This window comes from Bufo gargarizans, chromosome 9 (genome assembly GCF_014858855.1).
Source record: "Bufo gargarizans isolate SCDJY-AF-19 chromosome 9, ASM1485885v1, whole genome shotgun sequence".
Classification (NCBI taxonomy): domain Eukaryota; kingdom Metazoa; phylum Chordata; class Amphibia; order Anura; family Bufonidae; genus Bufo; species Bufo gargarizans.
Window position 1 is genome coordinate 113,272,180 of NC_058088.1, and position 144,179 is coordinate 113,416,358.

At 44.1% G+C, this 144,179-nt stretch overlaps 2 protein-coding genes and 1 long non-coding RNA gene across 3 annotated transcripts in view; 1 reads left to right on the forward strand and 2 right to left on the reverse strand.

Annotated features, from left to right (window-relative positions):
• The window catches only part of LOC122946040 (rho-related GTP-binding protein RhoG-like), a 12,089-nt gene extending 9,659 nt beyond the window's left edge, over positions 1-2,430 (reverse strand). The window contains exon 1 of the mRNA XM_044305336.1: positions 2,276-2,430. The gene's annotated coding sequence lies outside the window, so the exon portion shown is untranslated. The remainder of the gene's footprint in view (positions 1-2,275) is intronic.
• A 20,683-nt stretch (positions 2,431-23,113) lies between these two features.
• On the reverse strand, positions 23,114-104,411 carry LOC122919483 (formin-J-like). Its single transcript, XM_044268543.1, has 12 exons — positions 104,121-104,411; positions 96,149-96,584; positions 87,827-87,888; positions 81,298-81,400; positions 81,132-81,217; positions 69,989-70,089; positions 64,884-64,954; positions 63,062-63,169; positions 58,111-58,181; positions 44,417-44,540; positions 37,939-38,103; positions 23,114-25,703 (listed from the first exon to the last, which is right to left on the reverse strand). Exons 2-12 carry the CDS (start codon positions 96,527-96,529, stop codon positions 23,331-23,333), a joined length of 3,645 nt encoding a protein of 1,214 aa, XP_044124478.1. The 5' UTR covers positions 96,530-96,584; positions 104,121-104,411; the 3' UTR covers positions 23,114-23,330.
• LOC122919484 lies at positions 70,776-75,526 on the forward strand. The gene is made up of 3 exons (XR_006386794.1): positions 70,776-70,870; positions 74,674-74,764; positions 74,946-75,526. It is a non-coding gene; the product is annotated as an uncharacterized LOC122919484 (long non-coding RNA).
• Positions 104,412-144,179: the final 39,768 nt, after the last annotated feature.

The window sequence follows — 144,179 nt, forward strand, 5'->3', positions numbered from 1 at the left end:
TGGCACGTATGGAGTCACGTGCACCGCTGCAGCTAATGATTGTCCTCAGTGGTGACGCGTCCCCAAGCAGCATGTGACTGGAAGATCACCAATCTGAGCCAGGAGCAGGCGAGGCACCACACACTAAGGGGCTGATTAGAGAGGGACCCCTTTAATGTAATGAGAACTGCCGGCCAAAATGTAACAAATGCAACCCGTGTACTGTACACGTGTGCAGATGGTATACAGCAGCCCGTGTACTGTACACGTGTGCAGATGGTATACAGCAGCCCGTGTGCAGATGGTATACAGCAGCCCGTGTGCAGATGGTATACAGCAGCCCGTGTGCAGATGGTATACAGCAGCCCGTGTGCAGATGGTATACAGCAGCCCGTGTGCAGATGGTATACAGCAGCCCGTGTGCAGATGGTATACAGCAGCCCGTGTGCAGATGGTATACAGCAGCCCGTGTACACGTGTGCAGATGGTATACAGCAGCCCGTGTACACGTGTGCAGATGGTATACAGCAGCCCGTGTACACGTGTGCAGATGGTATACAGCAGCCCGTGTACACGTGTGCAGATGGTATACAGCAGCCCGTGTACACGTGTGCAGATGGTATACAGCAGCCCGTGTACACGTGTGCAGATGGTATACAGCAGCCCGTGTACACGTGTGCAGATGGTATACAGCAGCCCGTGTACACGTGTGCAGATGGTATACAGCAGCCCGTGTGCAGATGGTATACAGCAGCCCGTGTGCAGATGGTATACAGCAGCCACGTGTGCAGATGGTATACAGCAGCCGTGTACAGCGTTGCAGATGGTATACAGCAGCCCGTGTACACGTGTGCAGATGGTATACAGCAGCCCGTGTACATGTATGCAGATGGTATATAGCAGCCCGTGTACATGTATGCAGATGGTATACAGCAGCCCGTGTACATGTGTGCAGATGGTATACAGCAGCCTGTGTACATGTGTGCAGATGGTATACAGCAGCCTGTGTACATGTGTGCAGATGGTATACAGCAGCCTGTGTACATGTGTGCAGATGGTATACAGCAGCCTGTGTACATGTGTGCAGATGGTATACAGCAGCCTGTGTACATGTGTGCAGATGGTATACAGCAGCCCGTGTACACTGTGTGCAGATGGTATACAGCAGCCCGTGTGCAGATGGTATACAGCAGCCCGTGTGCAGATGGTAACAGCAGCCCGTGTGCAGATGGTATACAGCAGCCCGTGTACACGTGTGCAGATGGTATACAGCAGCCCGTGTACACGTGTGCAGATGGTATACAGCAGCCCGTGTACACGTGTGCAGATGGTATACAGCAGCCCGTGTACACGTGTGCAGATGGTATACAGCAGCCCGTGTACACGTGTGCAGATGGTATACAGCAGCCCGTGTACACGTGTGCAGATGGTATACAGCAGCCCGTGTACACGTGTGCAGATGGTATACAGCAGCCCGTGTACACGTGTGCAGATGGTATACAGCAGCCCGTGTACACGTGTGCAGATGGTATACAGCAGCCCGTGTACACGTGTGCAGATGGTATACAGCAGCCCGTGTACACGTGTGCAGATGGTATACAGCAGCCCGTGTACACGTGTGCAGATGGTATACAGCAGCCCGTGTACACGTGTGCAGATGGTATACAGCAGCCCGTGTACACGTGTGCAGATGGTATACAGCAGCCCGTGTACATGTGTGCAGATGGTATACAGCAGCCCATGTACATGTGTGCAGATGGTATACAGCAGCCCGTGTACATGTGTGCAGATGGTATACAGCAGCCTGTGTACATGTATGCAGATGGTAAGATGGTATATAGCAGCCTGTGTACATGTATGCAGATGGTATATAGCAGCCCGTGTACATGTATGCAGATGGTATACAGCAGCCCGTGTACATGTATGCAGATGGTATACAGCAGCCCGTGTACATGTATGCAGATGGTATACAGCAGCCCGTGTACATGTGTGCAGATGGTATACAGCAGCCTGTGTACATGTGTGCAGATGGTATACAGCAGCCTGTGTACATGTGTGCAGATGGTATATAGCAGCCTGTGTACATGTATGACACCTGTGGATCAGCCCCGTCCTGCAGAATGATGGGGGCGGCTCGCCCCTATGATCAGGGCTGTCACCCCGGGAGGTTACCTGACACTCATCCCTTGTGAGCACAGCCAGCACCTATCCGCAGCAGATCCGCCCCTCGGACACTCCCCCCTGGCACTTGGTGCCCCCAATACAACCCAGCCCGACGCAGGCGCCCCCGACTCACCCAAGAGACTCTGCTGAAGCCGCACCGCGCTCCTCTCCTCTGGGCAGTGTCTGATCACTGCGGAACCGCACCCAGCCCGGGGCCTCACTGTCTCCCGGTGACTTCCTGGTCTCTCTCGCAGCTCCACTTCCTGTACCGGCCCTGGGCGGCTACTACCACCGTACATCCGGGGCCTTCCTCGGCGACACACCCGCCGCAGTGTACCTAGGGTAATGTAGTTCCGCAAGGAGCCCGCTGCATGCTGGGAGTGTCCTCATGTTACTGTATAAACCCAATGCGTCCGCTAGTCGGCGCTGTGCGCTGAGGCGTGCTGCCTGTAGAAAGCTGATCACTGGGCGGTCCGGTGTGCCGCGTCACCCCTGTCAGGCGAAGACCGGATGGGGCCGAGAAATAGAGGCTACTATTGGCGCCCCCTAGTCGTAAAAATAACCCCTTAGTGACCACACTTTTTTTTTTATTGCATTCCAAGAGCTATAACTTTTTTGTTGTTTCGTCAATGTACTTGTATGCGGTCTTATAAGCGGCTCACCCGGGAACCCCCTATGGATTAGGTGCGCTCCTCTGGGTACACCCACCTCCAAAAAAGAGCCAATTTGTATAAAGGAGGGGCACTCAATTATTTGAGAACTCTGGGCAGCAGATACAATGGTATTTATTTATCACCAATAGAACGCCTCATATGCATAAAATCCCATCAAGAAAAATCACACGGAAATAAAATAAAATCAAATAAAATCACATCAAATAAAAACAACTAGATAAATAGTAAAAGGTAATAGGGGAGGACTAAATTCCAGTGCTCTGGTATAAGCCAAAGGATAGCACTCCTCGCACCATAGGCCTTAGGCTACTTTCACACTAGCGCTTGATCGGATCCGTTCTGAACGGATCCGATCATATTAATGCAGACGGAGGCTCCGTTCAGTACGGATCCGTCTGCATTAATAACTTAGAAAAAATTTTAAGTGCGAAAGTAGCCTGAGCGGATCCCTTCAGACTTTCAATGTAAAGTCAATGGGGGACGGATCCGCTTGAAGATTGAGCCATATGGTGTCATCTTCAAGCGGATCCGTTCCCATTGACTTACATTGTAAGTCTGGACGGATCCGCACGGCCAGGCAGACAGCTGAACGCTGCAAGCAGCGTTCAGCTGTCCACCTTGCCGTGCGGAGGCGAGCGGAGCGGAGGCTGAACGCCGCCAGACTGATGCAGTCTGAGCGGATCCGCTCCATTCAGACTGCATCAGGGCTGGACGGAGGCGTTCGGGTCCGCTCGTGAGCTCCTTCAAACGGAGCTCACGAGCGGACAGCAGAACGCTAGTGTGAAAGTAGCCTAATATAGCAAATATCAGTGGTGCAATAGAAAGGATATGAACCTTGTTCATGTCCCAGTAGAAATAGACTGTATTGCAGATGGGGAATACATAGACAGTCACTCTATGTTGGAATATGTTGGTCTCATATAATAAAAATGTTCCAAGACAAACATTAAACTGGTGGCATAGAAATTGGTTTGGTACGTTACCACCACGCACTAGGATGTCAGCTGCTTCTTTCTCCTGCCACCCGGACCTACTACGGCGTCCTGTGTGGTCTCACGGTCTTAGCGCGGTGTCCCACGTGACTGGATGGTATCCACGTGATCGACATAAGCTCCGTTAGAGATGATCAGCTGTGCCTTCCAGATATACGCTATGCGTTCCACTTGTAAACTTTAGTCCGGACCTTTGTGGACGTCTTTATTGAAGTGAAATCCAATGACACCGCTTATGCTATGGGTGCTTGCTGAGACACCAGGGCCAAACGCGTTTCAGGGTACCGCCCCTTCCTCAGTGGCAGTGGCAGCAAGTGGCAAATTCAGCGTATTTATACTATGTTTGGTCAGAAAGGGATGATGGGATGGAAGTAATTCCTAAACTCTGGCATGGAGTGGTTACCGCCATATATGGGTTGCTATTATGTCCGTAGTACATGGTCCATTTAATCATTGCCATCCCCATGATAATCCCCAAAAAAATACAAAATAATATAATATACATAATAGTTCACTTAAAATGCTCATAAGAATAATCCCTAATAATGAATGGATATGATAAAATCAAGACATAGATGCAACGTTCAATATAAGATAAAAACTGGATAAAAGTTGAGTAAACATTAAGAACCTGACTGGTGGTATTAAGACAATTTTTAATGCGCCATTTTAAGTAAATGTGATGATTGATTAAAGCCAGCTGTTTAGCTAAACCCCCCTTTGTTTACATCAGTAAAAAGGCGTATTAGTGGTCACTAAGGGGTTAATGGCACCCAGTATTAATAAGGCCCTTATTAGGGTCCCTCAATATTAATAAGGCCCCCATTAGTGGCCCCCAATATTAATGCCCCATAAGTGGCCCTCAATATTAATAAGGCCCCCAGTATTAATAATGCCCCATTAGTGCCCCCCAATATTAAAGGGGTTGTCCGGGTTCAGACATACCCTTATTTTCACCATCTCAGGCTCCGATGTGCTCCCTTGCAGTGCGCGGGTTCTTTTGTTTATCCTAGCACACTGCCGGGCGGAAGCTTCCGCCCGGCAGTGTGTTCAGTGACGTCACCGGCCCTGATGGGTGGGCTTTAGCGCTGCCCTAGTCGTTTTACTGGCTAGGGCAGCGCTAAGTCCTGCCCATCAGTGCCGGTGACGTCACCGGGCTTCATGGCAGCCCCATGGAGAGCCCAGTACGTCACTGGTCTCCAAAAAATGCCTTTGCCCTGCGCAATTTAGTGCAGGGCAAAGGAGAGCATCGAACCATGAACTGCTCCGATGCTCAAGTCAGGGGGGCTGCCGGGGTGAAAATGGAGGGCTGTCCGGGTTCAGCTCTGAACCTGGACAACCCCTTTAAAGCCCCCAGTATTAATAATGCCCCATTAGTGGCCCCCAGTATTAATAAGGCTACCAGTAAAATTAATACCTACATTAGTGCCCGCTAGTATAATTTTTCTCCATTAATGGCTCCCAGTATTAATAATGTCCCCATTAGAGGCTATAGTATTATTAACACTCCCTTCTGCCTATTAACCTCATCAATTTCCTTGCGCTGCAGTGAACACTCACTGCTCATTGGAAGCTCAGGACAGGACCTGCTCTCAATCGTGATGACGTTTCACAGGTCCTGCTGCTTCCAGTCAATGCTGCGAAACATCACGCTGGAGCGCAGGTCCTGACCTGCCCATCCATTGAGCAGCGAGCGTTCCCCGCGGCAGGGTAAAATGGATGAGGTGAGTTTTATTTTTATTTTTTTAAGGCTACTTTCACACTTGCGGTAGGACGGATCCGACAGGCTGTTCACCATGTCGGATCCGTCCTGCGGCTATTTCGCCATGCCGCCGGACCGCCGCTCCGTCCCCATTGACTATAATGGGGACGGGGACGGAGCTCCGGCGCAGCACGGCGAAAGCCGCCGGACTAAAAAGCCTGACATGCAGTAATTAAGTTATAGTCAATGGGGACGGAGCGGCGGTCCGGCGGCACGGCGAAATAGCCGCAGGACGGATCCGACAGGGTGAACAGCCTGTCGGATCCGTCCTGCCGCAAGTGTGAAAGTAGCCTTACACAAGCAGAAGTGGTGGAGGGGCAAAGGCTGTACAAATGAGCTCTTCACAATGGAAGCGCTCATTAGTAATAAGGCACATGTGGCAACCCTACGCACGGACCATACAGAGCCACGTGCCCACAGAGAGGGCTCCGAGTGTCCCCTCTGGCACGCGCCATAGATTTGCCACCACTGGCCTAGGAGCAGCTCAGCCCCAGGGAGGTGAATACAATAAAATATACACTATACAATGTATGGCGCAGCGAGGAGAAGACTGTGGCGCTCACAGGAGCACAGATGACTTCTCAAACAACTGATCAGCGAAGGTCCTGGTTGTCGGACCCCCAACAATCAGATACTGTTGGCCTATCCTGAGAATAGGTCATCAGTTAAAAAAAATCTTGGAAAACCCTTTTAAGGGTACTCCTGAAACACATGCCCGAAGTGGATTTTGCAGCAACATAGGGGTGGCGGCAGTCCTTCTGCTGCTTTCAACCACGGTGAAACCTGCAGCAACAGTTTACATGCTGCAGATTAAGGCTAGGGCTACATGGTGACAATGGTGACAGCCAGGTTTGATGAGTAGCGCTGATCCCACACAAATGAATGTCAGCAAAACTTATTTCAACTGTATCCCTGTTGTTGGGACGCAGATACAGTTGAATACAATGGTCCCTGCTCCTCCATTCACAGTGACAGGTATTGTGGTGCTGGCAGGTGGCATGAAGTGACATCTTGGCACCTGGACCGGCGCAGATGTACTCCATTCATTGCGGGCCAGGTGAGTATTCACCCAATAACAGGGCATCATCGTGTTGATGGCATATAAGGGGCACCATAATGTGTTTGGGGGCACATAAGGGTGCATTATTCTGTTGGGGCATTATACAGTGTTGGTGCACAAAAAGGGACATCATACTGTGTGAGGGGCACATAAGGGGGGCATTATACTGTGTGGTACAGTGCAAAGTGAAAGGTCTTTTCCAGATAATTGAAGAACAGTACGTTTAACTTACATTGTGGGAAAAATATTTGAAGGACTCCTAAGGGACTATAGACAGGAGTATGTGACTGTAAATAATATCATAAGTGATAACCAGAGGGTTATAAGCTGCCCATACACATTCAATAGCTGTTGGACAACGGTCGGCTCTCCCGACTCCCAGATTCCCCATACACATATGGCCGAGTTGATCGTGTATCTATATTCTATGGGGAGAGAGGAGAAAGCCGTTGTCAGACACTTCTGCTGGAGGTATAGCTCGTGGGAGAACAAAAGGATTGGGAAAAAATATTCATTTCACCCGATTCTTCTGTCCCCCAACATCATCTGTTAGGGCACAGTCAGGATCCCACACACAGACTTCTGCTGTTGGCAGGCTCGGCCAAAGAAAGTTATGAGAATAGATGAAAATAATTATATTTAGTCTTGAGAAGAGACGTCTAAGGGGGGACATGATTAAAGGGGTTATCCCATGACTAATGTAAAAATGAAAATCGGACATCATAGTAAACAACAATCTCTAACAAAGCTAGAACCAGCCCTGTACCTCACATAGATCCAGAGATCTCCCCATTCATTGCTATGTTAGATTTATATCAAACTGACAGCTCAGGGGAGTATATTTTCTGCTGCTAAGTGGGGGCGTGTCTTAGCTCTCCCTATCACAGCTCAGGAGGCGTGTCTCAGCTCTCCTAATCACAGCTCAGGAGGCAGTTGAAGGATGAAACTGAGCATGTGCGGCCTTCTTAGTGAGCAGGACAAAGAAATAAGAAAAAACAAACAGCAGGTGGCGCTAAACATATTGATTTTATTGAATAACTCAGTGGCTATGCTACATTTTTTATGACATGTAATTACAAAAGTATTCAGATCCAGGTGCTGGTTTGAAAACTAGAATATCTTTCGTGGGACAACCCCTTTAACCTGTGCAAGTATATAAATGGGCCATACAAAAAATACAGTGAAAAACTGTTCCATAGAAATCCCCTCAAAAGACAACGGGGCACTGCCTCCGACTGGAGAAGAAAAAGTTCAGTCTCCTGAAGCGTCAAAGCTTCTTTACTGTAAGAACTGTGGACTTCCTCAGGACGTGGTCACAGTGGACAATAAAAAGGGTTTAGATGAATTCTTAGAATTAAATAACATTAATCTAACTACAGTGCCTTGCAAAAGTATTCACCGCCCTTGACTTTTTTAGTGTTTTGGTGCCTCTTAACCTGGAATTAACATGGATTGTTTGAGGATCATTTAATTTACAGAACATGCCCACAACTTTGAAGATGTTCCCCCCCCCCCTTATTGTAATGCAAACAACAAATAGGACAAAATAACAGAAAAGGTCAATGTGCATAACTATTCACCCCCCTAAAGTCAATACTTTGTAGAGCAATCTTTTGCGGCAATCACAGCTCCAAGTCTCTTTAGATAAGTCTCTATGAGTTTGACACATCTTCCACTGGGATTTTTGATCATTCCTCCTTGCAAAACTGCCCCAGCTCCTTCAAGTTGGATGGTTTGCGCTTGTGAACAGCAATCTTTAAGTCTGACCACAGATTTTCTATTGGATTGAGATCTGGACTTTGACTAGGCCATTCCAACACATTTACATGTTTCCCCTTAAACCACCCAAGTGTTGCTTTAGCAGTGTGTTCGGTGTCATTGTCCTGCTGGAAGGTGAACCTCCGTCCTAGCCTCAAATCACGCACAGAGTGGTACAGGTTTTGCTCAAGAATATCCCTGTATTTAGCACCATCCATCTTTCCCTAAACTTTAGTCTCATCGGACCAGAGCACCTTCCTACATACATTTTAGGAGTCTCCCACAGGCCTTTTCGCAAACTCACAATGTGCCTTTTTGTTTTTTGCTGAAAGTAATGGGTTTCTTCTGGCCACTCTGCCATAAAGCCCAACTCTATGGGGCGTACGGCTTATTGTTGTCCTATGTACAGTTCTCCAGTCTCTGCTGTGGAACTCAGCAGCTCCTCCAGGGTTACCTTAGGTCTCTGTGCTGCCTCTCTGATTAATGCCCTCCTTGCCCAGTCCGTAAGTTTTGGTGGGCAGCAGTCTCTTGGCAGGTTTTCTGTTGTGCCATGTTCTTTCCATTTGGTTATGATAGATTTGATGGTGTTCCTGGGGATCATCAAAGATTTGGATATTTTTTTATAACCTAACCCTGACTTGTACTTCTCAACAACATTGTCCCTTACTTGTTTGGAGAGTTCCTTGGTCTTCATGGCAGTGTTTGGTTAATGATGCCTCTTGCTTAGGTGTTACAGCCCCTGAGGCCTTTCAAAAGAGGTGTGAATATGTAATGACAGATGATGTGACACTTAGATAACACACAGGTGGACATCATTTCACTAATTATGTGACTTCTGAATGTAATTGGTTGCACCAGAGCTTTTTATGGGCTTCCTAATAAATGGGGTGAATACATACGCACATGCCAAGTTTTCTATTTCTAAATAATAGTTTTATTTATATATTTTTCCCATTTCACTTCACCAACTTAGACTATTGTGTTCTGAGCCATCACATAAAATTCAGATTAACAAAACATTGAACTTTAGGCTGTAATGTAACAAAACACAAAAAAAGTCAAGGGGGTGAATACTTTTGCAAGGCACTGTATATGTAACCTGGTCCAGGGCTACATAGTGCTACCTGACACAATGCAAAACCTACCTGTCTTGGTATTATGTGTATTTCCAAAGAGCAGAAAATTAAAGGGGTATTCCCATCACATACTGTACAATGGGGGCATATCACTAGGATATGCCCCCATTGTCTGATAGGTGCGGGTTCCACCTCTGGGACCTGCACCTACAAGGAGAACGGAGTGGAAAGAGTTGTGGCTGGAGGACCCCAGGTTTCCCGGGGTCCGTCCATCAACAAGCGCTGCTTCCATACAAGTGAATGGGAGCGCACCGCACTCGCGCGGCCCCTGCTCCCATTCATTTCTATGGGGCATACAGAAATAGCCGAGCAATCGCTCGGCTATTTTCAGCAGCTCCATTGACATAAATGGAGGGCGGCTGCGCAGTACGCCCTCCATTTATTTTCCCGCTCTGTTCTTGTGGACGATGTCAGACGATGGGGGCATATCCTAGCGATATGCCCCCATTGTATGTGACGGTAAAACCTCTTTAACCTTGATTCATATGCAAATGTGGTCTCAAGATGCCCAGTGGGGCATGCATAACTGTATAGGAGCCCAGCCCCTCCTCTTAACTTGTTCCCTGTACCTCCCCTTGCTCATCTAGCCCGCACCCTCCACTGCGACATCACGAGCCTTCTTCAGTTCCGGCCGGCTGGTGAGCATTGTCCTTCAGAGAAATTAACTGTTGGCGCTTGCCCCTGGAGACCCACCGGTCGCCGTTATACCAACGGAAGCCAAAATAGCTTTCCTTTGGTCTCTGTTAGGCCTCTTGACACTGCTGCCAGTAGTGTAGTGTGGCTGTTTCTGCTGGAGATCTTAGGATCTGGCATTGCCAGATGTTACCGGGATGCCCGCCAGTCCCATTGACTGTAATAGAGAGATCTACCCAGCAAAAGGCAAATGTGCCGGTATCCAGAGGGGTTTATTTTTTTTACTGCAGACACATGGGCGCCATTATAACTACAGAGGCCAAATAGTTTTCCTTTGGGCTTTGTTAGGCGTTATGGGTGACAGAATAAACTCATTGTGAGAAATCCACTGGATGGAAGTCTCGGAGGCACACCGCAACACAGATCCAAACATGTAGTCATTATACAACTTTTTATTATTATTATGTTTGGCGTACATGTGTCATATGTATATATATTGCCTAGGTGTAAGCAGTTGTACACCACATATTTTTAGTATTTCTTCCTCAATAGATATATTCATATGAGAAATATCTGCGGTGAGTACTATGTTCAGTTTATTAGTGACATAGCTCAGATGAGCCCATAATTAGTGCCGGATAAATAGGTCTTTAATGGCTGGGCCATGTAATTAGCGACCCTTTTGTTAATCAGGGGTGAGACATGTCATAACTAGTGCTATTGGCTACTAATGAGTGTCATACGGTTTAATGAGTAATAAGCAATTAATGACTGCAGGAAGCCCCATAGAAAGGGCCAGTCTCTGACCTGAGCAAGAAACATGAGCTAGTATGAGAAAGAGGGTGGAAGACACTTGTCAGCATGGAAACCTGGATGGTATTTTAGTGGAATTTGTATTTTTACTTTTTATTTTTAGTAAGCGTTTGTAATGAATTTAGCAAACTGTTAGTAAAGTTAACTGGGTGTTACCAGTCGAGAGAGTGCCCCTGCACCGTCTGACACTGGCAGCTTTGATTGGATAGTGACAGACTGTGCAGGGACACCCCCCCCCCAACTGGTAACACCCAGATGGACCTTGTGCAGCCAGCTCCTGAGGGGCCAGAACGAAGGATGGGAGTAGTAGTGGCTCTGGCTGCAGAAGGTCTATCACAGTGGCTTTCCTCACACCGTTGCTCCCTAGGGCGAGCACACCCTCTCTTCCCTGGTGTTAGGACTCCTGCCTGATGGTAGTTTGGGGTGCCCTTGGTTGCAATGTTTGTATGGATGCAAGGGTGTGAAATGGTGGCATATTGTGTAGAAGTCAGAAACTATGCCAGATTTAACAGAATAAAGATCTGTCTTTACTGTAGTGCAAATTGAGGGTTGTAGTACTTCCAACAGTCTCCAAACACAGCTCCAACAATGTACAGTATAAATCTTTCCCCAGATGGTTTTGTATGGGTATTGGCCAGGTTTAGAGTCAATGTACGCCTTCACTTTCTTCTACATAATCTGAGCCTGACAATAATCCTTTTGGTAAGATCGCTGGAATACGCTACTGCGGCACAGATTTAGGAAAATGACCGCCAAGTCGTATGTAAGTGAGGATGGTGTCTTATCAGTGTTCCACTCACAGCAGTAAAGTCTATAGCTTTTGGCTTACTGACTCAGTTTTCTCAGATTTTCCTTTCTCTCTTTCTCCAGGAGTATTTAAGTGTAAGGCTCCATTCACACGTCCGCAATGGTCCAATTTTGCGGAATGGGTGCGGACCCATTCATTTTCTATAGGGACGGAAAGGATGCGGACAGCACACAGTGTGCTGTCCGCATCCGCATTTGCAGAGCGCGGCCCCGATCTTCGGGTCCGCAGCTCCGCAAAAGATAGAACATGTCCTATTCTTGTCCGCAGGGGCGGGTGTGTTGCGGATCCGCAATTTGCGGGTCCGCAACACACCACGGACGTGTGAATGGAGCCTAAAGATGGTTCTCTCCGTAGATAATGCAGAGATGGTCAGTCTGTATCTTGAGGTCTAGTAGCAAGGAGCTGAGCACATGGGCTTTGCCACCCCTCTCCTTCTCTGCTAACACTAGTCTCTCTTGGACTTGGCTGAGCTAGGGATGGACTTTAACAGTCCACACCTCAGCTTCCCTAGGGGCCGTGCCAGAGTTGGTTAACTCCATCACTCCCATACATTACCATACTGAGCATCCAAAGCATAAAATAACATAACATAAATGAACACAACTATTTGCATGTACCCCCTGCTCTGGGGAACTGCACATACAATTTACCCATAAACATGTAGAAGGAATATGCTTCAGAACTGTTATTACATGGTGAATGCACACAGTTACTAAACAGACTGATTTTATATTCTCTCCAAAACAGATTGTTATCTCAATGGACTCCCCATAAACATGCACACTCAATGAAGACAGGGGAAGGAGCTTTTTCTCATGGAGGTAAACAGGATACGGAATTTCAAAATCCAACATGCCCAATCCTGCTTTCCCCAATGTCAGGCATCGGGGACCATGTACATTGCTTGGTATGGCTACAGTAGCTTTAGCAGTCCAAGCATTGCTATGGTTTGTGTTGAATATACAATATACTATACAGTTCACTTCACAGGATGCTGTTGCTCTTCAGTTATTCATCTTTGATCTATCTATGAACATTATAAGGGTTATCCAGGAAATGATAATGATAACCTATCCTCAGGATAGGTCACCATTATCACTTCAACAGGGGTCCAAGTCTCGGCACCCCCGCCGATTAGCTGTTCCATGGCGTCCTGGTGAGGGTAGTGGTCTCCCAGCTGCTCACCAAGCACAGCGCCGTACATAGTATAGTGGCTGTGCTTGGTATTGCAGCTCAGCCCCATTAGCTACAACTAGGCCATGTAACTGAAGTATGGTGACGCACATGGCCTAGGAAGAGGTCACAGCACTCACAGAGCACCCGGCCTCTCCTCCAAGCTGATCGGCAGGGGTTCTGGGTGTCGGACCCCCGCCGGTCTGATATTGATAGGTTATCGATATGATTTCCAGGATAACACCTTTAAGGCCTCCTTTTCGCAGTGATGTTTCTGCTATGCTCTGTCCTCACTCCATGCAGAGAAGATGTCACCGTGTAGCTCTTCAGTGCTTTATCTGTCATTTATTCTCTCATGTTGTGGTGTCTCAGTATTGCTTACAGCTGTACAGATATTGTCACCTGTCACATCAGTCTCTTTCCCCATGGGGCTCATACTGTAATGTCATTTCCCTATCTACGACACACATACTAGCGCCAGTTTTATTGGAAGTCCATTAACCTGCCAGTATGTTTTTGGAGTTTGGTCAGAAACCAGAGACTCCATAGGGTGAAGATACGTCAGGCATGTATTGTCCTCTACTGGATTCAAAACCAGGACCCCAGTGCTGCAAGGAAGCAGTGCTAACCACTGAGCCAGCTCCTTACCTTTATATAGTAAATGGACTAAAAACAAAAGTCTCACTATTCAGCTTCTATATTGTGTGAAGTTAGCTACACCTTTACCAACACATCCAGAAACCCAATAAACAATGTAGAACACAGGTCCTCAAATTTTTATAACTTGTGAGCTTTTTTTTAAATACAAGTGGTACTGAGCCACAATACATAATCCATCGGAAACGGAGATGAACCTTTTCAGGGCTGAAACAATTTTTGGTATTTATTTTTCCTTGCCTTCCAACAGCTGTAACTTTTTGCTTTACTGTTCAAATAGCTGTAGAGTCCTATATGTTGTATTTGTTAACCTGTTTGCGACCTCTTCCGTAAGGTAGAAGTTCTTTAACTCTTTTTTGGATGTCTGCTGTACATGTGAAAATGGTACCTGTCGCAAGCGCTATAGCTGCCGGATTTGTGCTGTTTTAACCTCTTAGATTAGGGTTTCTCAACTCCGGTCCTCGGGGCCCACCTTCCGGTCATGTTTTCAGGATTTCCTTAGTATTCAGCAGGTGATATAATTAGTGTCAGTGCATCAGGACTTACCACAAGTATTCATTCTGTGGGATAGTCTCAAATCATGACCGGTAGGTGCGCCCTGAGGACTGGAGTTGAGGAACACTGCCTTAGATGCTATGGTCAAATGTGACCATGGCATCTGAGAGCTGAAAACATCTGGGCCTGGAATGGCTCCCCATGCGACAACTGGGGGAGCCGTTTGTTTGCCTGCAGGAGAGTACCAAGCCTTTCACAGGTATATTCTAATGTTGGTCTGCAGGTGGCAGCACTACATTGAAATACACTAAATTTTGTATTTAGCAATGTCTTCAATCACATTGCTGAATAGAAATGGTAATCTGACGAATGCAAGTTGTTAGACCCCTATAAAAATATAAAAAAATATAGATTCAAATCTTTGTTTTCTTTGCCTTTGCCCAGAAAACAAACAAATAAACATCATGGGTATTGCCACATCCCAAAATGCCAGTAAAACCTAAAAATATTTATCCCATACAGTGAAAAGCGTAACGGAAAAAAAAAATCTAAATTCGTCGCTTCAAAGCCCTAAAAAAAAGTGATCAAAAAGTAATACAAAATCCAAAATGATAGCAATAAAAACTGTGACCACTGAATCTGGGCAGCCATTTACTACTCCCACTGACCAAGGAGACTGAAAGCTTGTAGGTCTGCCATAGCAAAGTTCCTATTGAGAGTTTAAAGGGGTTGTCCAAGTGTTTATAAATGATGACGTATCCTCATCGATCACATGGACTAGAAGCAGTTCAGTCCCATTTAAGTGAATGTGACAGAGTTGCAATACCAAGGACAGCCACTAACCAGTGGATGGCGCTGTGCTTGCTAAGCTTATCGAAGTGCCGTGGCCTCCTCAACCAGCTGAACACCTATCCTGAGGATAGGTCATTAATATCAGAATTTCAGAAAACCCCTTTAATAGGAACACAGTGATTTTACCATAGACTGCAATGGTAAACCATTCTAAGCGATACAACATCCCTTGGGGGACTAAAAATACACATCTCCTCCATTTCAATTTTACTAATAAACGAAATATATATAAACAGTGCCCAAACTATCAAAACATAAAAGTATTTTTCCCATAGGGTAATCGCCATAATGGAAAAAAAAATTATCAAAATAGCTGAATCAACGTTTTTTGGTTGCTTCACCTCCCCTAAAAAACTGAATAATAAATCATCAAAAAGTCCTACCTAAAATGGTATAAATAAAAACTGCAGCTCACCTCGCAAAAAACAGCCCTCACACCGCTCCATAGATGGAAATTTATGGGGGTCAGAATATGTAAATGTTTTTATGTATTAAAATAAAAAACAATCTAACTTTATAATCTGCAGAATAAAGATAATCTTTCATTTTTACTGTCCAGCGAATGCCATAAATACAAAACCTGCTTACCAATACATCATATGGAATATTAAACAGTGCCATTAGAAAATATTACATGTCCCTATGTGAACAGACAAGTATAAAAGGTATGGAAAGCCGAAGGAAAAAATGCACCTAGGTTTTTTTTTCATTAGGCCTCAGATCAGACCTCAGCTCAGTCCACCAATGTTAATAAGGACCCAATTACACCTCAGATCAGACCTCCAATGTTAATAAGACCCCATTTAGACCTCAGCTCAGACCCCCAATCAGACCTCAGCTCAGACCAAGTAAAAAAGACCCCCAATTAGACCTCAGCTCAGACCCCCAGTCAGACCTCAGATCAGACCCCCATGTTAATCAGACCTCAGTCAGACAAAAACAAATAAATCAACTTACCTCTCCTGCTCTGGACCCTGGCGCTGCTCCTGAGATCCAGCGCTCTTCCTGCTGGCTTTGCTGTGACTCGACATCACACAGCATGAGGTCACAGAGCATACCGACGTCCTCCTGCTGTGCGCAGGTCACAGCACATGTGCGGAGTCCAGCAGGAGAAGACCGCACAGGGAGAGCTGCATTCACCGCTCCCTGAAGTGCTCATTAGTATTTACTCCATAAGATGCACTGACATTTTCCCCCTACTTTGAATTATTATTTTTTTAAGTTGTTTTGGGGTTTTGTTCCCTTTTTTCTGTGGGGCAGTGCAATACAACATTTCTATAGTTTTTCTTCTGCTTTACTACTTTGAACAAAAGAAAAAACTTTAAAAAGAAAAAATTAGCTTTGTATCACCTTATTCTGACAACCATAATTTTTTATTTTTTTTTATATTTCCATCTACAAAGCCGTGTGAGGACTTTTTTTTTTTTTTTTTTTAAAGGGTGATACCCAGTTAAGTTTATTTTATTGTTTATTTTTATATATTGTGGGGTTTCGCTCTGGTAGATAGGGTAGGCGGGCGCAGTACAGAGGCAAAATACAAGTTCTTAACTCAGAACGTCAGTGTTTATTCACACGAGACAATTGCACAACACAGCACGTAACTTTGCAGTCTTGGTGTTAATTCACACACAATAGAAAGTTCTTATAACACAAGTCACCTTGCTGGCAGTTCTGCCTCCAGCAGTCCACAGCAGGCTTTAAGGGGCCTGTTTCCCCAGCATGCGGCTCTCAGCCCTCCAGCACGGCACAAAGCCTCAGATCCCAAAAACAGAGATATCTCTGCTGAGCCCAGCTGCCTATTTAAGGACAGCCAGGTGCTGCCAAAACCCGGATCGGCGCTCAAACTCCGGTCCGGTATTTTACCTCATCTGGCTGGAAACCAGCCCAGCCGCACATGCTGGGAGGAAAATACCTGCCTTGCCAGACACAACCCCTCACTGTGTCACAATATTTACATTGGGTAAAGGGGGTAATTTGAATGTTTAATACTTTTGGTGTTTTTTTTAAAACGGTTTAAACTTTTTTTTACTTTTATTTTTAGTCCCCCTATGAAGATTTTGATGGGGGCTTAATAGGAAGATTACCATGGCAGGCCTGGGAGCCTTCACAAGACCCTATGCCGTTGTGACAATCGGCATCCAGCGATTTCACTGCAGAGGAGCCATCTCCTTCTAAGCTCTCAGATGCTGTGGTCACTATTGGCGTGGCATCTGTGGGGGTTAAATGACCAGGATCAAAGATAACACCAATCCCAGCTGTGTATGGAGTGGGCTCAGCTGCTCATATTTCCCTTCTGCCATTATGACATAAATGTAAGTCAATTGTCAGGAAGGGGCTAAATATATGAGCCCTAACCTTCTATTAATATGGTTTCCTGCTGTGTATAGGGGATACGTGTTATTAGTGGCAGAACCCCTTTAATTCTTCTTAGCTAATGGGGTTGTTTAGTTTATAAAACCCATTATCATATAACCTATTAGAGGATTCTGAGTTGAAGTTTTCTGGGATTCATATATTGATGACTGGGATTCTTAGGATAGGTCATTAATATAGGAGTCCCAGAAAACCCCTTTAATAGAGGGGAGTGTCCTGTTCAGGATCAGCTTTTGGTCAGAAAGTCTCTTGCTCTGGAGAATCTGCCCTGTCTTGTATAACATAAGTAACCCATTGATATGAATGGGCACTGTGCAATGCTTGATTTCCTCTGTGGTGGCACTACAGGGAAACTAGATGGAGAGGGGCATTTTCCAAAGCAATGGCAGATTGCAATATAATTCCTGTGACACTCATCGTAATCTACAAGTCAAGCGTGCTCTGCCTAAACCTTCATGAGGAGGCCTTATAGAAAATGAAAAATTTCAGTGCAAGTCAAGTGATGTGGAGGCTTCTGAAAAAACTAATAAATTCTTATGACTGCAGAAATTCCTGGATGGATATTAAGTATTTATGGAGAAAGGCTCCCTGGGAGACAGTTTTCTGGCAATAGCTCCAGTAATTTCTTTATCCAGGGGCCGAGTGGTAGGCCAATGGCTAGAATGGACGGTTGTAAATAATCTCACGATAGCCACAGGGTCACATTGGTTGGACCCTCACTGGTTGAACATTGACATTATGCCATAGCAATACGCCATCAGTGTCTTAAGTGGCAATGTTTACACTTTAAATTGCCATATAAGTATTTATCAGAATTTGATGGATTCTTGTAATAGTTTATAGACATTTTTCTATAAGTATGTATTCCAGCTGTTAATGTAGGCAGCCCCCCAAAAATACCAAGGTCTTCATGTGGTGACTCCACCTCCTTCATCTTGTGTTCCATGGACCAGAGCTGAAGACAAATAGTCCTCATGAATAGAAAATCTTTGGTCAACTTTACCGAAGAATACCAAACACATTTTCTTTTACTACAAGACAAAAGTTGCTTTAAAACAAATAGTGGGCATAACATAAGGGCGCTTATCTATAGGTCAATTAGACACATTCCTTCCAGATAGAATTTTGGTGTTTCAGGTTGACATTCCCAAACCTCTCAGCCTCAGTTTGTGGTCATATAAAGGATTAAGCTCCTGGTATTATAACAGGTTGAGATGTATACTCTGGTGGTAAAGAGGCAGATAAAGGAATATTTGAGCAAGTAATGGAGGACGTGTATGCATGAAGGTTACTAGAGATTACTCCGCAGTCTCAAGTGTGCACCTGGGTTATTTCATTTGTTTATTTCCAGGGAAGAAGTATGTGCCCCCAGCAAAAGGAAACAATTGAACCTGGAACTCTGTTTATACGGACAGGAAACAGTGTAGAGGTGGATCTGTAATTTCCCACAAAAATCCCTTAACCAAAGTCAACAGATAAGGTGGGGCTTTAAGCTCCTCTCTATACACAAGAGGTTAAGGCTTCTGAAATTGTAGAATAGAAACCTATCAGAAAGACAAACTGCACAGGCAAGTAACACGGAGCGGTTTACATAAATATGCCACAGCGGCTTGCAGACTCATCTTTTCATATATAGAATTTTCCTCTTCTGTTTTTTCTTTCCAGAATGTCTTTGTGTGAAACAGACAGAAACAAGCACACTTGGCTGAATCCACACAATATCAACTATCACACCTTCATTTACAAACCCACAGTGTAAAGAAACACATTTGTCGGACTGAGATCTGCCACCGGTAATGACATTTACTAAAAGTTATTACCAGATCAGTCTGTACAGACCTCCATATCCTGCAATGGCAAAAACTGTACAAAGGGTAGAAAGAGCGCAAGCATATACATCTCAATATTTCTAACTCCAGCAAATGGCATTTATCATGTAGAGAAAGTTAATACAAGGCACTTACTAATGTATTGTGATTCTCCATATTGCTTCCTTTGCTGGCTGGATTCGGATTCATTTTTCCATCGCATTATACACTGCTCGTTTCTATGGTTACGACCACCCTGCAATCCATCAGTGGTGGGCAGTGAAAAACGCCGGTCTATGCTCACTCACATGGTCCCAGCCACCAGAGAGGCTTCTTCCTATAGTGTGCATGCACGGCCATTGCTGCTGTATTACAGGGTGGTCATAACCATGGAAAAGAGGCAGTGTATAATGCAAGGGAAAATGAAACAAGCCAGGAAAGGAAGCAATGTGGATAATAATATATTAGTAGGTGCCTTGTATTAACTTTCTCTACATGATAAGGGCCATTTGCTGAAGTGAGACAATCCCTCTAAAACTTGTGAAAAAATAAGCCGGATCAATCAGTCCTCCAAACACTTAATCCATTACTGCCACATTAAACTAGAGATGCCCTTCTCATCAACTAGAGGTTTGTACTGATTCTGGCTGCATGTTGTGAGGCATGACCTGGGGTTTTACATGACCGTGCCATTTTATGTGTCATGTACCCGGAGAGTTCCAGGTTGCAATATGATGGATGATGTCTGCATTGAAGACTCGCTTTTTCTGGCATGTGGGCATATGACGCTGCAAGCTCTGAGTTCAGTGGACTTTCCCTGTGAAGCATGTGCTATCCCTCCCTTTCCCAGTGTTCTAGCCTGTGTACATGTCATTTCCACATCCTTCCCTCACACCAACATGAGTTTGAAAGCTGTGATTTATGCACATATGTAGTATATGAATAAAGGCGCCTTTACACCAATGAAGGATTACTAGTTTGATAAATCGATGGTGGGGATCAGATGGCCTTTCCATCAATAGGAATCTCTCCCTCACCATTGAAAACACATACATTTTTCACGTATCATCTCTGTGTTCAGGAAACATCACAGCATGTTCTATATTGTGCGTTTCGCATTGTTTCAATGGGTCCACTCAAAAAACAAGTACTTAGGACCTAGGAGCCATAAAAGGGACCATTGCGGCCACCATAAATGACTGTTATGGTGTTTGAGGGTTGTGGATTGGAGCAAAGTACTTTTTTGGTAGGATGATTAAATTGCATCTCTGTAAGATAGAATTGTTGTGCTTCTAACCATTTCTGGGTAGCATACTAGCTATTGTATTAGAGGGCACAGCTGTGCCGCTTGGGGTCTCTCAAGAGCACAGCAGACCACAGCTGGCCTAAAACCCAACTAGTTATTATGTCTGCTGTAGTGCGCCAGTAACTATAATGCCCCCTGCAGTGCCCTCAGTAACTATAATGCCCCCTGTAGTGCCCACAGTATTTATAATAGTCCCTTGTAGTGAGGCCTCCAGGGGTCACAATAACGCCTGTACAAGCATCATAGACGCCTGTTCAGGCTATTTTACTCTCTGAAAAAAAGTCTAAGGCCACATGCAGCCTGAGTTGGCAGGCAGTCGCAATTACACCATCATGCTGCCTGAGAGCCGGCACAAGCACACATGATGATTCTATCGCTCCGTGATCATCTATGCTGCCCTATTGTCTCATAGGCTTCAGACCTAGTGGCCTATTAGAGTGAACGGTGGGAATGGGAGTCAATGTTCAAATGTGGGGCCCTGGATAAAACATCCATGCCCCAAGGCCTAAATGTTCTGGCCATCCAGGCTGCCCAAAATGCCCTATTGGTCCAGCTGGCAACGCATTCCAGTTGAGGAACCTACTTCCCAAAGGCCGAGCAGCTGGCAACGTAGTCTGGTTGAGGTTCTGTGATGTATAAGTGATCTATATAACAAATACATTCAGTGACTTTTGCCTTAAAGTTTCACCAAATCTTGTCTGTTTTTTTTTTTCTTGGGAATGGGATCAAGGTTTTAGCATTTGCAGAGGTTAGCATGTACGTTCCTAATAGAACTTATTTCAAAATCTTCAATGGTAGATTCTATGAGCGTAACATTAGAAGGGTTTTTTCTGATTTTAAAAAAAATTGCTGGCAACTGCTTATCCATGCTGTCTAATCAGCACCTTGATATGCCACACCTGTGAGGTGGATGGATTATCTCGGCAAAGGAGAAGTGCTCACTAACACAGATTTACACAGATTTGTGAACAATATTTGAGAGTAATGGGTCTTTTGTGTATACAGAAAATGTTTCATATTCTTGAGTTCAGCTCATGCAAAATAGGAGAAAAACCAAAAGTGTTGCATTTATATTTTTGTTCAGTGTATATTGGGAATTCACCACGAGGTAACATTTATTTTACAAGCATACATGCATTGGGGGTAATTTACTAAAGACTAGCATGCCACATGTCACACGCCAGTTTTAGTAAAAATCCTGCTGGAGAAATTTAGTAGGAGGCACATAACTCTTAATAAGTTTGTTGCATCTTCTGCTGTTTGTGGGCCAGGACTGGTCTTCTGCAGCCATGATCTGGAGTACATTTCGGGTGTAATGCGCACAAGTTTTCTGGTGCACATGCTGTTAAATAAGTTGGGTTGCGGGGCTCCCACCTGTAGTCTGCCTGCTCCTTACTACTTTTTCGGAAAGTGGCAAGGTTGTCAGAAGAGTGAAAAAGTCTCAAAATCTATTGAAGAAACAGCAGAACACAGCTATAGTAAATGATCCCTATTGTGCAAGTTTTGAGTTTAGTGAATGATATACAGTTGCAGCAACATCGACATTTAACACAACAAAATCCATTAAAAAGGTCAAGTTAAGTTTTGCTTCAACTGTAATGTCAATATGCAGGAAAATGTGTAAGATCTTTTTTTTTCCATTCTACTTTTCAGAATCTATATCTTAATTAGGGTGAAACTTTATTGAAATTTTACAAACGTCATATGTGTAATACACAAACTAAACCAGTACATTCCCCTTCATAAATAAATTCTCAAGAAAGCAGCACAATACAAGAAAAATAGTGCTTCATAAAATTATATACAGCAGAGCAATCCCTGGTGGCAATATCAATACAAAAGATAATATCTGAATTCTCTCGGCATAGCCACTACTGTGAAGAAAGGTTGTAGACAAAGGAGTGCATAGTAAACCTAGCCACGCATTGGTGAGAGGTAAAGATATAAGCCACACTAAAATGAGTTACAGTAGGCCTTGTTAGAATGGTCCTACTCCTCAACCCCGGGTGTAAGAGAGAAAAGACCCCAATAATCAGAGGCTGAATGAACAGTCACTTCTGTCATCCCATATTTTAAAAAAATAAATATTTTTCTAGTGGAAACATCGTAGTGAATAAATAATATTCCAAGGCAACAATGTAATTTGTCGTACATTAAATAATCACATTCAGAGATGCAGTCAATCATTTTAGAGAGTACCTTCTACCACAGTCTTCATACAGGTCCTGGTGCCATGTAGGTTTCAAAAGAACCATGTACAATTCACTATCTGTTCCTCTTGGTCAGTTCCTCATAATGGTGCTGTAGTATAGACTAAATGCAGTCATGTACACCACTATATATAAGACAGTACTTCCTTATGGTTTAGGCTACTTTCACACTGGCGTTTGGTGCGGATCCGTCATGGATCTTCACAAACGCATCCGTTCAGAACGGATCCGTTTGTATTATCTTTAACATTGCCAAAACGGATCCGTCTTGAACACCATTGAAAGTCAATGGGGGACGAATCTGTTTTCTATTGTGCCAGATTGTGTCAGTGAAAACTGATCCGTCCCCATTGACTTACATTGTGTGTCAGATCAGATCCGTTTGGCTCAGTTTTGCGTTTTGGTGTCCGCCTCCAAAGCAGAATGGAGACAGAACGGAGGCAAACGGATGCATTCTGAGCGGATCCTTATCCATTCAGAATGCATTAGGGCAAAACTGATCCGTTTTGGACCGCTTGTGAGAGCCCTGAACGGATTTCACAAACGGAAACCAAAACGCCAGTGTGAAAGTAGCCTCTTCCACCTATCTCTCAGCTGAACCTCATGTGTTCACCTGTCACCACTACGGTGTAGTACCCCATCAGTGATAGTTAAACAATTTGTTCCTCGACCAATTTTTCACCTCCAGATCGGGTGGGTATCCATGTATGTATTTTTTGGCCCTCGTGTAAGAGTTGTGTTTACCTCGCAGTGTTTAATGACATGAATAGCCACACGTGCCACAGAACTAGACTTCTTAGATGATATCTGTGATGTCCAGGCCTCACCCTTAAGTGACTGTTTAGAAGTTACAGAGGGGCTTCCATTGCTCGCAGATTTGCCACAGTCATTATTATTATTTACAAGTGAACCCTCCTTCTCCTTGAATGTGCTCATATTTTTGCTTGGGGTTAATCTGCTTGCTCCAGCAGTAGATTGGCTTATTTTTTGTGGTATCTTGCTATCTTTTTGCACATGTCTAGAAGAGATCACAGGTTGTTTTATGACACATGGACTCACTGCTCCTATAGCTAGGTCTTTGGTTAAAGGGACTCTTCTGATCCCCAAGTCATTAGGTTTTGATTTTTTGGGGATGCTTCTTCCATTTTTCACTGATAAAGTGTTTTTGACGGTATCTCCACTTTTGTGCTCCAAATTATTCCTATTACTTCCTATAGTGTTGTCTAGCATTGGTTCTGCTCTAAAATTGTTTGCTTTTTCTGAGGTATTTTTTAATTCCCTTTTCCATTTAGAGCAGGGATTATGGGTTTCTTTTTGTACCACAGTATGGACATCTTTTATGCCCTTTGAGAAGGAATTATATTCCATATACTGGGGCCCTCTTGATGTTTCATTTGGTGGGTCCACATTCTTCTCCTTTGGCTGTGGAATGTGATCATTCACTTCTTTGGTTGTGCCTGATTGTTTATCTGATAATGGCTCCACAAGTTTTATCTTGGACATAAAACACCCAGGCTGAGATCTTCTAAGTTTAGGAGTCTCCATATTATTAAATATTTGATTTTGATTGGATGCATCAGATCTTGTTGAAATTGATGATGGACTGGATAACTGGGAGCCAGGAGGAGCTATTGAGTGTTTAGTATTCCGGAGCGCAGATTTTCCTGATGTTTGTTTCATTGTTTTAGAAGTAACTTGGGTTAATGGTTTGGAAGGCTTAGGATTACCTGATAATTCTGACACAATGTTAAGGCCATTTGTCTGTTCGGAAGATGTAAGTTCCTGAAGGCCAGATGATTGTTCAAGGTTCCCTGATTCACTATACTCCAATCTATGTAAGGAATTCTCATCTTTTTGTTTGTTTCCTGAAATTTCTGTAAAGTCGCTTAGTTTCTGTGATTCCCCTTCTGTCTGCTTGGAGGATACAGATATACACTGCATAGCTGATCTTGTATTGGTTTCATGTACCTGAGCATCAATTCCAGCAAGACTTCCTGAAAATGTAGTCTTAGGTGCAGAGAAGCAGAGCATTTTTCTGGGTAAATGTGATTGATCTAGTGTGTGAAGGCCACTGTCGAGCTTGTCCTTTTCTTTTAATTGGGTGGGAACCTGGGCTTTCAAACTGCCTGGTAAAGTTTCTGTTGTAAGACAGTCATCACTAACCTGAGTTTGTGACTGGCTGACATTGTCAATGTCCAATTGTTCATGTAGTGGCTTTAGATGCATTTGGCTTGTATATTTGGGTTGTGAATGGGATGTTGATTCCTGGGGAGATGCACTTGTAAAGTGAAGTGATGATATTTGGTTTTCGTGTCTATCTAATGATTTTGATTGGTTCGATTTTTCAACCAGTAAATGGTCCACTGAATGATTGTCAAGTAATTGGACTGAACTCTGTCCAATGAGCTCATGAGACTCTTCAGTTAGTGGCCAAAATGTATTATTAGGGCACCAGTTCTGAACTGGCTCTGATATATCTTGTTGATACCTATTACATAGTATGTGCATATTAGCTTCTGAACATCCAGGCCTGTGAATGCTTAGCTGTTGATCAGAAGCATGAAACTCATATGTCTCAGGGGACATCTGGAAAATCTCAGTTTTCTCCTTTGACAACAATACACTGACCTTCTGTATGTCAACTTTGGCTCCTGGTGGTGAAGTACTATTTTTTGCAGCAGGTAATTGATAAAGTCTATTGTTATCCATATGGGGTTTCTTTTGACTTTTATATTCCATCTGGTGCCTCAGAACACGCTCTGACACCTTCCTCATCTGGTCAACACTCTTCTGGTCACAGTGTTCCTCACCCTGGGCATTACAAGATATAAAGGGCTTTGCACTATTCCAGCCTAAAGAACGCATTCTACAGACACGTCTTCCCAATGGTCTACGTGTGTTAAGTAGGTTTCTTTCCAGTGTAAGTTCAAGTTCATCTTTTGACTGGCTAGCTTCTAGTGCGCTACAAGTAGCCATTGAATGTCTTTTCTGTAAACGTGTCTTCTCCCATTCTTTCCGTCTTTGATCTTCTTGTTCCCGATGTTTATTTTCCTACATAAAAATCATTAAAATGATTGTGATTACAATTATGCAGGACATGATTTTACAGGTATTTGCAAAAAAATAATAAAATGTATCTTTCAGTCTTTCACATAATAAGCTAAACTACTCATTGTACTAGTTACTGAACTTCATATGGTACAAAGCTGGCCATACACATGTCTATCTGCACCAATTTGACCAGCGTTCAGATATTTTACACCATGTGGGTGCTGGATGTTTTAAGGGCATACACTGCCAGATACAGTATCTGCAACCATTACAATGTATTTTCCTCTACGATATCTGAAACTGATGCAAGAAAATGCTGAACTAAACCTACACCTGTTATTTCCATTGATCAGGGCCAATTATTTTAGTCCCATAAACCTGATATTTGCTAACAACGGTTTCTTTCATGACCACGTGTGATTACCACGTGTATAATCATGCTTTTAGGGTGTATCTTTAGCATTCTGATTAACTTCAAATAGTGAAATGTGGTAAAATATGCTAAACATATAATGCGAGCTGCTGATCAACTGTACAGCCAATGCAGTCAGCTGACTCGAGCGGAGACGCATGTTTTACGCGTTGTCAACCGCACGTACAACAGGTGTAGTCATCAAAACTTGGAAACGTAGAAACCTGTTTCCCTCTTGACTTCTACTGGGAAATGAGGTGCTACGGTTTCTAACTGCAGCATACAGTAACTGCATCCTGACCGCACCATGTGGTTGTACCCTTAGGCTGCTTTCACACAGTCAGTGTTTGATCAGTGATTCCCATCAGTGGTTTTGAGCCATAGCCAGGTGCGGATCAGAAACAAGTGCAAATCTTACCATTGTACCTTATTTCTGTATATGCTCAACATCACTGACCAAACAGTGACTGTGGGAAAGCAGCCTATTGATATTAATTAATCTATTCGCATATTTTCAGGAAGAATATGTTAGGAAGCACAGAAAGTTGGGATATAATAAAAAAACAAAATAGGATTTTTAGAGAATGCATTAAAATACTAAGGCTTATTTCACTCGAGCGATATGAATAGCGTCAGGATCTGTACAGGAAAAAACTGATGCGTTTTGCACACAAGTTTACTTCAGTGTCTCTGTTTTTGACATCTGGATTGCATACCTTTTTCACGCATGTAAAGAAAAACTGAAGAATAACAATCTACATCTCCTAGTCACCATCGGTGAAAATGCATTATATCCAGATGCCCCATTCACCTCTATGGGACCAAGGCTGCGTGAAAAATGGACAATATAGAAAACATACTGCAATTTTTCCTGAATGCAGCGATGATCAGTGATAAACAACGCTCATGTGCAAAGACTCGCTGAAATGAATGCGTCAGGATTCAGTCTGAGTGCTGTCCGTTCGTAACACGCATCGCAACCGGACAGAAAACTCACATGTGTGAAAGAGCCCTAAGGCTCCATTCACACGTCCGCAAAATGGGTCCGCATCCTTTCCGCAATTTTGCGGAAAGGGTGCGGACCCATTCATTCTCTATGGGGACGGAATGTGCTGTCCGCATCCACATTTGCGGATCCGCATTTCCGCATCCGTGCTTCCGTTTCCGCAAAAAAATAGAACATGTCCTATTCTTGTCCGCAATTGCGGACAAGAACAGGCATATTCTATTATGTCGGCAATGTGCGGTCCGCAAAATGCGGAAAGCACATTGCCGCTTTCCGTGTTTTGCGGATCCGTGTCTCCGTGTATCCGCAAAACACATTGCGGACGTGTGAATACAGCCTAAGACAGACATAACAGAGTTGACAGGTCATCTTTAACCCATTAAAGGGGTTGTGTCCCTTTAGCAGATGGCTTTTAACATGTAGAGAAATTTATTACAAGGCACTTACTAATGTATTGTCATTGTCCATATTGCTTCCTTGATTCATTTTTACATCACATTATACACTGCTCGTTTCCATGGTTACAACCACCCTGCAATCCATCAGTGGCTGTGCTTGCATACTATAGGAAAAAGGTCTGGTCTCTCGGGTGGCCGGGACTGTGGGATCTCACGTAGGCTGCTGCTTTTACCTATAGTTTGCAAGCATGGCCATTGCTGATGGATTGCAGGGTGGTTTGTAACCATGGAAATGATCAGTGTATAATATGATAGAAAAATTAATCCAGCCAGCAAAGGATGCAATATGGATACTAACAATACATTAGTAAGTGCCTTGTATTAACTTTCTCTACATGATAAATGCCATTTGCTTAAGTGGCACAACCCCTTTAACATTAAAACTGGAAAAACCCTCCCAAAAATGTAACTTTTTAATTATACATTTTGAATTTATGTCTGAAGTAAATCTAATTGGCAAACAATTCAGGAGATACAAGTGCATTTTTAATCTCTTATTGACATAAATCATTTTAGCCTTAAAGGGGTTCTGCACTTTAAATTAACTGATGATCTATCCTCTGGATATCCTCTCCATTCAAGTGAACAGAGCTTAGCCGCGCCCACTCTAGTTGATACAAGTCGTGGCGTCAGTGGGCGGGCGGCCTGGCGGTAAACAGTGAGAAGGCCGCGGCGCTGCTGGAGCGCCGCTGCCTTCTCAAACAGCTGATCGGCGGGGGTCCCGGGTGTCGGACCCCCGCCGATCAGAAGCTGATGATCTATCCAGAGGATAGATCATCAGTTAATTGAAAGTGCAGAACCCCTTTAAGGACCAGTAACATGTTCCCCCCTCTGTGTTTCAGCGGTCATAATATTTCTATTTTTCTTTGGATTTTTGGGATGAGTGTTTTTTTCAGGAACCACTTTGGAATACAAATAGTGGTTACCACTGGTGCCTTGCAGCTCTGGGGTCCTGGGTTTGAATCTGACCAACATGCAGTTTGTACGTTCTCCCTGTGTTTGCCTGGGTTTCCTCTGGGTTCTCCGGTTTCGTCCCGGACTCCAAAGACATACCGATAGGGAACTTAGATTGTGAGCCCAATTAAGGACAGTGTGATAATAATGTCTGTGAACCGCTGTGGAATATGTCAGCGATATATACGCGAGTAAAATAAATATAATGTATTAAATAGCTTTTATCTTTAGGGGGAAAGAAAGAAAAACTGATATTTTAACATTATTTTGTAGGAAGTACTTTTAAGGCTTTCACTGTGTGGTATAAATAACATGGTAACTGTATTCCATGGGTCACTACAATTGTAATGATACCGAATTTATTATTATTAGTTTATTTTTTTCCTTTCCTCTTGCAGGCTGTCAGCTCCCCCACTGCCCCTCCTCCTTCAAGCTGGCTGAGATCACAGCCAATTGATAGAGAGAGGGCTGCTTTAACTCTTCATATCTCAGACTGGGTAGCAGCGATAGATATGGACCTGGTCATGTATGAAAGCTGACAATCTGTAAAACAAGAACAGAATCACAGCATTATCTCTACTACATGAGAGGATATTGCTGTTAGAAATCAGATCAAGAGATGAAAGCATCTGAAACCTGCTACTATCACTCCAAAGTAGTGAAGATTATGCTGTGGTTCTGGTTGTGTTTTAAAACTTAGATTTCACCAAGACCAGGCCCATATCTCTAGCTGCTAACGATCCTGAGATATGAGGGGTTAAACCAGCCCCCCTCACCCTGCTGCCTGAGCTATGCTGATGCTAAACTGTTAAGCCCTTTTCTCAAAGCCCGAGCAGAGCTCGAGCAAAACTGTTAAGTAGTTACTGTTGTATGCAGCCAATGAGTGCAAGATGTGTATCACGATCGGCGTAACTGTCACATACGTGACACGGAGGGAGGAAAAGAGGGAGGCCCTGCCCTAGTGAGAGGGAAGGTGGTGACCCCTGACTCACCTTGCGTCTGGCACCTGGCTGCCCTGTCGTCCCTAGACGGGTTCCTCACCCGTACGCCGATCACGTGCCTAAAACCCTGGCTTTCCCTAGGATGAGCCCTAGATAGTGAACAGGGCGGTGGGAACACTAGTCCGCACCACTAGCTCTAGAGGAAAACACCAAGGGGAGGACAGACAATACAAACTAAACATATAATCCCAGGTGGGCAACAACAGGAGACAACAAAAGCCCAACAGGGATCCGGAGGGTAGCACTCTGGAACAACAACCAGATTCTCAGCTCCAGTGGGTCAGTATAGAAGTCCAGGCAGGAAGCTCTATAACTGGCAACAAGAGAAGTGTGAGAGGAGAATATAAGGAGTTTGGGAGTGGCAGACAAGAAACAGCTGAGGAGGAGAAGCTACGGATCCCTGAGTGAGACAAAAAGGATAGCAAGGCAAACACAGAAAACAAACACTAAGAAAAACCGTGATCTTTAGACATAGAGCGCGCAGCCACCCGCTGCGACTTCCTGACCCCGGGTATAACGGAGTCAGACGTGGCTCTTGACACCCTCGTGACAATGTGACTATAGAGATGGCAGGTACATGTGGTCCCTGGAGCCTGAGGGGACTCCAGATGTCCTTCCAACCTATATTAGGAGTACAGTATAATACATGGTGTATGGAGAGCCCTGTTACAGATTTGAACTCAGAAGCTTCAAGGCATGCATATGATTGCGTATTAAAACCACAGTTACTAACACAAAACAGAAAAATGGCTATTTAGTATTCTGCAGCTCCATCTGCTATCATTGCATGACTACAAAAAATCTCATGCTTCCTGTAACTATCAGAATAAGAAAATATTTTTCACATGCGTGATAAATGCAAATAGTTGTATTACTGATAGAACAGATTATGATGTCTGCTGTGCTCAGTTTTGTGTAATTAGGGGCAGTGAGAGCCCAGCAGTAACTCTGCACTTAACCCTTGCACCTGCCTTGATTTAATATATCCAGATACACTATGGATTCTGCCAAAGAATTGGTGAATCCCAGAGGCATAATTGTTATATCAGCTGTAGTAATAACTATCTTACAATAATTAGCAGACTATAATGAGCAGAGATGTTGAAAGTGAATACATATCTGTATATACTCCGATTTATATTGAAACACTGGTATGCTCTATTGATATCCTTAAGGTACTGCCACACATTCAGGTTTCTGGATGCAGCTTTAGAAGCCAAGCAGTGAATCAAAAGGAGAGAAAGTATAAGGTCATACACACACGAGCGTGTTGAATGTGAGGAACTCATAAGCGTGTGTCAGTGAGAGGTCCCATTCTCAAAAAGCATTATAATTATTTGTAATGCTGTGTAACCCTTAGGCCTCTAGCACATGGCTGTGTGTCCCCCGTAGCCGTATTGCGGCCCGCATACGGCAGATCCACATTACACGGGACACCGGCCGTGTGCATTCCGCATCACGGATGCGGACCCATTCACTTGAATGGGTCCGAAAATCCGAAGATGCAGTGCAGAGCGGAACATCAGAGTGCTTTCATGGGGTTCTGCTATGTGCTTCCGTTCTGCAAAAAGATAGAACTTGTCCTATCTTTTTGCGGAACGGAGAGATCGCATGCGGCTGGCCCACGGTCGGTGCCCGTGCATTGCGGTTTGCAGCACGTGTGCAATTGGCCTTAGTTAAGAGTTCATTGGACGGCACTCCTCGGTTCTTCAGTACAGTGCTCAATGGTAATTATGATAAATATAGTAGGAATAAACCACAGCACTCGTTATTTATAGTTGAATCAATTATGCTTTTTTATTCTTATTTTTTTATCCATCCAGGAATTAATTGTACAAACTGGCCCACGTTTCGGTCTTATCACAAGACCTTGCTCACGGCCTGAGATAGAATTAGAGATATGGTACACATGAGAATTTATACATTCATTGGCCTTAGGCCTCATGCACACGACCGTTGTTGTGTTCCGTGTCCGTTGTTCCGTTTTCCGTGATTTTCTGCGGACCCATTGACTTTCAATGGGTCCGTTGAAAACTCGGATAATGCACCACTTGTCATCCGCGTCCGTGATCCGTGTTTTCAGTCCGTCAAAAAAATATGACCTGTCCTATTTTTTTTCACGGACAACGGTTCGTGGACCCATTCAAGTCAATGGGTCTGTGAAAGAACACGGATGCACACAAGATTGTCATCCGTGTCCGTGATCCGTGTCCGTTTTTTTCCTATCATTTGCAAGGCAAACTTGACTTAGATATTTTTTCACTTTCCTTCATGTCTGGTGATCCTCCAAAAATCAAGGAAGACACACGGAAACAAAAACGGAAACGGATCATGGAACAACGGAATCCCGTTTTGCGGACCGTGAAAAAATACTGTCGGTGTTTTGATCAGTGATTTCCATCAGTGATTGTGAACCGAAGCCAGGAGTGGAGGCTACACAGACATAAGGTATAAGGGAAAGTTCTGCACCTGTTCTTTGTTTAGAGCTGCTCCTGGCTCAAAATTACTGATTGAAAACACTGACCAAACACTGACTGTGTGAATAAGGCATTGGAGTCTAATTCTGAAATCTACTAAATTAGGGCTCAGGCACACCAAAGGCGTTTTTGCAGTCCGCAAATCGCGAAACTGAAAAATGCGGATACTGGCCGAAAGCCTGCTGCCATTTTTTTTTTCAATCCTTCACAAATGTCTGCATATGTTGTGGCCGCATTGAAGTGAATGGGTCTGCATTCGATTCGCAAAAAATGCAGGTCGGATGTGGACAAAAACCCGGGTCATGTGCATGAGCCCTCACACTGACATAAAGCTGTTAGTGTAATATAATAAATTCCAGGACTCTAAGGGTTACACGGCATTATAAATCAGTATAATGCTTTGTGATCCTGTCAGAGGAGCAGAGTTCAGAATAGGCTTCAGCTTTAGTTGGAGAACTCATGAGATGATTCAGATTGGTAATTGAGTGTACATAGACACCAAGAAAGGTGCTGTTTCCAGGAAATCAAAAGGAAAAAAAACGAACAATGCAACAGCACTTTGCAAACACATATAATAACATAAACACAATAGTGCCATTCTCACTATAGAAAATGCTAATGCTACATTATAAATGTGAGATTCTTGGCAAATACATTTTGTACAAAATGATTTATGCCTGTCCACCAGCGTCACTAGTGGAGGTAGTATTCACTGTTAGGTTCCTGTTCTAAAGAGATCGCCTTGTTGTTGGTGGACAGGTACAATTGATAAGTCTGTACAAAATATACTTGCCAAGAATCTCACATTTACAACGTAGCATTAGATTTTTACATTTTCTATAGTAGTATAGTTCTATAGTATGGCACTATTATATTTAAAAAACACAACACATATTAGGTACTCATCAGGAGTATGACAAAAAACAAACAAATATCGTATTAATCTCCCTTAATTTTAAATATACCTTTTATTAAATATGTATTAATATATAGAAAACTCTCAAGGAAGCGCCATTTTTTTTATCTTAGGTAGTCATATAATACACCATCTATATAGGGTCTGGGTTATAGGCAAGTATATAAAGTATAGCGTCTAGATTATAAACAGGTATATCAAGAGGTGGGACATGAGATGTCCTTCTTTACTCATGGTTTGTTGACACAGGAATAATGAGAGAATGGGATTATATATGTCTTTTATATTCTCAATCATTAGATGTTCAACATGTCCCAAATATGTCTCCAGATCCAGGTGTTATTGGGAATAACATATATATCCCTATTCCATCCCTAGATCTCTCCCTGACTACGGGCAGAGCACCTGCCTCTCGGTGGCTAAACCTTTACAATTCGTGCCCTTGCCCTAAAAAGCTGAATGTTATTCCCAAGCAAAAACAATCTAACAAGTATAAATGACCTCTCTTATAAACAGGGTAGTCCCAAGAGAACCATTAAGATGATGATATAGTCCCATTCCAATGGGTCCCAAGGGACACACACACAAAAAAAGTCCCAACGCTGCGTTTCCCCAGTATTCTCACTGGTTTTTCAAGGGATAATATAGTATATGGGAGTCAGACCAATGGGGATCCGATGATTCAATTCCTCGGCCTGGTATCTCCACCAGCCAAAATCCCTGTAGTTGGGAAATAGACCCTAGATGTGGGTTCCAAATGTATGGCGTCTGTGACAGACTGAACCGTCAATGGGGCTGCTGGAGAAGCTTGAGGGCTAGCCTCCTTCCTACTGACTATGGACCCAGAACTATGGAAACCCCCCCTCAGACCTCTTAGGGTTACAAGGAACTATTAACCCTGATTTATGTGTGGAGTTACAGAGCACATCTTTCCTATTGCCCATTAAAAGGTGCCGAGTGTGAATCCCGCAACACAAAAAGGGTTAACTCTGCACTGAGACTCCCAATAGTTTATTTGTCCCTTTGTTCTATTGTGTTAGTAATAGGATTAAGATAGCTGACTCTAGGAGAAGGACTCCGGTGTAGAGGAGTAGATCACCCTATGATACACTCAGGAGAGAACCCCATCATATGTGTCTCCTCTCTCCCTATTCTTTCATTAAGACATTGGGGAGGGGATGTCTGCTTGCATGCTGTTCATGTTTGATTGAGTTATGTTGTTAGACTTCTTGAACTGTATATATACTGAGTTGGTCTTCAATAAAGAGAGTTCTTGATTTGTTTCACCCTCAACATAGAGTCTCATCTCATGTGTGGTGGGAACAGCTATATTTACTCTGGGGATTGCTATAGGTATTATACCCCCCTGGGATTACAACTCGGTTCTACCCAATGGAAGCTGGATCCTGGTCTTGGGCCTAATGGGGCAACATGTCAGCCTTTTATGCAAGTCTTCCAGCAAGGGACACTCCCATTAGGGACCATGTGGAAGACTGAGACAGTTTCTTACATAAACCAATCACATGCAGTTACAGGCAGAAAACACACACATGTGATACAATTAATCAACACAATGGGATAACGTAATCATTCACAGGCAGAAAACACCCACCTGTGATACAATTAATCAACACAATGGGATAACGTAATCATTCACAGGCAGAAAATACCCTCCTGTGATACAATTAACCAACACAATGGGATAACGCAATCACTCACAGGCAGAAAACACCCTCCTGTGATACAATTAACCAACACAATGGGATAACGCAATCACTCACAGGCAGAAGCTACACATTTTTCCCTTTGTAGAATAATGAGCCGGCGGGGGGTGGGGGTCGGTAGATTCCTCTACCGAACGAATAAAACATAACATGGCCTATAATACTCATAAATCAGGGTTAATAGTTCCTTGTAACCCCAAGAGACTGAGGGGGCTCCATAGTTCTGGGTCCATAGTCCGTAGGAAGGAGGCTTGCCCCTTAGGCCTCTCCAGCAGCCCCAGTGACGGTTAAGTCCATCACAGCGACTATATGCTGATTAAACTTGCCGCATTATAAAGGGAGCATCCCTTTGTACTCCTTCCCTACATTTCCTGTTTCTTACACCGCCTCCTCTATCCAAAAAACTACCAAAAATATGTTATGCAGGTTATAAATAAAGGGTATCTCATATTGGGGATAATTTACCCCACTAGTGGGAGCCATCCCTCATCGATGTAACAAACCTAAGAATACAATGAATGCTGCTATGGAATGCATATGCGTTCAACTATGCGGCCGGAACCGGAAGTGACGTCTCCTTGCCTAAACAGGAAGTTGGCCGTGGAACGCTATGCGCTCCACAGCCGATGAAGCCCGTGGAACGCTCCACAGCACAGGAAGTGCACGATGTTCACCCTTAACTCCTGTTCTCTATTAATATTTATTCCGTAGAAATAGATCATATACTGTGTATCAAGAGGAGCAAATCTCCTCCATTAATAGGCAAAATGAAATTTTATGTATCATTAATTACTAGGAAATTATGCCAATATTATTAGTACAATAAAAGTGGGAGGGAGAGGGGAGGGGGAGTCTAGGCTCTATTTCCCAACTACAGGGATTTTGTCTGGAGGAGATACCTGGCCGAGGAATTGAATTATTGGATCCCCATCGGTCCGACTCCCATATACTATACTATCCCCTGAAGAACCAGTGAGAATACTGGGGAAATGCAGCGTCGGGACTTTTTTCTTTTTTTGTGTCCCTTGAGACCCATTGGATAGGGACTATATCATCTTAATGGTTCTTTCGGGACAACCCTGTTTATAAGAGAGTTCATCTATACTTGTTTTAGATTGTTTTTGCTTGGGAATAACATTCAGCGTTTTAGGGCAAGGGCAGTGATTGTAAGGTAGGTAGGGTCGCCCCTTTAGGGGCGGGTGCTCTGCCTGTAGGCAGGGAGAGATCTAGGGATGGAATAGGGATATATATGTTATTCCCAACAACACCTGGATCTGGAGAAATATTTGGGACATGTTGAACATCAAAAGATTGAGAATATAAAAGACATATATAATCCCATCCTCTCATGATATCCTGTCTCATGTCCCACCTCTTGGTATACCTGTTTATAATCTAGACCCTATACTTGATATACTTACCTATAACCCAGACCCTATATAGATGGTGTATTATATGACTGCTTAAGATAAAAAATTGCCCTTCCTTAAGAGGTTTTCATATTTTAATACATATTTAATAAAAGGTATATTTCACTATTGTATTTACTTTATTATTTGTGTTTGCAGAGTGCTGTTGCATTGTTTTTTTGTTTTGCTTTCGTGCTTTCAGCTATGGCGACTTGCACCTGCGCACTGGGATGTGCAGACTAGCCCAACTTTCTGTTCTTTGCAGTCCAGGAAATCCACATCTATAATTCACAATTATAAACCTACATATGGGAGAATATTATATTAAACACAATCCAAAGGTTAACTACAACTAAGGCCCCTTTCACACAAATGAGTTTTCCGCACGGGTGCAATGCGTGATGCGAACTCATTGCGCCCGCACTGAATCCGGACCCATTCTTTCAATGGGTTTGGTACATGAGCATTGGTTTTCACGCATCGCTTGTGCGTTGCGTGAAAATCGCAGCATGTTCTATATTCTGAGTTTTTTTACGCAATGCTGGCCCCATTTAAGTGAATGGGACTGCGTGAAAATCGCATCACATCCGGAAGCAAGTGCGGATGCGATGCGTTTTTCACGGATGGTTGCTAAGAGATGTTTGTAAAGCTTCAGTTTTTTATCACACACATGAAGAAAGCATCAATAAGCATTGCATCCACGCGATAAAACTGAACTGAACGCAATCGCATACAAAACTGAATGAACTTGCTTGCGAAATCGCACGTTTTTCACTTAACGCATCCGGACCTAATCTGCTCATGCTCGTCTGCAAGGGGCCTAAGTGTATGGGTGGGTTCACTCAGGTTTTAAGTGTTTTTTTTTTGTGCACTATTGCAGTTTTAGTGGTGTTTTTTGCACATGCATTTTTTGGTTCTTTTTTTTCCCGTAAAAAACAGCAGCTCCAGACTTTAGCTGAAAGTCCATGGGATTTTATTTCCTGATGAGGTGGTCTCTATGGCTTTTTTTTTTTTTTTTGTGAACAGAAATGCCAGATCTAATTTGTGTAGGCGGCCTTTAAGATATCAGCCTAGAGCCCAGGACGGGAGAGTTGTGCTGCCACTGTGTCTAGCTTCTAGAAGTATACCTAGAATAATACTGAGCATGACTAGCTCAGGACAGATTTCCAGTCTCTGAATATTGAGAATTATGGGGGAATTTATCATTTGCAATGTTTTTTGTTTCTGTTTTAAGTCTATCTTTGCTTTGTGCGGTTGTGCCAAAAAAATGTATGCCGCACAGTAATAATATATATGGTGCAAGTGCAATGTTGTATACTTCTACATCTGTAAAAGTACACCAGGGGGCTGCCTGGCGTGGGGATGTGCCTTTTTGGTGACTTTTACAGAAGTTGCACATAGTAAATGCTCCAGACAACAGGTCTAATCACAATAGATGATCTAAAACAAAGACCACTTTGGAAAGTGGTGTGAACTGTTGTAAGTGGGTAAATGTCGCAGCAAATAAAAGACAATGCACCAAATCCCGTGACAATTGTCCACTGAAAAAGAGTCGTAAAATGATTAAGAAATAGCCCCTATGTTTCCATTCACTGACAACAACAGAGACGTTGACAAGTTGAAACACAATTATAATATTAAGTTGCATTGCTTTTCATAATCCAGTTCTTTGGCATTCATCACATATGTGTGGACATATATGAATAAAACCAGTGCTTTCCTGGATTTGGAGGAATTAAAAACAGGAACGTGGTGTAGGAATACAGTGTTGTTGGCCTGGCTCCCAATCAGTAGTCATTTTAATGTCATGCATGATATTCCCCATCCCTACCCGTCTCACACTGGAGTAGAAGCAGCTGTTGTTTTCCATTAACTCACCTTGATGGCCAGCTGAAACTTTTGACAAAAGCAGCTGAATACTTTGCAGCACTCCTCCAAGTGAAATGTATCTTCATCCTCACACAGAAATTCACACAGGTTCTGTCTTGAGACTTGCAAGGCATCTATTTCTTTCCGAACCTCTTGTAACTGGTGATCAGCATACTAGGAAACAATACTGATTGTCACAACACTAAATAATTCTAAACTTTCTTAAAGGGAACCTGTCAACATGAAAATGTAACATAAGCTACAGGCAGCATATTATAGAGCAGGAGGAGCTGAGCAGATTGATATATAGTTTTATGGGAAAAGATTCAGTGTAACTTGTATTTTACACATTTATATTCCTGGTCATTCGGGGCTTTGAAGTCATGGAGGAGGTCCTATCAGTGACTGACAGCTATCTCTGTATACACAGTCGTAGAGGGAAGGCTGTCAATCACTGATAGGACCGCCTCCTGGACTTTAAAGCCCAGAATGAGCAGGAATTTATATGTAGAAATTACATGTTTTACTGAATCTTTTCCCATAAAACTATATATCAATCTGCTCAGCTCCTCCTGCTCTATTACATTCTGCCTGCAGCTCAGATACCATTTTCAATGTGACAGGTCCCTTTTAATGCAGTGGCAAGTTAGCGAAAAGACAAACCACCCAACTATGAGATTAAGGCCTCTTTCACAAGTCTGTGTCCGTGATGACATCTGTGACAAGATGGTCAGTGGTTCATCCATGAAGGATCTGTGTTTGGTCCTAACTAAAGGCAACAAAAACTAGTGACAGACCAAAAACTAGTCTCCTGCCGTTTAACCAGCACACAGGGCCGGCAGGAGAAGAAGAACGCTGGCCTTTCAATCAAGGACGGCAGATTTTTAATACTGGACGTAACTAGATTCCACTCAAATACATGAGGGGAATAGAAAAAAGAAAGGGGCGCACAATAGGGTAGAATGTTCAGTATAATTACAAAAAGAAGTGAGGAATCTGGAGGCTCACCTTATGGGGTTGTGCTAATATAGGCACAACCCTACTGTAAACTTGTGTGAATTAGAGCACCCAGAGGTTAATTTGCTCATTACAAAAGTCAGAATTGTGCCGTAAGGGGGGCACCAATAAACATAAAAATAGCAGAGTTGGATTCTGCTGACATTAGCACATCGCTAATGTCAGACAGTTTAAGAGGTGTAATTCTGGTGACAGAAACCCTTTAAAAAAGGAATCTGTAACTACAAACTTGGACTATTATCTGCTGTACTACATGAGTACCGCTGCAGATAAGGAATCCAGGTTGCTATTTTTTTTTACTAATGTGCCCCTTTACCTGTCAGCACTCAAAGCTGCACTGAAATGCATTGTCAGGACTGCTGTGCATGCGGGGAGTCCTACCCATTATGTTACAATGGCACAGCGGTCCGGACTGTGTATTTCAGAGCAGCGTTGAGAGGTCACAGCCAACGGGGGCAGAAATAAAATTAAAAATGATCTGGACTCCTTATCTGCAGTACTTGTCAAGTAGTACAGCAGATAATGAAACTTGGTGACTGATTCCCTTTAAAGAAAAATTATACTATTCTATAATACAATACTAGTTCTATTAGAACATATGTAAGCAACTACTGGTGGTTTGGTACAGTGGTCAAGAATTATCTGGTGAGACTTGAATGAGGTGGTCTATGGCTAACACACAGCTGTCATTATATTAACCCTTGGATAGAATATACTGTTCTTACACAGGGGTGCTCTAGTGTCGGTGTCTGACCCCAGGTAATGTGATCTCACAACACTGTTCACAACAGGTAAGCTGCGGTGACATCACAGCTGGGTTTCAGTCAGGTAAGCTGCTGTGACATCACAACTCGGTTTCAGTCAGGTAAGCTGCTGTGACATCACAGCTGGGTTTCAGTCAGGTAAGCTGCGGTGACATCACAACTGGGTTTCAGTCAGGTAAGCTGCGGTGACATCACAACTGGGTTTCAGTCAGGTAAGCTGCTGTGACATCACAACTCGGTTTCAGTCAGGTAAGCTGCTGTGACATCACAACTCGGTTTCAGTCAGGTAAGCTGCTGTGACATCACAGCTGGGTTTCAGTCAGGTAAGCTGCTGTGACATCACAACTCGGTTTCAGTCAGGTAAGCTGCTGTGACATCACAACTCGGTTTCAGTCAGGTAAGCTGCTGTGACATCACAGCTGGGTTTCAGTCAGGTAAGCTGCGGTGACATCACAACTGGGTTTCAGTCAGGTAAGCTGCGGTGACATCACAGCTGGGTTTCAGTCAGGTAAGCTGCGGTGACATCACAACTGGGTTTCAGTCAGGTAAGCTGCTGTGACATCACAGCTGGGTTTCAGTCAGGTAAGCTGCAGGGACATCACAGCTGGGATTCAGTCAGGTAAGCTGCTGTGACATCACAGCTGGGTTTCAGTCAGGTAAGCTGCTGTGACATCACAGCTGGGTTTCAGTCAGGTAAGCTGCTGTGACATCACAGCTGGGTTTCAGTCAGGTAAGCTGCTGTGACATCACAGCTGGGTTTCAGTCAGGTAAGCTGCGGTGACATCACAACTGGGTTTCAGTCAGGTAAGCTGCTGTGACATCACAACTGGGTTTCAGTCAGGTAAGCTGCTGTGACATCACAACTGGGTTTCAGTCAGGTAAGCTGCTGTGACATCACAGCTGGGTTTCAGTCAGGTAAGCTGCTGTGACATCACAACTGGGTGTCAGTCAGGTAAGCTGCGGTGACATCACAACTGGGTTTCAGTCAGGTAAGCTGCTGTGACATCACAGCTGGGTTTCAGTCAGGTAAGCTGCTGTGACATCACAGCTGGGTTTCAGTCAGGTAAGCTGCGGTGACATCACAACTGGGTTTCAGTCAGGTAAGCTGCTGTGACATCACAACTGGGTGTCAGTCAGGTAAGCTGCTGTGACATCACAGCTGGGTTTCAGTCAGGTAAGCTGCGGTGACATCACAACTGGGTTTCAGTCAGGTAAGCTGCAGGGACATCACAGCTGGGTTTCAGTCAGGTAAGCTGCGGTGACATCACAACTGGGTTTCAGTCAGGTAAGCTGCTGTGACATCACAGCTGGGTTTCAGTCAGGTAAGCTGCGGTGACATCACAGCTGGGTTTCAGTCAGGTAAGCTGCGGTGACATCACAACTGGGTTTCAGTCAGGTAAGCTGCGGTGACATCACAACTGGGTTTCAGTCAGGTAAGCTGCGGTGACATCACAGCTGGGTTTCAGTCAGGTAAGCTGCAGGGACATCACAGCTGGGTTTCAGTCAGGTAAGCTGCGGTGACATCACAACTGGGTTTCAGTCAGGTAAGCTGCTGTGACATCACAACTGGGTGTCAGTCAGGTAAGCTGCAGTGACATCACAATTGTGGATCAATTAGGTGGGTGGCTGTGACATCACAAATGAGTTACAGTTATGTAAGCTACTACGACATAAAAAGTGGAATCTGGTCATTTGAGGTGACATTAAAATTGAGTTACAGGCAGGTAAAATCCTGTAACCTCACAAGTGGGTTTCAGTAAATTGAAATGTTGTGACATCAAAAGTGGCGTTCAGTTGATTGAAATGTTGTGACATCACAAGTGGATTCCGTCAGGAAAGCACACCGGTGGACAAACAAGCAGTTGTTAACCTTAGAGCATACATACAGTCCTGATCAAAAGTTTAAGACCACTTGAAAAAAATCATATTTAGCATGGCTGGATCTTAACAAGGTTCCAAGTAGAGCTTCAACATGCAACAAGAAGAAATGGGAGTGAGACCCCAAATTTTTGAGCATTCAATTTAATGAAAACAACGAATAAACTGAAACAGGCTGTTTTTCAGCTGATCAAAAGTTTAGGACCACATGCCTTTAAAAGGTCAAATCTGTGAAAAGATGTGGATTCATTGTCATTCTCTGTCAGGTAGTCACACGTTGTGATGGCAAAGGCAAAAAAACTCTCCCTTTTTTTAACGTGGTCGGGTTGTTGAACTGCATAAGCAGGGTCTCTCACAGCGCGCCATCGCTGCTGAGGTGGGACGCAGCAAGACAGTCATTTGGAATTTCTTAAATTCTTAAATGATCCTGAGGGTTATGAAAGAAAAAAAGTCAAGTGGAAGACCCAAAAAAATGTCATCAGCACTAAGCCGGAGGATCCAATTGGCTGTCCGTCAAGACACTAGACCAGTGATGGCGAACCTTTTAGAGACCGAGTGCCCAAACTGCAACCCAAAACCCACTTATTTGTCGCAAAGTGCTGACACGGTAATTCACCCTTGAATACTACAGTCCAGTATAGTGTATCTTCCATGTACTTTATCATTTAGCTATATTACCCTGCCTACATTCAGTGCGCTGCTTGCGCTGTTCATGGTGCGCCCTGCGCTGATGAATGGCAGGAAAAGTCTATGGCATATTGGTACACCACAGACTTATTCCAGGATGTGGGTGCCCACAGGGAGGGCTCTGAGTGCCACCTTTGGCACCCGTGCCATAGGTTCGCCACCACTGTACTAGACGATCCTCGACCCAAATTAAGGCCCTTACTGGTGCTGACTGCAGCCCCATAACCATCAGATGGCATCTGAGGCTGAAGGACTTCAAACACAAAAAAACGTCTTCAAAGACCTCATCTCCTTGAACGCCACAGAACTGCTTGTTTGGACTTTGCAAGAGAGCACCAAACATGAGACATTCAAAGGTGGAAGAAAGTTTTATTCTCTGATGAGAAAAAAATGTAACCTTGATGGTCCTGGTGGTTTCCAACGTTACTGGCATGACAAGCAGATCCCACCTGAGGTGTTTTCTACGCGCCACAGTGGAGGCGACGCCATAATGGTCTGGGGTGCTTTTTCCTTCAGTGGAACAATGGAGCTTCAGGAAGTGCAGGGGCGTCAAACGGTTGCAGAGAGCATTCCTCATGACTGAGGGCCCTCGTCTGTGTGGTAATGACTGGGTTTTTCAACAGGACAACGCTACAGTACACAATGCCCGCAGGACGAGGGACTTCTTCCAGGAGAATAACATCACTCTTTTGGCCCATCCTGCGTGTTCCCCTGATCTAAATCCAACCAAGAACCTTTGGGGATGGATGGCAAGGGAGGTTTACAAAAATGGACAACCGTTCCAGACAGTAGATGGCCTTCGTGCGGCCGTCTTCATCACTTTGAGAAATGTTCCCACTCACCTCATGGAAACGCTTGCATCAAGCATGCCGAAACAAATTTTTGAAATGATCAACAATAACGGCGGAGCTACTCATTACTGAGTTCATGTTTGGAAGTTGGATTCCTGTTTTGCGGGGGGGTTTAGTTTTTTGTTGGGAGGTGTGATCATAAACTTTTGATCAGCTGAAAAACAGCCTGTTTCAGTTTATTCATTGTTTTCATTAAATTGAATGCTCAAAAAATGTTTTGTCTCACTCCCATTTCTTCTTGTTGCATGTTGAAGCTCTACTTGGAACCTTGTTAAGATCCAGCCATGCTAAATATGATTTTTTTCCATTTTTCAAGTGGTCTTAAACTTGTGATCAGGACTGTATTTACTGTTCCGGCACAGGATCCCCTTGTTGCTGGTATCTGCCCCTGTGTAAGAGCTCACATATAGAGCAGCATTTATTAAGAATGGTGTTGCATATGGCGGTCATAACCTGAGGCATCAGATGTGCCATAATTAACAGGAGCACAGTGCTTAATAACTATGATGTATTCAGGCCGTCTGTGCGCCAGAACTGAAAGCTACCAGATTACATAGATTTCAGGTATAATTTAGGCCAGTTTTCTGGCTTAAATTATAACAAATATGCCCAGTCGCCTTGGCACACCTTGGACACTTTTTTTTTAGATGTAGTGGGTGCTTTTGAAGGCAACTTTTCCAGCATAAAGCCGGTGAATTATTCCCTCCACAATTTAATTCCCGTCACTGTATATCACTGTGCACATCATTGTTACTGTGACACGTATAGTGACATGCTCGTATAAGGCATATGACGGCTGCATCCAATCACCATCCTCAATGGTAGCCCGCTAAGATCAGTGATTGGCTGCAGCGGATTCATGCCACATCCAGGTACATCATCGCTGTTGCTTGTAAACAGTGTCCGGAGAACCGGACCAATGTCTTAGAGAATGGCGCTGGAGAACGGGTGATTGAGTGTAACATGTTTTTTATTTTAAACTATTTAAGGGCTTTCCAAGATTTTTTATTATTTCAGAAAACCCCTTTAAAGCTGCCACCTTAAGGCATATTTACAAGTAGCAACCTTTTTCACCAGTGTTAAATATTTCCAATTACCCATATTAAATATGGACGATCTGCCAGTTGCAAAATCTTAAAGATTACGTTAGGTTTCTATTTTTTTGTTAGCAAGTTGAATAGTGTAACAATGTTTAATGCAATTTTGCAGCTCATTAATGCAGTGAGCAGAGCCCTGCCCTCCAGAGTATGTTTCATATTTCAGTTTCCCATATAAATCTTGTAGTCATACCTCTAGAAACTCCTCCATCTGTATTCTTAGCTCTTGTAGCTCTGGCACCGTCAATGTCTGATGAACTGAAGTTATCCGAGACTGTAGCCTGTAGAACTCCTCCAGCAAGCCATCTTCAGACAGCCTAGGAGCAAAAACCAGATCTGCTCAGACACATAAATATACCAATGTGTCTGCATAATTACAGCTCCAAAATAATTGTCAACCCCTTCAACCTCTAGTGGGACATAAAAACCAGAACCACAAGGAATCCTGCTGCTCTTCTCTAGCAGCCCACCAAGAATGAGATATATAAAAGATACTGCCGTGTCACACATTGTAATTAGATGGATGGGAAATGTCCGCTCAACCAGATTTCTGATTACTTATACAGTCTATGAGAGTTCACACAAAATGCAGACTACATTAGATCAATAGGCTCAGAGTACCATCCAGGGGAGACTACGGGACACTGCCTATGTCCTGTCTACACTACTTCCTGCCTTCTAAAAGGACACTGGGCAGTCCCACTTGAAGGGGACAAAACTTAAAGTCGATGACAAAAATTTAGGTTAATGCTGCCTATTTAAATGAAAATAATGAGCTTCCAGACTGGCTGATTGTACAGTGTATATTATGGCAGTACATAACAATTAAGGCCTCATGACCATATGTATTTTGCGGTCCAGAAAACGGATATGGTCATGTGCATGAGGCCTTAAAGGGGTCGTCAATGAATGGGGGGAGGGGAGTTTACAAACCCCCTCACTTGGCCAGACAGGTAAAGAGAAGCTTACTTACCTGGTTCCCGATGCTGGATCCCCAAGGCTTCTCCTCCAGGCCTGCCTCAATGAAAGCATCCATTTTGACAACGCCGCAGCCTATCACTGGCCGCGGTGAAGACGGGATCCCCTTGTGTCAAGTGACCATTTGTCATGATATAGGAGGAGCCGGTCACCACTATGGCCAGTGATTGGCTGTGGGCGATGTCAAACCGGATATTTACAGCGAAGGAGCCCAACGGAGCATCGCAGGCCAGGAGACGGAGCGAGGAGGCAGCGCCAGGAAGCAGATAAATTAGTTTCCCTTTACAGGTCAGGCTATGTGAGGGGGTTTGCCCAAAAACTACCTATTCTTGCACAACCCCTTTACTCATAACATCTGGTCTAAATCTAAAAAATCTAGTTTTAGTGTAGTTAAACACATCTACCAATATCATATGCAAAGGGTCAGGGAAGCAGAGATATAAGGGTTGTTTGGAGAAGCCATTACGTGTAGAGGTACTTCAGTTGACCCGGTGCTTGCCTGTAATAAACTGTAGAGGAAACAATATGGTCACTGCGGACTGAGAAAATATTGCCTTGGCTTACTTAAAACTAAAAGGGAACCTGAAACCTCCTTGGAGCGCTATTAGGAGCAGTGCTGCCCCTGCTGAGTCGGGATCGCTCATTTCTAGGTCCAGACTTCCCCCTTCCGTTCTCCCGCTGTCATACACTGAGAAGACTCAGGGGCCATGTGCACATAATGGAGAGTATTATAGAGGCGCTTTGTAGGCACATGGGGGAGTATGAACTTAAAAATGAGTAAGCAGTAACGACGCTTCATATAGTAATGCTCCTAATAGCATCCAGGAAGGTGACAGGTTCTCTTTAACTAGTTTTCCATGGGCAAGTACAACAAAGTATGAGGAGTCCACCAAACGACTCCCTGTAGCTCACCTTCCTGGTGGCTTTGAGCATGACATTAGGGGAATGGAAATAATGAGTTTAACAGAAACTGGAATTTTTAGTGAAACATCATTATTCAAGGCTCTACATAAAGAGGAGCTGTCACCGCTCCTGACATGTCTGTTTTAGTAACTACTTGCATTCCACATGTAATAGCAAATCTGGGACATCTATTCTTATGACTATGTGGTACCATTTCTTTATTATTCCTGCTAGAAGTTATGAATGAATTGAATGAATGAACTGTACTGGCAGCACTGACCGGATAGTGTCAGACTGTGCAGGGACACAACCCCAACTGGTAACACCCATCTGGACCTTCATTCATTCATAACTTCTAGCTGAAATAATAAAGGAATGGCTATCAATCCCAAACCTTTATTGAAGGCACAGGCCGTGGTGTCACTTGTCAAGGGTTACAAGAGCTTGTACAATATGGGCATATATTTTATGCAAGTTTGGCTAACAGTCTGACCACAGAGGACAGCTCAGAGACTATTTGCAGGTGACTTTTTTCGTTTTCTCTCCACGTGTGTATTGCTCCATTTCAGCATAAAGCATAATTCAGAGCCACATGCTTCTAGTTGATGTGGGGAGGGGAGTTAAAAAAGAGAAAAGCATTTACTTCTGTTCAACTCCATATATAGATAAATCAATGGGACTTCAAACAACCGTAAATGATAGCTCCCTATGCATAACAATAAAGCCTTTGGCTCAAGCTTAGAGATGAATGATTCCGTGATTTTTCCAACCCTCGCAGACACATCTGTTAAATGTGAAAGAGATATAGCATGTGAACCGTGGAGACGCAGCAACATATGTGGGAAGAAAACATGGCTGAAATCAGGACGGGTATCAGAGTAAAGCTCTATACAATCAAGTTACATGAAAGTACAAGCTTTTTCATAATGCAAAGGGGTCAGTCATGCCTAATATTATCTACCAGAGGCCCTATTTAGTGAATCGGCCCTTGTACTTTACAGAAGTTCATTATTGGCTATACTCTGATAGGCATCTATTGCCTGAATTACTTTCTTTACATGTTGGACCAACTTGAGTAACAGGAGATCAGGTGGAGAAATTTTAGATTCCCCAGGTAGCCATCCAAAAGTGTTGTCAGCAGAATATAGGCCATGAACAAAAATGCACCGCCTAAAGAGAACAACAAAGTTTACTGCCTACAAGCAAATAACTGGCTAGACCCTGTACATACAAGTGCAGGTACACCAAACTGAACTTTAGCTTTAGAAATACACCAGAGGTCTGTATTTTATGTTCCGAAATATATATATATTGCAATATAAGCACACAGGGAAAAAGGACCTTGACAACTGCCAAATGACCAGTTGCTATAAATGCAACTAACATATAAAATACATCAAAATAAAACAAAAAAAGTAAGTGAGACAACGAATAGAACACAAAATCAACAAGTTCTCCTAGTCAATCACCCAAATTGAGCTACAAAGTAGAATGGAATGTGGTTAAAAGTATGAAGGTGAGGCTACCTGTGTATATCCAGCATAGGTCTGTGTTTTATAGAGAGCAAAAACAGACTGTAAAGACTAAAACAGATTGTTTGTCACAAGAAAAAATAGGAAATGCAGAAATAAATCTGTAGACAGAGACTCATCAAAGAACGTGCATCTGGTACTTGAAATTTTCCTCGGGCTGATACGTAATTGGTAATAAGGACTAATACGTGTATTTGGGGCTAATATTTGAGACTACAGATATTATATATATATATATATATATATATATATATATACACAGTCAGGTCCATAAATATTGGGACATCGACACAATTCTAACATTTTTGGCTCTATACACCACCACAATGGATTTGAAATGAAACTAACAAGATGTTCTTTAACTGCAGACTGTCAGCTTTAATTTAAGGGCATTTACATCCAAATCAGGTGAACGGTGTAGGAATTACAACAGTTTGCATATGTGCCTCCCACTTGTTAAGGGACCAAAAGTAATGGGACAATTGGCTTCTCAGCTGTTTCATGGCCGGGTGTGTGTTATTCCCTCATTATCCCAATTACAATGAGCAGATAAAAGGTCCAGAGGTTATTTCAAGTGTGTTATTTGCATTTGGATTCTGTTGCTGTCAACTCTCAAGATGAGATCCAAAGAGCTGTCACTATTAGGGATGAGCGAACTCGAACTGTATAGTTCGGGTTCGTACCGAATTTTGGGGTGTCCGTGACACGGACCCGAACCCGGACATTTTCGTAAAAGTCCGGGTTCGGTGTTCGTCGCTTTCTTGGCGCTTTTGTGACGCTTTCTTGGCGCTTTTTGAAAGGCTGCAAAGCAGCCAATCAACAAGCGTCATACTACTTGCCCCAAGAGGCCATCACAGCCATGCCTACTATTGGCATGGCTGTGATTGGCCAGAGCACCATGTGACCCAGCCTCTATTTAAGCTGGAGTCACATAGCGCCGCCCGTCACTCTGCTCTGATTAGCGTAGGGAGAGGTTGCGGCTGCGACAGTAGGGCGAGATTAGGCAGATTAACTCCTCCAAAGGACTTGATTATTGATCGATCTGCAGCTGTGGGTCATTGAGCTGCTGATACTCAATTGCTCACTGTTTTTAGGCTGCCCAGACCGTTTGTCAGTCACTTTTTTCTGGGGTGATCGGCGGCCATTTTGTGTCTTGTGGTGCGCCAGCACAAGCTGCGACCAAGTGCATTTAACCCTCAATGGTGTGGTTGTTTTTTGGCTAAAGCCTACATCAGGGTGAAGCTGTCACACCAAGTGCATTTAACCAGCAATAGTCTGTTTATTTTTTGGCCATATACTACATCAGGGGCAAGCTGCGCCTGTCACCAAGTGCATTTAACCCTCAATGGTGTGGTTGTTTTTTGGCTAAAGCCTACATCAGGGTGAAGCTGTCACACCAAGTGCATTTAACCAGCAATAGTCTGTTTATTTTTTGGCCATATACTACATTAGGGGCAAGCTGCGCCCGTCACCAAGTGCATTTAACCCTCAGTAGTGTGGTTGGTCAAGCTGTCACACCAAGTGCACTTAACCAGCAATAGTCTGTTTATTTTTTGGCCATATACTACATTAGGGGCAAGCTGCGCCCGTCACCAAGTGCATTTAACCCTCAGTAGTGTGGTTGGTCAAGCTGTCACACCAAGTGCATTTAACCAGCAATAGTCTGTTCATTTTTTGGCCATATACTACATTAGGGGCAAGCTGCGCCCGTCACCAAGTGCATTTAACCAGCAATAGTCTGTTCATTTTTTGGCCATATACTACATCAGGGGCAAGCTGCGCCCGTCACCAAGTGCATTTAACCCTCAGTAGTGTGGTTGGTCAAGCTGTGACACCAAGTGCATTTAACCAGCAATAGTCTGTTCATTTTTTGGCCATATACTACATCAGGGGCAAGCTGCGCCCGTCACCAAGTGCATTTAACCCTCAGTAGTGTGGTTGGTCAAGCTATCATACCAAGTGCATTTAACCAGCAATAGTCTGTTCATTTTTTGGCCATATACTAAATCAGGGGCAAGCTGCGCCCGTCACCAAGTGCATTTAACCAGCAATAGTCTGTTCATTTTTTGGCCATATACTACATCAGGGGCAAGCTGCGCCCGTCACCAAGTGCATTTAACCCTCAGTAGTGTGGTTGGTCAAGCTATCACACCAAGTGCATTTAACCAGCAATAGTCTGTTCATTTTTTGGCCAAATACTAAATCAGGGGCAAGCTGCGCCCGTCACCAAGTGCATTTAACCAGCAATAGTCTGTTCATTTTTTGGCCATATACTACATCAGGGGCAAGCTGCGCCCGTCACCAAGTGCATTTAACCCTCAGTAATGTGGTTCGTCAAGCTGTGACACCAAGTGCATTTAACCAGCAATAGTCTGTTCATTTTTTGGCCATATACTACATCAGGGGCAAGCTGCGCCCGTCACCAAGTGCATTTAACCAGCAATAGTGTGGTTATTTTTTGGCCATATCCCAGTCTAATTCTGTCACTAAATCCATACCGGTCACCCAGCGCCTAAATACTAGGCCTCAAATTTATATCCCGCTAAATCTCTCGTTACCGCTGTCCTGTTGTGGCTGGGAAAGTTATTTAGTGTCCGTCAAAGCACATTTTTTGTTCTGGGTTGAAATACAATTCCCAATTTAGCAATTTCATAATTTAGTGGTTTCTGCTATATCAGAGCTATTTGAAATCTATCCCTAAAAGGGTATATAATATTCAAGGTGCACATAGGGTCATTCAGAATAACTTCACACACACGCTACTGTGCATTTCCAAGTCCAATTCTGTTAGTAAATCCATACCGGTCACCCAGCGCCTAAATACTAGGCCTCAAATTTATATCCCGCTAAATCTCTCGTTACCGCTGTCCTGTTGTGGCTGGGAAAGTTATTTAGTGTCCGTCAAAGCACATTTTTTGTTCTGGGTTGAAATACAATTCCCAATTTAGCAATTTCATAATTTAGTGGTTTCTGCTATATCAGAGCTATTTGAAATCTATCCCTAAAAGGGTATATAATATTCAAGGTGCACATAGGGTCATTCAGAATAACTTCACACACACGCTACTGTGCATTTCCAAGTCCAATTCTGTTAGTAAATCCATACCGGTCACCCAGCGCCTAAATACTAGGCCTCAAATTTATATCCCGCTGAATTTGAATACAATACATTGGGCCAAATAATATTTTTGTTGTTGTGGTGAACCATAACAATGAGGAAAACATCTAGTAAGGGACGCGGACGTGGACGTGGACATGGTCGTGGTGGTGTTAGTGGACCCTCTGGTGCTGGGAGAGGACGTGGCCGTTCTGCCACATCCACACGTCCTAGTGTACCAACTACCTCAGGTCCCAGTAGCCGCCAGAATTTACAGCGATATATGGTGGGGCCCAATGCCGTTCTAAGGATGGTAAGGCCTGAGCAGGTACAGGCATTAGTCAATTGGGTGGCCGACAGTGGATCCAGCACGTTCACATTATCTCCCACCCAGTCTTCTGCAGAAAGCGCACAGATGGCGCCTGAAAACCAACCCCATCAGTCTGTCACATCACCCCCATGCATACCAGGGAAACTGTCTCAGCCTCAAGTTATGCAGCAGTCTCTTATGCTGTTTGAAGACTCCGCTGGCAGGGTTTCCCAAGGGCATCCACCTAGCCCTTCCCCAGCGGTGAAAGACATAGAATGCACTGACGCACAACCACTTATGTTTCCTGATGATGAGGACATGGGAAGACCACCTCAGCATGTCTCTGATGATGACGAAACACAGGTGCCAACTGCTGCGTCTTTCTGCAGTGTGCAGACTGAACAGGAGGTCAGGGATCAAGACTGGGTGGAAGACGATGCAGGGGACGATGAGGTCCTAGACCCCACATGGAATGAAGGTCGTGCCACTGACTTTCACAGTTCGGAGGAAGAGGCAGTGGTGAGACCGAGCCAACAGCGTAGCAAAAGAGGGAGCAGTGGGCAAAAGCAGAACACCCGCCGCCAAAAGACTCCGCCTGCTACTGACCGCCGCCATCTGGGACCGAGCACCCCAAAGGCAGCTTCAAGGAGTTCCCTGGCATGGCACTTCTTCAAACAATGTGCTGACGACAAGACCCGAGTGGTTTGCACGCTGTGCCATCAGAGCCTGAAGCGAGGCATTAACGTTCTGAACCTGAGCACAACCTGCATGACCAGGCACCTGCATGCAAAGCATGAACTGCAGTGGAGTAAATACCTTAAAACCAAGGAAGTCACTCAGGCTCCCCCTGCTACCTCCTCTGCTGCTGCCGCCTCGGCCTCTTCTGCTGCTGCCGCCTCGGCCTCTTCCTCCGCCTCTGGAGGAACGTTGGCACCTGCCGCCCAGCAAACAGGGGATGTACCACCAACACCACCACCACCTCCGTCACCAAGCGTCTCAACCATGTCACACGGCAGCGTTCAGCTCTCCATCTCACAAACATTTGAGAGAAAGCGTAAATTCCCACCTAGCCACCCTCGATCCCTGGCCCTGAATGCCAGCATTTCTAAACTACTGGCCTATGAAATGCTGTCATTTAGGCTGGTGGACACAGACAGCTTCAAACAAGCTCATGTCGCTTGCTGTCCCACAGTATGTTGTTCCCAGCCGCCACTACTTCTCCAAGAGAGCCGTGCCTTCCCTGCACAACCAAGTATCCGATAAAATCAAGTGTGCACTGCGCAACGCCATCTGTAGCAAGGTCCACCTAACCACAGATACGTGGACCAGTAAGCACGGCCAGGGACGCTATATCTCCCTAACTGCACACTGGGTAAATGTAGTGGCAGCTGGGCCCCAGGCGGAGAGCTGTTTGGCGCACGTCCTTCCGCCGCCAAGGATCGCAGGGCAACATTCTTTGCCTCCTGTTGCCACCTCCTCCTTCTCAGGCTTCCTCCTCCTCTTCTTCCACCTGCTCATCCAGTCAGCCACACACCTTCACCACCAACTTCAGCACAGCCCGGGGTAAACGTCAGCAGGCCATTCTGAAACTCATATGTTTGGGGGACAGGCCCCACACCGCACAGGAGTTGTGGTGGGGTATAGAACAACAGACCGACGAGTGGTTGCTGCCGGTGAGCCTCAAGCCCGGCCTGGTGGTGTGTGATAATGGGCGAAATCTCGTTGCAGCTCTGGGACTAGCCAATTTGACGCACATCCCTTGCTTGGTGCATGTGCTGAATTTGGTGGTGCAGAAGTTCATACACAACTACCCCGACATGTCAGAGCTGCTGCATAAAGTGCGGGCCGTCTGTTCGCGCTTCCGGCGTTCACATCCTGCTGCTGCTCGCTTGTCTGCGCTACAGCGTAAATTCGGCCTTCCCGCTCTCCGCCTCATATGCGACGTGCCCACCAGGTGGAACTCCACCTTGCACATGCTGGACAGACTGTGCGAGCAGCAGCAGGCCATAGTGGAGTTTCAGCTGCAGCACGCACGGGTCAGTCGCACTACAGAACAGCACCACTTCACCACCAATGACTGGGCCTCCATGCGAGACCTGTGTGCCCTGTTGCGCTGTTTCGAGTACTCCACCAACATGGCCAGTGGCGATGACGCCGTTATCAGCGTTACAATACCACTTCTATGTCTCCTTGAGAAAACACTTAGGGCGATGATGGAAGAGGAGGTGGCCCAGGAGGAGGAGGAGGAAGAGGGGTCATTTTTAGAACTTTCAGGCCAGTCTCTTCAAAGTGACTCAGAGGGAGGTTTTTGGCAACAGCAGAGGCCAGGTACAAATGTGGCCAGCCAGGGCCCACTACTGGAGGACGAGGATGAGGAGGAGGTGGAGGAGGATGAGGATGAAGCATGGTAAAAGCGGGGTGGCACCCAACGCAGCTCGGGTCCATCACTGGTGCGTGGCTGGGGGGAAAGGCAGGACGATGACGATACGCCTCCCACAGAGGACAGCTTGTCCTTACCCCTGGGCAGCCTGGCACACATGAGCGACTACATGCTGCAGTGCCTGCGCAACGACAGCAGAGTTGCCCACATTTTAACCTGTGCGGACTACTGGGTTGCCACCCTGCTGGATCCACGCTACAAAGACAATGTGCCCACCTTACTTCCTGCACTGGAGCGTGATAGGAAGATGCGCGAGTACAAGCGCACGTTGGTAGACGCGCTACTGAGAGCATTCCCAAATGTCACAGGGGAACAAGTAGAAGCCCAAGGCCAAGGCAGAGGAGGAGCAAGAGGTCGCCAAGGCAGCTGTGTCAATGCCAGCTCCTCTGAGGGCAGGGTTAGCATGGCAGAGATGTGGAAAACTTTTGTCAACACGCCACAGCTAACTGCACCACCACCTGATACGCAACGTGTTAGCAGGAGGCAACATTTCACTAACATGGTGGAACAGTACATGTGCACACCCCTCCACGTACTGACTGATGGTTCGGCCCCATTCAACTTCTGGGTCTCTAAATTGTCCACGTGGCCAGAGCTAGCCTTTTATGCCTTGGAGGTGCTGGCCTGCCCGGCGGCCAGCGTTTTGTCTGAACGTGTATTCAGCACGGCAGGGGGCGTCATTACAGACAAACGCAGCCGCCTGTCTACAGCCAATGTGGACAAGCTGACGTTCATAAAAATGAACCAGGCATGGATCCCACAGGATCTGTCCGTCCCTTGTCCAGATTAGACATTAACTACCTCCCCTTAACCATATATTATTGGACTCCAGGGCACTTCCTCATTCAATCCTATTTTTATTTTCATTTTACCATTATATTGCGAGGCTACCCAAAGTTGAATGAACCTCTCCTCTGTCTGGGTGCCGGGGCCTAAATATATGCCAATGGACTGTTCCAATGTTGGGTGACGTGAAGCCTGATTCTCTGCTATGACATGATGACATGCAGACTGATTCTCTGCTGACATGAAGCCAGATCCTCTGTTACGGGACCTCTCTCCTCTGCCTGGGTGCTGGGCCTAAATTTATGAAAATGGACTCTTACAGTGGTGGGTGACGTGAAGCCTGATTCTCTGCTATGAAGACTGATTCTCTGCTGACATGAAGCCAGATTGTCTGTTACGGGACCTCTCTCCTCTGCCTGGGTGCTGGGCCTAAATTTATGACAATGGACTGTTGCAGTGGTGGGTGACGTGAAGCCTGATTCTCTGCTATGACATGCAGACTGATTCTCTGCTGACATGAAGCCAGATTGTCTGTTACGGGACCTCTCTCCTCTGCCTGTGTGCTGGGCCTAAATATATGCCAATGGACTGTTGCAGTGGTGGCTGACATGAAGCCTCATTCTCTGCTATGACATGCAGACTAATTCTCTGCTGACATGAAGCCAGATCCTCTGTTACGGGACCTCTCTCCTCTGCCTGGGTGCTGGGCCTAAATTTATGAAAATGGACTCTTACAGTGGTGGGTGACGTGAAGCCTGATTCTCTGCTATGAAATGAAGACTGATTCTCTGCTGACATGAAGCCAGATTGTCTGTTATGGGACCTCTCTCCTCTGCCTGGGTGCTGGGCCTAAATATATGCCAATGGACTGTTTCAGTGGTGGCTGACGTGAAGCCTCATTCTCTGCTATGACATGCAGACTAATTCTCTGCTGACATGAAGCCAGATTGTCTGTTACGGGACCTCTCTCCTCTGCCTGGGTGCTGGGCCTAAATATATGCCAATGGACTGTTGCAGTGGTGGCTGACGTGAAGCCTCATTCTCTGCTATGACATGCAGACTAATTCTCTGCTGACATGAAGCCAGATCCTCTGTTACGGGACCTCTCTCCTCTGCCTGGGTGCTGGGCCTAAATTTATTAAAAATGGACTCTTACAGTGGTGGGTGACGTGAAGCCTGATTCTCTGCTATGACATGAAGACTGATTCTCTGCTGACATGAAGCCAGATTGTCTGTTACGGGACCTCTCTCCTCTGCCTGGGTGCTGGGCCTAAATATATGCCAATGGACTGTTGCAGTGGTGGCTGACGTGAAGCCTCATTCTCTGCTATGACATGCAGACTAATTCTCTGCTGACATGAAGCCAGATTCTCTGTTACGGGACCTCTCTCCTCTGCCTGGGTTCCGGGGCCTAAATATCTGAGAATGGACTGTTCCAGTGGTGGGTGACGGGAAGCCAGATTCTCTGCTATGGGACCTCTCTCCAATTGATTTTGGTTAATTTTTATTTATTTAATTTTTATTTTAATTCATTTCCCTATCCACATTTGTTTGCAGGGGATTTACCTACATGTTGCTGCCTTTTGCAGCCCTCTAGCCCTTTCCTGGGCTGTTTTACAGCCTTTTTAGTGCCGAAAAGTTCGGGTCCCCATTGACTTCAATGGGGTTCGGGTTCGGGACGAAGTTCGGATCGGGTTCGGATCCCGAACACGAACATTTTCGGGAAGTTCGGCCGAACTTCTCGAACCCGAACATCCAGGTGTTCGCTCAACTCTAGTCACTATCAGTGAAGCAAGCCATCATTAGGCTGAAAAAACACAACAAACCCATCAGAGAGATAGCAAAAACATTAGGCATGGCCAAAACAACTGTTTGGAACATTCTTAAAAAGAAGGAACGCACCGGTGAGCTCAGCAACACCAAAAGACCCGGAAGACCACAGAAAACAACTGTGGTGGATGACCGAAGAATTCTTTCCCTGGTGAAGAAAACACCCTTCACAACAGTTGGCCAGATCAAGAACACTCTCCAGGAGGTAGGTGTATGTGTGTCAAAGTCAACAATCAAGAGAAGACTTCACCAGAGTGAATACAGAGGGTTCACCAAAAGATGCAAACCATTGGTGAGCCTCAAAAACAGGAAGACAAGATTACAGCTTAACAAACGACATCTAAAAAAGCCTTCACAGTTCTGGAACAACATCCTATGGACAGATGAGACCAAGATCAACTTGTACCAGAGTGATGGGAAGAGAAGAGTATGGAGAAGGGAAGGAACTGCTCATGATCCTAAGCATACCACCTCATCAGTGAAGCATGGTGGTGGTAGTGTCATGGTGTGGGCATGTATGGCTGCCAATGGAACTGGTTCTCTTGTATTTATTGATGATGTGACTGCTGACAAAAGCAGCAGGATGAATTCTGAAGTGTTTCGGGCAATATTATCTGCTCATATTCAGCCAAATGCTTCAGAACTCATTGGACGGCGCTTCACAGTGCAGATGGACAATGACCCAAAGCATACTGCAAAAGCAACCAAATAGTTTTTTAAGGGAAAGAAGTGGAATGTTATGCAATGGCCAAGTCAATCACCGGACCTGAATCCGATTGAGCATGCATTTCACGTGCTGAAGACAAGACTGAAGGGAAAATGCCCCAAGAACAAGCAGGAACTGAAGACAGTTGCAGTAGAGGCCTGGCAGAGCATCACCAGGGATGAAACCCAGCGTCTGGTGATGTCTATGCGTTCCAGACTTCAGGTTGTAATTGACTGCAAAGGATTTAAAACCAAGTATTAAAAAGTGAAAGTTTGATTTATGATTATTATTCTGTCCCATTACTTTTGGTTCCTTAACAAGTGGGAGGCACATATGCAAACTGTTGTAATTCCTACAACGTTCACCTGATTTGGATGTAAATACCCTCAAAGCACATATTATTTGTTTCATTTCAAATCCATTGTGGTGGTGTATAGAGCCAAAAATGTTAGAATTGTGTCGATGTCCCAATATTTATGGACCTGACTGTATATATATATATATATATATAGAGAGAGAGAGCGAGAGAGATAGAGAGAGAGAGAAGATAGATAGAATGCATACTTGGTGACACCATTAGGGCTCATTCACACGGCCGTACAACGTCCATGCTGCGAACTGCAATGCACGGGTATCGGGTGTGCAAATGTGGTATTGCACGGAAGCACTTTGTTGTGCTTCTGTGGGCTTACTGACAATAGGTGATAGTCATGGCTTATCTCCTCCCTCTCCCTGCGCAATGAACCCTGCACAAGCCACAGAATATGCCTAGAAAACGTTCCTACAGAAGTCCATAGGATCAGCTCCGGTCTACTGTGTCTATATGGCTGCTGTAAAGCATATTTCTAAATGCTGTCAACTGCAGCTCAGGCAAGATGGCTGCCCCTCTAATTTTCTACAGAAAACAAAACAATCTACCATCAGATAATAAAACACATTCGAGAAATAAACCATATACATAAATGCTTGGTTCGGTCGAGTTTGCCCGATCCTTCTCTCCCCCGTCGTCATCACCATACATGCATGTATAGGGGCCTTTTGACAATGCAGTGCACATATCGGCTTAGCTAGCGCACAGGGACTCCTCTTCTTCTATGAGGTCAATATGTACAATTTGGACAAAACAAAAGTTAAAGCAGACAAATCCTTTTAAAATCAACATAGAACTTTAAAAATATGTGGCTTTAGATGTGATACACGGGTAGACAAGGCAAACAAATCTGCATCCAAGAATATCTATAAAAACGAATCCAATAAACAGTGAAGACACTGCACAGACTTCTCATTGCAGAGCTTTTGACTTACTTGCTGGCGCTGTGAACATGCTCTAGTTTGTCTGCAAATGAAAGAAATCTTGGCTCCTGTTTTTGGACTTCCTTTAAAAACAAAGAGAAATAAAAAAAAATAATACATAATCTACAGCACAAACAATGCCAGAGGCCTGTAATGTCATTATTACTTTGTGATCTACACACTAACTACCGCTTCCTTCTAATTTGTGTTGCTCGGAAAAAATTAAAGACCATTTCCCTCTAAAATAAAATAAAAATCACAGGAAAGATAATGCTGAGTGAAATCAATGTGGCTGCCATTACAGCACCCACTGGGGTTGTCACCCACCTTCTCCAGACTCCTAAAGGCAGCAGGTTCTTTAGGCCCTTTTACGTGGGCTGATGACTGGCCAAATGTGCATTCTTAAAGGATTTTTCTGGGATTTTAATATTGATGGCCTATCCTCAGGACAGGTCAGCAATATCTGATCGGCGGGGGTGCCGGATCAGCTGGTTGAAGAGAAGGCCACACTCCACAGCCTTCCCTTTATTGTTTACCTGCTTGCCGCTGACATCGCAGCAGTGATCAGGGGTAATTACAAGTCATCCCGTTCACTTCTATGGGACGGCTCCTTCCTATTACACTTGAATAGCAACATGCCGTTCCATTGAACATGAATCAGCTGATCAGCAGGGGTGACAGGTGTCGGGCCCCGCCGATCTGATATTGATGACCTATCCTGAGGATAGGTCATCAATATTAAAATCCAGGAAACCCCTTTAAGAACACTTGCTCCCTTTCATTGCCCAATGCGTCGATCAGATGATCATTCAACCATCAGCAGCACATCTGGCACTAACAATTGCTTATCCCCTACCAGTTTGTGAAGGCCATTTAAATACGTGCCGAACAGCATGCTACATTGTCCATCAGTGCATTTCACAACGTGCATTGGCCCGGGTTTACTTTCACACTGGCGTTTTGTTTTCTGTTAGTGAGATCCGTTCAGGGCTCTCACAAGCGGTCCAAAACGGATCAGTTTGCATTCTAATGCATTCGGAATGGAAAAGGATCCGCTCAGAATGCATCAGTTCAGTCTCCAATCCGCTTTGGATACAGACACCAAAACGCTGCTTCCTTGTCCGTCTGATGAAACTGAGCCAAACGGATCCGTTGACTTTCAATGGTGATCCGTCTTGGCTATGTTAAAGATAATACAAACGGATCCGTTCTGAACTGTATTATCCGAACCGTCGATGATGGATCCGCACAAAACGCAAGTGTGAAAGTAGCCTTAAAAGGACTAGAGATGAGTGAATCAATTCATACCCATTTATCTCATCAACAAGAGTTCTTCACCTGCAAGGGGCAGTCCCCACTGCTGAAGAAGCTCCCCCTGCCGCTAGATTGACAGGACCGGACATCTCGCCTAGCCCTGACAATACTCCGAGTAGCGGCACAAGCACAGAGGTTCTACTTCTCCAGCAGCGACTATTCTCAGCAGAAATTAAGCTCATCCTCCAGCAGCGCCAGGGATATCAAGACTAGATACCGGTCTTGATGAATCTCCCCCAATGTCCCTATACCACATGGCAATGAATATGTGAGCGACCACTGCCATTGGTAGGTTTTGGTATCTAGACGTACCTATTGCTGACAGTGGTATAAACACAGTCATACAATTTTCACAGACAAATTTATCCGTTTCAGAGCTCATGCACATTACAGCACTAACATAGGGCACCCAGAGAAGTGCATGGGGTCTCTACTGTACCTCTAATTTCATATGGAGTCATATGGTGTTTTTTCTGTTGGAATCCAACAGGGAAAAAAATATGTGACATACTCCACTGGACACCATATATATGGTGCTTCCCTCCCCTCTAAGAGATTCTTCTAGGACTGCATAGCTCAGTACATAAGGTACCAGACAGGGCATTATGTAGCATCATATGGATCTATGGTTCTACACAACACAGGATGTACAGCCTTTTTTGTGTCATAGAAACATCAAAAACTTGGCCATAAAACTGAGGACCACAGAAGAGGACAGCTTGATTGCTGAAATATGTAGTTCAGAAATTCAACTTTTTGGCTGCAAAACTCACTATAGAGTTCTAAACCCCTTTGGGAAGTAATCACTTCCTTGAGATCAAATGATTGAGGTGCTCCTGAAATAGGTTTCCAGTTGGAACCACACAAGCCTGAGCTCACCATGTACACTTCCAATTTGTACATGAGAATACACACCATCATGCTCTACAACAGTGGAAACACATGGGGAACACCTGGGCAAGTTCCAGGTAACCCCAGGACTCCAGGGAACAATGTTCACCAAACACATATGTATGTGGAGTCTGGATGTCCATATAGCACTGGTCCTGTAGTGATTTTATACACTTCTCAGATGAAGTCATACTGCTGTGCAGACTTCTCTTACGTTACAGAATAGTTCTTCTTGGGAAAGGCATGTTCCAATGACTTGCTTATTTAGCTTGCTACAGTGCCTGCATACAAGTTATTATATTCTTTACAGACTCTCATGAGCCTGTTGTATCTACTGTAAGCAATGACGTACTTACCGTAGTTGGTGCTACTTGGTTTGATTCTATTTCTAGGCTTTCACATTTATGCAACATAACATAATAAAGATTCCATCAATGATATGCTCATCTCACAAACTTCTGATATAGCACCTTCCATAGGTACTTGAACCTACATTCCCAGGGTATGTAGTCATGTTATCATACAAAAAATATAGACTTGGCTTATATGTTATGTCACCGCAGGCTGATAACACAATCACATAGCATGATTCACAGGGTGTTTCTCCTTAATAGTTATGCAACAGGTATGGAACTTATTCAATGGACATTGTTATGCATCCTATATTATTATTATTATCATTATTATGGAATATACCGTATATACTCGAGTATAAGCCGACCCGAATATAAGCCGAGGCCCCTAATTTTACCCCCCAAAAATGGGAAAAATTATTGACTCGAGTATAAGAAGAGGGTGGGAAATGCAGCATATGTGGGGGATCTGTGGAGGACGCTGTTATGTGGGGGATATGTGGAGGACAGTGTTATGAGGGATCTGTGGAGGACACTGTTATGGGGACCTGTGGATGGCACTGTTATGGGGTGGATCTGTGGAGGACGCTGTTATGGGGTGGATCTGTGGAGGACGCTGTTATGGGGTGGATCTGTAGAGGACGCTGTTATGGGGTGGATCTGTAGAGGACGCTGTTATAGGGGATGTGTGCTATGACACATAGGGCCATGAGGGGGGGGGGGCAGCATAAGACATATAGCATCTTATGCTGGTCCCCCTCATGGCCCTATGTGTCCCCTCATGTGTCCTAAACTGCGCACATAAAATACTTTGTGTGTAAAGTATTTTACTAGTGTGTGAAACAATCTCTCTCCTATTGATAACATGGCCAGCCTCTGTACTCACTGTCACTATAAATGCACTGCAGCGAGCTGGCCGGTTGGCAGGTTTTCAGGAAGCAGGAGCGTTACTAAGTGACGTCAGTCCCGCGCCGGCCGGGCCGCTCGCTGCAGTGCATTCATCGTGACAGTGAGTACAGAGGCCGGACCTGTTATCAATAGGAGAGAGCTTGTTTTACACAATAGTAAAATACTTTACACACAAAGCCAGTTATGTGAGCGGGGCCCCTTCATATATAATCGCGGCATTTTCGGGTCGGCCAAATCGAGACTCGAGTATAAGACGAGGGGGCTTTTTGAGCACAAAAATATGTGCCAAAAAACTCGTCTTATACTCGAGTATATACGGTAAGCTAAAATACAGAATCCTGCTTACAAATAAGGTTCCACTGGAATACAGATACAAAAATGATGTTTTCTTCAATACTTTCCCCACAATAATTGCTACTACTCTGCAAATGGTATTATGTGAAAGGCTCCGTTGAGCCACAATTGTGAGAAGTTAAAGGGGTATTCCAATTTTTATTTTATTTTTTATATAAATTGGAAATCATACAGTTTTCTAATATACATGTATTTAAAATTCTACATACAAATTCTACAAATTCTTAGTATCAGGCAGTTGCATGCAATATAATGATATAGCCCACGTGTCAATCCTATGTAATGTACTCATGGAGTAACTGAAACATCAGTTATGTGACACTCTTCACAGCATATAATCCCTGACATGCAGTTAGCAAGAGTGTTATATGACATACACATGCAGGGTCAGCACAAGGACACATCCATGGAGCGGTGGAATAACCACAATACTTTTTATTACTATGTGTATTTACATGGCTGTGTTTCTAGGTGGTTGTAAAATAGTCGCCTGTCACTGGGTGAGTTGTAAAGGGGTCACCTGTCTTTAGGTGATGTTGTAAAATGGCTGTTTGTCTGTAGGTGATGTTAATAAAATTTAGTGTAAAAAAAAAATTTTTTAACACAAAGAAATCTGCTTCTACACAAACACTGACACATGCTAAGGTGCTGCTGCAGGTGGTAATATTGTATATACTGTATATGTCTCGTTCCAACACACTACTATGCACCTGAACGTCAGATCACATGTGAGGGTCACAGGACTCATGTTTAGTCCTATCCATCTCTCCTATGGATGCATTTTACATAACTATAATTTACATCATTTCTGTTGAGAGAGGTTTCTATGCAGATAAAATACAAATTTAAAATAGATGTATATTAGAAAATTGTTCTTCCTTCTTATATATTTTTCTCTAAATAAATAAATGTAATCCTTAAAAGTAGCATACCCCTTTAAGAAAATATCAATGTTTTCCACTATGATCATGGACAATAAGTTAAAATGTGCCTCCCAAAGTGATTCCAGCTTTATATGAGATTCATTTGATTTCCAGTAACACTGAGATGCGTATTAGTCAAAGTATCCAATCTAGTCAATGTGGGGTGTATGCCAAGTGGAGTTCACAGCTAGCCTTCCTTTGTTGTGTTCAGCCACATACCATCACTACGAAATGCAAGAGATTCATCCCAGGTTTGTTGGCTTTTGTGTCTGCAAGTTTGAGAAGAGATGACACACGAAAACCGGCTGCATTCCCAGCATAGCCGCCCTGTGAACACAATAAAGAAAGTAACACAAGCGGACTGTGAGAAGGCCAACTCTCCATATGTAAATACACAATATACTCCACCATCTCCACTTTTATAGCACAGATTTCCACTCAAAGCTGTAAATGTGTTAGTACTCAGACACCTTAGTCTCTGTCTAGTGGAGATTACGATCTAATGGTCCCCCATAAAGGCTGTTGCACTGGTGTTCCTCGCTGAATGAATCGGTATGAGGACAAGAGATCAGGTAATTGCTGTAAGTACCATCAATTCAGCTTTCACCTCCTGCAACAAGCAAGACATTATTGGGAACAAATGGTTTGTTCCCAATAATTGCCTACTGTGTCAGCCTTAAAATTTATGAAGTAAAAGGTGCTGAGCTGCAATTCCAGACACCACCCACGGACAAAAAAGGCTCTGTTTCTATAAAATTCACAAATCTTTTTTTCTAGTTTCATTCCAGCCGTGTAATTTATTGATTTGCAGATGTCATTTCATATTCACGTATCAATCCACCAATATGTTAATATGTCGATCAGGTACTAAAGCAGATGGTAAGATCTGCCCAAGACCCAATACAACTGCTAGTTATGAAGGTCCTCATTCACATTAGATGATTATTTGCTGATCCTGACATTTTTTGTGGGATCAGCCGACAATCTGTATCAGTTTCGGCACCCAATCCTTTCGTTCTCCTGAGAGATAAAACACTGCCAAAGGCAGCGCCTCTCTCCTGAGCCAATCTGAGATGTGTATATGCATAGGGGAGCTAGGAGAGCTAACTGCAGGTGCATGGCCACCTCCAAAGGGGTTGTGCTAAGTTTGGAAGTTATTCCCTATCCACAGGATAGGGGGAAGCTAACTGAGCGGTGGGGGTCCCATCCGAGAACCCGATCTGATGGAGCGGCAGGTTGAGCATGCTCTATGGGGCTGTCCAAAATAGCAGAGCACTATACTCAGCTATCTCTGGCAGTCCCATAGATAATGAATTGAGAGTCAGGGTCGGACCCCCACCGATCCGCTATCTTGTGGATCAGGAAGAACTTCAAAACTTGCCATAACCCTTTTAAAGTGGAAACATTCTAAGATATGTGCAATGATGGAAATGTTATTCAGATGTACAGGATTATTGATAATACACACTGCATGATATATTTTCATTTTTCCCCGATTTTCATCAGTCTGAAGAGATCATTTTTAGTACCAAAGACTAAGCAATTCATTATTCATTAAATCGCAGACTAACATTTCAGTGCAAGAATTTGTACACTTCATTTAGGACTTTATATGCATAAAATGGACGGACACATGTATGTGATGTCTGTTACACACAATGACTAGTATGATTATAAAGAGGTTGCAGAACATTTTTTCTTGGTGAAACAGCGCCCCTCTTGTCTGTAATCTAAGCCCAAGACACTGCAGAAGAGGATAATGATTACTGGTGGAGTCACGTGTATCGGAATGTGATGCAGATTTGCTATTATTTTATCCTTTGTGAAATGTGAGTCCTTCCTTATTGTTACTAATAGGACACAGTTCCCATTCTGTTTGCACTACGGTAGGAGAGAACCAACTGCAGTGCGAATCTGTGGAATAATCAGTTATTCACGGTGTGCTGGGATACAGTAATGGAGGAGCGATGACTGCCGGCAGTAAAGCAGTGAGTGATGGTCATGTGTAGGAGCTTACCCTCTGTATGGAGCATGTACTTACGGCATTCATGAAGTTGCCAGCCTTCAGTACCAGCTTCAGGATGAAATGAAGTTCTGTGCATTGCAGCAACTCTAGAAGAAATGCAGACATCATAGAATTCATCATTAGGTGACTGCTTTCTATGAATTCTGAGAATTCTGTATCTTTCAAGTGTAAAATCATCACATTGTTCGATGCTTACAGTATAATCATTTCTGCCTCTGTATATAGGCTGTATTGGTAATTGTGTATCATACTGTATCACAGGATTGCAGCCAACACATCAAGCTTATGGCAGATAGCAGAAACACTAACATTTCAAAGAGTTTCTGCAGCAGAAGTTTGCATAAAATAAGCAATAATGTATCCACCTTGGAGATCTGTAACGTGCATGAGGGTCCTGACAATAGGGATGCACTTTATCCTATTACAGGAAGTTTTCGCCAAGATCTCCTTAAAAAGAAGTACTCGGTTCTAGAGGTAATGTTGCTAGAACTGCTTGTATATCTAATCTAAAAGCTGCATCTGTGTTTTTTCATGTATTTTTCTATGGTGTGTTATACCACAATTCAGCTGAACCAAACATCGGTCACAATGGAACAGCATAGTGACTGAAGTTCGGTCCAGTAAAACCATGGGAGGTTTTGGCTGCAGCCATGATACAGTAATGTACCACATTGCAGCCATCTAATATTGGCCTTATAGATCTGTGATAAACATCTACAGCTGCTCCCTCAAGTTACAATATTAATTGGTTCCAGGACGACCATTGTATGTGGAAATTATTGTGAGTTGAGTAAAAGCCCCAAAATGTCTTCCAAGATAAGAGAAGATGAAGAGTGGATAACTAAGACAGATATAATACAAGTCCTTACATATAACAGCCAGGAATAGCTGCTAACCAGCAACTAATCCAGGTATATTACCAGAGAAGGTGGCCTTGACTGGTTGGATCTGAGTCTGAGGCATTGTATGTTGCGTCTGGTTTCAACTTACGATGGGTCAGAAAAGACCATTGTGCGTTGAAAATATTGTATCCTGAGGCCATTGTACCTTGAGGGATCACTGTACATACTGTATACCGGTAATCCTCAATATGTCTACACTTGTACACTGGTAAATTGCATTGTATAAAGATAACAATTAGTTATCAACTTATATATCTATACTAAATTAGAGGGGAACCTGTCAGGAGCTTCAAGCAGCCTGAACCATGGGCAGCAAGAAATCCCAACAGGCTCCCTGGTTGCAAACAACTATGTTTTAGGCCTCATGCACACAACTGTATTTTCGGTCCGCATCCAATCCGCATTTTTTGCACTATTATGGGATGCAAAAAATGCAGACAGCACACGTACATCATCTGTCTGCTGTCCGCATCCGTGCGGTCATGTCGCAAATTATACAACATGTCCTATTCTTGTCCATTTTGCGGACAAGTATAGGCATTTCTACAGTGAGGCCCGCGAGACTTGTGGGAAACACACGTATCAGTATACGGTTCTGTGCAGAAGGCCTTACTATGAAACAGCGCAGCATTTCAAAGAAAACCTAGCTTAAAACCTGGGAACTAGGAGGAGTCATCTGAGCAGCGGGTGAGTTAGCAGGGAGCCCCCCCCCCCCGTGACACTTCTCCATGCGCCCAACTTGTCTTTAGGCCTCTTTCACACTACCGTATGGCTATTTCAGTGTTTTGCGATCCGTTTATCACAGATCCGTTGTTCCGTTTTCCGTTTCCATTACATTTTTTTTCTGTTCTGTTTTTCTGTATGGCATATACAGTATACAGTAATTACATATAAAAAATTGGGCTGGGCATAACATTTTCAATAGATGGTTCCGCAAAAACGGAACGGATACGGAAGACATACGGATGCATTTCTGTATGTGTTCCATTTTTTTGCGGACCAATTGACTTGAATGGAGCCACGGAACGTGATTTGCGGGCAAAAATAGGACATGTTCTATCTTTCAACAGATCGGTAAAACGAAAATACGGAAACGGAATGCATATGGAGTACATTCCGTTTTTTTTTGCGGAACCATTAACGCAAAAAAGGTTCTAGCTCTCTTGGGTTTCTTTTTGGTATAACGTGCTACAATGTGGTATTGCTGGCCCTGCCTTCCATCAATTTGGACCCGACTACAGAATGGGGATACTCTTAGTATTTTTTCCAGGGCCTGTTTGCCCTTGGAGCCAGGGATGGGCAAGCTCTGGCATCAATCACCTGAAATCTTTCTAGTGATTTAGCTCTTTAGCGCAGGTTTACATGACCCATACTGTTAAATTGGAATCGGTATGAGACTCTAAAAGAGCTACACTAGTGGGTGCAATGGACACCAAAGTGCCACATATGAGGGGTGAAAAGAGACTCCCTGCATGTGGCTGCTCACCTCTCTGCTGTGATCCTTCTCGATCGGTCAGCCACGCGCCGTCAGATCACACAGTAAGCTCTGGGGACCTTCCTTATTCGCAAGGTTGTATTATGGCTCCTTACAAGTTCCAAGGAGCCGAAATACTGCAGTTGTAAACGTTTATGGGATCGCACTGCACCTGTGGGGCACTGAGCTCATACTGAGACCCAATGAGGGACATTTGCGTGTACTGCACCACTAAATACTAACATTACAAGCCAAAAGCGGCAATATGTTTCACTTCATTTTTAAAAAGGCGCAAGCTACTTTTAAAATGTATCTTTGCTAAATATAAACTTTTAATATGTCTCTTTTTCCCGATATTTTGCGCTTTTTAACTCTAAAAATCAAAATGTGACTTTTTATAGCTATTGACATTTTAGTTTGACACTTTAGTTGGGTAGGGAGGGTTGGTTTCCTGTTTATAAATTATTGGATGGGAAATGTGGTTCTGTACCAGGTATACTTTGTAACTAGAATACGTGATTTTATGTGCTTCTTGTACCATGGTTTATGTTACTTGAGATACTCATGTAAGTAACTATTTGTCCGATCGTGTAATGCTATGGTATTTTTGTCATCAACTGTTGCATGTATGCTGTACAGACTGTCTTCCTTTGTTATTTTGTGATTTTCGGAAAAATCAAATAAAAATTATCTGATTTTAAAAAAGACTGCTTTCTAGCTGTCTTACATTTAGATCATTTTGTATGCCTAAAACATGCGTAGAAAATTGTAAATAAGATGGGCATGCCAGCTCGCCCACTTTTTTAGACCTGGCGTGGGTGGGGAAAGTCGCAGATTACAGCGCAAAGGACATAATATAGGCGTATTTTTGTTTAGTAAATGACCCCTTTGTGCTATACAGGATCTGTGCACAAGGCTCTGCTGTGACTCCTCATGACATCCATCGCCCGGACACTCGTGGTCCTTACCAAGTTGAGCGGCCATGTTAGAAATGAGACGATCTTTACATGAAGTTTGAGATTCAGAGTTGTTGAATCACAATGTAAATCTATTGTGACTCTTAGAAGATGTCAAATACTTTTTACTGAAAATGTTCCCCCTTTTCCTACATTTTATAGAGGACTTGTCACATCCTTGAACAAAGGAGGCTTCCATTACTGGTCCGTAGCTGCCACTTTAGCCCTTTTTTGCCCTAAGTTTACCCATTCCTGAGCAATCGGTGCCGACAATGTTGGCTCCTGTTAGCCTAGTCACACCATGCGCTGTCAAGGAGGCCATGATTCTCCTTGGGGAGTAAACCAGGTCTCTGATGCCATCCCTTGACAGAATCACACCACCTTGAGAGTGCATGGCCTGAATAGCATATCGCGAGCTGATTGCTTAGGGGCCTACGTAAAAAACACACCGGAATCTATGGAGCGGTGATATCACCTGCCATTGTTCCAGAACTTATAGAAATGGGAACCTGTAGATCATTTACCAGCATCTGTAGAACCTTTAGCTGCATTTGATTAAATGAATGCAATCGCTAATTTCGATGTAGCTTCCCCTAATGTGCATGGCAGAGCGATGCTTTGTCTGAACCAGTTCCTGGCTGTATATATCAGAGAACTGGGGAGAAGTCAGCTCTGAAGCCGTGTGCTCCATATATGTCTGCTGATCAATGGCCAAGCGCTTCTGCTTTGCTTACTTTACTTGGTATTGTTTATCTTGTCAACAGCAAATCTTTTACAGGGCTCCATATGAGAGCCGTGATCCAGGGGAGCGTGCCAGTGTGTTCTCCTGCAGCACATTCCTAGGAAGAGGATTTGGTTCACAACATGTATTTCCAGGGGACACAACAAGCATCTCTTTGTGAAGCACATCGGACCCAAACTGGAACGGCCGCGCAGACTTCTACACAAGAAAGCTGAAAGACAAACTGCTGGACCCGCGCTGATCAGACTCGGATGGCAAATCTAGTCAATAGGCTATTAAACCATATCAAGGATTAATCAGAGGATATGTTCACAGGGGACATTTGCTGCAGTGTTTTGTTTGTTTTCATAAAATTGCATTAAAAGAAGTAATTTGATGCCCCACAAATGCAGGGAAAAATGCACCCCTCCCCCACACTACATGGGAACATACCCTATAACGGGTACTATGTTTTACATATAATTAACATGTGCCATGAATTTACTGATGGAAGGAGGGGAACTGTGACACAGATCCATTCAAGTGAAGATTCGGAGAGTGGCTTTCCCAGGATAAATCTAGTTCTTTATGGAGTCTGAGTAAGTTGGGTCCTATGGGGAAGCTCCAATAACAGCCAATAACGCCTGTCACAACTCAGGAGAAATGTTTTAGTTTTTTTGTATTTTATAATAATCATACACGTGAAGCAGGAATAGCCTTAAAGGGGTTTTCCAGCTTATTGATACTGATGACCTATTCTCTGGAGCGGTCATCAATATAATTTTGGTCAAGCCTGACACCGGGCACCCACCACTGATCAGCTTCTGGCGCTGGAATACAAACTGTGGATGAAGCCAGAAGCTCTGTCTATTGTGTACTGGCAGTGCCAGCATACCGCAGCTCTCCTTCACATCAATGGGGCTGAGCCGCACTACGGCCACTGCACGGTGGGGTTAGTCTTCTGCTTCTGGCTCCAGCTACTGTTTAGTTTCCGGGGCCAGAACTAATACTGACACATCAATATCTAAAAGCTGGAATAGCCCTATCAGAACAGGACGGTGTCTCACCTACTGCAGCTGCTGTCAGGTCTCTTGCTGCAGATAACTGAGACAGGACAGCCGGGTAGAAATCCTTCTTGAGAATAAGTGCTTCCAGACGCAGGCAGTAGCTACAAGGAGAAAGTATTAACATGTGGCAATTATTATTGTTCATGCAATAATATACAGTATATATCATATACCAGTGGGGGTGAACCTATGGCACTCGGAGCCCTCTCTGTGGGCATCCACTCCCTGGAATAAGTCTGTGGTGTACCAATATGCCTCAGACTTTTCCTGCCATTCATCAGCACACTGAATATAGGGAAGTTATTATGGCTAAATGATAAAGTACATGGAAGATATACTATATTGGACTGTAGTATTCAGGTTAACTTGCCATTTTGGCACTTTGTGATGAATAAGTGGTTTTTGGGTTGCAGTTTGGGCACTCGGTCTGTAAAAGGTTCTCCACCACTGTAGTATACGATAGTCATCCACATTACTATTAAATAAGCCAAAGACATGATACAATGACTCCTTGGGAACACCATGGTATACAAACATTGACATGCTATGTTACTAGACACACACTAGAGTCTTAGATGGTTAGACAGTTTTAATGTATATTGTCTATGGAGATATGCCTAATTCTGGATTCTCACTCTACAGCAGGGTTGGCCCGGCCCCCTGCCAGAACATATTGTGAAAATGCTAATCACCATGCGGGAGCCGCAGGAAGATGAGAACAGCGCTGCACTGTACTCACCTTCCCTGGTCTTCTTCCAGCCCCACGCTGTGCCCTGACACGTACGTCTGGATGTAGTGCACGTCGCAGTACAGCGCGGCGGGAAGAAGACCAGGGAGCGTAAATCAATCTGCCAAGTGGCAGCGCTGTTTGGAGCTGGAGAGGTAAGTTTATTTTTTTTTAATTTAATTTAAATGTCTGATCTGACCTGTCATGTTACTTTTTAAATCTTGTAAACACTGCATATCATATGCCCCCCAGACATATACCTATATATTCTGCTAGCCAGTCCTTCTCTCAATTATGTTTTTTTTTTTTTTAACCATGTGGACCTCTTCTTATATACATTTATCTGCATTAATCCCCTCTCCCCCCGAGTAATAGGTGTTTAATCATTTGACTAATCTTCCAACAATCATGCCGACAAATTTTATTCTATACATTCACCATATGATTTTTACCATAACTATGTCTTTGTTTATTCCCCTATAAAATCATGCCTCCACTCCCATCTAAGGGTACTTTAACACTAGTGTTGTTCGGATCCAGCAGGCAGTTCCGGCAACGGCAAACCGTATGCAAACGGAAATATGTTTTTTTCATATCCGTTAGACGGACCCGGTGATATACCGGATCTGTCTCATCCGGAATAACGGATCCAGTATTTATTTATTTTTCAAAGATCAAAAGCAAAAATAGCTCCTCCTATGTCCCAGCGCATGTGCAGACCGGAAAACCGGATCCGGCAATGCGGCAATTTCCAGAACACTTTGTACCGGATCCGGCATTGATACATCTCTATGGAAATTAATGCCGGCAAGTGTAGTAGTGTTCCAGGTTTTTGTCCCGAACAAATACCGTACAATGGACGGAACGGAAGACATCCTGATGCATACTGAACAGATTGCTTTCCATTCAGAATGCATTAGGACATTGAGACCCTTTATCGGATTTCAATACCGGAAAAGAATAACACTAGTGTGAAAGTACCCTAATACTATTGAACCATGACATTCTCTCCACAAGTTGCTGTGTGTTGTGTGACACAGTGAGAGGTTTGGTCTGGGAAAACAGGTATTTTCCTCCCAGCATGTGCTGATGGACTGATTTACAGTCAGGTGAGGTCAAATACCAGACCGGATTTTAAATGCCGGTCCGGGTTTTGGCAGCACCTGGCTGTCCTTAAATAGGCAGCTGGGCTCAGAAGCCATGTCTCTGTGTTGAGATCTGGGAGCCTTGTGTCTGGATTAAGGCTTGCTACCTGTTTGGCGTGACAACAGTTTGGTGCTGCTATCAGCAAGGACTCTTTGAGGCAGAATTTCCGCATGGTGTGAATTACTACAAACACCGCAAGATGACTTTTTTGTTTGAATATGACTGCTTGTTTTGTCACTTGCCTAAAGTGTGAATAAAACACTGAACTGTTTGATCCAAAGAACTTGTTGTTGCCTCTATACTGCGTCCGCTAATCCTGTCTACCAGAGCGAAACCCCACAGTTGTTAGGCCTCATGCACACGACAGTATTTTTTCACTGTCCGCAAAACGGGTTCCGTTGGTCCGTGATCCGTGACCGTTTTTTCGTCCGTGGGTCTTCCTTGATTTTTGGAGGATCCACGGACATGAAAAAAAAGTCATTTTGGTGTCCGCCTGGCCGTGCAGAGCCAAACGGATCCGTCCTGAATTACAATGCAAGTCAATGGGGACGGATCCGTTTGACGTTGACACAATATGGTGCAATTGCAAACGGATCCGTCCCAATTGACTTTCAATGTAAAGTCTGGAGTCCCTTTTATACCATCGGAGTTTTCTCCAATCCGATGGTATATTTTAACTTGAAGCGTCCCCATCACCATGGGAACGCCTCTATGTTAGAATATACTGTCGGATATGAGTTACATCGTGAAAACTCATATACGACAGTATATTCTAACACAGAGGCGTTCCCATGGGGATGGGGACGCTTCTAGTTAGAATATACTACAAACTGTGTACATGACTGCCCCCTGCTACCTGGCAGCAACCGATCTCTTACAGGGGGCCGTGATCAGCACAATTAACCCCTCAGGTGCCGCACCTGAAGGGGTTAATTGTGCGTATCATAGCCCCCTGTAAGAGATCAGGGCTGCCAGGCAGCAGGGGGCAGACCCCCCCCCCTCCCCAGTTTGAATATCATTGGTGGCCAATGCGCCCTCCCTCCCTCTATTGTATTAATAACATTGGTGGCACAGTGTGCGGCCTCCCCCGGCCCCCCCCCCTCCCTCCCTCTATTGTAATAAGAACATTGGTGGCCAGTGTGCGGCCTCCCCCGGCTCCCCTCCCTCTATTGTAATAAGAACATTGGTGGCCAGTGTGCGGCCTCCCCCGGCCCCCCTCCCTCTATTGTAATAAGAACATTGGTGGTACAGTGTGCACCTCCCCCCGGCCCCCCTCTATTGTAATAAGAACATTGGTGGCTAGTGTGCGGCGTCCCCCGCCCCCCCCTCCCTCCCTCTAATGTAATTAGAACATTGGTGGCAGTGTACGGTCTCCCCCGCCCCCCCGATCATTGGTGGCAGCGGAGTTCCAATCGGAGTCCCAGTTAAATCGCTGGTACTCCGATCGGTAACCATGGCAACCAGGACGCTATTGCAGTCCTGGTTGTCATGGTTACTTAGCAATAGTAGAAGCATCATACTTACCTGCTGGCTGCTGCGATGTCTGTGTCCGGCCGGGAGCTCCTCCTACTGGTAAGTGACAGGTCTGTGCGGCGCATTGCTGAATGGGTCCGTGAACCGTTGTCCGTCAAAAAAAATAGGACAGGTCCTATTTTTTTGACGGACAGGATACACGGATCACGGAGGCGGATGACAAACGGTGCATTTTCCGAGTTTTCAACTGACCCATTGAAAGTCAATGGGTCCGCAGAAAACCACGGAAAACGGAACAACGGCCACGGGTGCACACAACGGTCGTGTGCATGAGGCTTAATACTGTGACTTTATACATAAAATGCATGATCTTTCAGCTCTATGTAAAGAGATATGTTTCACTTGATTTTTTAGTTTATTTGTACTAGCTTGAGAAAGGGCCACTCATAATAGGGCCCGAAACATTGCTATGTTTTGCACCTAAATAAAGATATGCACTTTAAAAAGCAAAAGATGTCTGCACCTCTTTATGGCTGACTGATGAGAATATGGTGGCTGTCTAGGAGCTTTATACATACATATTTATCAATGTTCAGTGGTCCATAGAGAATGCCAGTCGTGTTTAGCTAATGCAATCACCAGCCCTGCACAGGGGGAGAGACCTGGGTAGCATGTGCCCAGTGTGCCTGGATTAATAAATCTTCCCCGATGAGTGTATTTGAGAAATGGATGAATTAGTACATCCTTAAAAGCAGGAATACCATATATTTTACAGCAAATGTGTCTCCCAAAAGTCCACAGAACTGCATCCTATTGACAAATGCAATGTAGCAATAGATATGCAGTTTTTATTGGAGTCAATGGTAAAACCTGGTAGGGGGAGAGAATACTGATGATGAAAACACAGCACATGCGCTTATACATGTAACTATGTAACAGATTGCACTAGACAAATGCAACAAGGTGCTAGACATGTTCTCTAGGTAAAAACCATTGTGAATGATGTCTTCCATGAAGGATGGCATTTGAATGGTCCATGAAAATGATAATAATCAGGTATACATTACTACTAGAAGGACAGGCTAGATGGACCATGTGGTCTATTTCTGTTATCAGTCTTCTATGTTTCTACATAACTAAACAGAAAACACATAAAATTCACATAGAAAAGAGGTTCTCAAAAATAATATACTGGCACAAGGGTTAACTCAGTCAGGACTGCCTTTTTATCAGCCAAAGTTAAGATGTACATCAAGATCACTATTGAATTATATTTTATTGAATTAAATACATTTTGGGCTAAAATATGTTTGTAATTGTTTTCTATTCAAAATTTTAGTTGATCCAAATTGATCTAAGATCAACATTCAAAAGATCAGAGGAGCTACTGAGATCAAGCCATCAGATAGCCCAACTGATTCCACAGCCTGGTATGTATTGGGATACATGCAGAATAAGTCATAAAAAGAACAAGTGCAAAAAATGATTTGTCGCCCAAAATACTTGCAGTATAATAAAAACTAAATTGGAGTCTGCAGCCTTTAGGTGACAGACGCCAATGTAGATAAAAGTTTCCTTATGTCTCTGCTTTTCACCTTCAAACCTGAGCAGGAAGGGAGCGTGATGTGTTCCAACGAACATTTGCTGGAAGCGGGAGCGAATCTTTTCCTAACCGGGCAGATGCAAGTGAGTATCAGCAAGAAATAATCTACTGCAAGAAAAGTTATTCCAAAATAGTCTTTTATTGCTGTTAAATAAATTCAACAAATGCCATTTTACAGCCCGTCTCACAACCCTTCGTGACCTTCCCCACCTATCCTCCTTCCTTCCTACAATTATTCTCAAGGCAGTTCTGAGCAGTTAAAAGGGAAAGTGGGTTTTGATTGACAATTTTCCTCTACTTCCTTGTGTTGCTTTTTCATAGAAAAGTTTTCCATGAAGAAATCAGTTCAGACAAATATCTGCATATAGAAATATGGGACGCTGGGCAGTGCAATCAGCACAGAACAAAGCTTGCCATTCATATGCAATTATCGCAAAATCTGAGAAACTAAAAAGTAATGCTTATGCATACAGCCGAGTTGTATGGAGCCAAGATGCTGCATCCATTGATATCTATGGGCTAGAATATACTTCCATCTGCCTCCAACATAAAATACTGCAGCTGGTATTTTCCTCTAGAAGAACACCGCACACAGGCACCATCCGGGGCGGACTGGGAACTTAAAGTAGCCCTGGAAAAAATACTAAAAGTGGCCCGTGTTGTAGTTGGGTCCAAATTGGTGGAATGCAGGGCCAGCAATACCATATTGTGGTACATTATACCACCCCAACAGAGCCAGATACCACAGTCCATCACAAAATACTACCAGCAGCACAAAATACATCCCCAAAAACTTCCACTTGCCAGCCATGAGGAGAACTCAGGTGGCCCCTGGGCATCGTCCCACCAGGAGATTTCCTTGTAAGGTTTATGGACAATCCGTCTCTGGGCACCATGCGGAGGCATAAGACATGTATATGGCTCCACAGAAAGCATGTATCCCATAGTATTATGATCCATCAGTGTTGTTTTAATATATATTAACAGGAGTTGGTTACTTTTCTGTACGTCTTTAGCAGGGCCGTTTCTTGGACCGGGCAGGCCGGGTGGCCCCCCAGGGTGCTGTCAGAAGGGGGGCGCCAGTAGGGCACATCAGGAGATGAGCACTGCGCTTCCATTACGGAAGCGCTCACTCATCTCTATAGTCATCTGTATCGCCGTCCTCAGGCGATACAAATGTCTGTGCTGCGGCAGGGGAGGGAGAGGTGTGTCCCCTCCCTGTTCCTCTGATAGGCTGCCAGCACTACGCCGACAGCCTTTCAGAGGCCGGTGCAGACGGTGCGATGACATCATCGCGCCGTCTGAGCCAGCGAGGGACACACGCCGGAAGAGACATGCATCACATCCTGGAGGAGGTAAGTATAAGTTGTTTTATATATATATATAAATATATATATATATGTATATATATATATGTACAAATTACAATACTGGCACATAAGGGAGGCTGCTGGCACATAAGGGAGTCTGCTGGCACATAAGGGGGGCTACTGGCACAGACATAAGGGGGGCTACTGGCACATGATGGGGGGCTACTGGCACATGATGGGGGGCTACTGGCACATAAGGGGGGCTGCTGGCACTCAAGGGGGGCTACTGGCACATAAGGGGAGCTACTGGCACATAAGGGGGGCTACTGGCATGATAGGGGGGACTACTGGTACATAAGGGGGGCTACTGGCACATAAGGGGGACTACTGGCACATAAGGGGGGCTACTGGCACATAAGGGGGGCTACTGGCACATAAGGGGGGCTACTGGCACATAGGGGGTTACTGGCACAAAAGGGGGGCTGCTGGCACATAAGGGGGGGCTACTGCACATGATAGGGGGGACTACTGGCACATAAGAGATGCTACTGGCACATAAGAGGACTACTGGCACATGATGGGGGGCTACTGGCACATAGGGGGACTACTGGCACATAAGGGGGGCTGCTGGCACTCAAGGGGGGCTACTGGCACATAGGGGGACTACTGGCACATAAGGGGGGCTGCTGGCACTCAAGGGGGGCTACTGGCACATAAGGGGAGCTACTGGCACATAAGGGGGGCTACTGGTACATGATAGGGGGGACTACTGGTACATAAGGGGGGCTACTGGCACATAATGGGGACTACTGGCACATAAGGGGGGCTACTGGCACATAAGGGGGGCTACTGGCGCATAAGGGGGGCTGCTGGCACATAAGGGGGGACTACTGCACATGATAGGGGGGACTACTGGCACATAAGGGGGAGCTACTGGCACTTGATAGGGGGGCTACTGGCACATGATGGGGGCGACTGCCACATAAGGGGGCTACTGGCACATGATAGGGGGGCACTCTGGCTACTGGCACATAATGGTGGGGGGGGTTCTTATTACTGGCACATGATTGGGGGCATCTATGGGGCACATCTTACTGGCACATTATTGGGTGGCACTATAGGGGAATCTACTGAGGCTAAAAAGAAGGGGTATTTTATATGGGGGGCTCTGTATAGGGGCATTTTATACTGGGACACATTATAGTGGGTACTATGGGGAAGGGGGGAGAGGAGCACTATGGGGTCATCTACGGGGGCAATAAGGGGTATTTTATATTGGCACATTATGGGAACATTAGCTCAACTGGGGTCATTTTACGGGGGCGTATGTTTTGCACATTATAATGATAATTCTTTCTACTGGGGGGCATTATGGTGGGCTTTATTACTCCCCCATGGTATGACCCCCTAGTAGCAGCACCAGCCCCTCCCTGCTCTGCTATCCCACTGCCCTTTCTCCAAATCCTTATTATGAAATCTTTCTCATTAGGATAAAGCAGAACATCAGCTCCTCCGAGCCCGCAGCCAAAGTGTTAAAGTGGTGTCCGAGATCCCCAAGGGCCAAGCCAAGTAATTGTAAGTTTTCATGTGAAATATGTTTGTGTTATACACATATAGCCTACACTGTGCCCCACAATATACAGTATACCGCTACACTGCATAGGGATTATACTGTTTATTGTACAGCATGACACAGAGGTTATATTGTCCTGGCATGGTGTATCCTCCATACATTTTATGTACAGTATACAGTAATCCGCCTTGCCATCTATGCTTTGAATCTGGTTTTATATGTTACTTGGTTTTTGTACATTTGCTTGCGTGTGCTAGTTGAGACCTGCTGTGATTGGGTTTTAGTTCGTTATTAAATGCTAACATGACAGTTTTTTGGTTTTGCACATTATTGATGATTGTATTTCATGATTACTCTTCTAAGGATATTGCCTTCCTTTATACTGCAGTTCTCCTGTACCACTCTGCCTGCGACCCTTAGCAGTTTAGGCAGTAATTTATGATTTTCTTTTGCTCTCAATAAATCTTGTGTTAAGCATTAAAAAAAAAAAAATATATATATATATATATATATATATATATATATATATATGGTGAGACGGTTGCAAGTTCTCTTCTGATATCATTTCATCGAGCAGTTTTGATGGGGGAGGGGGGGTTTGACACTCGCCCTGAGAGAGATTTTACCTAGGAACTGCACTGGTCTTTAGGAATCTAACACTAAGAAATATCCAAGCACTTGTCCTCACTTTCAGTGTGAACCTCCCAATGTTCTCAAGGCTCAGTGCCAAGGTTGGGTCACAGCTGTCCATCAACCTGTAGATCACCAGCTCATTGTCTCACATGACGTCTCCTCCCTACATATCAACTTTAATTTCCCGTTTCTGCTCTTTTCCTGTGTTTAGTTCATGAATCATAAGTACACTTTTCAACTCTTGCTCAGGTTCACCTTATAAAACAACCTCATAACTGTTCCTCAAACATCCTGCTACTACAATTTTTACTTTCATAACTTGTGGAGACATAAAATACAGATAATATTGACTTTAAGGTAAAAATAGAAGCATGAGCTTTATATTATCTATTAGTCTAATTGGTTCCAAAAGCATAAAAACTTGATGCGACAACACATGTATAACATGCTTTAAGCGGTGTAACGAGGGCCAGATTTACCTATAGGCACCCTAGTCCTGTGTCTGTGGCTCTGGAAGAAGGGTCTCTGCTAAATGGAAAATTTACATATGAATGCACTGAACTGTATATATTAATATGTAAATTATATGTCTTTATATGTCAATGATGCACTCTGAGTGCATGGAAGTGAGAGAACAGGAAATCGGTACCCATGGGCACCAGGAGAAGGCTTCTCTGCGTTCATTAAGGTAAGCCTTGAAGTGCTGTAGCATTGTCTTAAGTCATTACATGTCAATGTATGGGATTTCTGAAATTTAAACACCTTCAGGGCTAATTTGCATAATCATAAAAGTCGTTTTTCTCATAAACTACTGGACGGATTACAAGATAGAAGAGCACAGCCGATTCAAGGTAAGCTGTGCTGCATGACTGCTTTAAAATACGATTTTGGGTTAGGGGAGGTGACAGAATCCCTTTAAGCAGAACACCCCATTAACTGGTTGCTGGATTTCTTTGGTTTTAACCAGCCTGGCAGGTATGTTTCCTACACAGTATTAGATAATCATTAGATTAGATAGTTTTCTGTGACACAGCAGGCCTCTCAAATCCACCTTAACTACACATAACTCACCTGCAGAACAACGTTCCTAATATACTTACCGTCTTGCAGTTGCATGGATCAACCGCTCGGTAACTGGATCATGTAATGCTCCTCTTCTAAAAATCATGCTTCTGCCATCATAGGTTTTTGGCCTGGGCTATATTTGGGATGTTACCTCCACAGACCATGATGGGGCAGGTGCTGTGGATGGGCAAGAATATTTCCTCTCCCTTACAAAAGTTCTACAAACACCTTAATCCACCTCATCTGCGCATGTGCCAGTATGGGAGAACTGATCCACATCAGTTCTCCCATACTGGACTGTGGAAGTGATGTCCCAGGCCTGAAACCTAGTAAATATGTGACGTCAGTAGATGAGACTTGGTTCCCAAGTGGCCAATCCACACAATTTTGAGAAAGTAAGTACTGTAAATCCTAAACTTTCTTCTACAGGAAAGTTCTGTAAAATATTGTTATATTAAAGGGGTTGTCCGGGTTCAGAGCTATACCCGGACATACCCTTATTTTCCCCCACACAGGGGACGGGCTCTTTTGTTTTCAATGACACACTGCCGGGCGGTAACTTCCGTCGGCAGTGTGTTCGGTGACGTCACCGGCTCTGAGGGGCGGGCTTCAGCTCTGCCCTAGCCGTTTTACTAGCTAGGGCAGAGCTAAATCCTGCCCATCAGTGCCGGTGACGTCACTGGGGTTCCTGGCAGCCCCATGGAGAGCCCCGGTACGTCACAGAATCTCCCAAAAATGCCTTTGCCCTGCGCAATTTAGTGCAGGGCAAAGGAGAGCATCGGGGGGGGCTGCCGGGGTGAAAATTGAGGGATGTCACCCCTTTAAGTAAAACTTTGCCAGTGCTGTACAGTGTAAACTCGACTGCACAATTACAAAGAATTTTCCCTTTTGTTGTTGACTGAATCTGTTATGATGACCTAAAAATGATCATTTGTCTACAATAAAGCCCCTCATATAGCCAGGCATCTTTTAGTTGTTAGCAAGGCAGACAGTAGGAAAGACAAGCAATTTCAAAAGCAATCAAAATTACAAAAACATAGGGTCACTGTTACATATAAATGCAGTCTTTCAATATAAAGATGTGTTCTGGGCTCCAAATAATGAAGACCTTTCCTTAGGATAGGTCATCAATATTCAATCGATGGGGGTTGGACATCTGGGACCTCCATTGACCACTAGAACCACCACCCTACCGATTGGATATTGATGACCTAGCCTGAGGACAGATCACCAGTATTGGGAAGCTGGAAAATCTTTTTACCAACTCTCTACATCGTCAATCGGCGCTTGTTATTACAAATTTATCTTCAGGTATAAAACGACCTTACGTTTCTCCTACATCAGATTATAGTTCATTACCTGATGACTACAATGCCCACAATGCAATTCAACAGAATAAATTCTGTGCAGTCACTGATCTAGTTATCTTTGTTGTGTTCCCTAGCTTTTTCCCTCAGTCATACTTCAAGCCATCACTTTAGGACAAGCTAATCTAGTTTTATCATGAAATTGCGCTGTCCACCTCCAGTGCAAACATCACACACCACTAATAAGAATAGCATGAAATCACAGCAACATTTAGGAGATCATGGAATAGGGGTGACATAACCTACCATGGAACATCCAAGAGGAGTAACATGAACAGATCTGCTTCACTCAAACACTTTCTGTCCCCCTGAAAGGATTTCAGACGTTGCACCTTGTGTGAAGAAAAGAGTTTAAAAAAATCATGAAGACCGGATCCACCACAGACCACGGCACGTGCAGGTTGCTTCTTACCTCCTCTCTGTCAGGCAGGTGCTTCAGAAGCTCATTTAATCTTTCGGAAGTGTATATATCTCCTCTCCCCAGCCTTATATCTTCTACAATCTCTGCAGCTGATCTACAAGGAAAGCAAATTCATGACTCATTCATTCATAGTAGCAAACATAAAAACTGTTTGATTGACCCCCAATGACTTAAGCCTCATTCACACGTCTGTGCTCAAATCTGTGAGAAGGTGGTCAGTGATGTATCCGTGAAAATGTCCATGAAGGCTCTGTGTGTGGTCCATGTGTCCGTTTTTTGCTGTTCGTATGCCATCCGTGTTTCACTGATACTGAACAGCTGAAAAATAATTTTCAAAGCATCTCTTCCTATTGGTCTGTGAAACACGCATGCAACATGGATGGCATCCGTGGTTTTCACTGACCCATAGACTATAATAGGCGTGATGGATCCATGAACACGGACAAAATAGTGCATGCATCCGTGCTAAAAACACTGACCCATGGACCGTGCTAAGACACTGATGTCTGAATACACACATTAAAATGAACGTGTGCTGTCTGTGGAGAACACGTACAGCACATATCCGTGAAACACTGACGTGTGAATGAGGCTTTATGTTAGGGTTTGTTGGGTTACGCTGAGGTGTGTGTTGCTAAAAAAAAAAAAAAAATCACTGCTGTATGCAATACAGTTTTTTCCCCCCATCAAATGTGATGGGATCTGTGATGGAGGCCGCAGATGTGAACAGATCCTACCATTCTGCACGCAGTTAGCAACTGGAAATGCCAATTCTTTCAAATCCTCTTGTGCAACGAAAATGATGTTCGGATGTCAGTTTCATTTTTGAACAAAGGGAAATTTAAGGAGTCTTACATATAAAATAAACATTAAGGGGAAAATTTATTAAAACTGGTGGAAAGAAAAACTGGCTTAGTTGCCAATAGCAACCAATCAGATTCCACCTTTCATTTTTCACAGCTCCTTTGGAAAATTAAAGATGGAATCTGATTGGTTGCTAGGGGCAACTAACCCAGTTTTTCCTTACACCGGTTTTGATAAATCTCACTCTGATGTTTTATTTTCTGATTTTAGCAAATGACACATTTTTATAATAAAAGGTTATGTCATCTTTCAATATGTGTGAGCATTTTCCCATGGTAACCTTAAAGTGCTCGTGCCAGAATGGGGAGGGGAGGAATTTGGTAACTCCCCCACTTGGCCAGACCTGTTAAGGGAAGTTTACTCAGCGGCTTTCCCGACGCTGGCTCCTCTCTTGCGATGCTCCACTAGGCTCCCTCACTGTCAACATCCTGACATCGCCGCAGCCAGTGATTGACTGATTCTCCTTACGCCATGGTAAATGGTCACATGACGCAAGGGCATCCAGTCTCTGCCATGGCCAGTGATTGGCTGCGGCGTTGCCAAACAGGATGATGACAGCGAGGGAACACAGCGGAGCATCGCAGGCCGGGAGGAGAAGGAGTGGGGAGCCGCCGCCAGAAAGCAGGTAAGTAATCTTCCTTTTACAGGTCCTGTCAAGTGGGGGCTTACCAAAACGCCCCCCCCCCCCCTCCACTCTTGCACAACCCCTTTAAGTGCTTACTTTGTGTGTGAAAGTTTCTGTCCTACTCAAGTATATCTCAAACAGGTCATTATGGTTATAGTACAACTATCAGATTTCCGTCTTGTGGTGAGCCAAGCATCTACAGGACCTGGACACGTTTCCATCCTCTGTAAGCAAGCAGTGTAGGTTCCCAGAGTGATTCAGTGTTCTTTTTGAAACAGAATATGTAAGTAAATGCCTTTGGGGATCTCAGGCCAGTGGCATATGAGAAAGTCGTGGTAACCACAGAGAAGAATACTTCAGCCAGCATCTCTCCATCCTGAGATGGCTGATAACAGGAAACAAAAGATTGCATTTAACTACACAGCAAATATCTGCAAGTTCAAGTGTCCCAAATATATAATAAGTATTTGCATTGCCTAAAATAACTATTAGCAATTTTGCTAACAATGTGGGAGCACAGGGTAACACTGCCAACATTGCTGCTGCATGACATCACCGGTGAGGCCGTAGACAGAGGACCCAGTCTTACTGCTCATCCTTATGCACACGGTGCCAGGACTCCGAAGCTTACTTGGCGGGGATTTATCAAACAATATTACATATAGGGTGAAGTGTCAGCAAGAAATCTGTGGCCTGACAGGGGATTTGACACATCTGAGTCTGCACATTCTCTTTGCTCTCCCCTGATGTTGAGTGGGTCCAAAAGTAGCATCACATTTTCCCTGTCTTAATTATTTCGGAACATAAACTAATTTTATTTTTTCAATTTCCTTTTCCTTCCCTGCCTTCCAAAAGCCATAATTTTTTGGGGTTTTCTGTTCACATGGCTGCATAACGGCTTTTTTTTTTTTTTGCGAGACAAGTTGCATTTTTTAATGCCACTGTTTATTTTACCATAGCTTGTACTGGAAAATGGGAAAACATGTTTTGTGGGGTGAAATTGTAAAATAAAAGCCAATTCTGGCAAGGTTTTTTGGGTTTCGTTTTTGCGACATTCACTGTGTGCTAAAAGTTACATGACAACCTTATTCTGCGGGTCAGTACGATTACAGCAATACCAAATTTATATAGTTTTCATTTTGTTTTCCTACTTAAAAAAATAACAAAAAAAACTTTTCATTGCATCGCCATTTTCTGACCACTATAATTTTTTATATTTCCGTCTACAGAGCCGTAAGAGGGCTTGGTTTTGCAGGGTACCATTTTTGGGTTATGTATGACTTCTTAATCACTTTTATTAAAAAGTTTTAGGGGTGACCAAAAAAATGCCAAATTGTGGATTCTCTTTTCAGTTATGACTGTCACCGCAAAGGAAAAATATTTTTATATTTTAATAGTTTGGCATTTTGGAGCATGGTAAGGCTACTTTCACATTAGCATTTTTTGCGGACCCGTCATGGATCTGCAAAAGCGCTGCCATTACCATAATACAACCACATGCATCCATCATGAACGGATCCGGTTGTATTATGTGTATGTCTTCAATAGCTATGATGAATCCGTCATGAAATGGGGGACGGATCTGTTTTCTTGCAGCGTTATTCTGTCCGCGATTGGAGTGCAACCAAATGGAAAGGAATGCATTTTGGTGCATTGCGTTTCGTTCAGTTCAGTTTTGTCCCCATTGACAATGAATAGGGACAAATCTGAAGTGTTTTCTTCCGCTATTGAGCTCCTATGATGGATCTCAATAGCGGAATTGAAAACGCTAATGTGAAAGTACCCTGGTACCCAATATGTTTCTTCTTTTTATAGTTTATTTATTTTTATATGTAAACTAGGGAAAGGAGGGTGATGGGAATTTTTATAATTTTTTAAAAACATTTTTCCCCTTTTTTAAGCCCCCCTAGGGGACTTGAACATGCGTTCATCTAAGCGCTTCTTCCATCAACTAAAATAATTTACTACTGCAGACTATGGGAGTTTCGCTTTGTTCCCATGGAGCCCTGTCACGGGCAAGCTCGAGTCTACTACAGCAACAGAATGACTCCCTCAATCTTGGTGCTCAGCGCTCCCGGTAAAAGCTCTACCATCTGAAGGGTTAAGGCTACTTTCACACTAGCGTTCTGCTGTCCGCTCGTGAGCTCCGTTTGAAGGAGCTCACGAGCGGAGCAGAACGCTTCCGTCCAGCCCTGATGCATTCTGAATGGATGCGGATCCGCTCAGACTGCATCAGTCTGGCGGCGTTCAGCCTCCGCTCCGCTCTCCTCTGCACGGTTAGGCGGACAGCTGAACGCTGCTTGCGGAGGCGTGCGGATCCGTCCAGACTTACAATGTAAGTCAATGGGAACGGATCCGCTTGAAGATGACACCATATGGCTCAATCTTCAAGCGGATCCGTCCCCCATTGACTTTACATTGAAAGTCTGAACGGATCCGCTCAGGCTACTTTCACACTTAGAAATTTTTCTAAGTTATTAATGCAGAGCTTAAAATTAGAATTTTGTGAAAAGGTTGAATATTCTAGGCTCAAAGTGTCACCCTCTAGTCACCTAATTAATCCATACCCCCTGAGCAAAGGGGACCTGAGGTGTTGACTTTGGGGTTTTATAAGCTGTAAGCCATAATCATCCAAATTCTACCAAATAAAGGCTTGAAATATCTCGCTTTCCATGTAATGAGTCTCTCGTATGTTAGTTTCACCTTTTAAGTTGCATTACTGAAATAAATGAACTTTGCACGATATTCTAATTTTTCGAGTTTCACCTGTATTATGCAGCGTTCCACAAATGCTTAATACAATGTCATGTTCCATATTTCAGCATTTTGAAAATATCTTCTTGTTTTCAACGAACGGAGATATTCCTTTTTTACGTTCAGAGGATTACAAATCGTTTTATTATCCTGTTGCCCACAGCTGATAGTCTGTTACAATGTAATAATCAAAGCAACCCTGTGAGAAATGCATCTCAGATATTAGTCATTCCTTGCGGGATTTCTGGCTGGTATAAATATAAATTCAGTGAAATTCACTGAAAATAGCATAAAAATCAGTAATTCATATCAGTACTAGCAAATATGGTGTGAGTATGGTCTTTTTTTTTTGTATAAATGAACGCAAACTTTTAGCAATGTGCGGGACTGGCAGCGGGGACTGTGGGAGCTCACATAGGCTAGTGCCAGCAATGGAAGCAATATGGATAATAAGGATAATAAAAATACATTAGTAAGTGCCTTGTATTAAAAGGATTCTGTCACCAAGTTTTGGGCTATAGAGCTGCGGACATGCACGGCTAGATCGTCGCTAGCATGTCCACAATATAGCTGTCCTATAGGGCTGTGTGCTTTTATTTTCTTTAAAAAAGGATTTTAGAGATATGTAAAGTAGTCTTGTAGGTGTCCAAGGGGCTGTACGAACCTTCCTGGTGCCCAGCCGTGCCCAGTCACGCCCGCCTGTGAAGGAGCTCAGCACCGCCTATGTCCTCCGAATCTCCTCCTTTCATCAACGATAGATTGCCGTAATCTCACAATGCGTGAGCTCGCGCATGCGCAGTTCTTTCCCTGAGGCTGATGCCAGCACAGGGAAGGAACGCTATACCGGCACTGCGAATACGCGAGCTCGCGCATCGCAAGATTACGGCAATCTATCGTTGATGAAAGGAGGAGATTCAGAGGACATAGGCGGTGCTGGGCTCCTTCACAGGCGGGCGTGACTGGGCACCAGGAAGGTTCGTACAGCCCCTTGGGCACCTTACAAGGCTCATTTACATATCTCTAAAATCCTTTTTTAAAGAAAATAAAAGCACACTGCCCTTCAGGACAGGTATATTGCGGACATGCTAGCGGCGATCTAGCCGTGCATGTCCACAGCTCTATAGCCCAAAAACTTGGTGACAGAATCCCTTTAACTTCCTCTCAACTCCTTTCACTTTATTAGTCTTTAAGCATTCTTTGGTAGAATGATTTTTATGCTTGGGGTCCTTGCCTTGCTGTATTCAGCTCACTGACATTTGTCCTGACATTTTCCTTTCAAATTTGCTGGTATAATCCAGAATTCATTGTTCCATCAATGATGGCAAGCTGTCCTGGCCCAGATGCAGTAAAACAGGCCCAAACCATGATACTTCCACCACCATGTTTTATGATGATTGGATGTGGTTTCTACAGTATGTTTTCCTTTTTCGAAACATAACGTTTCTTATTTAAACCAATTTTTTTTGTCACGTCATCCAGTTTTAATAACCTCCTGGCTAGTCCAGGTGATCTTTAGCAAACTGTAGATGGGCAGCAATATTCTTTTTGGAGACCAGCGGCTTTCTTCTTCTTTCAGTGTCCTCCTATGCTCCAGAACATTAACATTAGCAAATGTAAGAAAGGCGTTTAGTTGCTTAGAGGTTACCTTGGGTTCCTTTGTGACTTTGCTGACTCCTTGTTCTTGGTGTAAAATTTGTTTGTCGATCACTCCTGGGATGGGTAATAATGACCTTGAATTTCCTCCATTTGTACACTATCTGTCTAATTGTGCTTTGGTGGATTCCAACCTCTGTAGAGGAGGTAACCTTTTCCAGCCTGATGAGCATCAACAATTCTTCCTCTGAGGGCCTCAGAAATCTCTTTAGTTTTTGCAATGAGACACGTCCACAAACATGCTTTGAACATCAGACTTTGATAGGTTCCAGTTCTTTAAATAAAACAAGCTGCCCACTCACACCCGATTGTCATCACATTGATTGAAAACACCTGACTCTAATTTCACCTTCAAATTATCTGCTAATCCTAAAGGTTCACAAACTTTTGGCACTCACAGACATGTGCTATTGGATCATTTTCCTCAATAATAAATGACCAAGTCTAATATTTTTTACTCATTTGTTTAGCGTTATGTACTTTCGGGACTTGAGTGAAAATCTAATGTAGTTTTAAGTCAAATGCATGCTGAAATCTAGAAATTCTAAAAGATTTCAAGCACCTCTGTATAAAGTGTACTGTTACATAACATAATGAATTTGTTTTGGAACCGTTCGTTGGTACCTTTTAAACTGCTTCAGGAAGATGCCAATATTCATGCTTCTCCTTGAATCAAGCAAAAAGACCTGCAAAGTAAATGATCAAGGATGAAAAAGATATCCTAATACAAAGAAGTGACACCTGCACAACCTGTCTGCCCTTCATGCCGGCTTTTCATGTACCAGCCTGCCGCCAGTATCTTCATGTACCAGCCTGTTCTCTAAGAACTCCCATTTCATAATATCTTTTCATGCCAAGAACAACACTATGTAGTACTGTACCGCAAACTATGCTTCCTATAGAAGCATCAAATACTTCCATATTAAGTTACAGTACTGTCCTGAACAATAGCGATAATAAAGAACTCTCTCCATCTCTTCCTGGGAGAACACGCCACCCGCACATTTCACACGGAATCTCTAGCACAGTCATGTAAAATCATTCAAGATATTTGCTGGACAGACTTTTACATAAAACAAAGACCATTTCCCCCTAAAACAAACAATACAAATTAAAGGGGTTTTATAAAATTAGAAAATAACTTGGCTGCTTTCTTAAAGGGAACCTGTCACCGGGATTTTGGGTATAGAGCTGAGGACATGGGCTGCTAGATCGCCGCTAGCACACCCGCAATACCCAGTCCCCATAGCTGTGTGTGCTTTTATTGTGTATAAAAACTGATTTGATACATATGCAAATTAACCTGAGAGGAGTCAGAGCTTGAAAATATGACTCTTCTCTGGTCACACAAGTAAGATATGACTCTTTTATGTTAATTTGCATATGTATCAAATCGGTTTTTTTGGATAATAAAAGCACACAGAGCTATGGGGACTGGGTATTGCGGATGTGCTAGCGGCCATCTAGCAACCCATGTCCTCAGCTCTATACCCAAAATCCCGGTGACAGGTTCCCTTTAAGAAAGCAGCCAAGTTATTTTCTAATTTTATAAAACCCCTTTAATTTGTATTGTTTGTTTTAGGGGGAAATGGTCTTTGTTTTATGTAAAAGTCTGTCCAGCAAATATCTTGAATGATTTTACATGACTGTGCTAGAGATTCCGTGTGAAATGTGCGGGTGGCGTCTTCTCCCAGGAAGAGATGGAGAGAGTTCTTTATTATTGCTATTGTTCAGGACAAAATCCCGGTGACAGGTTCCCTTTAAAGGAATTGTCCCATCTCGACCGTTCATGGTCAAGATGGGAATAACCTACAGTAAGGACCCAGAGTGGCCAGTTACAGAAGCAGTGCATCTTGCTGTGCTATGCTGTTTGAGGAGCTCACATTTACGGCGATGCCGCTCATCCATTTCCATAACTTGGCCTCCTCGGGCTCTCTCTTACTGTGGGTTATTTTCATCTTAAGGAAACAGTGCCGCTGAAATGAGACTGTGCTGCAATACCAGACAAGTCTATGGACAAGGATGGTGTGGTTTCTGGTAAAAAAGCAGCCATATTTTTAAAAATCACACAACCCAGGGTTTTCATTGGGGCAGGGGATAACCCTGGCACTTTTTTGGCTGGCAGGATGAAGCAGGGCAAGTCCCTCTTCACTCTGCCACTTTTAACTGTATCTCCGTCCCCAGGTCATGTTAACAGTTGAATACTATGGCGGAAAAGAGAACCATCCTCCCATTACAGGTAGCTCTTATTTCCGGCATGCCGCCTACAAGATACCCTGGCACAGACCACAGTGATGTAGTAACATCATCATACCGCCTGCACTGTGGTAATGGAGTTAGGAGAATACTAGTTTATTCATATTATTATTTTAGGGGCACATTTTTTTCTGTGTTGGCGCTTACTTATGGGGCACTATTACTATGTAGGGGCACTGTTACTGTGTAGAGGCACTTGTACTGTTTTGGGGATTAATTAGCAGGTACTTACTATGCGGGAGAAGTGTCAATGAAGGGGCACTTTTTACTGTGTTGGGGCTTACTTAGGGGGCACTATCACCCTGTAGAGAAAACTAAGGAGGCACTTAAAAACTAAGTTGAGGGCACTAATTAGGCACTTTTACTAAACAGGAGGCACTATTACTATACAAGGCAGTAAGTGAGCATTATTATTGTAAACAGAAACTAAGGGGGCACTATTACTCTATAGGACACAAAGGCAGTGAGCAACTTTAACCATCTAAGACACTATCTGGTCATTTTCTTGGCGTAACTAGTTATGACACCACTACTTATGAAGTCCAGTATTTTGGGGCACTTATAATAACTAATAACCAGCAGCGTGGGTAACTAAGGAAGCAGCAGCCACAGTAATAGATGTAGTAACGGGAAGGTACTACTGGTAAGTTTGTACAGAGGATGTTTGAAAAGAGCTGATTACCCGAAACACATCACATCTGCCTGTATTTTATTTATGGCAATAAAGTGAAGATTTATTTGCATCAAAAAGTGAGTGCTGATCCACTTCTTCTACTTTTAGGAGAATAGGTGGGAAGGTACTGGAAAAGTGAGGTGTTAAAGATGCCTGGATAAAAAAAAAAAAAAAAAGCTATCTGGCCTGCAAATTCTGCAGAGATGAGTTATTGAAGGAAGAAGTTGTCATGGTGGTCCTGGTTGGATAGAGAAAAAAAGAGAAAGTGAATGACTCCAATCAGAAAAAATATTTGGCTCTGCTGCGGCAGTATTTTGTGCTACAATTATGTGGTGTTGCTGGCCCGCCAACTTGTGTTAGCCTTGCCTTCTCTCAATTTGGACCCGCCTACAACATGGTGCCACTTTTATTCCTTTTTTCAGGGTCAGTTTAAGTTCCCAGTCCGCCCTTGTTGTACAATACTGCAGATCTGTACAATAGAGACATAATACAAACTTACCAACTTTGCAGTTGGTAAATTCGGAACAAATAGGTTCCATCCTGGGACAACCCTAAACACTGTGGGACCACCCATTTATAATTGGGGCATACATAAGCCCCACCCATTTTCAGCCCACTTCCCCCCGTTACTATGCCCCCTTTCTGAAAAGGTGGCGAGTGCAGCATCAAAACAAAAGATGCAACAATTTTTTAAAAGGTTGCAGGTAAAAAGTTGCAACTTTTTAACGCCACCTTTCAGACACAAGTGCAACTTAGAACTTTAAATACTTACAGTAGCAGCGGGCCTTAAAGAGTAACTAAACCTTTATAACAATTTTTAATATGATGTCCCTAATAAAACTATTTCTAATGTACTTATGTACTTTATTAATCAATTTTGTATTTTTCTCTCTTTTACGTCCCTGAAGTGCACCATTCACTATGCGCTTAAAACTCAGTTCTCCGTACACCGCTGACAGCTCAGTGGTGTACGGAGTGTGAAATTTATGAATGGGCAGCAGCAGCAGTGCGTACGGGCAGGAGCGCATATTGCTGCTCCTGCCCCTGCTCCCCGGAGGATTACTAACTTCTGGCTATGCCAGGATTAGCGGAGTGGGCTCCTGCATCTGCCTGCTCTGCTAAACTAAGAGAACTGCATGTCAGCGCTTAGCTGAGCTGGCAGAAGCAGGAGCCTGCTACGCTCAGCTGATCCTGGTACAGGGTACTCATGTGCTATGCCAGGAATTACTAATCCTCCAGGGAGCACGGGAAAGAGCAGCAATATGCGATCCTGCCCATACTCACAGCACTGCTGCTGCCATTCATAAATTTCATACTCCGTACACCGTTAAGCAGTCAGCAGTGTAAGGAGAACTGAGTTATAAGCGCATTGTGAACTGGTGCGCTTAAGGGACATAAAAAAGTAAGAAAAATACAAAATTGATTAATAAAGTACATTAGAAATAGTTTTTTTAGGGCACTAGGGACATCATATTAAAAATTGTTATAAAGGTTTAGCTACTCTTGGCACCAGAAAGGTGCGAATCCTCTCTGGTATCAGCAAGGATACGGAGTAAGGTTGGTTGGTGGCAATTCCTCACTTAAGTCATACTGGCCTAGTGATAATTTGGTGATGGGTGGCTTGGCTGTAATCCCACACCTCGCAGCAGTGTCTTCAATGCTCAAGGTAGCAGTTCACACTGCTGTCAGGAATCTCAAGGCTTTACTTGAGGACAATTGGAGTACTTCTCTGGAGAATGCTGTATCAGGAGCAGGAGCTCTGCAGGTTGCTTCCTCTCCTCTCTGTAGCTTAAGAGGAACTCCTCCCGGACCACTCCTACCAAGAGGGAAGGAACAAGTTGGTAAGCCTTGTTCCTTTCCAATCTTTACCAACCATCTCTTGCTGGTAGCTACGTCCAAAAGCAAACAGTAAAATACATGAGGCCCAACAATATATAATTTGTAGTACCCCCAGGTCTGGGGTTCTACAATTGTAAATTAGTTCATGTATATTCTTCTCCCCTTGGGAAGAGCTTTCTGTGTCTATACGTATCTACATAAGTCCATGTGATGACTAAACGTGAACAATAACACATGGTCAGAAGAATAATCGGCCTCTGTACATACCATAGCGACCAACCTGCGGACATTGCAGTGAAATCTCCTGTCCTTAGAATAGTTACAATCTGCGTACAAAGAAGTGAGCGCAACAATGTCTGCAATATAGTTCATATGAACTGGAGGTAAAGTGTATGCAATACTGCTGGATTCTATACTGGCTATATGTGCGTGAAAAATGCTTGTACATGCCCTCATCATCTCCTGCCTAGACTACTACAATATTCTCCTCTGTGGCCTTCCATCTAGCACTCTCGCACCCCTCTAAACTATCCTCAACTCTGCTGCCCGACTAATCCACCTCCCACCCTATCTCTGCCAATCCCTTCACTGGCTCCCCATTGCCCAGCGAATTCACTTCAAAATACTAACAAATACATACAAGGCCGTCCATAACCTGTCCCCTCTCTACATCTCTGAGCTACTTTCCCGATACATCCCCACACGCACTCTCCGATCCTCACAAGACCTCCTTCTCTCCTCTCCTCTTATTGCCTCTTCCCACAATCGACTCCAAAATTTCTCCCGTGCATCCCCCACACTCTGGAACTCTCTACCCCAACATATCAGACTCTCACCTACAGTGGAATCCTTAAAAAAAAAAAATGAAAACCCACCTCTTCAGACAAGCCTACAACCAGTGACCCTGCTGCCTCTATACCGCTATGACCAGCTTCACCCGCACCTACTGTGTCCTTCTCCCATACCATGTAGATTGTGGGCCCTCTCTCCTTCTGTACCAGTCTGTAGCTCGTCTTGTTTATGCTTAGTGCAGTTGTCTCTATTATGTATGTATACCCCTTATCATATGTACAGCGCCATGGAATAAATGGCGCCTTAAAAATAAATAATCTACGCAGGTCGGGTGTGAAGAGGTCTGATACACAGACAGGAGGAGTACACCAATGGATGTGCCTTTGACATGTTAATGAGATGTCCAATCTTGGAGTTTGGATCCGCTCCATCGCTCGGGTGGGGGGGGGTACTGGGATTTAGTTGGGTAGGGAGGGTTGGTTTCCTGTTTATAATTTATTGGATGGGAAATGTGGTTCTGTACCAGGTATACTTTGTAACTAGAATACGGGATTTTATGTGCTTCTTGTACCATGGTTTATGTTACTTGTGATACTTATGTAAGTAACTATCTGTCCGATTGTGTAATGCTATGGTATTTTTGTCATCAACTGTTGCATGTATGCTGTACAGACTGTCTTCCTTTGCTTTTTTGTGATTTTCTGAAAAATCAAATAAAAATTATCTGATTTAAAAATAAAAATAAAAAATAATAATAACCATACTGTCTAAGTGCCTGTGAGCCACGCCGCTATATCAAGCTCCAAATAATGGCAATTTGTTTATAGACAGGTCACGACTGGGTGCCTTTAAATAATAATGTGGTTAAAAGCAAGAATGATCTTACTTCAGCATAAAAATATGTTCTAGAACTGGGCCATGGATGTGCCACGTGTTCCCCAATGAAGCCTGTCATGAAATGTATCTTTCAGTGTGCAGCAAATGCATTTATAGGATTACGGTGGTTTATTTACTAAGGCCTCTTGCTACATAATATAATTATAACTGGAGACCCTCAAACTAAATCTACTGCAATTATTTTAGTCTGGATAATCCAGGAGGAGCATGCTTAGACGACTTGTGGCTTGGAGAAGATGCTGACTGATGTGCGTGGGAGAAAGCACGTAGACCGGTTTACTTTCTATGACATATAGAAATAAATCATACATGTATTTGTGGTGTAGATCACTGACATGACAGCAATGAACATCAGTTATAATAATCAATAAGGTTCTCTATGTTAGAGACATTTTCTATTCGGGGGCCTCCAACGCAGCTCAGTCCCATAACAACTGCACGATCTGCCATTCTTGTAGTTCCCTTTGTGGTCTCTGACCTCTTCTACTACTTCTACGACATATTATTGCTCGTCTAGGCCACCATGAGAGGGTTTCCCAACCAAAAGCTCCAATCAAACAAGTCACTAAAGTCACATCTGTGGGAGCCTCAACTAATCCTGAAAACTAGGGGGTATCAGTCCCTTTTCCTGGTGGGTAGAAGACCTCATTTGTACGGACAGTCTCCAATGAAATAAATGTTGGGCAAGGGAAAGTGAGAAATTTCCATAACGTCCTCACACACCCAGTCCTGATTTAGGGTCCATTTACACGTCCGCAAATGGGTCCGCATCTAACTTGCAGATCCGTAATACACTAAGGACGTGTGAATGGACCCTTTGGCCTCTTGCAACCGACCGTATGACTTTTTCAGTATTTTGCAGTCCGCAAAAAATACGGATGACGTCCGTGTGCATTCTGTATTTTGCGGAACGGAACAGCTGGCCCCTGATAGAACAGTACTATCCTTGTCCATTAAGCGGACAATAATAGGACATGTTCTATCTTTGAACGGAACGGAAAAACGTAAATACGGAAACAGAAGGCATACGGAGTACCTGGAACGTATACAGAAAAAAATACGTTTGTGTGCAAGAGGCCTTAGGGCTTGTTCATTTGAACGTATGTGTTCCGTTTCTGTATTGCGGGCTGCATATGCGGATCCGCAATACACAGACACCTTTCTGTGTGCATTCCGCATCACGGATGAGGACCCATTCACTTCAATGGATCTGCAAATCCAGAGATGTGGAACGGAAGCACGGAATGGAACGCTACGGAAGCACTACGGAGTGCTTCCATGGGGTTCCGTTCCGTACTTTCATTCCGCAAAAAGATAGAACTTGCGGAACGGAAGGATGCAGACCCATTAACGCTGAATAGGGCTGGATCCGTCCCGGAGCCTGCACGAACGTTCTCTGTGCTATGGGGACCGCAAACGGAACACATACGTTTGTGTGAACAAGCCCATTCCCAAGACGGCAGACATCCATCCTGCCAGGAGTGGTTGCAGTATGATGGTTGGCCATAAAAGGCATCTATTGGCTGCTATCAGATTGCTTCATGGGAAAATCAGAAATGAAGCTTGTAGAGGTTCAAGAAGAACTGTAGGGAGTCAATGGGTACAGAAGTCCAGTGAGTGGTCCCTGTATACCAGGGGGTGCACAACATCTCACAGCTTCACCAGTGCATGAGCCCCATCACTCAAATTCTCCAGAAACTACCATCCCAGAGGGTGACTGGGAGACCCCTGTTCACAAAGCCAGAGCCTTGTGTGTTCTTGTGTGAAAGTTATAAAAAGCAACTACTACTTTAGGTTTCTTACATCTACAGTCAGAAAGGTAGGGGCAGGTGGGCTAGGTACAGGTATATCCTCACAGCAGTCAAAGGTCCCATCCTGGGGTCACCCATGCAGCACCAGTACTAGGTGTATAAGGAGTTCCTGTATAGCTGGGATGTATACGGCAGGTGGGACATACAGAGAAGACAGGAGGCATGCTCAGGCCACACTGAACTCATCAAACACGCAGAATAATGGTTACCATCATATATTAGTATAGTATAACTGTGATCAAACTACAACACTGCTTCACATACAGGGAAGGCTATTAATGCAAAATACATATAATATGTAATCTACATAGATGGACAGATAATGACCAATAGATATGAGATAGATAGGTAGATAGACAGATTAGATAGATAGATAGATAGATAGATATTAGATAGATTTGATAAATGGATAGATATTAGATAGATAAATAGATATTAGATAGATAAATAGATATTAGATAGAGATGAGATAGGTAGATGATAGATAGATAGACAGATAGATAGATAGATAGATAGATAGACAGACAGAGGATAGACATAGGACAGATAGATCATAGATAGATAGACAGACAGAGGATAGATAGATCATAGATAGACAGACAGATATGATAGATAGATAGATAATAGATGATAGATAGAAAGACAGACAGATATTATAGATAAATAGATAAATATTACCTTGCTCAAACCTGCATCTCTGATTGAAATAGATCTACGCCGATCACAAGGTTTCGGCAGGATTTCTACTTCCTGCTTTCCAAATAATTCCTCTATTTTCCCTGTGTCGATCTGTAGATCTCCATGGAATGTTTCTGAGCTCCACAAACTTGTCCGACCCTTAACTTTCTCCAGTGGTATAGCCTCCCAGTTAAAGTTCTTCAACCGTGATCGACGTTTTGGGTCACATTTTTGAAAAGGGCTTCTTGAAGACTCCGAGAAAGTAATGACTGGAGGAGGTGGAGGTGGGGGTGCCGGGATTTCAGGAGCAGTGCATTTTTCCAGGTCATTGTACAGGACTGCAGTCCTGTCTTTATTGATGGATCCCATGTTGATAATCATGTGGACGGGCCTGGCCCAGTTCTTCTGTCCTCCAGACTTGGATCAGGGCTGGAACCTGCAGAATGGGAATAATAACCAGCAGATTGTCAGTGGAGGCTTCCCATGGCTCATTGAGCATAGGCACGCGTGGGATCCCTGTGAACAGCTGTCAGAACAAGAGATAAACCACAGGAATTCCAGCATTGACAAAAGAAAATGCACTTTCTTCACATATAAATGATTTACCAAATGTCTACACCTGAGAGTGTTGAATGGTAACTGCAGTACCACCAACACACACTCCTCACATGTCAACACCAAAGCCTCCTCTGCTAGAGGCAGCACTTCAGGAGATATCAGATCTCACTGCTGATAACCAATCCCTACCTCCCTCTTCCTTTGCTCGTTATGGATAGTGTTATAAATGGTGATATACCTTTAAAAGTTTAAAGGGATTATCTGGCAATTTGATACTGATGGCCTGTCCTCGGGATAGGTCTTCAATATCAGATCGGCTGTTGGAAGAGGCCACAGCGCTCCGTGATCCCTGTGAATACCTGCATTATATCAACTCTTCCCTGCTAACGTCTGTCCCACCAGAGCTGCGGTGTGGGATTATCCTCCAAACCGCTGACGTGCTTCACGGGATGTCGCAAGAGTTTCCAGAGTGCTCCTTAAGTCCTATCATCCTGCTGGTGTACATTCGGCATCGTACCTGCGTTTTTCTAATGTTATAAACGGACTGAGTCTGATACTAGATGATACTAGATGTATATAAGAGATATTGTTGGTTCTTCAGATTCCTAATATATATGATGTCATGCGTGGTCGCCGCTCCATTCACCTAGGGAAACTGGAATTTCAGAGTAAAATAGAGGTCAAATTTTCAATATGTCAGGTATGGCCAACCTGCGGCTCTCCAGCTGTTGCAAAACTACAACTCCCAGCATGCCTAGACAGCCTACAGCAGGGCATGGTGGGAGTTGTAGTTTTACAACAGCTGGAGAGCCGCAGGTTGGCCAGCCCTGACATATGTGAACATATTAGATCCTCACATTCCATTGGGGAAACCCAGGAGCTCCATTCTCATTACTGTGATGGCCCCAGACGTCGGACCCCGACCAGTCTGATGCTTATACCCGTAGCTGACAATTTAAGGCTATGTCCACCTTGCAAACAATTTCGTTTATTCCAAAGTATCTAAAAGAAAGGAGCAACTTATTCATCTAGAATTAAAAAATCCCTTTTGTGTCACGCTGCCGGCACAGAATGGCGGGAATCGGCCGCACATAAACCAGTATTTGCCTGTCCGTTTCTCAGCATATTTGCCGAATGGCGGCTGGATCACCACCAGAGCCTATTATTGTTAATGGGGCCGGACGGCATTCTGGCAGCCCGTTCCGTGCCGGATCAGCAGACACGAGTCTGAAACAAGCCTTAGGATGCCTTCATGGAAAAATCTGCCAGAAAACCTGCGGCACAAAGATTTCCTCCATGTTATAAGGTGGGAAAGTGCTCTGCCCTGCGGAATAACGTTCTGCTGAGTAAATAATGATGCCTTGTGGCTGGTGTTGAGCGAACTTGTGTTTTAAGTTTGGGGTCGGGTTATCGAAGTATCCCGTTGAGGATTCTAAATTCCGTTATGGTCCGTGGTAGCGGAATCCACAACGGGATACTTCGATAGCCCGAACCCGAACTTCAGACGCCAAACTTAAACCACAAGTTCGCTCAACACTAGTTGTGGCTTTTCTAACGCAGAATGTCTCCATTGATTTCAATGAGGTGTAAACTGCACAGAAGTCTGCTCCAAAAGCCGCACCGGGCAAGATTCTCTGAAGGTATGAAGGTATCCTTAAACCTCCAGATTACCAGATTACAACCCCGTCTAGTCTGATCCTGCAGGCACAGTCTCCTCCATCTGCACTCTATGCTAACCTACTAGATGGCGCTGGAGGATGGGCGCAGAATCGGGCCACGCAGGATTTGTAATTTAGGACTATTTGCACATCCAGTTTATTTTTTATTTTGGGTGAGACAATTCAAGTCTTGATTTAGCCTTTAAATTATGTTGTATCAATCTCTTCCCCATTTCCTAATCTCTTATGCTACTGGACCTGTGGTGCCCCACTTATAGAAGGCAGGGGCCACATGGCGATCTTGGCTGTGTGGCAGGGCAACCATAGAACTGAATAGGGTCACGGCGCGACTTGCAAGTTGCCACAACAGGATCCAGCAGGATTGGATTTCTTTGCAATTCTGGGGTTGCGGTAACGTGTGGGTCAGGCTACACCCTATGGCTGCACTGCTACACTGCCATCTTTGGCTGCACAATGTGTGTCGCATCCAAGATCACCATGTACCCCAGCCTTAGGAGAAAGAGAACATGTGTCACTGGGCAGCACGGCGGCTCGGTGGTCGGCACTGGTGCCTTGCAGCGCTGGGGTCCAAGGTTGAAATCTGATTAAGGACAACATCTGCGTGAATGATAATGATAATGTGTCGCATGGCATTGGATCTAATGATTGTCAATGGAGTTTCAGGGCATCATGCAACAACTGTCGTAGTAATGTCATGCGGCATATAGGGTACAGTACACTGCAACATGTGTCACGCGACATTCGTGTCGTAGTAATGTCACGCGGCATATAGGGTACAATACACTGCAACATGTGTCACGCGACATTCGTGTCGTAGTAATGTCATGCGGCATATAGGGTACAATACACTGCAACATGTGTCACGCGACATTCGTGTCGTAGTAATGTCATGCGGCATATAGGGTACAGTACACTGCAACATGTGTCACGCGACATTCGTGTCGTAGTAATGTCACGCGGCATATAGGGTACAATACACTGCAACATGTATCACGCGACATTGATGTCGTAGTAATGTCATGCGGCATATAGGGTACAATACACTGCAACATGTGTCACGCGACATTCGTGTTGTAGTAATGTCACGCGGCATATAGGGTACAATACACTGCAACATGTGTCACGCGACATTCGATGTCGTAGTAATGTCATGCGGCATATAGGGTACAATACACTGCAACATGTGTCACGCGACATTCGTGTCGTAGTAATGTCACGCGGCATATAGGGTACAATACACTGCAACATGTATCACGCGACATTGATGTCGTAGTAATGTCACGCGGCATATAGGGTACAATACACTGCAACATGTATCACGCGACATTGATGTCGTAGTAATGTCACGCGGCATATAGGGTACAATACACTGCAACATGTGTCACGCGACATTCGTGTCGTAGTAATGTCACGCGGCATATAGGGTACAATACACTGCAACATGTATCACGCGACATTCGTGTCGTAGTAATGTCACGCGGCATATAGGGTACAATACACTGCAACATGTGTCACGCGACATTCGTGTCGTAGTAATGTCACGCGGCATATAGGGTACAATACACTGCAACATGTGTCACGCGACATTCGTGTCGTAGTAATGTCACGCGGCATATAGGGTACAATACACTGCAACATGTGTCACGCGACATTCGTGTCGTAGTAATGTCACGCGGCATATAGGGTACAATACACTGCAACATGTATCACGCGACATTGATGTCGTAGTAATGTCACGCAACATATTTTGGTGTCGCATTGCTAAACATGCTGCGGCTGCAACACGACAGTTGCACAAAAATCCATCTTGGATGGTTTTTTTTGCGACTGTCGCGTCGAAGTATGTCGCAGTGCAACATAACTGACTAGCATTATGACGTACGTCATTACTGCGACAAATAGTTGCGCAAGAAATGTCATGGTGTAGCCCTAGTCTAAAACAGTGCACGACAGCAAGTCGCACGTATTCTTTTACCACGTGATTTTTCTGCGACTTGCTGTTACGCGACACACATCACCTTATAGCCCCATTAAGGGGGGAGCACATCTCCACACCCTAATACTATGTTGCTGTTCAAACTAAAGCTAATATTTTTGTGTGAAAATCATAACATTTTGAGATTCCAGACAATACTCTACTCCTGTTACACAATGTACTGCTCAGTCTCTAATGTTAATATTTTCCGATGTTGAGATCCGTCATAGGGTCTCAATACCGGAAAAAAACGCTTCCGTTTTGTCCCCATTCATTGTCAGTGGGGAAAAACGTAACTAAACGGAAGGGAATGCTCTAAAATACATTCCGTTCTGTTCTCATACCGAAGAGTAAACCGCAGCATGCTGGGATGCGGAGGAAAACTGATCTGTTATGACCCACAATGCAAGTCAATGGGGACTGATCTGTTTTCTCTGACACAATGCGTCCTTGCCATGTTACAGATAATACAACCGGATCACGGACACAGATGGTTGTATTATCAGTAACGGATCCTGCCGGATCCAGTAAAACGCTGGTGTGAAAGTAGCCTAAGCTCAGCAGACTATGAATGTAATAATAGCAGAGATTTCCACTGCTTCCCCAGTAATGCGCTCTCTATGGACTGCAGGCGATTGGGCGCCTTCTGCGGATGACAGCTAACTATCCATTTACATGCTTTGGAAAATGTTGGTGCGGAAATAAATCAGCGAGAATAAGTAGCATGCCCCTCGTTCCCACAGATTCTGCAGGGCAGACCTGAAAGACAAGCCCAACACACACTGGGGGTCATCTATCAAAGACCAGTCTGATAGCCCCTGTGCTGGCGGAGAAAGGACCTCATTTATACCGAGGGATTGTGGTGAATTAGGGGCACCGCCGGCAGTCTGTGCGCCTGCAGTGAAGACTATTCCAGCCCCTGAACGGAGCCATTTTCTCTCCTCTTTTACATAAATGTTAGTAAATTTACCAGGGCCGATCTCGGGGCCCCCGCCACTACCATGTGGCAAGGAAAGCGTAAAAACAACCATGTTAAAAAACGTTTAATGCCAAAGACGGGTGTAGGGTTATGGGGCTAACAGATCTGCAGCACCTCACACTGCACACCGTCTGTAGAGTCACAGATCCGGGGACCACGCAGTAAAATACATGCCAGATCTGCACTGTGCAAAGCTGATAGGTGCCAACACACCCTTACACCCTCACAGCTGGGTTTCTAAGGCCTCTTGCACACAACCGTATGGCTTTTTCAGTATTTTACTGTCCGCAAAAAATATGGCTGACGTCCGTGTGCATTCCGTTTTTTACGGAACGGAACAGCTGGCCCTTCATAGAACAGTCCTATCCTTGTCCGTAATGCGGACAATAATATGACATGTTCTATTTTTTTGCGGAACGGAAATACGGACATACGGAAACAGAATGCACACGGAGTAACTTCCGTTTTTTTTTGCGGACCCATTGAAGTGAATGGTTCCGCATACGGTCTGCCAAAAAAAAAGAAAAAGGAACGGACATGGAAAGAAAATACGTTCATGTGCATGAGCCCTAAGGGTCCATTCACACATCCGTAGTGTATTGCGGATCCGCAATACACCCGGCCGGCACCTCCATAGAACTGCCTATTGTCGGCAATTGCAGACAAGAATAGGACATGTTCTAATTTTTTTCGGAGCCGCGGACCCGAAGATTGGGGGACACGCTCTGGAAATGCGGATGCAGACAGCATGTGTGCTGTCCGCAACCATTCCTGCCCCATAGAGAATGAATGGGTCCGCACCCTTTCCGCAATTTGAGGAACGGATGCAGACCCATTCTACTGAAGTGTGAATGGACACGACCGTTCCGTTTTTTGCGGTCCACAAATTGCAGATCCGCAAAACACCCGTGTGCCTTCCGCAATTTGTGGAACAGAACAGACGGCCCAATGTAGAAATGCCTATTCTTTTCCCCAAATGGACAAGAATAGGACATGTTATATATTTTTTGCGGGGCTAGGTAACGGAGTGTTGTCCGCATCTTTTGTGGCCCCATTGAAGTGAATGGGTCCGCACCCAAGCCACCAAAACTGCGGCTCAGATGCGGACCAGAACAATGGTCGTGTGCATGAGGCCTAACACTGTATGCATCAACGCATATAAGTACCGTATACGGAACCATTAATTTCAATGGATCCGCAAAAAAACTGAAGGTACTCCATATGCTTCTGTTTCCGTATTTCCGTTCAAAGATAGAACATGTCCTATTATTGTCCGCATAACGGACAAGGATAGTACTGTTCTATCAGCGGCCAGCTGTTCCGTTCCGTAAATAACAGAATGCACACGGATGTCATCCGTATTTTTTGCGGATCCATTTTTTGCGGACCACAAAACACTGAAAAAGCCATACGGTTGTGTGCAAGAGGCCTCAGACTGATACATGGTACACAGGACAGAGATTCCTGCCTTGAACAGGTTGGACATGAGGGAAGCAGTCTGTCAGCTCTGAGGAGTATTATCCTGGTGTAAGGATGCCTACATACTATGGAGGACACTTATAAAGAACATTGGGGGCCATTTATCAAACTGGTGTAAAGTAGAACTGGCTTACCTAACCATAGCAACCAATCAGATTCCACCTTTCATTTTCCAAAGGAGCTGTCAAAAATGAAAGGTGGAATCTGATTGGTTGCTATGGACAACTAAGCCAGTTCTACTTTACACCAGTTTAATGAATGACCCCCATTGTATTACATGGTGGTCTTAATCTATTCCTCGATAAAGTCAGATGTGACAGAATTATTAGGTAACCTGCACAAGTTGCGGATTCCGTGCAGTTTTTCAACGTGGATTCTCATGCGGAAAAACCACAATACTGGCAAAGTCTGTAAAATGTCACCAATCTGATGTACACTCTGCGTTTTCTTTCCCTTCGGACATAGACCTACTGTGCAGAGCTTCAAATCCGCAGCATTTTGTGCATTTTTTACTCTTTTCAAAGCAAGGGAGAGATCTGTGGAAAATCCACAATAAATCCACCCAAAAACCACCAGCAACGCATCTGTGCAGGGAAACAGGCACCAGCGTGGAGCAAGATGTACTTCCCACCGTAATCCATGGCGCCTTCCTGGCGTAGGTTACAATAAGTGCTAGGCTGTAGCCGCCCCTGCGCCGCCTCTTCGCTGCCTCACTCACTTGTCGGAAAAGTGGAAACTTCTGCAACATTTTTTGCAGCTTTTTTTGAAGCATTTTTGACCAAAGAGTGTTAGAGCATATATGTGTTTTTTGCATTGGTACAAAAACAAGGAATCGATAATGCAGCAGACATTGCGGCCAAAAAAGCCAAGCAAGGATGGAAAAATGCCACACCTAGAACATGCCGCAATATAAAAAATAAAAACTGCGGCCCAGAAAACCTACCTCAGGCGTCAAAAAACATTGCTGCAAAAAACTGCCTGGGTGTGCTGCAATTAATATTCCCTGTAGACTTCCATGTGCTGACAGCAATCAGAGATGTTGCAAATAGTGGGACAGAAAGACAAAGTAGATGAGAGAGGGGCAGATCTGCAGAACTTTCCAGGATCAGATGGAGCTGATAATACAAGTATAATGATAGATTGTGCAGGGACTACAACGCCCACCATGTCTTGCTTTCCCTCTGTCATACCCATCTGTCCTGATTTATACCAGGATGAAGATATGAAGATAAGGCATGCTGAGCCTTGTAGTTCCCCTTAGATGCTTTTGGGTGTCAGGAGTCATCCCCCCTATATCGGTACCTGTCATGAGCCCTCCTGTGGTGTGTGGCCCCGGGGGCCCTCCTGTGCTCTGGCCGTGCTCTCCACCGATCACATCTCTCTGATGCTGGCAGGGTGAAGTCTCTCCCAATTTCTCTGCCTTATAAGTCTATGTGGCTGCAGCTGCCGTGCACTCTCAGGATCGCATCCGTCTGCTATCCGTATCCCCGGCAGATCTTCACACGGAGCGGCTTTTAGTTGCAGACGATTTCTTGGCGATCTCTGCCCCGACCACCGTCTCGCTGGTCCCTGCAGTCCAGGGTCTGCCCGGTCCTGCCGCTGTCCCTCGCAGAGTAACTGGCGCATGCGCAGATGGCGGAAGAAGCTCGCGCTTAGTTCTCTTGAGGAGATGTTACCAAGGATTTCACAGGACAGGGGTGAGGGCATTCCCTCAGAGCTCCCCCAGATGCAGGGAACCTCTGCAGATCCTAAGGGGGTCCTGGTTTATTCAGTTACAGGTTTTTCTCCTTTTCCATTATTTGGAGGGTCTAGCCCAGGGGTTGTCACTCATTTACTGAGCCCTGGCTAGTTATACTGTGCCTACCTGGTAATGTGTCATTCAGGAGACTGGCACAGCTGGGTTGTCAGACACGTTCACAGGGGCGTCTTCACACACTGCAGATTTTGTTGCAGAATTTCCATTCACGTGACTGGGGCTTGCAGAAATCCATTCATCCACCCCATTCCAATAAATAGAACTGATTTTCAGTCACGTAAAATTCTGCAACAAAATCTGCAGTGTGTGAAGGCGCCCTAAGGGTCCGTTCACACAGCAGGATTTACCACAGAATTTTGGCGCAGACAGTCGTGCCAAAATTTTTCAGAAAACCCACCGGCAGCTGCGTCCTCTCTCCCTCCCAAAGGCTTCATGCACACGATCGTGCCATGTTTTGCGCAAAACACAAATGCCAGCCGTATTGGTTCCACAATTTGCAAAACGGAATGGGCAGCCCATGATAGAAATACCTGTTCTTGTATGCAAAACGGACAAGAATAGGACATGTTCTATTTGTGCGGGGCCACGGAACGGAGCAACGGATGCAGACAGCACACAGTGTGTTGTCCTCATCTTTTGTGGCCCCATTGAAGTGCATGGGTCCGCATCCGACCCACAAAAAATGCGGAACCAAACAACGGTAAGGGACAAGTATGGTTTTTGGCGCTTTTTTCACTTTCCCATTCATTCAAATGGGAGAATCAGCACAGATTTCTTGCCAATATAGAACATGCTGCTTCTTTTCTCCACAATGTTTTTTTCAGTGTGGAAAAGGTTTTTTGGAGGCATTTTTGAGCAGAAAACTAGCTCGTAAAAGCGTCATGTGAGCGGGCCCAAAGGGACCTGCACACAATGTGCATTATATGCATGTTTTTCCTGTGTGTGTGTTAAAACCGCAGCGTAATACAGTACCAGTAAAGTGAATGAGATTTGATGAATCTGATGTACATTGTGCTTTTACCTTCCACTTGAAAATTGACCTGTTGTGTGGATTCTAAAATCTGCAACGTGTCAATTGTGCGATTCTGCACTTTATGAACAGTGGTTTTCCCATAGACTTCAATGGGGCTGTTAACATTTTCTATAAACAGAAAATCCTCATTAAATCCACAACAAAAAAACACATAAAAACTGCACACAAAACACACCAAAACTGCAATAAATAGTGTGGACTCACGTGCGGTTGTGGTATGGATGTCATACAAATTTTCTGCATACACATCTCCACCGTGTGCTGTTACCCCAAGGGCTGATTCACACGACTGTGCTCAGTCTGGGAAACACTATGATACAGTCAGGTCAGGACAGGGCAGTTGGTCCAGGAGATGCAGTACAGAGACCATGTTTCCTGCGCTGAGCGGGTCATGTGATTTGGCGGGAACGGACCTTTCCAGAAGATGACCAGTTATGGACTTCATTAGGTTATTAAAGGGGTTCTGCAGTTTTTTAAAACTGATTATCTATCCTCTGGATAGATCATCAGCATCTGATCAGTGGGGGTCCAACACCCGGGACCCCTGCCGATCAAATGTTTGAGAAGGCAGCCGTGCTGCAGTCTTCTCGCTGTTTAGGGCAGGCCCAGTGATGTCACGACTACTATCACTGGCCTGGGCGGGGCTAAGCTCCATTCAAGTGAACAGAGCTTAGCCGCCCCTACCAGACCACCAGTCGGTACCGTTATACGGACACCAGCCGTTCTATCTTTGACCGTATGTTGCGGATCACTAAATAATTCAAGTCAATGTGTCTGCATCCGCAAACGGAGTGCACACAGCCTGTGCCCATGCATTGTGGACCGCTATTTGCAGTCCGCAGCATGGGCACTGAGCGCTTACGCTCCTGGGCATGAGCCCCAACTGTTATGTTTTTGTACTCACTAGTGTTGATCACGAATATTTAAATTGTGAATATTCAAATCGCGAATATCCCCACTTTGAGAATTCGTAAAGATGTAGAATATAGTGCTATATATTTGTATTCGAGAATATTCTAGATTTTTTTTCATCTGAACCCATGATCCCTCCCTGCTTCTTGCTTGTGGGCCAATGAGAAGGCTGCAATGTCCTTGTCTGAGCTTAGCAACATCCCTAGCAACCAATAGGAAAGTTGCCTGCCCCTTACTATATAAAGAACCTCCCCAGCAGCCCTTTTCTGTAGTTTTATGGAGTTCTGAGAGAGAGCAGTGTCATTACTGTGCTCTGTGCTTTGCTGTGTCATTACATTAGATAGTTAGTTAGCTTATATACAAACCGGATTCCAAAAAAGTTGGGACGCTATACAAATCGTGAATAAAAACTGAATGCAATGATGTGGAGGTGCCAACTTCTAATATTTTATTCAGAATAGAACATAAATCACGGAACAAAAGTTTAAACTGAGAAAATGTACCATTTTAAGGGGAAAAATATGTTGAATCAGAATTTCATGGTGTCAACAAATCCCCAAAAAGTTAGGACATGGCCATTTTCACCACTGTGTGGCATCTCCCCTTCTTCTTACAACACTCAACAGTCGTCTGGGGACCGAGGAGACCAGTTTCTCAAGTTTAGAAATAGGAATGCTCTCCCATTCTTGTCTAATACAGGCCTCTAACTGTTCAATCATCTTGGGCCTTCTTTGTTGCACCTTCCTCTTTATGATGCGCCAAATGTTCTCTATAGGTGAAAGATCTGGACAGCAGACTGGCCATTTCAGTACCCGGATCCTTCTCCTACGCAGCCATGATGTTGTGATTGATGCAGAATGTGGTCTGGCATTATCTTGTTGAAAAATGCAGGGTCTTCCCTGAAAGAGATGACGTCTGGATGGGAGCATATGTTGTTCTAGAACCTGAATATATTTTTCTGCATTGATGGTGCCTTTCCAGACATGCAAGCTGCCCATGCCAGACGCACTCATGCAACCCCATACCATCAGAGATGCAGGCTTCTGAACTGAGCGTTGATAACAACTTGGGTTGTCCTTGTCCTCTTTGGTCCGGATGACATGGCGTCCCAGATTTCCAAAAAGAACTTTGAATCGTGACTCGTCTGACCACAGAACAGTCTTCCATTTTGCCACACTCCATTTTAAATGATCCCTGGCCCAGTGAAAACGCCTGAGCTTGTGGATCTTGCTTAGAAATGGCTTCCTTCTTTGCACTGTAGAGTTTCAGCTGGCAACGGCGGATGGCACGGTGGATTGTGTTCACTGACAATGGTTTCTGGAAGTATTCCTGAGCCCATTCTGTGATTTCCTTACAGTAGCATTCCTGTTTGTGGTGCAGTGTCGTTTAAGGGCCCGGAGATCACGGGCATCCAGTATGGTTTTATGGCCTTGACCCTTCCGCACAGAGATTGTTCCAGATTCTCTGAATCTTCGGATGATGTTATGCACAGTTGATGATGATAGATGCAAAGTCTTTGCAATTTTTCGCTGGGTAACACCTTTCTGATATTGCTCCACTATCTTTCTGCGCAACATTGTGGGAATTGGTGATCCTCTACCCATCTTGGCTCCTGAGAGACACTGCCACTCTGAGAAGCTCTTTTTATACCCAATCATGTTGCCAATTGACCTAATTAGTGTTAATTGGTCTTCCAGCTCTTCGTTATGCTCAAATTTACTTTATCCAGCCTCTTATTGCTACTTGTCCCAACTTTTTGGGGATTTGTTGACACCGTGAAAATTTGAATCAACGTATTTTTCCTTTAAAATGATACATTTACTCGGATTAAACGTTTGATCTGTCATCTACGTTCTATTACAAATAAAATATTGACATTTGCCATCTCCACATCATTGCATTCAGTTTTTATTCACAATTTGTTTAGTGTCCCAACTTTTTTGGAATCCGGTTTGTATATAATACAGATAGTTAGGGGGAGATATATTATAGAGAAAGGTCGGCACTGCTTTTTTAGTTGCGGTGCACTTGTCGATGGGCAGGCGTCCCAACTTACGAAATGAAGAAAAAGGACCGGCACTCGCGTTGAATTTCTCTCAATGTAGTTTATTCAATCACTTATTGTAAAGCATAGTGACGCGTTTCAGCACATACTCGTGCTTTCTTCAGACTACACAATATAATCCTATCATTGCATCTTATATACATCCGATGAACAAAAAAACGGAAATTACATCATATATTAAGCTCCTCCCACATAGGGGCCGATACAGATTGATTCAATTGTAAATACCATGTAACATAGAAATCAGTGTAGAGCGGTAGGGATTCAGGTCCGCTGTAAGTAAAACATAAAATAAGATATAAATATTGTATATAATATACACATGATCAAGAACTAAATGAATCCAGAAATATTGTAATCACGATTAAGCCCTCTTGGTTCCACCGTTTGTAATCGGTGGATCCAATAGGCTTCTCGCTTTAGAAGTAATTTGTTTCTATCTCCACCGCGGCGGGGTAGTGTTATACTTTCAATGATTTGAAATCGCAACTGCGATATCGCATGCTGTTTTTCATGAAAATGATATGGTAAGGGAAGTAATAGATTTTCAGTGCAGATGGTGGATTTATGTTTGCTTAATCTGTCTTTCATCCTCATTGAGGTTTTCCCTACATAAAGTAAGCCGCAGGGACATTTGAGAATGTATATAACATTCTTACTGTCACATGTGAACATACCCTTAATTGGGATTTGTTCACCAGAATGAGGATGAGTGAAGGTGGTACCTCTGATCACACTGGAACAGTTGTTACAATTTAAACATGGAAATGTGCCCTGACGCGGTGTAGTCAATGTAGTTTGCCTCAAACTTAATTTATTAGTGCCTATGTCGGCTCTAATAATTTTATCACGGATGTTGTCCGCTCTTTTAAAGCACATCATTGGTAAATTTTGAAAAGCCTCTATCTGAGGATATGACCTAGAGACTATGTGCCAGTGTTTATTGATGATACCCCTAATTTTTTGTGTCCATGGGTGGTATTTCATCACTAATGGAATGCGATATGGTTTATTGATTTTTGGTTCCTGCGGCTTATCAAGTTTTTTCTTCTGAGATTCTAATAGATGTTTAGGATAGCCTCTGTTGAGAAATTTACATGTCATTTCATTCATCCTAATCTGACAGGTATCTGGATCAGTAACAATCCTTTTCACCCGTTGGTATTGGGAAAAAGGGATAGCTTTCTTGATTGCTGGGGGATGACTGCTTGTAAAAGTTAGTAAACTATTACGATCAGTTTCTTTGATAAATAAATCAGTATAAACCATACCATCATCCTTACGTATCACCCATGTATCAAGAAAGGATATTTTGTGAGAATCAAAATGCATGGTGAACTGAAGTTCACTCCAAATAGAATTAAGATAACTGTTAAATTCCGTGAGGGATCGAACATCACCCCACCACACGCAGAACACGTCATCAATAAATCGACGCCAAAATATACAATGTTTTAAATATAGTAGATTAGAATAGACAAATTCGCTCTCAAATGATGACATATAACTGTTTGCGTACGGCGGTGCGACGTTCGATCCCATCGCGGTCCCACGGCACTGTTGAAAAAACGTATCCTGAAATAAAAAGTTAGTTGGGGGAGATAGTCAGTGTAGGTTAGATAGTGATATAGTGTAGCTGATAGGTTCCAGTGCAGGCTGTTATGCAGTGTGATAGGTTCTACTATCCATACATACGTGTACATGCTACAGACATAGTGCTGTGATGTCACCAGTTCACAACAATACATAGTGCACCAATCAGTAATATGTAGTCAGACCTGCTAAAATGTGAAGTTGTCTATTTTCGTAATCAAGAAAATAATCGCAAATTCTCAAATTCATGAATTTATGACAAATATTTTGCGAAATATCGTGAATTTGAATATTTCCCCTGCTGCCCATCACTAGTACTCACTCGCATTGGGTAAAGTGCTGAACTAGGTGGCCATAAAGGAGTAGGTTGATGGTTGAACAACCATTGGATGATTGATCATCTAGCAAACAACCATCTCACAGACACAACCATACAACACTTTTTACTCCATATTAATCATTACGGTCCTTCAAACTGGCCATTGAAATAATTTTGACCCTTCGTTCACGAACAACCTCTCTTTGAATGAATGATCTTTTGTCCTAGTATTTTTTCAGGCAGCAGTGGTCTGTCATTGATCAGCTTAAACAATCGTTCAAAGTTAAATTTCACCCTACAAATTATAGTTTTGGTTTACATAGTCCATCTGAATCAACTTCAGACTAATGGGTACCTTAAAATGTTTGCTTGTTCTTAGCACCTAAAGGTACCTATGCAAGTTAGTCTAAAGTTGGTCAAAGTAGTTGGATGAAAGTTAACACCTAACGGTTGTTCTCACCGACCAATGGCAGACCATCATTGTCTGAAAAGAAGTCAGTTGTGATCTAAATTTATTTCCAATAGTTGGATGAAAGATCTTTTATTAACAGAATGTTCCCAGAAAGATCATTCATCCTTCTTCTGGTGTTACTGAACATGTATTACCAGTTGGGACAACTGCAATGGCCAGTATGGAGTAAATTGTGTATGGGTTTATCTTCAAAACAATCGTTCTTCAGGTGGTCAGTTGATCAGTGGTTGTTCCAATGTGTATATCCACCTTCAGATAGATTTCAGACAAACGCATGTCATGCTTGCCAACTTTTCTTGAATGTCCAGGAGGCTCCTGGAAAAAGGGGAGACCCCCTGTGGTTGTCAAATCTCAGAAGGCTCCCAACACCTTCTGAAAAGCAGCCCTGTCTGTGGGTGGCACCAGGAATCTGGATCATCAGACACAGTCCCAACATATTTTGGGGGCAGGGGTGCAAAATGAAAAGTGGCATTACCTAGGGCTATGGTCTGAAAAAGTGGTGTGACAATACACTAGAAAAAAGATTAGCTCTGTGCACACCCAAACTCTCAGATCTCCCAGAAGGCACTTCAAGTTGGCAACTCTGATATACATTAGGTGGTCAGCTACTGTATATAGGATTTTAAAATCCAACATCCAGCCCAATCCTTCTTTCCCCAAGAAGATGAACAGTGAGAGTCAGACTGCCTTTATATTGTCATTAAAAGGATTATACTGGGCACACTGACTTTTCAACATTTCAAAATATAGATGTCCAAGTAACCACGGCACATAGAAGTGCATATAAAAATTATGTTTTTCTATATTTATCCATCCAGCAAACAAATATCAAATACAACCTCGGAAGGTCTGGCGATTGTGACATGCACAGTCACAATCTCCAGGCATTCAATGCTCACCATGCTTCCTTCAGCACTGCAATCACCAGGCACTCTGCTCTCCAGCTCTGCAAGCCATGAACAAGGTCCCTCCCGGACTTTGTTCATGGCCTGCAGAGCTGGAGAGCACAAGGTCCCTCCCGGACTTTGTTCATGACCTGCAGAGCTGGAGAGCACAAGGTCCCTCCCGGACCTTTTTCATGGCCTGCAGAGCTGGAGAGCAGAGTGCCCGGTGATCGCAGTGATTCTATTTGTTTGCCGGATAGATAAATAAAGGAAAATATATACGTTTTACACGCACTTTTGTGCGCCATGGTTACTTGGACATTTGCCTTTATATTGTCAGCCGAACACACTGAAATTGTAATATATTTATAACAATGCCTCGAAAAAGTATTAATACCTCTTGAACTTTTCAAAAAATGTTCACTTTACACCCACAAACCTAAATGCATTTTATTGGGTTTTTATGTGATAAACAAACACAAGGTAGCAAGTTTGTGTAAAGTAAAAAGAAAATAATACATGTTTTTCAAAATTGTTAATAAATCAAAATCTGGAAATTGTGGTGTGCACAGGGATAGACTGGGAACTTAAAGTGGACCTGGAAAAAAAAAAGTGGCCCCATGTCCAGATTGACAAGACGAGAGCAGAACAAATAGGCAGAGCCAATAATACCATAGTGTAACACAAAATAATGCCCCAGCAGAACAAAATACCGCAGTGCAGCACAAAATACTGGTGCCCCAGCCATAGTATTCAACCATATAACTGTCCTTAGGACATCCATACAGTTGAATTCGGAAGAGCACCTCACCACTGACCAGGTGCTTAAGTACCTGATGCTGCTTGCATTAAATAATGCTTAGAGTATCAGATTGTTATGTACTTGGCCAGCAGCTATGAAGAGAGCTCGGAGGACCTTCTGTGCATCAGCCCACCAGGAAATTTCCTTGTAGGGTCTATGGCCAGCCCACCCCTGGCCATGCATTTGTATTTATCCCCCCTGAGTCAATATTTTGTAGGACCACCTTTCGCTGCAATTACAGCTGAAAGACTTTTGGGTTATGCCTCTACCAGCTTTGAATATCTAGAGGCTTACATTTTCTGCAAAATAGCTCAAGCTCAGTCAGGTTGGATGAAGATCATCTGTGAACAGCAATTTTCAAGTCTTGCCACAGATTCTCAATGGAATATTGGTCTGGACTTTGAATGGGCCATTTTAACACATGAATATGCTTTGATCTAAATCATCCCATTGTAGTTCTGGCTGTATGTTTAGGATCATTGTCCTGCTGGACGGTGAACCACTGCCCAGTCTCAAGTCTTTTGCTAGCTCTGCCAGGTTTTCCAGGATTGACCTCTATTTAACTCCATCCATCTTCCCATAAACTCTGACCAGCTTCCCTGTCCCTGTTTTATGGTGGGGATGGGGTTTTTAAGGGTGATGTGTAGTGTTAGTTTTACGCCACACATAGCATTTTGCATTTAGGCCAAAAAGTTAAACTTTGGTCTCACCTGACCAGAGCACCTTCTTCCACATGTTTGCTGTGTCCCTTATATGGCTTGTGGCAAACTGCAAACAGAACTTCTTATGGCTTGCTTTTAAAAATTGCTTTCTTCTTGCAACTTTTTCATAAAGGTCAGATTTGTGGAGAATACAACTAACAATTGTTCTGTGGACAGATTCTCCTACCTGAGCTGTAGATCTCTGTTGCTCCTCCAGAGAGCCCTTGGCTGCTTCTCCCATTAGAGGTCTCCATACCTGTAAATCTAAACAAAATGGACAGGGGTGTTGCTAGGGTCCCATTTCCGAATGCATAGGTGCTACATTTTTGATCCAACCCCTCCAGCCCCAGTGCTAAAGACATATTTGGATAAAAGTTACACAGAGAGCTACAAAATACAGCACTACATACTTACTACATCCAGTGATGACTCCTCTGATGTAGACATTCTTTTTCCTCATCTTCTCCATTCAGACCAGACCGCCATGATGACATCTCTGCTGAGTTTGCCACACAGATATTTTAGGTTCCTCAATTTTCTATCATCCTTCTCCTCCTGGAGCCCCAATGGTATTATCTTGTTGCTATCCCTTAATGCTGTGCCTGCTATGCTCCTCTCTGCCCCCAAGTACTATACTTACAAAATAACAGTGCCATACAGATAGCCCAAAGTGCTCCTAAAGTCCCACTAATAGTTACAAATTTCCACTTTGGCTTCCAAATTTGTTAGGATTGATCCTGTATACTTCACTCAAAATGGCGATCTCTATTTTGTACTTGAGAAGACAGAGAAGAAGGCATCTTCCACCAAACGGGATCATTTTTGAACATTTTTTCAAAGAAATCCTACAGCGCAGTGTGTTTTCTAACAGCCAGCTTGTTACCACTGGCTACCATACTTTTACCCGTAGCCATGTACACTGCTGTCATTACTAATGCCGCCTTGGCATTAAATACATTTGAAGGGGATGGATACAGTCCTAGGTGACCCCAGAATGTCATACATGACTTTTCAGGGCAATTGTGGCATTTTTAATTTGGACTGAATTTAATGGCCGATTTAAGCGATTGCGCCCTGAAACAATTTTTGGGAAATTTGCTCATGTTTGTTTGGCACTGCTTATCTTGGGGAAATATATGAATTACAAATCTACCCTTTTTGTTTACATTTTATCATTGGAAATAATGAGAATGCCTCAGCATATGATTGACAGGTGATTGTGCAGAAATCGAAATAATTTGACAAAGTATCTATGGTCAACTTTTTTATTCAGTTTATTTCACGATTTCCATGTACTGACACTGTATAACAGTAATACAATATCTATGGTCAACTTTACAGCACTATTCAGGGGATTAGGGCTGCAACGATTAATCGATGTAATCGATAATAATCGATAACTGGATTCGTTGTCGACGAATCCAGTTATCGAATAATCGCCGATTCGTTGCTATGCGGGCGGGCGCCGGGCGGGCGGTTTACTTTAAGTCGCTGCATCTTTATTTTACCTTACAATCGTGACGCTCCAGTAACAACTACAGGCAGAGAGGAGGGCAGCGTAACGTCACTTACTCACGTGACGCACCTGCTCCGCCTCCTTCATTCATAAAGTGGGCGGAGCAGGTGCGTCACGTGAGTAAGTGACGTTACGCCGCCCTCCTCTCTGCCTGTTAGTTGTTACTGGAGCGTCACGATTGTAAGGTAAAATAAAGATGCAGTAAGTGATTAGTCTGCTGTGAGCAGCAGGGCCGGCGCTGCTATGGGGAGGGGGGAGGATCTGTCTATGGCACCGCTATGGGGAGGGGGGAGGATCTGTCTATGGCACCGCTATGGGGAGGGGGGGTCTGTGTATGGCACCGCTATGGGGAGGGGGGATCGGTCTATGGCACTGCTATGGGGAGGGGGGATATGTGCACTGTTATGGGGAAAGGAATCTGTGCACTGTTATGCCCATAACAGTGCACAGATCCCCCTCTCCATAGCGGCGCCACCCACAGATCCCCCTCTCCATAGCGGCGCCACCCACAGATCCCCCTCTCCATAGCGGCGCCACCCACAGATCCCCCTCTCCATAGCGGCGCCACCCACAGATCCCCCTCTCCATAGCGGCGCCACCCACAGATCCCCCTCTCCATAGCGGCGCCACCCACAGATCCCCCTCTCCATAGCGGCGCCACCCGCAGATCCCCCTCTCCATAGCGGCGCCACCCGCAGATCCCCCTCTCCATAGCGGCGCCACCCGCAGATCCCCCTCTCCATAGCGGCGCCACCCACAGATCCCCCTCTCCATAGCGGCGCCACCCACAGATCCCCCTCTCCATAGCGGCGCCACCCACAGATCCCCCTCTCCATAGCGGCGCCACCCACAGATCCCCCTCTCCATAGCGGCGCCACCCACAGATCCCCCTCTCCATAGCGGCGCCACCCACAGATCCCCCTCTCCATAGCGGCGCCACCCACAGATCCCCCTCTCCATAGCGGCGCCACCCACAGATCCCCCTCTCCATAGCGGCGCCACCCACAGATCCCCCTCTCCATAGCGGCGCCACCCACAGATCCCCCTCTCCATAACGGCGCCACCCACAGATCCCCCTCTCCATAACGGCGCCACCCACAGATCCCCCTCTCCATAACGGCGCCACCCACAGATCCCCCTCTCCATAGCGGCGCCACCCACAGATCCCCCTCTCCATAGCGGCGCCACCCACAGATCGCCCTCTCCATAGCAGCGCCACCCACAGATCGCCCTCTCCATAGCAGCGCCACCCACAGATCGCCCTCTCCATAGCAGCGCCACCCACAGATCCCCCTCTCCATAGCAGCGCCACCCACAGATCCCCCTCTCCATAGCAGCGCCACCCACAGATCCCCCTCTCCATAGCAGCGCCACCCACAGATCCCCCTCTCCATAGCAGCGCCACCCACAGATCCCCCTCTCCATAGCAGCGCCACCCACAGATCCCCCTCTCCATAGCAACGCCACCCACAGATCCCCCTCTCCATAGCAGCGCCACCCACAGATCCCCCTCTCCATAGCAGCGCCACCCACAGATCCCCCTCTCCATAGCAGCGCCACCCACAGATCCCCCTCTCCATAACAGCGCCACCCACAGATCCCCCTCTCCATAACAGCGCCACCCACAGATCCCCCTCTCCATAACAGCGCCACCCACAGATCCCCCTCTCCATAACAGCGCCACCCACAGATCCCCCTCTCCATAACAGCGCCACCCACAGATCCCCCTCTCCATAACAGCGCCACCCACAGATCTCCCTCTCCATAACAGCGCCACCCACAGATCCCCCTCTCCATAACAGCGCCACCCACAGATCCCCCTCTCCATAACAGCGCCACCCACAGATCCCCCTCTCCATAACAGCGCCACCCACAGATCCCCCTCTCCATAACAGCGCCACCCACAGATCCCCCTCTCCATAACAGCGCCACCCACAGATCCCCCTCTCCATAACAGCGCCACCCACAGATCTCCCTCTCCATAACAGCGCCGCCCACAGATCCCCCTCTCCATAACAGCGCCAGCCAAAGATACCCTCTCCATAACAGCGCCATCCACAGATCCCCCTCTCCATAACAGCGCCATCCACAGATCCTCCTCTCCATAACAGCGCCACCCACAGATCCCCCTCTCCATAACAGCGCCACCCACAGATCCCCCTCTCCATAACAGCGCCATCCACAATTTGTTTTAATATGGCCTTTGAACATAAATTTTAAATCATATAAACCGGTTTGTTTTGTTATTTTGTCGTTTTTCCAGATTAATCGATTAATCGTAGAAATTAATCGGCAACTAATCGATTATTCAAATAATCGTTAGCTGCAGCCCTACAGGGGATAAACATTTTTTTCTGCTGATCATCTTACTTTATAATGGGCAGATTAACAGTTTCTTCTCTAGTGTGTACCAGTCAGTACAGACATAAGTCATGCAGGATTGTGAAAATCCCACTTGCTAGTCATGTCTGTATTGTATGTGAGACTTACCGTATTTTATATGCAAAAATACATACAGTATATTACTATTTACAGTCATTTCAAATATTACAAAGTATTTTACAAATGTAGTGCATGCACACAAAAGAAAAGAAAATTGACAAGCGCTCTTTAACTTGTTGTAAGGTATGGCGCGTTGTCTTGAGTGCTAAGAAGATAGCTGTAAATTTCTTTAGTAACAACACAGACAGGTCTGGACTCTTCTCTCTTTGTTTCTTTTGGTTTAGTAGCTGCATTGAAATCAGTCTATGCGCTACTGTAAGGCTTAAACACACTGAAGATTTGTATGTTTGACGCCTCCTTATATCGGATCACCACCCATTGCTCCTGCTCACAATAGACATAACAAAACGTGGCTAAAGAAACACAAGGATGGATTATGCTACAGAATGTACTCAGATTGTGGGAGGTCTACAGCAGCTATCACCAACCCCTTCTCCAGCGCTGGTCTGCTGCTGTGCATGCGTCGTCTACACTTCTTCACGGCATACTGGCATATATCAGCTCTAAACAAAGAGCAACTGTATATCTCAGACACTAAGAAAACATTTCTGCAACTTCAGCCGAAGATATAAAAATGTATATGTTGTACAGTCACCATAGAAAGTCCATTTATGTACTTCACATATCACATAGATTGCTCCTGACGCTGACTATTGAGTCAACCGAAAAGATTTCAGAAGAAGCATAGGTAACAAAATCAGACAAGATCTAGTAAAATGACCAGGAATGCAATGTCCGCCTCCTGTGTAACGTGCCAAGCACAGTCTAAAGAGAGGGAAAGATTATTCTCTGACATCTACCTCTGACATGTCCAACGTTCCCCACTTCTATACCTTTTTCCTCATTATAAAAAAGTGTAGTCTACTGTGCTTTCCCATACAGATGGACACAGTAAAAGCATAGGTGGTCATTTATCCAACTGGTTCCCAGTATCCCCCCTGTCCACATTATGAATACTGCAAACTCGTGTTTTATAACCTGAACTAATCCCTGTTCTTTCTGCCCAAGGGGCGGGGTTTCAGCTTCTCTGGGCACAATGATGCAGAAAGTATTGTATATTAGAAAGTTGTATAACTTTTCTTTATGCAAAGAATAATTTATAATTTATTAATTAATTATTTATTTAATGGAACTGAAATACCCCTTTAAATGCTTCCATGCAAGTAACATACCATTATAGACTATGATATAGTACGTGACACACATACCAGGGACAGACCACGATATAGTCCACTCATGGATTTTGACGCATACTGGACATTGAATTTCATGGCAAGGCTGAAATCCGCTGTGAAATCTGATGCCTTTTTGCAGTAGAATACAACACGCTGTGGATTTTAAAGTTTGTGCACAGTTGTTCTGCATTGTTTGAAAACATCATTCACTTACTGTACATTGCACTGTACATGGCTGGAGACTTCCGGTGCAGAAACCGCATAGAAAAACTGCAGCAAATAAAGAGACACAATAAATATACCACGCAGTATACAGTACAACCATAATCTATGGTAACATGACAACTATCTATCTGCCCTATCACATTGTACCCCATCTGCCATATATAACTTATATACTGTATCTGCTCCAAACTAAAACACTACACCTAAAAGAGCTGGAGCCATATAATACTGCAACATTTAAAATTTTAGGTTAATTCAAAAATAAAAAAACAACTTTAAAAACATAATACATTTACAGGAATATGATGCCATCACTTGGACAGCATGTATAAAATCTACATATAATCCCCAAAACAAAAAATGACTAAAGTGCATGAGGGTGCCAGTGTAGCTGGCCAGCTAAGACCTGTCCTAGGTTCCTAGTATAGCTTGTATGTGTATACAGCTAATCCTGCTAATGACCTTAATACAGTTCCTATGTTTATGTGTTAAAGACAAAAGCAGAGTTATTTACTCTGACATCATGTTTTGGATGTCATATAACTTATATTTTGTGTTCACAGAAGCAAAGAAAGATAATATGCCTTTAAGATTCATTTTGTAGTGTAAGGTAAGCTCAGTGACACAGCAGAAACAGAAAGTATAGTGTTAATCTGTTGTTGCTGGGCAGAAGTCTAGACCAATCACAGCCAGCCTCTCACACAGCAAGAGTTTTCACCAATCACAGCCAGCCTCACACATAGCCTGTCTGAGAATTCCCCCAGCTCCTGCTGCTAGAATCATTATTCACCAGAGACAGAAGCTGAAGAGACATTCACTCCACTGACAGCTGAGTTTTATGGGAACAAGAGGCCAATATAGGTATTTAAAACAGTTATATAATGTTCATATTGTTAGTATTGTGTTTAGAACTGTATACTGAACTATATATATATATATATATATATATATATATATGTGTGTGTGTGTGTGTGTTTACTTACAGTTCCACCAATTGCAACCAAATCAATTGCAACTATACAATTGTAAATACAAATTGCAAGCATTCAGATTCCATATTGCAATCCAAAAAGCATAAAACCATACCAGATCATACTCAACCAATCTGCATATAGTCACTGCTAACTGCATACTGCAAGTAAACTATTAGTTAGACCTCAGATATACCTCTCAAAGAGATCATAAAGTGCTTAAATAACTTAAAGTGAGAGTACAGATACTCAAGAGAGAAATATATCCACCATTTTATGTTGAATGACAAGATTGAACAGTTGAACCACCATCTTATGCATACCGCCATTTTGTGATATCTTTTCAACACATGTTTTGTACATGGACTATCTGCTGCGGAGGTGGCAGTGTTATATATGAAAAAAAGTTGAAGTTAATAAAGAAGTTATTTCAAGCATTTGGTGTGCTCTTTAAACCTACTGTTTCCATAGAACGGCGCTAGAGGAATTACAGAGTAATAGACAGTCTGGTTAGACTAAAAGTCAGAGTTTTTAAAATTCTTCTAATGCCACAGCGCAAAAGGCACTTCGTAGTGCTGCGCCTGTCACAACCAGGGTATAAGCACATCTATTATCTGTCACGACAGAAACAAGGCAGTGTTGCAGCCACAGTCACCTAAATAACATATTAGAGCATAACTGTGTCGGTTGCAGCCAGAATGGGTAATATACTTTAATGATGCTCTAATATGTTATTTGCCATTGCTCATATGTATGAATTTGTTATATGAACCATGCCTTCCAGTGGTGCTGTCCTATTCCTGTGAACTCATCATATTTTATAAGTTGTCATTTGTGAATTAAACTCATAAAATGTGGCATTTTCGGGCTCCGTGACGCACAGGAGACTGCATAGCGGTCCTTCTAATCTCTAGGGCAGGAGTAGGCAACCTCTGGCACTCCAGCTGTTGTGAAACTACAACTCCCAGCTCTTCTCGGAACTCAAATAAATGAAGCATGCTGGGAATTGTAGTTCCACAACAGCTGGCGTGCCGAAGGTTGCTGATCACTGCTCTAGGGAGTAGTCACAGGTTTCAGACTGGCAAGTAAATCTCCTGTGGTTTTGCAAAACTGTTGCCATTATTTTGGTTCAAACTTTGCATCAGGTTAAGGGTTCATGCACACGAACAATGTTTTGGTTCTGCATCCAAACCGCATTTTTTGCGGTTCGGATGTGGATCCATTCACTTTAATGGAGCTGCAAAAGATTGCTCCGTTCCGTGAGGCTGCAAAAAAAATAGAACATGTCCCATTCTTGTCCGTTTTGTGGACAAGAATAGGCATTTCTATTATGGCTGGCAAATTGCGGAACGAACACGGCTGTCATCTGTGTTTTACGGTCCACAAATTGCGTGGTCATGCGCATTAGCCCTAATTGTCACACGTAGTTTTCTTATGTCATTTTGTAGGGGTTTTGTGGGTTTTGGTGCTTTTCTCCCTCTAGCATATTTGGTAACGTTTTTAGGCAAAAAATGCCAGCCCCAGATCTTGCATGGAAGTCTATGGGAAATATTAAATGCAGGAGAAAAAGGCGTTCTTTTTGTAGTGGCATTTTAATCAATGCCATTTATTTTCTGTCATTGGCTGGCGTCTTTCTCCCATGGGCCTGCATTGTTTTTATTTTTTTGCAGCTACAAAAAAAAACGCATGTGCAATGTGTGTGTTGGTGTTTTTAATGGTGTTTTTGCATGGTGTTATTTCTAACAATTCTTTTTCCCATAAAGCTCTAGAGAGGAAGTGGCATTACAGGGAGGCGCAAACTCTCATCTTAACGCTAGGCATCCAAAAACTGCCATAAAAACGCTAGGTTCTATAGGCAATAACGCCTCAAAAATGTCTAAAAAATGCTAAAAAAAAATCACTGATCATGTCAGATGAGGCTGTATGGAACCTTAAAAAGCTTGGTGTCCTGATAGCAGACAGTTCCAGAGTTCTGTCCATCAGTATATTGTGTTCTCCAGCATATTCAATGGCCAATTAAACAGTGTCACGTTCTTGTTCGTTATGTGCTAAGCTGTTCTCGTGTGGGGGAGGGGGACCAGAGAATACGTGTCACACATCACTGTGTCCGGGACGTGCAGCAAGAGTTGTTCATACACAGCCATAATTCTTCCAAACTCCTGGCTCCCTAAAATAAATGTCTGGCAGTCAACAGAGATGCTACAGCTCCGCCACCCCCTGTCCTCTGTATACAGACCTTAACCTACAGGCATAGAAAGTAGGACAATGGTGACTTGTGGGAACCAGTTATTTTACTTAGTGGCTCTTAGAACTGTCATTATCTGTCTGCGGAGGCCTGAAGTGGAGCAAGGGTAAAACTACGTTGGTTAGGACATGCTCTACTTTATTACCTAAAAATGATCCCTTTAAAATGTAAAAAAAATATCAGGAGAAGTCATGTTCAAAATACTCTGCTGTGACCTTGGACATGGGTAATAGACACTGTGACCATCGGGACTGTCACCAAGCTTTTCACATACCTTTGATACTGTATAAACCTGTGCTGCTAGGTCTCATGGGTCTGTGTTTATCATGAAGACTGGGGCTACATGGCACCTTCAAGCGTTGCACAACTGAAGTTCACCGTGTGACAAATAAAGTAAGTGAATGGGGCTGCATTGTGACCTGCAAGTTGCCACGACTGCAACCAGAGACTTGCAAAAAAATAAATATATCCTCATTTTTGACAGATTTTTTTACGTCTCAGTCGCAGCACTTTGCTAATCAAAAGGCAACGCATTCACTTACTTTATTTGCGATCCAGGCAATGCCACACAGCGAACTTTAGTTGCGGTGACCAAAGGTACTTGGTTGCCCCAGCTTTAAAGGGAATGTGTCATCAGAAAATGACAAGCAAGCTTTATGTTAAACATATTATGAAATAATTTATAGTGATTTATTTTTAATTTTTCATGTCGATCTGTATATGTAAAAAATTCTAAACACCCTGTAGTTTTGATATTGACCACTATGCCTAGTATTAGGTGGCACTTCTTGGTCTGTACAGATCACTTTATTAAAGTTATCTCATTATGATCACAGGCAAGATTAAAATAACAGATATCAACTATATATAGATAACACAGGATCCACCAATCATAATAGATGATATCAAAGGTTATCTACTCCCTACTGACCACTGCACAGGTCACAGAGCATGCCTAGAAAACTCTCCCGTAGAAGTCCCCTCCTGTCTGTTGTCCATGGTGGTTGCCCTATAACATATTTCTTAGTGCTGCTAAGAACAGCTCAGGCAAGATGGCCGCACCTCATAATTATGTTCAAGAAATAGAATAAAAAAATATACAATCAGGAAATATACACAGATTAGAAAAAGGAGTTGTGTCCCTATGTTGTTTTAACTGGCAGAAAAATATAGGTGACACATTCCCTTTGGAATCCTCTTTAACCACTTCAGCCCCGCTAGCTGAAACCCCCTTCATGACCAGAGCACTTTTTACACTTCGGCACTACACTCCTTTCACCGTTTATCGCTCGGTCATGCAACTTACCACCCAAATGAATTTTACCTCCTTTTCTTCTCACTAATGGAGCTTTCATTTGGTGGTATTTTATTGCTGCTGACATTTTTACTTTTTTTGTTATTAATCAAAATGTAACGATTTTTTTGCAAAAAAATGACATTTTTCACTTTCAGCTGTAAAATTTTGCAAAAAAAACGACATCCATATATAAATTTTTCGCCAAATTTATTGTTCTACATGTCTTTGATAAAAAAAAAATGTTTGGGCAAAAAAAAAAAATGGTTTGGGTAAAAGTTATAGCATTTACAAACTATGGTACAAAAATGTGAATTTCCGCTTTTTGAAACAGCTCTGACTTTCTGAGCACCTGTCATGATTCCTGAGGTTCTACAATGCCCAGACAGTAGAAAACCCCCACAAATGACCCCATTTCGGAAAGTAGACACCCTAAGGTATTCGCTGATGGGCATAGTGAGTTCATAGAACTTTTTATTTTTTGTCACAAGTTAGCGGAAAATGTTGATGATTTATTTTTTATTTTTTTCTTACAAAGTCTCATATTCCACTAACTTGCGACAAAAAATAAAAAATTCTAGGAACTCACCATGCCCCTCACAGAATACCTTGGGGTGCTTTCTTTCCAAAATGGGGTCACTTGTGGGGTAGTTATACTGCCCTGGCAATTTAGGGGCCCAAATGTGTGAGAAGAACTTTGCAATCAAAATGTGTAAAAAATGACCGGTGAAATCCAAAAGGTGCACTTTGGAATATGTGCCCCTTTGCCCACCTTGGCAGCAATAAAGTGTGACACATCTGGTATCGCCGTACTCAGGAGAAGTTGGGGAATGTGTTTTTGGGTGTCATTTTACATATACCCATGCTGGGTGAGAGAAATATCTTGGCAAAAGACAACTTTTCCCATTTCTTTATACAAAGTTGGCATTTGACCAAGATATTTTTCTCACCCAGCATGGGTATATGTAAAATGACACCCCAAAACACATTCCCCAACTTCTCCTGAGTACGGCGATAACAGATGTGTCACACTTTTTTGCAGCCTAGATGCGCAAAGGTGCCCAAATTCCTTTCAGGAGGGCATTTTTAGACATTTGGATCCCAGGCTTCTTCTCACGCTTTAGGGCCCCTAAAAAGCCAGGGCAGTATTAATACCCCACATGTGACCCCACTTTGGAAAGAAGACACCCCAAGGTATCCAAAGAGGGGCCTGGCAAGTTCATAGAATTTTATTTTTTTTCGCATAAGTTAGCGGAAATTGATTTTTTATTTTTTTTTCTCACAAAGTCTCACTTTCCGCTAACTTAGGACAAAAATTTAAATATTTCATGGACTCAATATGCCCCTCAGCAAATACCTTGGGGTGTCTTCTTTCCAAAATGGGGTCAGTTGTGGGGTGTTTGTACTGCCCTGGCATTTGAGGGTCTCCGCAATCATTACATGTATGGCCAGCATTAGGAGTTTCTGCTATTCTCCTTATATTGAGCATACAGGTAATGAGATTTTTTTTTTCCGTTCAGCCTCTGGGCTGAAAGAAAAAAATGAACGGCACAGATTTCTTCATTCGCTTCGTTCAATGTGGATGAAAAAATCTCTGCCAAAAAAAAAAAATGGAGGGGAAAGGCGTCTGCCAGGACATAGGAGCTCCGCCCTACATCCATACCCACTTAGCTCGTATGCCCTGGCAAACCAGATTTCTCCATTCACATCAATCGATGTGGATGAATAAATCATTGCCGGGATTTTTATTTTTTTTATATATATATACAAAGTGTTTGCCAAAACATAGGAACGCCGCCTCTTCCTCAGCTCGTATGCCTCGGCAAACATATCTGTTACTGCAGAGGAGAAAATCCCATCTTGCAGCGCCGCATACACCGACTTGCGTGTAATCTGACAGCAGCGCAATGCTTCTGTCAGAATGCACATCGGTGCTGCAGCTGGTCGATCGGTTGGTCCATCTGGAAGGTAAAAAGACAAAAAAAAAAAATAAACCAGGCCGCAACGCAATAATTTTATTAACTTTGCAACAGAACATGTAACTTTAACTTTTTAACTGAACATTAACCTTTTTGCTTACTGGTGTTTTTTTTTTGTTTTTTTGTTTTTTTACCTTTATAGAACAAACCTCTCCTTCCCCATGGGTCAATGTGCAAAGCGCAAATCGCCCAAAGATGTGGCGAAGTGCGTTATGCACTTTGTCCCATGTGAAAGGAGACGTTTGCAGCAGCAGTGAGTGAATGGGCCCTAATAGCCCTGTGTGCCTATCCTGGTGAGATGATCCCTATGCTAATAGTGTACCTGTGAGTGGTACTTCCGGAAACACTCTCCAAAGCATAGGGCAGGGTGGTCAGGACAGTCAGGACAGAAATAGCGGGTGTCACGCCTTATTCCACTCCTGCTACAGACACGATATCTTTTTCGGGGTGACGGTTGGGTTGAGGTACCAGGAACGACATTGGGGAAATGTCGCTCGTGTAGACGGCTAACTACACTGGTGGATGGGGCCACGGAACCTCCTGGGTACAGGAGGTTCTCGATGATCTCTTCCTGAAATTTGAGGAAGGATCCAGTTCTCCCAGCCTTACTGTAGAGAACAAAACTATTGTACAGAGCCAATTGAATTAAATATACAGACACCTTCTTATACCAGCGTCTGGTTCTGCGGGAAACTAAATACGGAGACAACATCTGGTCATTGAAGTCCACCCCTCCCATGTGGAGGTTATAGTCATGGACTGAGAGGGGCTTTTCAATGACACGGGTTGCTCGCTCAATTTGTATTGTCGTGTCTGCGTGAATGGAGGAGAGCATGTAAACGTCACGCTTGTCTCTCCATTTCACCGCGAGCAGTTCTTCGTTACACAGTGCGGCCCTCTGCCCCCTTGCAAGACGGGTGGTAACGAGCCGTTGGGGGAAGCCCGCGCGACTAGTTCGCGCGGTACCACAGGCGCCAATCCGTTCTAGAAACAAATGCCTAAAGAGGGCCACACTTGTGTAAAAATTGTCCACATAAAGATGGTACCCCTTGCCGAATAAGGGTGACACCAAGTCCCAAACTGTCTTCCCACTGCTCCCCAGGTAGTCAGGGCAACCGACCGGCTCCAGGGTCTGATCTTTTCCCTCATAGATCCGAAATTTGTGGGTATAGCCTGTGGCCCTTTCACAGAGCTTATACAATTTGACCCCATACCGGGCGCGCTTGCTTGGGATGTATTGTTTGAAGCCAAGGCGCCCGGTAAAATGTATCAGGGACTCGTCTACGCAGATGTTTTGCTCTGGGGTATAAATATCTGCAAATTTCTGGTTGAAATGGTCTATGAGGGGCCGAATTTTGTGGAGCCGGTCAAAAGCAGGGTGGCCCCTGGGACGGGAGGCGGTGTTGTCACTAAAGTGCAGGAAACGCAGGATGGCCTCAAAACGTGCCCTGGACATAGCAGCAGAGAACATGGGCATGTGATGAATCGGGTTTGTGGACCAATATGACCGCAATTCATGCTTTTTTGTCAGGCCCATGTTGAGGAGGAGGCCCAGAAAAGTTTTAATTTCGGAAACTTGGACTGGTTTCCACCGGAAAGGCTGGGCATAAAAGCTTCCCGGGTTAGCGGTGATAAATTGTGTGGCATATCTGTTTGTTTCGGCCACAACTATGTCTAAAAGCTCCGCAGTCAAGAACAGCTCAAAAAATCCCAGGGCCGAACCGATCTGAGCTGTCTCAACCCGAACTCCAGACTGGGCAGTCAAAGGGAAAACTACGGGTGCGGCTGAAGTTGGGGACTGCCAATCAGGGTTTGCCAGCACCTCTGGGATTCTAGGGGCTCTACGGGCACGTCTTTGCGGTGGCTGCGACGGGGTCACTACTGCACGTGCCACCGTACCAGCTTCAACTGCCCTTCTGGTGCTCGCTACTTCACCAGGTTGTACGGCAGTGCTGGTACTAGGTCCAGGGAGGGCTGGGCTGCTGGTGTATGCCTCACCACGTAATCCGACAGCACCAGCCGCACTCTGCTGCTCTTGAAGTGGATCCTGCGCAACCTGTGGTCTAGCGACACGGGGCCGGGTACGCCTGGTGGTATCAGGGACCTCAGCCTCCTCGTCCGAACTTTGGGTCAGAGAGCCACTGCTTTCTACAGGTTCGTATTCTGACCCGCTGGATTCATCAGATGAGGGTTCCCACTCCTCATCCGACTGGGTCAGAAGCCTGTAGGCCTCTTCAGAAGAATACCCCCTGTTAGACATGTGGGCAACTAAATTTAGGGGTATTCCCTGAGACTACCCAAGAAAAAAAAAGCAAGCCTGTCTTACAAAGGGGAGGCTAGTGAAGTACCGGAGGCCGCTGCAGTTGATAAAAAATATCAAAACGGATTTTTTTATCGCCGCAGTGCGTGTAAAGTGATTGTGCAGTGAACCAAAAAAAAAATTTTTTGGTCACTGCGGTGGGGCGGGTGTGGGCGAACGCACGTGTGGGCGACCGATCAGGCCTGATCGAGCAAACACTGCGTTTTGGGTGGAGGGCGAACTAAAGTGACACTAGTACTATTATAGATCTGACCGTGATCAGTTTTGATCACTTCCAGATACTATAAAAGTACAAATGCTGATTAGCGATACGCTAATCAGCGAATAACGGACTGCGGTGCGGTGGGCTGGGCGCTAACTGATCGCTAACTACCTAACCAAGGGGCCTAAACTATACCTAAAACCTAACGGTCAATACCAGTGAAAAAAAAAGTGACAGTTTACACTGATCACTTTTTTCCTTTCACTAGTGATTGACAAAGGGGTGATCAAAGGGTTAATTGGGGTTCAGGGGGGTGATCTGGGGCTAAAGTGTGCTGTTTGGTGTACTCACTGTGAAGCCTGCTCCTCTGCTGGATCCAACCGACGAAAAGAACCAGCAGAGGAGCAGGCAGCCATATATCAGATCATATTTACTAATATGATCTGATATCTGGCCTTTGATTGGTTTTTTTAAAAATCGCCAGCCTGCCAGCCGCGATCATTGGCTGACAGGCTGGTAAAACCGCCGGATCCCGAGAGGTTTACGCTCTCACCTACGACCTAACCTCTTTCCCAACGATACAGATTTCTGTATGAAATTTGAGGCGGTGAGTAACAAGTACTCCTTTGAATTGATATTGCTCAATATTGACTTTTTGTGTAAGGAGGTGGAGAAAATTAAAGGTGTGATTGTCGAGCTGAATGCGCAAATCCAGGCTTTGACCAGTGTTGAGGAATACACCGTACACACTGATAAAATAGCACAGCAAGCCCTACGCCACAGAAGTGAAACTGAGCGCGTTAAAAGGGAAAAATGGCACCGTGATCTGGAGGATTACCAGTCCGGAAAAGTGTACAACTGGCGCAATCAACAGCCACAAGGGAAACCTAGGAGGAGGCGTAATAAGAGGTTTGACCACAATCATTTTGGTTTCTCCACCGTCTCCGATTCTACTGATGAACCCTCCACGTCAGCCCCTTTTTTAGGTCAACTAGGCGACGGGGATGTCGCCGGGGTGGAAGAAAGCACCATCGGCCACGTAAAAGGGAAGCCACCTCAGAATCAAGTGATGTCTGCGAGATCAACCAGACGCAATCCACGGAGATAACACAATTAGTCATTAATATCTCCTCAGTACCACTCACTCCCGTACAGACACGGGTATTGAGTCGGGGACTCAGTTTCTCTCCTACTGTCGATAGAGACTGGTTTTCTCTAGAGTTAGATCTACAACGTTTCTTTAGAAACTTACGCCTAAAATGTTTTTTTGCATCTAAAAATGTTGAAGCTAATAAAACACCTGTGATCAGTAATAACAACATAGCATTATTAACATGTAAAGAATTTCAACTCAGGAAACCCAGTGTCTTTTCACCACCTCATACCAACCACGTGGTTGAATCGTATATTCACATTGTGCATAAACAGATCGAATCTTTAAGTCCCACTGGTGGTAGGAATAACCTCTCGATTCCTGAACGACAGGCTATCATGTCATTGGAACGAGACACCCGCATTACCATTAAGCCTGCAGATAAGGGTGGGGCGGTGGTCGTTATGGACACTGCGATGTACATTGGAGAGATAGACAGACAATTGAGTGATCTTGAGGTTTATAAGAAACTACCCGGTGATCCCAAATGGGATATTATGCGTGACATCGGGGTGATATTGGAAGAGGCACTACAAAGTTCCATTATAGATGATGGTTTGTATCAATACCTCATAGTGCCCCACCCTATCACCCCGATGTTATACATACTCCCCAAGATTCACAAGAGATTGATTGACCCACCGGGCCGACCGATTGTCTCTGGTAGGGGCTCGGTCTTCAATCCATTGTCTGTCTTTCTGGACAAGTTATTGCAGGTCCGTGCGACCTCCGCCCCATCCTATATCAAGGATACTGGGCATTTTCTTTCTAAATTACAGGATTTACAACTGCCCGCCCAATTTTTGTTGGTCAGTTTCGATGTAGTGTCTTTGTACACTTCGATTGACCATACATATGGGTTAGATGTCGTCGATGTGGCCCTGACCGACATGGGGCTCTCCCCGGGTGTGTGCCGATTTGTCCTCCGCCTCTTGGAGGTGGTCCTGAAGAGGAGTTACTTCCTGTTCGGGGACACCTTCTATCAGCAGCAGCGGGGTGTGGCCATGGGGTCCAATGTGGCCCCCACCTACGCTAACATCTTTATGGCTGAGGTGGAGGGCAAACTCGTGTATCACTCCCCTTTCTCTGGGAGAGTCCTATGTTGGTGGCGCTACATCGACGACATCTTTATGATCTGGACAGGCACTTTGAACGAACTTGATAATTTTCATCTTCATTTGAACGCGGGTGTCCCGGGTCTGCAATTCACTATAACTGTTTCTCCTAGTGAGTTGCAGTTCCTTGATGTGCGAGTCTATGTGATGGAGGGTCTTTTGGCTACGGACCTCTATCGGAAGCCTACTGACCGCAACACCTTACTTATGCATGATAGCTACCACCCACATAGAATGCTTGACTCCCTTCCATGGAGCCAACTCTTAAGGGTGAAGAGAATTGTCTCTGATGAAGAAACGTGTGCACAAAGGATTGACACGATGTGCACACGTTTCTTGGAACGAGGTTACCCGAAACCCCTACTTACTCGAACCAAACAGAGGGTGAGGCTGGTTGACAGGTGCACCGCACTACGGAAATCAACAAAGGCGGTCCCTGAGACTAGGGTTCCGTTTGTGTCCATCTTCGGCCGGGATAGCGGCAACATTGCCAATATCCTCAGAAAGGAATGGCATATACTCCAACGGGGTTTGCCAGATATAGAAGAGTTCAAATCCCCGCCGCTGATGGCATACAGACGGAACCCTAGTCTCCGTGATAGACTGGTTAAATCCGATGTAGGTGGCCAGTCACCGACACAAAAACTTCTTGCACCGCGCAAAAACGGGACTTATCCATGTTTATCTTGCTGTAATTGTGGTAACGTTCTCAAAGGTGAATATTTCTCCCACCCTTACAGTGGGAAAAAATATAAAATCAAGGGCTATTATACCTGCAGGTCACGGGATGTGATTTATGCCATCCAGTGCCCCTGCAGCCTTATTTATGTGGGAGAGACCACCATGGAGATTAGAGAGCGTATTAACAAACACAAGAGTACCATACGCAAGATGAACATGGATAAGCCCGTTGCGAAACACTTCGTGGAGGCGGGGCACTCTGTTAACCAGCTTCGCTTTAGAGTTATTGACAGTGTGGGCCCCTTACGGAGAGGGGGTGACAGGGATGCGATATTAAGGAAGAAGGAACTCAAATGGATCTACACACTGAAATCCCTACAGCCATTTGGTTTAAATCTCGAATTTAATGTGGCTGGCATCAGCTAAAATCAGGATTTAATCAAGAAATATTCTTTATATGGCTGACTTCATATTTCTCCTCTGTTACAGTATTTTTTGCTTTGTTCTTTTAATTATGTGCCTTAATCACACCGCTTTATAGCATCATGATGATCATTGTAGTTTGTTCTACACACACCTGTGTATGATATATTATTTATCAATGGTAACCTGTGCACAGTGAAAATACTATTTGTCACCAATATCTAGTGATTCCTGTTCTTTTTAGTATGCCTGCTGTACCTATGTGATGCCTATATGTTTTTGCATATCTCCCTGTTCCTTCCTTGCTCTAGTATTAATGGCAGTGCGCTTTCTATGCCTTATTGTTGTTATCCTTGGCGAGCGATTTTGCACACTGTTCATGTGCTACAGTGGTGCGATCGCCCTCCATGTACAGCCCCATTTGAGTCCTCATGCATATTCCAATCCGTAACGCCAGGTGGGAGTGGCCTTGTGACGTCAGTCGGCCGCCGCCTGATGATGTAAGTTGTCCGGCGTGGACTATGCATTCGGATTCACTTGGGCACGTTATACGCGCGCCGCCGTGTGGTGGCGCATGCTATGACGTATGCAGACATGCGCACTGCCGATCATGGGACGCTGGAGGGACGGAGGAGCCATGTATATGATGGCCTCACATAGGTACGTTTTTCTACAGCTGGCTAATCTATTTCAGCATGTCGGTCCCCATTGATTTCATACACAGGTGTGTTATACATAAATTTGAATCTTATTGGCTGTTTAGCGGTGTGGGTGGCCCTGTCATGTGCTATTTATAGGCTGTGATTTTAACTTGTTAACATGCTTGACAAAGGCTACTCCTAGCCGAAACGTTGCTGCAAACTACTTTTTATATGCCTTGTTGTGAGGAGTGTTCCTGAATAAAGAAGTTTTCTGGCGAGACGCTGCTGTGGCCCTCCATTCTTTTTTACATGCCATTGGACCGCTTTGGATCTGCGTTCCCCTGCCCAGCTGCTGCGTATTCACCATCTCTGCTCTTCATAAGCTGTTTGTGTTGCTGCTCCTGAACCAATCTATTTTTTCTGGCTGACAGGCTGGTGACCCGACCCCCCTCTACGAAATGCCGGCGCGAACTGCGCATGCGCGCGCATATTCGCGTCATCTCGCGTCTCGCGAGATGACGCGTATATGCGTGACTGTGAGCAGCGCTGCCGCCTCCGGACCGCACATCTGCGTTAGGCGGTCCGGAGGCGGTTAAGATTGAGGATGCACAACACCAAGATTGCTGTGCAGTACTGCAGCCTTGTAACAAAATGGACGTGAATGTGGTTGCGCTGTGGCCTGCAGATTACTGCAACTGTAACCTGGCAGTTACAAACAAATCAGGATTTTTTTCTGACTATAGGGTCATGGTCTTGGCAGCTTCTGGCTAGCAACGTGACCCCACTCTCTTTCATTATAATGTGAGGCTGAAGTGCTATATAGCTATCTTTTGTCCTGTGGCCATGGTCTCTGTTTAAAAAAATCACAATAAAAAAAGGATAATAATGCACTAACAAAATAGATTCAAGCATTATATATGGACTAAGCCCTCATTCTGATGTAATAAAATCTGAGATTCTTAGCCAATATATTTTGGTCAAAACACATCTGTGCCCACCTACCCCTGCCAAGGTGGTCTCAGGTCAGGCAGGTCCTCCGCTAAACCTACCTAAGCCGTTGGGCATCTATGTTCAGGAGCGCAGACTCTGCACATACAATGTGCTGCTCCCAGTGTCACCTCCATGTGCATCCAGCAACCAATGAGAGGTGGAGCAAGCACAGCCATATGTACCACCTAATCAAGGCGCTCTGTTTGATAGGAAGGGCAAAAGTGCAGAGGAATGCTACTCCCAAAGGTAAAATAGGAGCACATTCACACTTAAAGGTTCCACTCCCTCAAGCATATACTGCATAATAAACAAAAATCACAGAAAAGAGAAAAAACTAAGATAAAAACATCCTGCACGATATGATAAATAAATATGCGGATGTCCTTGACTACATTTCTGAAACAAATCACAGAAAAAAAAGGATAATAATGCACAACAAAATAGATGCAAGCATTATATATGGACTAAGCCCTCATTCTGATGTAATAAAATCTGAGATTCTTAGCCAATATATTTTGGTCAAAACACATCTGTGCCCACCTACCCCTGCCAAGGTGGTCTCAGGTCAGGCAGGTCCTCCGCTAAACCTACCTAAGCCGTTGGGCATCTATGTTCAGGAGCGCAGACTCTGCACATACAATGTGCTGCTCCCAGTGTCACCTCCATGTGCATCCAGCAACCAATGAGAGGTGGAGCAAGCACAGCCATATGTACCACCTAATCAAGGCGCTCTGTTTGATAGGAAGGGCAAAAGTGCAGAGGAATGCTACTCCCAAAGGTAAAATAGGAGCACATTCACACTTAAAGGTTCCACTCCCTCAAGCATATACTGCATAATAAACAAAAATCACAGAAAAGAGAAAAAACTAAGATAAAAACATCCTGCACGATATGATAAATAAATATGCGGATGTCCTTGACTACATTTCTGAAACAAATCACAGAAAAAAAAGGATAATAATGCACAACAAAATAGATGCAAGCATTATATATGGACTAAGCCCTCATTCTGATGTAATAAAATCTGAGACTCTTGGCCTTATGCCTTCCCATAATATGCCATAGTGATCGGGATGGACTGTCTATCCCAGATAGTGATACAGAACAGCCAGGACTGGAGAAAGCCTATAATCTCATTAACGATCAGCATGAGGTGAGGTGGTTTATTGTTCTTAGGTAACCAAAAATCACTTTATATAGGACCCCAGGGATATCTTGTGAGAATGCGAATTCGGATCTAGTTGTAGCTATACCCTACCAGTTTAGTCTTTCTTCATTTCTGGAGGGGTGACATTGTGGGATATCTTTTATGTTTTTTTTTTTACTTTTAGTAATTTTTTGTAAATCATATTAATTGTACTTAAAGAGCAAGAAAGAATAACATACTATTCTGTCTAGATAATTAGTTTGCCTCTCACTCAACTGATGAAATTACTAATTTACAGCAAAATGTTTCCTGCAATAAGGAATCAAAAACAAAAAACCATGGAGGTGGGGGACATTAAAGGGGTTGTCCAAGTCATATTTATTGATGACCTTTCCTCAGGATAGGTCATCAATATCCAATCGGAGGGGGTCCGACACCCGGCACCCCCTCCGATCAGCTGTTTGAAGAGAAGGCGTGCGCCGTGTCAGCGCTGCCTCCCCTTTACCGTTTACCTTCTAGCTGTTGCATCTGCAGTGGTGAGCAGGTGTAATTACACCCAAGCCTTCCTATTGAAATGAATGGGAAGGCTTGGGTGTAATTACACCTGCTCACCACTGCAGATGCAACGGCTAGAAGGTAAACAGTGAAGAGGAGGCAGCGCTGACAGCGTGCACGCCTTCTCTTCAAAGAGCTGATCGGAGGGGGTGCCGGGTGTCGGACCCCCTCCGATCTGATATTGATGACCTATCCTGAGGATAGGTCATCAATAAATATAACTTGGACAACCCCTTTAAGGACTGTGGGCTAGGGGAGGAGCTGTTGGTTGGATTGAGAATATATGGTGGTTGTGACAGTATAGTCTTAATGGCCTTGTCACAGAGGGGAGTTGATCTTGAAAGTCCATTACAGGATGCGTTTCAGAGATGAACATGTCCAATGTTCTGAGGAAGGCAATGGAACCAGAGGGCCTTGGAAGTAAATTTACTCATCTGGTAGTAGATCTGTGTTTAGTTGGTCACAAATGTATTTTTCTTTTTATTGAGGCTGTTTGTAGCAGCAGACTTACCAAGACATATACTAAGGAAATAGGGGATAAATGTGGAATTTAATATTTTTAAACACCCCCAGAAGAAGCGCGGCGAAACGTACTTTGGGGTTTTCCAAGGCCCCTCCAGCTCTGAATTGGTATGTGTTTACTTATTATGTGATTCTTTCTTTGTACTTTTTTAGTTTGATTATGGTCTCTTGGACCAAATTGAATGAGGCTGATTCCCTTTCATACTAAATTGACTATTTTGATGTCTGAGTCTGATCAATTGTCCATATTGCTGGCAGATGGTTGGCCTTTGACATCAATCAATTTGGGCAAGCATTATAGAGGATATGTTTAGCGGTCTAGTCCTCTATATTCAGTACAAGTAATATTGCACAAGTGTTATACAACAATATTACCAGATGTAGATTTGGAGTCTGATGGGGTATATCATCTATCATAGCACCTACCTGCAATGTTTTTATGATTGTCTTTGATATTATTAGAATATGTCTAATTGTGGACACTTAATAAAGATTTTTTTTGTATCATATACAGTACAGACCAAAAGTTTGGACACACCTTTTCATTCTAAGAGTTTTCTTTATTTTCATGACTATAAAAATTGTAGATTCACACTGAAGGCATCAAAACTATGAATTAACACATGTGGAATTATATACATAACAAAAAAGTGTGAAACAACTGAAAATATGTCATATTCTAGGTTCTTCAAAGTAGCCACCTTTTGCTTTGATTACTGCTTTGCACACTCTTGGCATTCTCTTGATGAGCTTCAAGAGGTAGTCACCTGAAATGGTCTTCCAACAGTCTTGAAGGAGTTCCCAGAGATGCTTAGCACTTGGTGGCCCTTTTGCCTTCACTCTGCAGTCCAGCTCACCCCAAACCATCTCGATTGGGTTCAGGTCTGGTGACTGTGGAGGCCAGGTCATCTGGCGCAGCACCCCATCACTCTCCTTCATGGTCAAATAGCCCTTACACAGCCTGGAGGTGTGTTTGGGGTCATTGTCCTGTTGAAAAATAAATGATGGTCCAACTAAACGGAAACCGGATGGAATAGCATGCCGCTGCAAGATGCTGTGGTAGCCATGCTGGTTCAGTATGCCTTCAATTTTGAATAAATCCCCAACAGTGTCACCAGCAAAGCACCCCCACACCATCACACCTCCTCCTCCATGCTTTACGGTGGGAACCAGGCATGTAGAGTTCATCCGTTCACCTTTTCTGCGTCGCACAAAGACACGGCGGTTGGAACCAAAGATCTCACATTTGGACTCATCAGACCAAAGCACAGATTTCCATTGGTCTAATGTCCATTCCTTGTGTTCTTTAGCCCAAACAAGTCTCTTCTGCTTGTTGCCTGTCCTTAGCAGTGGTTTCCTAGCAGATATTCTACCATGAAGGCCTGATTCACACAGTCTCCTCTTAACAGTTGTTCTAGAGATGTGTCTGCTGCTAGAACTCTGTGTGACATTGACCTGGTCTCTAATCTGAGCTGCTGTTAACCTGCGATTTCTGAGGCTGGTGACTCAGATGAACTTACACAACGCAGTTACACAACGCAACTGATGGTCCCAACCCCATTTATAAGGCAAGAAATCCCACTTATTAAACCTGACAGGGCACACCTGTGAAGTGAAAACCATTTCAGGTGACTACCTCTTGAAGCTCATCAAGAGAATGCCAAGAGTGTGCAAAGCAGTAATCAAAGCAAAAGGTGGCTACTTTGAAGAACCTAGAATATGACATATTTTCACTGTATGTGTGGCGTTTTTTGAATAGGTTTCCTGCCTGGAATGTGCGGTGTATAACAGCAGATTGATGTACTTTTGGTGGGCACAAGTCATGAGTATTTAGTATTTAATTTTGAGTTCCTCTGAGGCTGTTGGGGCTCTTTGGGCATATGCACTCAAAGTGTGTACAAGGAATAACTTGCTTCCTGTAGAACAATTTGTCATCCTTTACTACTGCTTGCTTTGGCTTTTTTCTGTTTTTACAGTGTCAGACACATTTAAATCAGTTGTTCTAGTTTTATTGCCCTGTTTTCTATAGTTGGCCATGGACACAAGTAACAATTGTTCAGAGTACTCTTCGTTCTGCAGACAGCTCCCAGATCATTGCAGACTGTCTTCCCATAACAGTCGGTGTAAAGTGCCATATGTAGAAAAGTTTCTACAAAAAAAGTAAACCAAAAACCTTAACCCAAAAGTGCATGGTGCTCTTTCTCACAAACATTTGTCATAACTTCACATCAGTTACTGTAAAACATCATTCACAGATGCTGATAGTTTTACAGTCTTATAGTCATCTTTATTTTCTTCAACTTTAATATGGCACACCATTATCCTTTATATGGACCACAAGCTAAGAAAGAGCCTCTGCTCTAAAATATATTTCCTCCATAGTTTTCCATCTTAAAGAGAGTTATCTGAGATAATAAAAATCTCTGACAAGTCCTGCAATAGCCCAAAATAAAAATAAAAAAATTAATACAAATAGCTGGTCTGGTCCGCATGCCACTGTTCAGTAATTATTTTATTATCATCACAGGCAAGATTACAATGATGATAACAACTATATGTAGATAACGCAGGATCCACCATTGGCAATAGCTCACCTTCTTACTTTCCCTGCACAATAACCTCTGCACAGGTCGCACTCTCTCATAAAAGTCAATGAACATTACCAGACTACAGCTGTCAATCATAACTCTGAATGCTGTTAACAGCATCTCAATAAAAATGGCTGCCCTGGTGCAAGGCAGTGGGTGCGGCACCCCTGTCAACCAAACAGATTTGACATGGGACTACTAGGGGTGTAATTCTGGCAGTCCCCTGGTCTTCACTGTTTTACCCATATACAGAGATCTGGACTCCTCTGCAGGGAAACACCAGGCCAATACTTCATGGGGTAGTCTTGGTATTGATTGCTGACCCACAGAAGTCAAGAAACCCTGGAAGATAACACTGAAGAGGCAACCAAAGCATGGTCAATAACCAGCTGAGGTCAGGGCAGGTAAAGCACGTGAAAGTCTAGAAAACAGTCTCAGGTCATGGCAGACAGCTTAGAGTCAACACGGAGATCAGGCAAGGGGCAGGTCAGGCAGAGAAGTGTCAAAATCCAGAACACAAGCAGAGGTCAGTGCACGAGAAATACTAACAATAAAAGTGACACTTTTGCAGGAAAATACCTAGTAAAACCTATATCTCAGGTACCTTACCACAGGTGAAAGTGGCTGAGTGACCAGCCAGTGGCTAGTGAAGATTACAGCGCATGCACGCTACAGCAGCAAGAGGCAGTGCTGGAAGGAAGCAGGCTGCAACCTGCAAGAAGGGTGAACCGGGTACTCCAGCGGCTGGGCCTGTCAGGAAGCATGGGCAGGTGGTGAAGACCAGCAGGTCCCAGCTGCCGGCACACAGGAGTGGGGAAGCTGATAAGCAGAGCAGTGGCTGTGCCCGCTAGGGAGAGTGGAGCCATAATATTTGGTTTTGATTAGTAAAAACATATATGTGATCCATTACTTTTAAGCACCACAATCAAAACTGATCATTGTGCTGTCAAAGGATGGACTTCTTCTGACACTCATTTCATTTGCTGGGGCTGATGGTTTTATACTGGCAGCGCTGTGTTGGCAAAGGTCTGCTAAGGTATACTGTAACAGATGCCTGTGCATTGTATACAACCTGTGGCTCTCCAGCTGTTCCAAAACTACAAACTCCAGCAAACCCTGACAGCCGCAGGCTGCAGAGCCACAGGTTGGAGACAACTGATATATAATGCAACAACGTATAGAAATAGAGCTTTACATTATAGTTTCAAAAATGTCTGAAAGTAGAAATTCCCTAATGTGATGAATTAAATGGTCTCCTACAAATGGTCCTGGAATGGCATTTCTGTCTATGATCCAATAACATGTAGGATTTAACATATCAGCAGGTGGTTGTAGTAGATGATCAATCAATTTTTAAAATATATATTATTCATAAAAATGTATTTCAGTTTTTTCTTAGTGATCTTCGGCAGATATAACATAGTCTTTTTATAGTCTTCTCTTTTTTTTTTATTCACTCCTGGTTTTGGCTTCCAAAAGTGCATCAGAAAACCTGACCGTGTGGTCGTACCCTAAAGTGATGCAAGTATTTTACATAGCTGTAAACTGAATTTCTGTGATTTTATTCAAAAAATTCTAGAAATTACTTTTGCTTCTTTGAGCCCTGAGCCAAGGCTGACTTTGAAAACACGACAAGAATAATAAAGAGAAGAAATCAAGAATCTGCAAAGGGATTTTTTTTTAGCTAGCCTTGATATAGAGGCACTTTACAGCTCTATACCACATGCCAAGGGCTGTAACGCTGTCAGGACATTTCTGCAGGAGAGGGGATCACATTTGGCAGCTCACAATGAACTTGTGATGGAACTACTTGAGTTCGTACTGAATCATAATGTGTTCCTCTTCAACCGTAGATTTTACCACCAGCTCAGGGGAGTGGCCATGGGAAGTCCATGTGCCCCAACTTTCGCCAATCTATACCTGGGCTGGTGGGAAAGAGAACATGTCTTCGGTGACAAAATGAATCAATGGACATCAACTATTGTTCTCTGGTTGAGATTCATAGACAATGTTTTCATCCTGTGGAAGGGCACGCGCTTGGCCTTTCAGGAATTTGTATCACAACAATAATGATCTTGGCCTGTTTTTTACTAGCGACATTGATGATACCCATTGACATTCCTGTATTTGTCAATTATTATTGATAAATCGAGAAAAATCACCACTAAAATGTGCCGCAAACCCACGGCCACTAATAACCTACTCAGATGGGAAAGTGCGCCTCGCAGCAGGTTCAAGCATGGCATACCAAAAGGCCAATACTTAAGAGGTAGGCGCAACTGTTCTGAGTGGGTGGACTTCAAATGGGCTGCTGGTGATTTGCAACAAAGATGCCCCAGGTCATGTCTTACTGAGGTGTATACACACGCGTCAGTTAGCAACAGGGACGATCTCCTTCTTCCCAAAAGCCGAGATGCGAGCGACGGTACAGTACAGATCATAGGGACCTACGATGTGGCACATAAGGAAATCCGGGACCTACTGCATGAACACTGGGGACTCCTAAAAACGGACCCAGTGATAACCTACAAAAAGGGATTTGAGGGACAAGCTGGTACACAGTCTGCACAATCCTCCAGTTGAATCTACTTGGTTAAACACCAAACCTTTGGGCACCTTTAAATGCGGCAATGGCGTAGCATGCAAAGCGATTAAAAAAGGTGATACTGTAAAATGCACTGCAACATGCCGCATTTACAATATTCAGGTCTTTCAACTGTAGGACAATTGGTGTAGTATATGTGGCCACATGCACTTGCCTTAAAAAAATATGTGGGCAAAACCAAGAGAGAGTTTCGGAGGCGTATAGGAGAACATCTCTCGGATATCTCTCAACAGAATGATACACCGATTGCACAACATGTCAATTAATGTCACCATGGAGAAAGGAACTGCATCACGTTTCAGGGTATCGAGCATGTGAGGGGCTCCCGTAGAGGAGGTGATGTGGATAATTTTAAACGTTAAAAGCAAGCGGCCTCAACAACTTTATTTTATATGCGTGTTTTATCTAATTATTGTAAGTCTTCCGCTACACTTTAGTGAGTGGTCCGTATATATACCCCATCACAATACCTTTCCATGCAATTTTGAGCATATGGAATTACCTGACTTTATCCGCTTTTTGATCTGACTGATGTCTCACCCTGATCGTGATGCGGTCAGACTCCTCAATCAAATTGCCCATCCATAGTCTATTTAACTTGATCCATACATTCTCTGCTGAGATCCTAACTTTGAAGATTGCTTTCAGCTATTGATTTGGATTAATCTTTCCTGTGTTACTTGATAGCTAGTTATGCCAGCTAACTGTATAGCCCACTTTAAGCACTGTGCTTGTTACGATGGGCGGCATTAGGGGGAGGTCTTACCCATACCCCGCAGCTTGTCCTGGCCGCATGTATCTCCGCTTAGTGGGCATTGCCCCACCTATGTAAGAGCACTCTTGGCGGCCGTGCCATGGCCGTCTCAGAGCCGGAGGCAGTGTCACTCGGTGATGCACATGTGGCTCCTCTAGCGTGCAGCACGATTCCCTGTTCCTCCCAGGCTGCAGGAAACGCTAAATGTATGGGCGACCTGTAGCTGGGAGATGATATACTCTGCTCCTGATGAAAGGCTGCCCCATTAGGGTAGCACAGAAACACGTCGAGTAGATGCTACATTGGGCAGGGATCTATTACTATACTCAGATCATTGGGCTAGACAACAATATTGGGGCATGATCGGTGGCTACAATTGCATATCAGACCAATCAAACCCCCTTCTTGTCAAAATACATTGCCGTTAGCTCTGAATGACCTGCGGAGTAACCAGATATAGGGCTGTAGATCATTTTTTTTTCCTGGGGGGGGGGGGGGGGGGTTCAGCTTTCTCAAATTATAAGACTTTATCTAGCAGACACACCAGGGTTTGAAAAAAATATACCAGCCATATCATTCCTAAACCAATCCTTTACCTTGAGCAATACCGATTTAGGTGACAGTCTATGGCACGCGTGACACATCACATGCTAGAAATTGCGTTTCTTTATTGTTGAGGAGACTAGAGTGTGAGAGACTAGAAAAAATACATCTAACCAGGCAGCCTGCACAATAAGTGATGTGGACCAGCATGGTGGTGGCCAGTTCCCTCAATTCATAAGGGTCTGGGGGCTGGACTAAATATATGAATTGACACTGTCTGTAGCCTGGTGTGGGGGGTGGGTGGTGGGCTTTGAATCTTCTTGATTTTTTTTTTTGACTATTACTTTTACTTACACTAGTGCTCCAGAGTCTCTGTCTGTCTGTCTCTCTCAAACTACTTCTTTTTCTTTCTTCTCTCTCTCTTCTAATCTTCTGAGATCTCCAGGCTTTGTGCTCTGTCAGCCGCCGCCCAGGAGTAGCAGGCACGCGCAGGCAGGAAGCTGGCCGGGGTCCAGACGTACGACAGGCGGAGCCTGAAGGCAGCGTGCATGCCATGTGATCATCAGCGTCATCCCTGCCTGGCTGCCCTATGTACCTGCCCCCCTGCGCTGCCCGGCCCCGCCCTGCAGCCTCCATCACCTCTCTGTGTGCCGCACTGCCCGCTCCGCTATTGCAGGCAGCGGCACGCCCGGGCCGTTCTCTGGCAGGTTAGAAGGACAGACACTCTGGGGACAGACACCCTATCCCCCCCCCTTATCTACGCCCCTGACCAGATACACATCAAGAGAACACTGTGTATCTGAATGTGTGTGATGAGTCTGTGAAGGAAACAGTAACACTTCCAGCATCGCACACAGTTTGTTTTACTCATTGGTGACAATGGGGCTAGTGGTGGGATATTTATACCCTATAGCACTAGCCTGAACTGAATCGTTGGCGGATAGCCACTATATTTTAATATCTATATAATAAATATATAATTTTAAGTGTCCTTCTCAGGCAGTTAATCAGTTACTTAGTATTATAAGCACACAAACCAGTATTTACGTTAATCATTCATTCTTCTGACACTCATTTCATTTGCTGGGGCTGGTGGTTTTATACTGGCAGCGCTGTGTTGGCAAAGGTCTGCTAAGGTATACTGTAACAGATGCCTGTGCATTGTATACAACCTGTGGCTCTCCAGCTGTTCCAAAACTACAAACTCCAGCAAACCCTGACAGCCGCAGGCTGCAGAGCCACAGGTTGGAGACAACTGATATATAATGCAACAACGTATAGAAATAGAGCTTTACATTATAGTCAAAAAAATGTCTGAAAGTAGAAATTCCCTAATGTGATGAATTAAATGGTCTCCTACAAATGGTCCTGGAATGGCATTTCTGTCTATGATCCAATAACATGTAGGATTTAACATATCAGCAGGTGGTTGTAGTAGATGATCAATCAATTTTTAAAATATATATTATTCATAAAAATGTATTTCAGTTTTTTCTTAGTGATCTTCGGCAGATATAACGTAGTCTTTTTATAGTCTTCTCTTTTCTCTTTTCACTCCTGGTTTTGGCTTCCAAAAGTGCATCAGAAAACCTGACCGTGTGGTCGTACCCTAAAGTGATGCAAGTATTTTACATAGCTGTAAACTGAATTTCTGTGATTTTCTTCAAATCATTCTAGAAATGACTTCAGCCATTCGCTCCTTTGAGCCCTGAGCCAAGGTTGGCTTTGAAAACAAGACAAGAATAATAAAGAGAAGAAATCAAGAATCTGCAAAGGGAATTCAAGAAGTCTGATGCAAAAGTGTTCCTTTACCTGGGTTTCATAGTGAAAGGTCAGTTGAAATGATAGCGTATTCAGTATAGAGGCTTCTTTATAAACAGGATTGAACAAAGGTCAGAAGCCATTACCCTATTGCACTGAAGTATTCCTAAAAGCTAGAAAAAAGACTCAACTATGTTATCAGCAGCTGAAACGTGATAAAGCTGACATTATCCAGCCACGGGTAGATTTTTAGAGTTCTTCACAGATCAAATGCACGTAATGGCTTCGTATAATTCCATGTATACAGTAAAGTAACATAGATGGCCTTCACGCAGGGTTTGTAGACATCTATACTTGTCTAAGACTCTAAGGGTACTTTCACACTTGCAGCAGAGGATTCCGGCAGGCAGTTCCATCGCAAACGGATGCATTTGTCAGATGGATCCGGATGCTGATTCGTCTCACAAATGCATTGCAATACCATCTCCATCTTTCCAGTTGTCATCCGGAAAAATGGATCCGGTATTTATCCATTTTTCTGGAACACTTGCATTTCAATGGAAACTAATGCCAGATCTGGGATTCCGGCAAGTGTTCAGGATTTTTGGCCGGAAAGAAAACTGCAGCATGCTGCGGTATTTTCTCTAGCCAAAAAACGTAAGAGGGACTGACCTGATGTATACTGAATGGAATGCTCTCTATTCAGAATGCATTAGGATAAAACTGATCAGTTTTTTTTCCGGTATTGAGCCCTTGTGACGGAAATCAATACCGGAAAACAAAAACACTAGTGTGAAATTTGCAATAAAAGACTAGGGGTACTTTCACACTAGCGGTTTTCTTTTCCGGCACTGAGTTCCGTCATAGGGGCTCAATACCGAAAAAGAACTGATCAGTTTTATCCTAATGCATTCTGA

Coding starts and splice junctions, on each gene's coding strand:
- LOC122919483 (XM_044268543.1), bottom strand. CDS start 96,529: ATGATTATCAACATGGGATCCATCAATAAAGACAGGACTGCAGTCCTG. Junction 64,955..69,988: donor CCTGACAGCAGCTGCAGTAG/GTGAGACACCGT, acceptor CATTTCTTCTAG/AGTTGCTGCAATGCACAGAA. Junction 25,704..37,938: donor AGTTTCAGCTGGCCATCAAG/GTGAGTTAATGG, acceptor ATTTTTATGTAG/GAAAATAAACATCGGGAACA.